Consider the following 124709-nt stretch of genomic DNA (forward strand, 5'->3'; position numbering starts at 1 on the left):
CTAACAGACTTCATTTCCATATACCAGTAATCTAAGACATGCTTGCAGCCCTACTTAGAATGCACTAAAGGTCGATGTTTGTCATGTTTTAATTAGTCTTCATTAGTACACGTAAGCATAATTCAAGCAACAGGATTGCAGTTCCGGAGAAATGCACAAAGTTGGCAGGCTAAACCCATCTGGGAAAGTTCTTGCGTCTAAAATGTCCTTTGACGAGCCCCTCTCCTGGTAGGTGACAAATTCACAACATATAAGTTACTGGGGGGTAAAAACAACTCAGGTGCACTGGGTGGGACTGGGTGCACATGGTAAATCCAGCGGAGTCCAGAACTATTTTGGCGACTTTAACGGTAAAGGGCGCGATGCCACACAAGGAGCCGGGTCAAATATCCGCTTATGACTGACCTCCTTCCACTATAATTAAAGTTGCTGGACGCGGGGACATAACTTAAATTGTATCTCGCAATTAGAAAGAGCCTCGGTATGAACAAATGAAGAAGCACTGATGCCGATGCTTGATTTAATCCCTTAGCATTTACTACTCGCACTAAATGTGTAACTTTAAAATCTCTGTGATGCGATATGATTACATCTAACTTGTGGGTTTGGCGTTTGTAACTGCCCGGACGCAAAATCCGAACTGGCTGGGGTAAATCTACTTTCAGCTTAACATAAACGCGAATAAGATTTGTACTATTATTATTTTTTAAATATATATGTATAGATTTTGCCATAATTTAAGAGGAATTTCTCCTCTTCGTCGTTTTAAAGGAAATAAAACTAACAGATTTGGTTATGCAGTTAAACGATCACACGTTTAACTGCACTTCCTGCGGACGTGAGGTTCTTCTAATAAAATCTAATTAGCTCATACAACGACAAAGAACAAATATGAGTTTCAGCAAGGGATTTCCACCTGTCTTTGTCCCACTTGTTCCTTGACAGACAGGTGCACGAGGCATGCGGACAATCCAAAAACCGCAAAGCTTCCCGGATGACCCACACAGGGGAATCAAGGACCCCAAAAAACTTTAGGGGCCAGCGAGCTGAGCTGATTGAACATAAGGTACACACTACTTCCTTCTTCTTCTTCTTTTTTTACATTACACTGGCTTTGCTTTGAGGTCTGTTTGGCGGCACATTTTCATCCCCCCCCCCCCCCCCCCCCCCCGGTCCCTCTCAAACTGAACCTGTCCACCCCCACCCACACCATAGCCTATTTGTTCTGTATGACTGAGAATGTAAACCCATTAACCTTACAGAAATAGCCAGCAGTTCATTCTTTGCTGTCCGAAGTAAGACGTCCCGACACGTGAAAAGTCCCGCAGACCAGCCACAAAACTACAGTAGGAGAAGAGCTCTGTGGGCCTGACACCAGTTGAGCGTCACGCAGATAACTGTGCGCTTTATGTACCTACAGGATTACAGAGCGGACCCTTAGAGGCTTTTACACTCTGTGAAAAATAGCCAGTTATTATTAAAGATATGAGGATCTTTACAGTGTTATTTTCTGATGTGTATATAAGTACAAAAGCACACTAGAAAAAGGAAATTCTGATCTTTAACGGGATACAAAGCGAGAGTTGCGTGCATAGTGAAGTTTTTTTTCCACTTTAAAACCTTTTTTAAAAAAACTTTTATGGCTGTTAATGAGGCACTATGGGTCATTAAGAGTGTCTCTGAGTTATTTCAAAATATAAGAAAGAAGGTGGACAATGCTTTTTTTTAATGCATGAGATTTTTTTTTTCTTGCAGCCGCTGTAAGGAAAGGTTTTTCTGTTCAAACTTTTATTGCTGTTGGTGCACTTTATATATCTGTTGCATTATTTTTTAGAGTTTCATTCTTAGAGATGGTTGTTCTGTTCGCTATAGATTTTGGTTGTCCTTAAATTTATATTTTAAAATCAAATTTTCTCCTTTAAACCTTAATCTCCGGATCAGAATTATGTTATTTTTCTCTCTTGTAAAGAAGAAAGAAAAAAAAACAACTTTGGATCACAGTAAGCATATGCAGTTTTCTTTTTCCCCTCCGCTCAGAAAACAGTTAAATAGTTGCAAAACAATCCAGGGTGGCACTGATTGGCAAGAACAGAAATTTGATTTGTCAAAGATATAAGCTTTCTATGTCTGCAACCCACACGGTATGCACCACAGCGAGGTTCTCCAAATCTGTGTCTCTTATGCGCAAAGAGAAAACTTGAAAAGAAGAAAAGTTTTGCCTATTTTTCCTCTCTAAAATGATGCGAATAAAGATTGGAGTGTTGCTGATTCGTGTCTAAAAGAAAATGCACTTTTTGACTTTTTACCCTAAAAATACAGATAAAATAATAATAATAATAATAATCAGTGACCATCAACTGGTATTATTCATTGTATTAATTCAAGAGTTTGCTGATGGGAAGTCAGCTGCATTCAATTACCCTTCATCTAATTTAGCTGAAGCCTTAATTGCGCTCAGGGTGGTGCGGTTGTTTGTGCTAAGCTCTGTAGACTTCTGTGGAGAAATACGACCCGCCTCTTAAGAACAATCCAAATTCAAATGAGACTTATCTACGCCAGACTGATCAGACGGATTAAGAGTTATTAAAACCTATAAAGGGCTGAAAGCAGAAGATTCAGCAGCCCCAAAGTCCGCTACGTGGCGACTCTAGAGGATTTCTCTGTAAACACAATCAAACCACGGGGAAAAAAAATTATATAGACATCATCTACATAGAGCCTGTGATGAATAAGCAGCTGTGGAAATTATATACTGCGCTTTTTCCACTGGAAAAGGGGAGCATAAAATTAATCAAACGGATTTAGAGAAACACCACCTGAGCATGATTTTGCTTTAAAAATCTAACAATGTAAACTTGGATGAACACCTACAGTATTTCAGCCCAAGAAGGCAGTTTTGTAAAGACTGTTACTACAATTGTATCCATGTATCGATGTCAGATACCAAAAAAACTGCTTTTGTTTCTTATCCATGTGTTTCTTTTCTTTGGGATTTATCCTGTTATGGTTATATATGAAACACTGCGAAGACCGATTCTGGAAAATCCCGGGGAAACAATGAAAAAATAGATACTGGTGTCAAGTCCCTCCATTTAACCTATTTTATATTCCGATGAACCACACTTCTAAAACTGATTGACTTTTTGTATTGCCCACTAAATGCAGCTCGGCCAGCTTTCTAATCTAGTCTAATTCGGCTGCCATGCTCTTGGCCCATAATAAAAGAGTGGGCAGCGAGCTTCTAGGCCCACAAAACCACGACAATAAAAAAGAAAAGAGAAAAAAGAAAGAAAAAAATCATACAGGATCATCAAATAGAAGAGAGGTGCTTTTAGGTTTTGAAAGGCACAGGAAGCTGGAGGATTTGGTTAGACCCCTGCAATGGTGACAGGGCTGATATTAGAGACCCCCATTCATCTGGAGGGAGGGGTGGTGTGATGGAGGGGGTGCATCTGCAGAGGGCCCACCGCCCTCTGATCTGTGAGCTGGCACACATCACGGCGTCCATTCACAAATCCTCCTTCTGCGCGTCACCTTTTGTAGTACTCCATAGTACTGAGCGCTGGTGACGTATAAGACAATCCTACCCAGAAAAATACAGAGGAAAAAAAATAGGTTATAGGAACTCAAGGACAGGGCACATGCGCACAATGCATGCGATACATTATAATAGTAGGAGGAGTATATGTCTGTATATATGCGTGTGTGTATGTGCGCGTGTGAGGTAGAGGGGAGGGGTATAGAGCTATAAGTGATTATGAAACACACCTGGTTAGTGTGTATATACGCTGCACGCAAAAAATGCATTCAAAGACAGGGAATATTAACCCTTTCAGGGCAAAAGAAGAGATGCCCCAATGCTTTTTTTTTATTTTTTTGCAGACAAACAAAAAGACAGAAAAAAACGGAAGCATTCACTTATTTAGTAGAACCTGACAGATATGACAAGTACAATAATCAATGTTTCCTGCTTCCGTGAACAAGAACAGAATATAATCATAAGAAATGCCCATTTTATAGGCTATGTTTTAACCATAAGGCGGCACCCGGGATGCAGAATTCAAGAAAAGCTAACCAGCTAAATGAATAATGTTGAGCCTATATGTGAGAGGAAAAAATCCTTATAGCGGGATCAAGAATTTTTAAATCTTTATATCTTTGATTAGAGCTTTGACGGGCCTGCTGGAGGCTATTTTGGAGGTTACCTGGCAGCGTGTTAAAGAGCAAATGATGGCAAACAGGGTCCAGGAAATGAAAATATTTCACATGTTGTGTTCAAAATGTTAAATGGTTGCAGGGGATGTTTCTGACTCGCCAGAAAATTATTATCCCCCCCAAAAAACAGCTGTCTCTGGCTCTATGGCTGCTACTCTTTGACCAGTGGACTTTTGTTGTTGTTGTTGTTGTTGTTCTTGTCAAAATATAAAAAGTCATCTTGAACAAAAACTACAGCTAGGGTTAAGGTATAACCCCTGCACTACAATGGTTAGGTTATAACAGTAACTATAAGATTATAAGTTGATTGACTGGGAAAATAGCACAAGCAAAAATAAAGTAATTGTAATTGTTCAGTAATTTGATCATTTTCTTGCGTGTGGAAAGTCTGGGCCCAGGCTTGGTGAGGCAAGGGGGACTGATAAGTTACCGTCGTTAAGGCTTGTGATTTAAAAATCACGTTTTACAAATCAGTAAATAAGGGAAACAAAGCGCATTCTGAAGAAAATGCAGTGGCGCCACCAAATCACCACAAGAGCCGAAACAGAGAAAGTAATATAGCAGCTCTCGTTGGCTGTTCTGGCATATAAGCGTGCCAAAACAGGCAAACATGAATAAAAGACCATGCCAATAAAACACAGCTTTATAGATGTCAGTTAACGCCTGCCTATATTTAAAGTAATAATGAGAATATGTCGATAACTGAATCGTATGGTACTATTTTAACCCTTAATAAACCAGATCAGACCGTCCTGGAAAATATAATTTGACAAAAACCCGAAAAAGGTCGACCAGAAAGTCTCGTTAGCATCCAGCACCACAGAAATGTTCAGCAAGCAAAGCAATAACTGATTATTAGGAGCTAAAAACAGAGCACGATCCTTTTGTCTTTTCATCAGTCATACTCAAAACAAGCCATTCCAAAGTGGGCAGACAATAGTGAATCGGAACCCCCACAATGACCGGGATTATGGATTTGTACAGCATAAAGAAATAAGCATGTGTGTTCCAGATTTGAGTCAAAACCTTGTTTTCGTCTAAAAACTGCACCAGGCTGAGATGACTTCCTTGCACCGCACAGAAGCAGCACTGAGAAATAGCTCAAAGAGTCATTATTTCCAAATCCGACTTTCAAACAAATCTCGTCCTTTATTTAAAAACGCTTTAACAATATGAGCCAATGGAGTGATATTCGTGGACGCTCTTTCACTCTAAAGACAAATAATATTTCAGGCTTAGATTGGTTTAGATGTGCATATTTTTTTAGTGCACAAAGGCCCCTATTATAATTCAGAGTCTGAAATGGTGTCATTTCCTCCAGACATCCCTGTTTTGCTATGAGGTTAGAGGCCAAGCCCAGGCGGTAGCGGCCTGTCTGTGAATCCATTGTGTGCTGCTTATTTAGCGCTCAACATTAATCTGCGCTTCCCCTCACAAGTGAGAAACAATCGCAGCGTGAGAGTGGCCTGTCTAATTACATCTTTCACTCCCAACTTTCACTGTTTGGATTGGGCCCTTTTGTGACTGGGGAGATGTTAGACGGGAGCAGAAGGTGCTGCTCAGGTATGGTGTAAAAATACTAAACAGAAGCAGCATTATCACAAAGCAAGAATTTTATTTTAAATCAAATCAGCTAGAAGCATGTGATGGTGCACTTTGCAAATCTCTGCAACTAGGAGCTGGACATAGCCGTGGAAACGCGCACTGTGTGAATTCCAAGAAAATATTTTGCTGTGCTGCTTCACCGCTATTGCTTTGCAAAAAATAAATTCATAAAGCCTGTATTTAACAAGTGAGAAAAAAATAATCAAGAAAATTATGTCTCCCACGGGGGAAAAAACGGGCATAGACTAAACCAGCTTAAATTACAGATTTTTTGTGTTGCACAAATAGAAATGAAAACAGCTTTGGACTCCACTTCTCAGCCAACCTTCACAGTTTTCCCAAACCCAAAGCATGTGCACAAATCAAATCAAACAAATACATCACATCAGAGCAAACTGCCGGCTTGTGGTGCCCAAATAATTAGCTAACACGAGGAAACAGGTTATGTGTCCTGAATTAATTTGAAGAATCTAAGAGGCGCCAGCCAGAAAACCTAGTGACTAAGACAAAGCGTTTTTCTAATAATAAAAATAAGCCAGCCGAAAAACTCCTCACTCAGTCTCAGTCTTGCTGCTCCTCGGGTCATCCCCGATCCACTCTGGCTCTCTTTCTTTTTTTTAAATGCACTTCTCCGGTTCAAACGCCAGAGAAGAGCCGTCCTCGCGAGCCGGTGGCGTCCTGGGAAGTGAAGCGCAAACTTGGTGCTGGTCAGCAAAGTTACTCAAAGTTTTGTCTTTGGCGCGACTCTGTATCCCGAGCACCGCGCACAAAACAGTTTGTTTGCATCACTGATTTCTTTTAAAGGGATATGGACCCAGTTCTTGGTCGACCGCAGCGTCACGACAGGCGAACATGAGAACATCAAAAATACTCAGCGCACTTCCCCGTGCGTTTGAAAGCAGACAGGGAAGACTCTTTTGGCTGTCACGTTTTAGTTTTGATGCAATTTGTTGCCAGTTATGAGGCGACTGAAAGCAACATGACACATCCGACCACCCTGCACATCAGTGACGAGTAAACAGAAAATCTGCTGTTTATTTGGGGGATAAAGGGCATAAATGCTCGGAGATTAAGTTTCATTTTTAAAGTAAACACACATACATTACTTTTAGGTGAAAATATGAGCACGTAGACACCCAGAAAAAAGGCTATCCGCATTTAACCTTGGCCAGGACGGAGTGTTCTCAAGCCTTAGTTGACCTTACCAGTGCTCTAACTACATTCAATAAAGCTAAATTGTAATGTATAAACTCAACAAGTAGTTATTTTATTGTTGTAGTGTTTTCAGATGGCATTTTAAAACTCGCCTCAAAGATCTTCATATCACGCATCCCCACGCATGTCTGCATTGGACCAGTTAGCCATTTTGTTAAAATTCCGTCTCATTTGCCTTCATATGAGTAAATCATCACTTCTTATTATGTTAGAATGAAACTGTATTTAATTGCGGACGTGCGTAAAAGTGTCGAAAATTAAACTTTATAGTTATAAAAATGCTATTGAATAAAAAATATACATATATATATACACGTGTATAAATGGCCTATATAGTAAAAATTTGCTACTTGTGTTATTGGGAATCCCTGCTTGCCCTGCAAGCAAGGAACCCCGGGGGTCCCCGCAGCTCAATTTGACAACCGATGCTCCAGTGTCCTATTGTTTTAATATACACGACAAAAACCGACATGCATGGCGTTTTTAAATTGAAAACCCCAAAGCGCCCCAAAATAGAATAAAATAAGTCACAGGTTCATAAACACTGATGAAATATTGTGAGTATGTGGGTGCATGCCTTGGATTTAAATTAGGTCTCTTCTCTTTTAGTCCAGCACTCTTTCTCTTTTACTAAGGAGAGGATGGGCGTTTGTAGACTGCTCTGGAGCCTGCGTCACGTGGCCTGGTTTCTGCCGTCCCATTGGTCCAAGGCACGTGTCTGGGAGGACGGTGGGAAAACGTCACTCGGGGGGCTCGTATTGAAAATAAGAACAAAACTCCAGAGTGAGAGTATTAGAGCATCAGTTTAGGAGCCTCTTTATTTACCCTTAGTTTAGTTTAGGTGTAGGCATTACCGAGCACGCTGATATTGGATGACACTAAATTGGATGGTGCGCAAATGGCAAATGTTTTAGCTGTGCGAGATCAGTTGTAACCCGAGATTGGGGGGATATATGTCAAAAAGTATGCTTTTCTCAGAGGACACAGTCGCAAGGCTTTGCATGGTGTCCGAGGCACTCACTAGTATTTGAGTTTTCTTTTTTATTTATTTTACTCGTGCAGTTTTTGCAGTCTAATTCCCCTAAAGTTGTTCGCGAATTTTATTGCAACGGGGAGAGCGATAAAGGGGTTAAAGAGAGTAAAGCGGGGGAAAGTGAATCAGTATGGAAGAAAATGATCACGGCAACAGAGATGTGGTGGAGCGGCAGGAGTCGGCGGACGAATCAAACAGAGCCATCCTTCCCCTCTTACAGGCGCCGGAGAACCTGCAGATCCCTCACCGGGTCACCAATTTTTTCATCGACAACATCCTGCGGCCGGATTTCGGACGGAAAAAGGACGGTGGCGCAAACCGCGAAGAGAGTAGCCTTGCGTCGCGGGAGAGCCACAACAGCCCAACCGCCCCTCAGACCGAACCGGTGGGGAGCACTGTGCCAGCAGAAGGGACCTCCACTCCACACACGGTTACCGGGACCAAGAAGCCTGCTATAGCCGCCGAGGAGCCCCTGAAACCCCGCGGGGAGAATGGAGACCAGTGCCTAAGCTCAGACTCAGACAGTTCCCAAGCCAGCTCAAACCCATCCATGTCTCAGCCCATGCTGTGGCCAGCCTGGGTCTACTGCACCAGATACTCGGATAGGCCTTCTTCAGGTTGGTGTGCGTTTTTTTAAATTTTCTATACCGCGTTCTCGGTAACCTGAAATACCCCGTAACACTGACCCCGAATGCCTTGACCGACTTCTCGAGAGTAGAGAAGCGAACCGTGCTGTGCAGAGCAGGCTGAGAATTTGCACACACACAAAAGAAAACCATCAAAAATTATTTAACGCAGGAATAATATCCACAGGAAGACAATAACAAGGTGTGAATTTACAGAGCGGAAAAACACAACATGAAAAGCTTTTGGCGAGGGGCAATTTTAATGCAAATGACAGAGCGGAGATCATGTCTTTTTTTCCTTAAAAAAAGATATAAATATTTTAAATACTAAAAATACAGAAATTGAATGTATATATTCAATTTCTGTATTGCACAGAAATTTAAATTTTTGTCTGAAAATCTCACATTCAAGCAGTCATCAGTTTCACGTTGTTATGAATATGATAATATCGGAGTCCTACTTCCATTAAAAATAAGCAGCTGCGTGTCTTCCAAAGAATTTGCTCCAAATGAATATTTAGTGCACTTTGCGTGGACGTGTTGCTCTTTAAACGCGTTGCAGAAGTTGTTTGAGGTGAATTAAATATGCATATGCTTTCAAATGATGGCTGCAGTAGGACTTGTAGGCTACACGCTGGCCAGTAGAGAGCTTGGTGGTATTTTTTTTCTAATCTTCAGTTACAAGAACGCGTGGAAAGTCGCTTCTCATCTAGCAAGCAAGGTTAACAGCTCGTGTATTTTTCTAAGTGTCTGTCAAAAAAAGTGGAGTACAACTTGTTCTCATGCATTATGTAACGCCATATAGAGTGGCGTAGGCGACTACTACCGAGTTGTAGAGCTGCAGGTTTTTATTGGGGGGGGGGGGGGGGGGGGTTATGGGCACACACATCATGCACGTTGATTCATGGAGGTTCGACTCGTATTAAGTAGTTTCATTAATGTTTTCCGCGCTGTTTGGAGGAGGCGACCGAACACAGACAGCCAGCGGCTCCACAAAACAGGCCTCCATCCAGACGGAAAATTAATGTGTATCTAATGTGTGCTGCTCACATTCTGTTCACGTTTGTCCACTGAGGAGCTTTTCAAGTGGCCCACAAAAACTAAAATGCAAAGTAGCTTCACTGAAATTGATCCTGTTTTTTTTTTTCAGCCAACCTGCTAAACAGTGGCTGAGTTGTGTCAGAGATGCTTTATGCTAATAATTTCACATTGCTCCAGAGTTTGTGTGTGTTCGTGTGTGTGTGTGTGTGTATCCATACGTAGTATGTGTAAGCCGGGAAGAGGGATAAAAACAGAGGGGGGAAGGGAAGGTTTTGTTTCTGCTTTGTCAACATTTAACAAGCATCCCTGTTCAGATTTTACAAGTTTCTAAAAATGTTTTGTCAGTTAATTCACACTTATTTTGCGATTTTTTTAAAAGGCACGGTGACCAGAGCAGTAAGACACAGAGCCATTTGTTTTCATACTTATTGCATGGGGGGGGGGGGGGGGGGGGGGGGGGGGGGGTGTTAAATAAGCTTTATAAAATCTAGATTATTATAAAATACGCTTTACGCACGGGTTTGTAGGCACTGCTGTGAATACAAATTAGCACAACAGTGTAGAGATCATATGTTGATTGAGGATTTGAATACATAAATAAGAAAAAAATGAATCAAAATAGTTTCTGAACTTTATAAAACAGCTCTGATAATGGGCAGTGTATCTTTTATTATGATTTTATTCTCTTTTATTCTTCTCGTGTTCGGATGCTGACAAACCCATACATGTGTATCTGTGAACCCCACCTCCCACCTCCCCACACTACAGGGCCAAGATCTCGGAAACCAAAGAAGAAAACGACCAGCAAAGAGGACAAGCGACCACGGACGGCCTTCACAGCAGAACAGCTGCAAAGACTCAAATCGGAGTTTCAGACAAATCGGTATCTGACGGAGCAGAGGCGACAGAACCTGGCGCAGGAACTGGGCCTGAACGAATCCCAGATCAAGATCTGGTTTCAGAACAAGAGGGCCAAAATCAAGAAGGCTAGCGGCGCTAAAAACTCTCTGGCCTTGCACCTGATGGCACAGGGACTGTACAATCACTCCACCGTCACGTCGAAAGACGAAAAATCAGACAGCGATTGATTTCCAGAGAAGTAAAAGCAGCCTCCTGACGAAAAAGAACCTATAGTAATCCTATTATAGATTTTTATAGAGATATCACAGAGAAAAAAAACTCTACTTACAGGAATATTTAATGATGCCACAGCAGATAAAAATACTACAAAGTACTATTACTATTACTCAACGCTAACTCAGTAGCCTACAGATGTACATCGCGTCCAGGGCACCGTTAAAAATACAATACTACAAAAAAAAAAAGTAAGAATAAGATCGCTACTACTTCGAGTCCCTACAGGAATTCTAATGCTACCATAGGTCTCTGTATGTTCCTATGGGAATATTATAGTGCTTTTTCGTTATATGGGAGGTTTAGACAAGCCTACAATGCAATAATTTCACCGAATAAAGGGCCAGTGTATAGAGTATACCAGCATAAATTGTTTGAAAAAAAGAGAGATATTTCTGCAATATCACGTCTATAAAAGATGTTGTATAAAGGTATGTTTTCATTGTTTGTTGTCCCCCAACCCAGCCCAGCCCAAGCTCAACCCCAACAACCCCCCCCCTGAGGTACAAACGCTTACTCCCTTCATTTTTATATACCGTATAGGATTACTGCTACCCATGATTGTCATCGTTTCACATTTTACTAACTGGCACCTGACGTTTGGATTTGTCAGTGAAGTAAGCAAACTTTAAGTCCAAAGAATATTTTTCTGCTGCATCCAGGCTACTGTGAATTTAAATAAATGCTAACGCGGTTTTTATCTTCCATGCTTGTTGGGTTTTTTGGGGGAGGGAGGGTTGATTGTGTTTGATGTAAAATAGGCAGAAGAAGGTGTTGCGTGTCAGCTGCAAAACTAATCGGGCAGACTCTGAATTTTGATACTTTTTTTTTTAATTCACAGTTTCTTACAAGTGACCGGGAGAGGTAGGGATTTTTCTCTCTCTAACACACCACTTAACTAAAATGCTAATTTAGGCCTTGCTTATGCTTGTGGTCATCTCATAGCCTTTAAACAAATATTATGTGCGTATTCCATTCGTTATACCAATGCATCAGTGCAGCTATTATAGTTTTAAATAGCAATACGAATCATTTTTTGTAGCTAAGCGAAGGCTATAATGCTGCCTATTACGTCACAGAAACAACTCCGTAGCATAAAGACAATGATGACGCCGATTTTTGCGCACTCTCACGAGTATCTTCTAGAAATGCAGGTTATTGGATGTTCTTGTTAAATCTTTCTCTATATACATTTTTATTGCATATCCATATATCATAAAAAGAAGGCAAATCCGTCAGTGACTGTATTACAAATGTTGGAAATCTCTTATCGTTGTTGAAAGGACTTCATATGTGTATTTATATAGATTATATTGACAAAAAAAATCTATCCAATGACCAGTGTTGCTTTAGAGTAGATATCTGAGGTGTTTACACTGCTTGTTTATCTTGCAATAACTTCTTTTTGTTTTCTTTTGTTTTCTTTTGGGTTCTTTTTTTTGTGAATGAAAAATTGTTTATGGGGCCTTTTGCATGAAAGCTGCAATTTGTTGTACTTGGGCAAATAACTGTGTTTATAAAACTTTGGTCTTTATCAACGAAAGTATGATCGAGCTAAGTTTCAGACTGTATCCATACCAAATTGTGGATTATTTGCCTTTCAAAGTCTTTTTGTTGTGTATCTGCAAAAAGTGTGTGTGAATTAAAATCCACCAAACAGAAAACACACTTTGCCTTAAAGTTCAAGTGTGAACTTTTTATGAAACAGAACTGTGCCGAATCAGAGAAGCAGTATTACTTCAAATGCAGACTACTCAAGTTTAATGCCTTTATGAAAAACTGCTGGTACGACATTATGAATTTACTCATCAGCGTATATCTATCTATATATGAACATGTTTAAATAAAATTACAACACAGAGTTGTAGAATACAATGCTATTTTTTATTTTATGTTGGAAGTATTCTTTGGTATAAATGTACATAATTTGTATCATGTATTAATTGTGTAATTAACTGCCACCTGAAAACTGCAGAAGAAGAGTAAATAAACCTTGAAGATTATACACAAACATGTTTCTGAACTCTGTATGGTGCTCTAAAACCCATAAGCATTAGCCGAGGCCTGGATAGAACAGCAAACGGGACCTTCGGTCTCTCCTGATAGTGTGCACACATCATAACTTGAAGAAAAAACAAATACATTACAAGCTAAAACATGGCATTTGCTCTTTTTAAAGAAAATTACAGACATTATTCATTTGCACAGCACAGCAGTCCTTTCCATGCAAACACACACTTGTTTATGTTCAGAATCGTCGCTGAAAATCAGAATCATGGGTTTTGAGATTAAAACATTTGCAAAAGCTTCAAATATTATGCAAGGGAAAGCCTTGAACAATTCCCAGGCATGTTTCCTCAACAATGCCTTATCTGCATTTCCATACTTGCACCACTAGTCTTTGAACGCCATGTCTAACGGCCAGTGACTAGCATTAGAGCAAATAGGGCTGCACCCAGCACTGTCTTTGAGACGGTCAGTGTTCCTCGTTGCTTCTGAAAAGAGCCTGTGCTTCTATCACAAGGAAGAAATTGGAGTCGAAGGGAGAGAGCGAGAGAGGGTAGGGGAGGGAGGGGTGAGTGCAAGAGGGGGAGAGAGAGAGTGAGAGAGAGAGCAATGAAGGTCAAAGCCCGTCATGGCTGCAGGTGGCTGGTTTCCCCCTCCCGCCCCTCAGTAACCCATTCTCCACACACAGCTTTTTCACTCGCCAACTCATACTCTGTCTCACACACACACACACACACACACACACACACACACACACACACCTCAGTATCACTTGGTTTATTTTATTCTTGCATGGCACACACACACACACACACACACACACACACACATCCAAATACTCCATTCAATTGTGTTCCTCCTCACATGCGCACGCAGCCCTGTTGTTTTGATCCTTCATTCAGCGCATCAATAGGAAGCTTCATCAAAATATTCACAGGCAGAGAAGCTCCCCTGAAGTTCAGATAGGGACACCAGCGCATGAACAAAAGCTAAAGCTGTTAGGCTGCATGGGCACTTCTTTCCTGGAACAAAAGGTTTTATCTGAGAATAATTTGTCTCGTATTGGGAAGTAGAGATTCAGGTGGTCAAATGACCACCAGCGGTCCTTTTTTGAGGCTCCTCATGGTTCAGAAAAGTCTTGCATTGCTGCCAAAATACCATATATGACCGTGTAAAGCTGGGGAGGTAACACGGAGATAAAAATCTCTGCAGAAACTCTTAAAAATGCCTGGGATAAAAGCAATTTTATTCAGTACTGCAGACAATTTTAGAGAGTTCTCATGTTGTAAAAAATGGAAGTGGGTGCAGGATACATCAGGAAAGTATCAATGTCTACCTCTACACACAAAAGGGCCCCATCCTGCTATGACCTCTCCCACCATCCTCCCCCTCCCCTACTGTGTCATTTACCCACAGTTTCTAAATGCTTCCTACGGCCAGAGTGGAATCTGCTCAGAGCTGCCTGGGCTTTGTGGCGGAAACATAATTAAAGTGGTGAAAGATGTAAAAGGTGAAGAATGGGGATGACATCAGGCCAATTTCACACTTGGCACTCGAATGGCTAGGTCCAAGCCAGGACTCTTGCCTCGCAACACAGATCAAAGCCCACTGTCACCGCACCAGTGCAGGAAAAAAAAGAGGCAAAAGGACACCTAACTATGCTAATCCCCAGGACGAATATATTTTAATCTTGTTAGAATACAAGTTAATGCTGTGGCTCAGTGGCTGAACTTTTTTGGCAAGAATGAGAGGTGGACAGAACTACTTTTACCTTTTCTACATGAGGTGCCTCTGTCTGGCACCGGATAAACAGTCAGAGTCTGAACAAACTTTCTTTTGGACAAACTCACCGTATTATCGAGCCACATACTGTACAGGGCAGCAGATAGCAGTGAAAAGGCAGTGAAAAGGCAAGCAACAGTTTTCATTAAGAACAACGATGGAAAAAAGAAAAACTGTGTCAGTGACCCCGGCTGAATCCCCACTAGGGCACCTAACATGCAAAGGAAATGAGTATTTTGTGGACTGGTTTGTCCCCTCTCACACTGAGCCCTTCTTTCTCAAAAGCACCTTGGTAACCCTTGATCTCTCATGTATGGAAGTCAGGGTGCTGGGGCCTGCAGAAGTTGACTAGGCAGACAATAGCAAGCGGATGCTTTCTGGAGAAGTCACACCCAGGCAACTCTCATTTCACACACCGTGTTTGAGTGACCCTTGAAAAAAAAGAAAGAAGATGCAAGACTTTTAAGCAAAGATTCTTTTTGTTCACTTGAAGAAATTCAGGAAAAAGAAAAAACATCAATGCACCTTTTCCCATGTAGCTACCATATTTGTTTCCTAAAGTAATGTTTTCTGCTCAGCGAGACCAAATTTTATGCTGCGTTCAAATTTCACAAAGTTGTTTTTAACACAGCATGAGTTGCACAGCTTGTTCTCTATACTGGTGGATTTATGGATGTGTCATATATTTTTAACAAAAAGATGGTAAAAGAAATATAGGAACAAAATAAGAGAAGCAATTACAGAATAGGAAATGTTTATTAATAAAAAGTTATTTAATATTACGGTCATAGTTATCTTACATTTAATTTAACATAAATACATCATTTCTTGCAGTTGCACCTTAAGTTGAATCATGTCTTTTGCAGAATGCGTCTGGTGTAACACTGACTACGGCTTTGGATGAACTCTTGTCTTTGATTGCTGCTACAAAATATTACAATAAGCACTTTAGAACTAAAAAAAAACACCAACTTTTAAAATAATTTCCTAATATGTCTTATGGGTCATCTTTTTTGGCAAGTGGAAGCAAATATCTTGCATGGCACAAAACACAATGTTTTCTTTTGGAACATCTGCAGATATCAATTTCTGAATGTACATTTACACCTAAAAGCAGCAACTACAAAAATTATTTTCACTAATCATCATTATATTCTTTAAATTTTGCATTGATCATTTATTGTTCAGACATTAGATACACAAAATCCCCAAACACAAAATGCTTAAACATTATCATCAGATTAACAGTTTTATCTGATTAAAAGTCTAAAATCTATATATTTTTAAATTTGTCAGTACATGAATATAACAAAAAAAGGCCAGAAATAAAACAGATATTTTATCGCAATTCAATAAATTCAAAAATTTCTTCTCAATTGGACACCTTCTCAAACTGATCAGGTATTTGCTCTAATAAGAAATCCTGAGATGTGGATAACATTTTCCAGGCCCCTCATTTTGAGTCCATCGTGTACAAACGTTACACCATCTTTAAGTATTGCAACACCTAGTGCTGCAGCTGATTAACAGTGGAACATTTTTCTACCATTTGACCACATATCCTGTACAACAGCTATATTAATAAAGATTTTCTCAATCATCAGCTTCAGTTATTTTAAGTGAAAAAAATCAAAATGCTAATTTGAGTGAATATGCCACTTTGCAACTTCAAACCTGAGTAAAATTTACCCTCAGTAATGAACAGATTTATGTTTCCTTGCATGAATGTGTTATTTAAGCCATATGTAATGCACTGGAGTAAACAGTGTATACAAAATTTGTGCTGAGTTTGTCTAAAACAGGTCTGTAACAACATCACAAAGCCAAGATTAAAACATCAGCACTCTGGTGGAAGAGAAATGCACACAAAGGTATCAAAGGTATCAATTTGTAATGTGCGCTTCATTATAATTTCAAAATGAGTCTAGCAACAACAACAAAACGGATCCACTTAACAGAAAAACTCAGGTTGGTTCTGTTTCTCCTACATTCTTCTTCTACATACTAAATAAAGATGTACAATGTACAGTCATGCCAGTTTTGGCCTTTTTTTTTTTTTTTTCTTTTTTTTTATACAGAGTTTGTGTTGCTCGCTGACACACAGCCAGACAGGGTCAAGGATACATCTGACTCACCTCAGGCCCCCTTGCTTTCCCCAGGGACTGGCCTGTCACTCACTTTGTGGTTACGGATCATAGCTGACAGAGGCACAAAGTGAGAGCTCGATGCTGCATCAACAGTAGCAACATCATCACCAAAACCCATCCTTAGCATGACATCTTCCTCCTAGTACACCAGCTAGCTCCCTGCACTGTGGAAAGGAAATAAACACATTCACACCAAGAGGATCATAATAAACTGTCATTCAGCGAAAGTAGGAAGAGCTAAAAATAAAAATTTGGACATTTACCTTTAAATTTTCCACACTGCAGTTTGGATGTAGAGTGCCTTGCAATAGAGCTGTTAAGAAGAAGCTGCCAGTCCTGCAAAGGTTTAAAATGATTGGGTATAATGCTTAATTTCAGCCAGTTTACTGAGATTGGTTATATCCATCTATGCTCTGTGAGCCATTTTAAAAGGGTCTCAAGCTCATTGAAACAGCACTGGGTTGGTGTAGCGTACAGCCTTTAATTGGTATTAGTTAGATGACATAATAAGCACATTCACAGAGCTGTTTAAGAGCAAAGGGTTTCAAAAATCACTGATCGCACTACTTTGTTCTGTCAACATTAAAAATGAATATGCTCGCTGAAATACTGTACTGTATCACTTCAGAATACAAATGATGCAGTGGCCAATGCGTGCAGTACAAACAAATACATATTATGAGTAAAATATGAATATTTTAGGGTTTTTTGTTTTGTTTTTTTAACATCTTTAGATAGTACACAGCAGAAAATCCTGTGTTAATCACACAGAGCCCATAAGCAGTTGTATAAACCTGTAGCCAAAAACATGAAGAATGGCAGCACGCCAAAGAGCATGTTCATGTTCAATTACAGTGTAGTAAGTGTAACGCCTAATAAAATACTGCATACGAAGGGTTCGCTAATCATATTAGCCCTATTACAAGTTTTGAAATCAGCTCATAAAGAAGAATATATGATTGTTTTGAGTAAAATTTCTCACAAACTGTTGCTCAAAACAGAGCGTTACAGTAAAATACAGATGGCGGATGAATCTGTGACAAAATTTGCTAACTATTCAGTGATTTCAGCAGCGTGTTCCCGTCTAGACATTTTCGGATTCACATTGTACTCAGACGACTGAAAACACCAAAAAATAATGATCTCGCTTTGAGCTGGCATACGAGGCGAGCTACAGCTCAGTCGACTGTGCCTTAGCTCACAGTAGTGGGCGTTTCCCTCTTTCTCCCTCTCACTCATTTTGCTGCGTGCTGCCATTTTAACTGTTCCTGAGTGGCAGGCGAGAGGGCGGGGTTGGAAGTGGCGGCCATGATGGTGGAATCGCTACACCCACTCCTGAGAAACGGCCTCAACATCAAAGCCAGTTCACACATTAGGCTATGTTCTGGTTCAGGCCAAAATCAGCGACTGTAGGCATAGGATAAAGAGCGACATGTGGTAAATAATAAAAGAAACATTTCACTGTGTCTGTGGCGAAACATTCCCATTAAGGAATAATGGTGCTAATTATTTTCTTCTAAGCCTATTAAAATAGTTTGTTTTGGGGTTTGTTTGTTTTTAAAAAGGAACAAAGAAAAAAAAATCTAGACATTTGTGCATATTGGCATAAAAATTCTAGACAAGATCTGATTTGCGTTTTTAAAATTCAAACTCTTCATTACTACTTTTCAGTGTTTGTCTTCTTTGGTTTCCAGATTACGTTTAAATCTTTTCCAAGGAATTATCTATGTATAAGCTCTGAGTAAGCAGAGATAAAGAGAAACACTGTGCCGGATATTAATTTGAGCAACTGAAATATAAAATTAAAAATGTGAAAAAGGTCGAGCAACATACGAGCATAACAATGTGTAACCACACAGAAAATCTGTCTCTCGCTCAACAAGAAGGCATTAAAGCCGCTCGGACAGACAAGTGCTACTCAGCATTTGTTAAAACTAAGCAAGTAACTAAATTGAATTTATATAACACATTTAAAACCAAAGTGCTTTCCAATAAATTAAAATAAATAAAGGGCCTAAAGACTGATGCTTCACACAAAAACAGCTTATGTTAGTAGTCAGTTTTTGTAAGTAAGAGTTTAATTAATATTTCTATTGGTTTTACCTCCAATTTATTGACTGAATATCACATTTGTAAATGAAATTTTAAGATTACTTACTGTGTATGATGAAGAAAACATCCAAAAGTGCATCCAGTAAACAGCAAAATCACAATACAAGTCTTCCATTTTGTGACCCAACTGAAATTATCATATAATATAACTAGCAAATAATTAAATGAATAAAAAAATAAAACCAGTTTTGCCAACAAATTCATGCCTGTGGTTTCTGAAAGCAGATTGCGCATTATGTAGGTCACATCCATACCCCGCCTCATTTCCCCACCTCCAACCCTGAAATTAAAAAGAAAAAAAAATGTCTTCCTTGGATGACCAAAGTAGCTCCTAACCAACTACAGTTGAGGTCAAAGTTCACCGTGTCCCCCTTGGCAACACCAGGGCAACAAACAACAACTGTGTCTAGACAGGTCATGGTACACCCCCGCACCATGCCCAACCCAACCCACTACCCCCTGGCTTCTTCCGGAAGGAGGTGTCAGCAGTAGCCAAGTACAGGGTAAACAGGGCAACGGGGTGGAGGGGGGTGCCCTTTGGCCCTCATGAGGTCGGATCAGCACCTCCACCCTCCACTGATCAAAGATCAGCATCCTTCATGCCAGGGCCTTGGTCAAAGGGGGCAGGGTCGAGAGATGAACTCTACATTTCTGTAAGCTAGAGGTGTCCAGACCCAATTGTCTTCTTTCACGGCCCAAAATGGACCCTTCCGGTGCTGCTGATTACATTAGGGAACGACAACCTCTTTTCAAAAGAAGCACCCAGACAAAAGAGGCGCTTCCGTGCCCCTCGCCATCTGGTCCCAAAATAACAGAAAAAGTCCTAGGGATAAAAAGCCCAGCCAGCACACAGCTTTAAATAAAAGGAAAGCTGTTTGAATAGATGGGATGGCTGGACAGATAAGCAAACATACAGTAAAGCCTCACATTTACGCAGAGATTGGAACCCAATCTACATCAGCAAATAAAGCAGTGTACATGGGCTCTGAGTAGAGGCCTGGAAATGGTATTCTGCCTGTGCACCAGCTAGAGAAAAGTGCCACACATATATCATCATCACTATTATTGGAAGATATACAACGCCAAAGGCCCTTGATCAGGTTAAACTCATTCGTAATGGAAATTAGATTAAAAACATTAAAATATATGACAGTTCTGAACTGGTAATACAATCTAGTCAATAGAAATTAAGATAAATAATCCAGGGCAGAGTACGTCAGGCACCACTGCACGAAAAAAGCCAATGTATTGGGAATTCAAAAGGATTTTCAACACATTAGGTTGATTGCTAATTGATTTGCAACCACAGACACTGTGTACTCTGTCTGTCGTATCCCTAGTAGTTCGTTTTTAGTACTTAGTCGTCTTCATCAGATGAGTTTCTATTTTGCATGTCGTGACTTTTGAATGCCCACGATTCAAACAAAGCAAAAGAACATTGATGCAGCTGATGTCAAAGATGATTTGGCCTATTTGCAGCTCAAGTTGCCTTGAAAGAGAAGAAAAAATGCTACTGACTAGCAGTTAGCACATTGTTATAGTGTCATTTATTACAGAGTCCAAGTAAAGAGCACAGTAATATCTTATATGGATAGTCACCATTGAAAAAATATTGTTTATTACTGAGAAATCTTTGTAAATTTGGGAAAATCTGAAATTAATTTCTCTAATTAAAGTCCTAAAAATGTTGACTCTAAAATAAAGCAACGGGAAGTTCTGAAACTATTTTTTTTTCAAAGATTATGACCTATTACAATTAAATACACTTTTGTCCAAAGTGTAAACATACAGGCAATTTAGGTAAGAAACATGGGATCCTGCTGTCACCTATTCTATAAAATGGGACTTTTGGAGCTCTGTTTTGCTAATGCTAATTATGTGCTCTGCTATGCATGGCCCGTTTTTCCTCTCAGTTTAAGTCCACAAGGAAATTTGGGGGAATAAACAACCTCATTAGTGGCAAAGGTGATGCTGCCCTTGATCTTGAATGCTTCTGTCAGGAGAAAGGACAATGTGCAGCATTGAGAAGTAAAGTTAGATTGAGCAGTCTCCCCACTTGGGACTAACAGCTATGTTAAGAAAACTGATTTATTTTTTAAAATAAAAATGCAACTGCAATGTGGAAAAAGCACAGCATGAAACACAACTTCAAACATTAGTCATTACATTAGATAACTTGTTTAGGCCCAAAGCTGCTAAAAGGCTCTCCAATCAAATACTGTCCATCAATCCGCAATTTGATTATTTAGCATTGCTGCCTCTTTAAACTCCATCTTCACAGATCAAGAGCTTAGCATTGTGTTTTAATTTAATGCTTTTATTTAAGGTTTAATCACCAAAAGTTTAAATATGAATAAAAGGGATGTAGGAAATATGAAATAATGCTAGTGCCGGGAGAAAATGATGATTTAATATCCAATGAACCTGAAGAAAAGTTTTAAATAAAGTTTCTTTTTCAGTTTTCTTTTAATTTTAGAGCCATTCTGCAAATATATGGCTGGTCTTACATAGTGCAAGTTTTATACAAAGATTGTTTTCCAACCTTTTCCATCTTTTCTTCATATGCTTCACTCTTCTTGTTTTCTTTTAGGAACTCAACCTAAATCCCACTCTAGTTTTATGTTTTAAACATCATACAAATAAGTAAAATGTGCGTGAACACAACCAAATAATTAAAAAATATGGCTGCACACTAAGTGATCCACATCTAAGCTGTCGAAAATGGTCAGAGGCTATAAATACACCAGCTAATTCATAAAAATGAACTGAATGCAAATGGAAGTCTGCTGGTAGGAATTCTGACAGCTAAATCCAGAGAGGAGTGGAAATTACCGTCGACTTCAATGTCTTAAAAGACCAACTCCACACATGACAACAAGCTCCTCTTATCCCTGCTGTGATGCAGCAACATCCTGCAAGATGATATTTTCATCTGTGTCATTTCTAGAAAAAGCTGTTCATATCGAAACAATATGAAGAGAATAAACGAAGGTGGTGAGGCACTGTGATGTGTAAAGCTCCAGAGTAAAATAAGATATCAAAATAAGAGTTTGTTTTATTTTTAATAAACACTCCAAAGTTTTAAACTTCAGACATGTCACTCTGATACATACAGGTATAACTGCTCTAAAATGCTAAAGACAGACTGCATTGATGTGCATTTAGACCAGAATTTGACATGTATAAATATGGCTCAGTCACTCAATTGCCAATGCTGTAAAAGTGTAATGATGTCGCTTTCTTCAAGCTGAAAGTCAAACCTCTATAACACAGGCAAACACAAATGCACATGCACAAATTCGTGGTTGATTTTCTTTGCTTTTTGTTTTCTCAAGAAGTACTTTTTGGCTTTGCAATTATTAATAAAGGCAGTTATAGACAAGAATATCAAATTACAGGACAGCTACAGTCAAAATGTGGAATCTGTCAGGTTTTTTTAAGGTTTGCATGCTCCAGGATGGCAATTACTGCTATACCGTAAATACCTCTCAATCAAGGAAACGTTAAAATTTACATTAAATGTGCACCAATCACATGCACGATAGAGCTGTTAGCCAATTACCATCCACACAGCATGACAATTACAGATAATTATTATTTGCATGTCCTGAACCAGTGCAACACTGTCATAAATGTTAGAGCTGGTTACTGCACTGTTCATTTTACTGTACATGAACTACCTCCCCATTATTTTTCCAACTAGGAGAAAAAAATAAGTAGAAAGAAAACAGCTACAACCAGAACTAAGCAAACTCTTCATACTGCACAGCAAATAGTCACACACTTGCTGAAAATTGCTACCATCTCAGAAAAAAACGTGTCAGACAAAATGCAAGAAAACAAAGCTTCTTTAGACAACAAACATGAGAAAAACTCTCTACAGTGCACTGACTCTCTAATCTTTCTATCTCACTAAGGAGAGTACACTTCCTGTTGCTGTCGTTGACTGACCTTTCAATCCACCAAATCATCTACAAACTTGTTTACCTGTGGCTAAAGCAAATCTAAATAACAGCAACACAGTAAAGCCCAACCCACCACTGAGTCACTGCATGGGTGTCTGCTGGGGGTTGCACATAACTGGCAGACACTAGCTCAGTGGGATAAGAGAAGCGAGTGTAACATATAGAGGGCAGGTGGTGCCAGTCATGTGGAGTACATGTGCGCCGTCCCAGTCTGTACCGTCTTAGCTCCATAATGAGTTTTTTCCTTTAGCAATCCCTAAAATTATGTCATCAGGCCTTACAGAGTACTCATTATTGACTGCAACAAACAAGCTGAAATAGCACTCAATCCTATGGAGACATGAGAAATGCATTCCAGGGAGGGACTTGAGTCGCTGTGTGAAACCAACAAGAACCAACATGACACCTGGCATTTTACAGCTAAAGTGGGTTGATGCACACTGCTGAGCACAGTAGCGAAATGGCGAGACATGCTTCTTAATTGTGCAGATTTGAGTGTAGTGTTCAAAATAAATAAATATTTAACATATGGTTGTCCAAAAAACCTGAAGCCTTCTTTTGGTTTTGCAGACAGATGAGGTTTACTAAGCTTAAAGAAGGAACTAAATCTTAATATTAGGAAAGAAATAGAACATTTAAAAACAGATTTTTGTTTTCTGGTGGGGTTTTTTTGTTTTTAAAGGATGAAATGTCTCTACAATTTTTTTTTAAGTGCATTTAAGTAAAGTTCATGCAATGCACAATGGGAGAAAAAGGTTCCTACAATAAGTTTTTCACATTAGAGACCATAGATTAAAAGCATAATGCAGTTTTTAGTAAATCTAATATAAAGGTGACTAATTCAAAGCGCACAGCAGTCAGAACCTAACTTTTTAAATCAGTGTTTTTATGACAGCACAAGGTTTCAATGCATTTGGAAGAAAATTCTCATACACATTAAACATTAACATAAGCAAAACTTTTGCAGAAAACTCGAATACTGCTGAGCCCAAAGAAAACTTTGCTATTTGCTTTACTCGGTAGTTTTACAAACAAATACAAATAAAATACCCCTTTAATGTCGCTTGTAAAACATCGTGTAACACAACAGATTTATGTGCCGCTAGTTTGTAGATGCAAGGAAATTAAAAGGACACACCTTTGGAAAATATGTAATGTAATGAGCAATTACTCAAATGTACATCAAGTGTTTAGTAAAGGCATTTTTCTAATTTACAAATGTGTGCGATGACTTCTGATTGCTATTGTGAATAAAGTCAAACTACAATAAGTAATGTAAATGATTAGTGTGTAGCGAGAGTTCTAATATTTAAAGTTAAGTATTTTTAGAGTTGGAAATTGACAGCTGGAATTTAAAAAAACGAATCTTATATAATACTAGACTAATAAAATCAAAGTCAAAAGAAACCCTGAAGAACTGATGCCGCCTGCATTTCTGAAGTCTTGCAGCATCTGTGCTTTCATAAAAGTGACATGTACCCTGACTTAAAGACTGTGCAAACATTTTAAAGAGGGTAATTAGTAAATAGTTAAAGGAAGCAATCACCTAGCAATGAAGATAAAAGGACTCAAAGGAAAACAAACTGGAAATGGGCTGGTACCATTCACATCACAGTCGGATTCCAGAGGTTATATGCTAAGTCCTGTTAAGAGTCTCAAAGGGCAAAACATTGAACACTGAGGACTTCTGCGTGAGTGTTCATAAAACCCAGCCTGAGTTTAAGCACACAAACATGAAAAATATCAATTTCACATTTGGTTTAACGCTTTCACACTTTGTGTCACTGACACCCAGAGAGAAGGGCTGTGGAAGACAAAACACAGCTCCTGGATAAGGATCATGTTAATGCCTATCAATTAGGATCAAAAAGGGATTAACCGGCATGGTTGCAGCAGTGGGATGGGAGCCCATGCAAAGTCACTGAATACTAGGGGTCAAACCCCCGACTTCATTAGGCCTGACCTTTCCACGCCATTGTGTGACAGAGAGATCCTGCAGTCTGTGGGTGCAGTCTTACCCATCTTTTAAGGTTTGGGAGTCAGATATGAGACATGCAGAAAAGCTGTTGGAGATAAGTGAAATATGAAATATTCACTTTCAAAGTCCAGGGAGACTTATTAGGTTACTGCAACTTAGTGCAGGTGGGTATTTACTCATCAACCCCCACACTCTGCAAAGGAAATCAGTTTTTCACCTTAGAGAGAAGTGAGATTTACTAATTAGTCATGGTGCAGCCTTCCCTCAGTATGATGTACCGCAGGGTTGATGAGCTCTAACTCTGTCTTGCCGTCTTAATTCACAAAAGGTCAAATGGCAGAATGAAAGCAGGTATTCCAGGTGTGTTCAAATAAGACCCAATTAGGGAAAAATGCAAGTGCACCCTCAAGTCTCAGAAATCCAGCTTTGAGGGAAACTTTTACCAAAGCCACCGCAGTGGTGAAATTTTAATGCTTTTGTATGTTAACGAAGCAGTTTTTGTAAGATATGAAACAAATGACAAAAATATAAAGCAGTAACATACACACCGATCTGCTCTACATACTATTTGCACCAAACTACTGGCTACTCCACAAATGACGTTTCTGACTTTTCACTATAAAAGTATTTTGCAGATTTATTCTTACATCTTCATTTTTGTGAATATAAAGTTAATGCAACAAGTTACACTTTACCCCAAGTATGTCTTTTGTTAAAATAACCAAAATTTGTAGACGATGGCGATGTGTACTATATTACACGGAGGCAAGGAGGACTCTCGAACTGCCATATTATCATCTTACCAGATGTTTATACTCACTCATGGTGATAGTAGCTGATCAACCAAGCAGCTATCAATTTTAGAAGATGTCTTGATTAAAATATGCACAAAACAATATCTAATAACTCGTCACAATAAGAATGTGTTTTGTCTTCCTAATTACAAAATTCTGTCCTTTAATAATGATACGAGTCAAGCTTTATATAGTGACTATTGCACTGGTATACTATTTACTGCACGTTCAAACCTTCATTAGAAAGCCGAATACTGTTACGAACAATAAAATCTCCAAAAAGCATTGTGCAACATGTTAAACACTACTGTAAAAGCATACATGTCTTTTGACACAAACAAACTGTATAACTAAGGTCATTTTCAAAGCCGTAGTCCACTGTAAAATCTTATGTGTTGACATCTCAGAGAAAGAGTTACACAAGCAGAAGTTCACCTCAACCCAAAAGTTTCTTCCCAGAAGGTAAGTACTTATTGAGGCTGTTGCTCACTATAAGCAAGCACACAGCCTTGCAGTGCAGTCAAACAGTGATCACCAGGCCCTATGACCTTGTTTGTATCGTTTATGAGGGTGTTGTAAATGAGCACACTCCATTTAAAAGTCAGAGGTGGTTTTGCAATCAAATGAAACCAGGAAGTACTGCTGAAGCTGTCAATGCAATGCAGCTGAGTGGGAACAGACATGCTGCGTGTGCACATCTTAAGACTGGCTGGATCACAGCTAGTTGTAACAAATGCAAGCAAACACACTCCAGTCAACGAAAAGAGGTTATTTACTTACCTTCACAACTCTCAGAAATAACCGTGACATTTACATTGAAGTCAATGTGGAATTTCAGGCAGGCAGCCTTCTGCTAATGAAGAACTAATATTCATGTGATATGATGTTGTGGCTGCAGATTACATTCCCAACCTCAGTGAGTGTGTGCCGACTGTGATTCTTTAGTGATTTAAAATAAAAGAAAACTTAAAAAAAAAAAAAAAAGGTCTGTTATCTCCAAGCCAAGATCCTACTGTTGACCTAAGATCAATTCAATACTTCAAAAATGTTATTTTGGCTCAAAGCGACAGAAAAATTCACCAGATAAACAGCTTTTTATTATTCTGTTATTAAGGTTTAATGGAACCACTTAAAGAAACATTTTGAAAAGTAACATTGGATCAAAACGGTGAAAACAATTTAGGCTTATTAACAAAAGCATCTGCAGTCAAATGAACTAATAATAAATATTAATAAGTGTTCAACGCAATCAGGATTTCAGCTGAAATAATTTCGTTTTAGTAATCATAATTTCAAGTGGAAACTATCTAAACCACCTGCATGCATAAGCTGAACTTAATATGGTTTAGCATGGCTCATTTTTAAAATTCATTTAATTATTTTTTTAACAAAATCTAACAGGTCTGACATTAATCTATAGGTTTGGTAATTCTGACCTGCCTCCTGGCCTCATAACACCTAAACAAATGCATAAATCCAAAGTCCCTTTTCCTCTCTCTATTTTAATGGCAACAAAGCACAGACCCAGCTTAATGTTACTGACAGCCACTGCTGTGTTACATGGCATCAGAATACAGTGTGGCTTTACATAAGTGGAGGAAAACAAGTATTTAGTGGGTGGGTAAAGGTTAACTAAATAGTTTCGTAAGACAAACTAGCAGTTCTACATCGTTTTATACAGTACATTTAAAATAAACGTTGCAATGGGTGGACTTTACTTTCCAGTGCAGTCATTAGCTAATACAACTTCATTAAAAAGATGCATCACTTATAAGAGCCTGACTGAAATCTAACACACACAAAAATACAACACTATATCGCTCTAATATAATTTAGCGTCAATAAGCATAACTTTTCTATACTATTCTATAATATACAAACAATATTTTATTACACTCATTACATTTTAGAGATTTATACACTCTGCTCAATAAAATAAAAACGAACTGTGTTTAAATAAACGATTAAAAATAACTTCAATAAATACGAACAATGCGTAATAATCGTACAAATCAGAAATAAATTTGCTATCAAACCGTTAATGCCGCTAAAATTTTATTACAAAAAATATAAAAGGTTTAAGATGCACAACACGCTGGAAAAAAAACATTTTATTAATCGTGTAAATGTATTATGTTAATGCGCGTTTTTATTATCGCCGAATGCCTATAACTTTTCGACAATTTACAGAGCAAATAAAATTTAAAATCAAAAATCAAACAAACATTTATTGCTTCAGAATCTTCTCTCGAATGATCATTTACATGGCGTGACTTAGTGATCGTCATTTAAGTCTGATAGACTTCAATAAATAACAAATAACAAAATATGTGTATTGCACGTTTTAAAGCATGTATTCCATGTTAAACTTTTAATAGTACGTTATTAGAATATATTACGCTGGCGCTTAATTAATACTTTTGATTTAAATCTGAGGTGATGAGCATTTTCAGTAAATCATCTTAAACGTGGCATCAAAAACATTTGAAAGTCAATTTAAACATTTGAAAATGAAAAAAGAAAGCATTACGGCAATAAGAAAAAACACACTGCACTGAACAAAAATTAAAACCTTAAAAGACAAACTAAAATACTACTACCACTACGCTAAAAGTACGTTTCACATATACCCATAAATCTCTTTGACTGGAAAGTTTTAGTTCATACAAGTTGTGCCGTTTTCTGTTAGGATTTATGCTGAGAGCTCAGATTTCCTTTTCTACGTGCTACATTACAGTTCTTCTCTTTTGCCAGTGCCTAAACCTAAGATGGACGTTGATGGCTTTGCGATATCGATGGCTAAGACCGGCTGAGGGTCACAGCTGTGCAGCTGTTAGAGCAGAAAAGGGAAATGGATCCATGTTTTGGCAGACTGCCAGGAGACATCTTAAATACAGAGAAAACCTTGATTTGAAAAGAAAAAAAAATGACACACCATTGTCAAAGGAAACTGCGTCATTACGTAGCAAAAGCCTGGTGAGCTAAACATCCCACCATTTACAGGAGACAATGGCAGGTGCTGCTGCTGTACAGAGCAATGCTTTGAAACAGGCTCAGATTTTAGTTTGTATGTGCACAGAAATAACCCACGAAAAGCCTGTTTTTCCCAGACATCATCATGATGCTAGACCTCGTGACTGCACTTGTGGGTGGAGACAATCATCCAATAGAAAAACAGTATGAAGATTCAGAGCGCCTCTTGCATCAGCATTTTCCAGTCAACGCCTCAAGTATAACTTATAAGATCCATATCTATGATTATATTATGAAGAGATCAAAAATGTGTGTTGGTAAAAAAATAAAATGAAAAAATAGTGAATGACAGCAGTGGATTTGATTAGCCAAGTCTCACCATCATATCATGCAGAACTGGCATTGCAGGCAGGAGCTCAAGCTCTGGAAATGCTGGTGTGCAGCGGACTGATATTTCCCTCAGGCAATCGCATTCACTCACTGCAGCACCTTAAAGCATTCCTTGAATTGCTTTTCTCAACTTTAAACGTGCCCAAATGTGCTCTAATGAACAGGTCAACACAGATCTTACCATTTGGGCGGGTATACTTCAGGGTCAAACATATGAAGGCATGACAGACTTCAAGAAACCAGGGCTCTCCTGTGAAAATGAAAGGAAAAAAAAGCATTACAGGACAACTGTGTGTCTTAGTCAACGCTCACATTCTTTTGCACCACACAGAACATAGCAGAAAACTGAAATGCCAAGGATTAAATTAAACACTTTGTTTTTTTCTTGTTTATCACAGCTTTCTTCAAACTATTCCAACTAAGTCTGCGGCTAAAAAGTCCCCACACATAAATGCCATATTGGCTAGACGGTAAGTGTGGCTGAAACAGTTTAAAAACAAATCGTAATTGTGCGGAAACACTTAAGCTGCAATCGTTATTCACTTTATGGTAGCTGACACAATTACAGATACATAATTTAGGAATGATTTTATTTGAAGTTAGCTTTAAGCGGTGCATCGCTTTAATTTACAGTTTGATTGGAGGTAGTAGTGATTAAATAAATACTCATTTAATTAATATTGTGGTCACAGTTACAAATAATAAGTAAGACATTTCACTAAAACTGCATTACAAAAAAAAAGAACAAAAAAAATCTGAAAATGAATCAGTAACGTATTATTCTGTGTGGCATACACCCCCAAAATGGCTCGCTATTCTGTGCTATTGTGCTACTGTAGGTAAATCACATATTTATTTATTTATTTATTTATTTTAAAAGGTATCAAAAAGAAATATAAGACTGCTTTGCGCGCATTTCTTACCTTTCTAATTGCATTTCCAATCATTTTTTGTCAGACACTGGTTCAGGTTAGGGACAGGCCTGCAAAAATACTGCATGTTTTATATGTGGCTACATGATCAACAAGCTCACAAAAACACCTGAAAAGGATGAGACTAAAGAAGCCGTCAGACATCAGAAGAGTATGCACTAAGTAGGTGTTAATGAAGAGATCTGTCCAGGCTGGTCACTGATATGGCAAACAGATAAACATCACAGACTTAAGCAGTGGAAATAACTCGTAATGTCAGAGGAAAGCTTGAAGCACTTTTACAAGTCAAAGTTAATACTGCCTGCCTCCCTCTCTTTAAAGAGGATTCTGTAAAGCATTACTACCGCAGCTATAATTTTTCAATAGCGTAATACCACTGTTATAAATCAATATCCACTTCAGGTGAAGCAATGCATCTCCCAAAGACATTGTACACTTTTTTTTTCTTCTGTTATCGTGCATCCCACTTTACAGCACTACCTGTGGTATGAACACACTGGCTGTTAATACAAGACTCATTCAAGTCTAAAGCGACAAAAGCTTTAAAATAAAAAATTACAAATCATAAAAACTAAAGTATAATCTTACAGACTACATCGTTATTCCAAGTAATGCTTTCTCCTATGTTAGGTTACTTTTTAGTAAACTATTTGTCTAAGACTCGCTGGATTTTTTATGAACACAAAAATATAAACATTCACACTCTCAAATTTCATTTTCAACAACACTGGAACACGACTGCATTTTGTACTGCGTATTCCTGTTGAGACCACAGCCTTCTGAAGGTGCTGGGCCAAATGCTCAGAAATGCTGAGTAGTTGCACGACAAATTTTGGAATACCCTGCAAGCCTTATGCAGTGATGAATCAGACAAAATGGCTACCAAGCGCCCCTATAAAAGACCGGCATGCAGCAGAAGAGAAAGAAGTGGGGAGGAAAGCTCTCAGATAGTCAAGAACTGCACAAAAACATTGCAACTTTCCATTTACTGGGTTGCACTGATCCAAGGATGCTAACTAGTAACAATCAATAATCGACCGAAGAAATAACTGAGCTGACGATTACAATAAATGTAGGTTTGAAAAAAAATCTGTGAAAAGAGCTGATATTCACTACCCCTTCTACCTTGTTGTCATTTATAACAAGACGTGTGACCATTTTTGCCACCGTTTTCCTCCTTTACGTTGATTCATATATACGTCATGGGTTGCAACAATACTTTAGCAGCCATCTTGCCCTAAAAGAGCAGACACTGAAAGGAGGGAGGAATTCTCCCCAAGTCATATGACCGCACTGTCTGCAGACAACTGCAGTGAAGGAGGAAAAGTGTCTAGACTAGTCTGTGGCAGCAGCACATCAGGCACACAGCCACAGTGGCACACAGATTACTTTGATCGTGTTGTTAAAGCCTTACCAATATTTCTGTTTTCTGTAAAGTCTTGTGTTTTAGGATAAGAAACTGTTTGACAAAGACATCTTTCGGTGGTCAAACCAAATTCATCCAGGCTGGGCTACAAAAGATGTTTAAAAGCACACGTAGGGATTTCAGTTTGGTGCAATACTGTAGCCATATTTATTACATTTATTAAAATATGTGTGCATTTTGAATATAGTATAGATTTCTAGATGTATTTTTTTTTATCCACAGTAAGTGTTTTATTATACTTTGAAGCTACAAAAGGGAGAAGTTCAGGTCAAATTCTGAAAACTTTTAGAATTCAAATATTAAATATCATGTTTTGAGGAAAATTTTCAGTTAATTTACACAGCTAACAACATCCTGCATAACATCAACCCATACTATAAGTCAGTTCAAAAATCTCTATCTTAGCCTAATGCGCACAGCAACCAACCTTTCTGTGCTCTTGTAGGCTGCCTTCTGGATGGTGCACTCCTCTTGAACTCCAGGGCTGAAGGGTGATTCCCTGCAGAGCACAAGCAAAGATAGGAAAAGAAGAAAAAGAATTCATACAGTGTTCATTTTCCACTACCCTGTAGTCACATATACGAATTTAGATTCCGTAAATGTGCGTCTACTTGCAAAAGAAATGCATTGTAACCAAAAATGTGGTCTTTTTTTTGTCAGTGTAGCTGAAAGGGTTAAACTGAGAATAGAAGAGTCCACCGAAGGCAGCATTTGCCTTCAGGTGTCTGCTGACTAACAGGTAGCTAAAGCGCGCATGGGGTTAATCAACAACCTCACGTCAGCAAAGGTGCATCACCTGCGTGTCTTCCTGAAGTAGTGAATGAGGTGAAGCCTCCATAACAAAAGAAGCTACTGCTAGTCGAATTTATACAAGTAAATAAAAATATCACAATATGCGTTATTTTATTATTTTTTACAGTCTGCTACGTAAAACAAGCTGCCTTAGATTTTAAGGTCTGCAATTTAACTGTTTTCTGTTTTTTTTATTTTTTTATTTTTTAGTCAAAAACACATAGCTAACATTCACAAATAAACAGGTTAAAAATGAATTTAAAAAATAAATAAAAAATAAAATAAAATAAAAACCAGCTGTGTAATGCTGCAGTACACTGGGCAACTCTCACTCTGACGCTTGCCGTACCTACCTGTGCATAAAGAGCTGTCTCCTGATAGACTGCAGAAGAAAAAACTTTCACAACGTTTATCTAGAAAAAAAATCTACATTTTTGCCAGAGCGTGGCGACTGGTGGGCGAAGGCGCTCGAGGAGGAGAGCAAAGATCCCATTTTCCAACAGGCGGCTTCCTTGTAAATGAACACAGATATCTAAAAGTCCATTTTCAATTTTATCTATTTCAGACAGACTCCAGACAGTCTCCAAACGGTTACGTGCCTGGTCCTGCATGCGCGTGCACGCCGAATGGCGCGGGAAGCGGCGATAACAGATCGAGAGCGACAGCGCGAGCGGCCAATGGGCAAGACGAGTCGAATCTAGTGTCCAATAATAATGGGCCATAAGCGTAAGCCCCGCCCCTCCTCCTCCTCAGCCGTCTGTTGACAGTGCACTGAATAAAACAACAGTCTGAGTTAAGCAGTTCATTGCGCTGAGATGTGGGTCACTGACTGCAGCCTATCCACGCTGGGAAAAAGGCACAGATGCATGGTGTTGTGTATTCAAGAAAAAGCATATAGTCTAAAACAGTTAACATTTTAGGGTTAAGACAGTTATATTCATTCATACCCTTTTTTAAAAATGTAGCATGTTCCTCAAGATGGATAGATAGATGTTTAAATACATATAAAGGCCAGACAGCTTTGATAGATACGGTCTGCATAATGCTAGAGTTATTGATTTTATGCACAATGATGAAAAAGAAAGTTGTTGAATACATTAACCCTAATAGTTTCCATGTTGCCAAGGACTTTCCCCTTATTGAGAAAACTGAACCAATTTGAATCTCCAAATCAGCATCAGAAGGTCTCGGCTGATTTTTTTTTTTCTTTCTTTCAAAGTTTCATTCACTCACAAAAATATTCCTACAGACCATTACAGCCCACCCCACCCCATCCCACAGCCTTAGCATCACTTTCTCCAGACAGCTGCTGATCCTTATGAACTGACATCTAAAACTCATTGTCTGGCACAAAACAACTTCCAAGTTGGCATTTATATTCTGTCAAAGTCTACACAAGGCATACAGGCGAGTTTGTTGTAAAGAACCTCTGTCCTTTGGGTGGAGAATAACAAGTCTTGTCTCCTTCGGCTTTGCACCCTGTAATTTGCATTGTTATGGAAAACCGCTGGATTTGGACAGAGCACAGAATCATTGAGGTCAGCATAATAGAGTGTGACAGGTCCCCTTTTCAAATCTATTTGGAAGTAAAATCAAAATTCCTGGGAAAGTAGATCCATGGAGCATAGAAATATCTTATACAGCTTTGAAAACAGATGTTGTGAGTGAACATGTAATGAGGTGTGGAATATATGTATTGATATGGACTGCACCTGCAGAGGTTGGGAGGCTGAAACACCAGACCTTTATAATGTCAGAAAGCATGTTATGGGCTATAAAAGCACCTGCAATGGGTCTTGCCAGATACAATTTTGGTTCCAACTTGGAAACTATTATAAATATGGGCTTGTTAAATTTCAGCACAGTATTGGGTGTGTCTGCAAATTCGCAATGCTTTGGATAAACAGCTTTTCATATTAGTTTAAAAGAAAAAATAAAGGCAAAGTCCGCATTTTGTCTATCAGTAGCTGCAGTCTATTAGAATTCACCGACTATATTTCACTAACAAAGTCCCGTTACACTTTCTCAAATTAAAAATCTCACAGCATATCCCCTCCATCACCCTGGCTTTCAGATATTGACCTTGTGGTGCTACAAAATAGCTTCTTCCTCACTGCGGGACCCCATAATGAGCCAATACAATGAGGCTTCAGTTCACTGCTCACCTCTCTTTGGTGTCTCTCGGGGTCTTTGTTGACGTTTGTCAGCCCAAGAGGAATTTGGGGGTTAGAATTCTGCTGTAGTCTAACGGCCAGACTCAGACGAAACTTTGACTCCCAGACTTAAGCACAAAAGAGGGGGGAAAAATAGCGTTGAGATAAGCAGGCTGTGACCTTACAGGGAAGAAAAATCAAAGGAGTGAAATGAATAAAGATAAGGCCAGATTTTGAATTTCAGCCAAAGTGACCATTTGAAAAGGACAAGCATTTACATGACAGCTGTACTCTGTTACATTAAAACTGAAAACCAAGCACTTGTTTTTTTGTTTTTTAACTTTGACAGCTTTGCAGCAAATAACAGATCTGATGAGTCATGATACCTGCCTGCAGGGGAAAGTAAAGCTACAACTCATGTGAGTGAGAGAAGCTCTGCACATTCAGATGCCACCTCCAGATATCAAAACATAAAATTTGACTGCAAAGCAGATCAGAGACCCCCACTGAAGAAATTCCAGAAACAATGACCATCTATGGACCCTGACTGATTTTTGTACAGTCGAATTTACGGTTGTTATTAAAAAGTGGTAGACGGTGGGGTATACGTACAAAGAGGAAATGCAGAATTGGACCCCTCTACTACTTACAGTCTATAAACAAATGTAATACTTAACAACCAGGGAGACACTGCATGCACTAGGACCATGTGGAAGAAGAGCATTCAAACTACCCCTCCCCATCCTTTCTCATTCATATCAACAGCCAAACAACAGAAATGTCCAAACCCCAACACTAAATGTTAAAAAAGGGGGGGATATAAGCGATGCCTTCAATATATTGACTTAGCTAATGTTAAAAATATTCACAGTCAGGACATGCTGGAAGATGAATATCAATATGTGGCCATTTTATTAATTTAGCTAATTGTTAGCTAAATAGAAATTGTTAAGTTATGTATAATTGCCAATATGGATGTGAAGAATGCGCAAAGAATTTAGGCCATGTCATTGCTTTAATAGTACTTTTTTAAATAATATTTTTATCCATATGAACTACCTTCTCAATTATAGTCTCTTAATATTGTAAGAAGGTACTTCTATTTCTAAATTTAGTCAATTTTAAACACATTTTTAGAAATTATGATATCTATAACAATTTTAACACTAAATACTGTTTGGGGCAGGTGGTCCGTTGGTTGTGGAGGAACATTCAGCCCTACTTCAGGTCCTTGCATAGCTTTTAGGTGTATTTAGGGTGTGAATCCTGCTTCTCCATAAACATGCAAACTAGAGGCTGTCGCATGTTTGAAGAATGAGCCACTTCTCTTCGGTGAAAGTCAGTACAACTCAGTGCAACTCCAGAGAAAAGATACACTCAGATTTAATTATTCCTACCATGTCTTACACACTTATGATACTGATACGCTAATCTCTAACTTAAGTGATCAGTAAATAGATTTCCTCTTTTCAACTCAGTCACTTTGAAATACTGTGTTTTAATCCAATCATCCATTTGGCCTTTTTGTTCCCCTTTTTGGTTCACAGACCACTATCAAGATAACCACAACAGTAGCCATTGCAGTTCTTTTTCTGACTAGAGTCTTGCATCCTTTGTTTATCAAATTCTGCAATTGGCATCATTTTTGTTTTAAAGCTTTCATTGAGCTTTTGGTCTTGCTGATATTACTTTACTTTACTTACTTTACTTACTCTCTTAATATCTGTTAGTCTGACAATATCTGACATATAATGATAGGTAATAATCAAGTTTCTTCTGTAAAATAGGGGGAAGTCATATTTATAACAAGCGAATAATGGCTACTTAAACAAGTCTTTGATGAGCAGATCAAATCAACCCAAGTGTCATCTAAATGCTTCAATAGAAGGGAAACAGTTCGAGGAACTCTGAGCTTTTGTTCTCATTCTTTGTTTGATCATTGGGATAGATACTGTGCAGAATCTTAAATATCCGTTGCCATAAGTTGTTGAGTTTTTTATGTTTTTCAAATAGAATATGACAAATATGAATTCTATTGGCTGAACCATGAAACAATGTAAAGCTGCTTGCCTTTAAGTTTTCCTACATATAGACAGTTAATTTGATGAAGGTACTTTTGCTACCGACTGTAAAAGGATTTGTTTTAACTCATAAGTAAGTAAAAGTAAGTAAAATGTATATAAATAGCACTTTTCACAGATAGAAATCACAAAGTGTTTTATAATAAAACCAGAAATAAATATAAGACAATAAAATGAAAAAATAAAACAACAAATGAATTAAAAGCTTGTCTGTATAGAAATGTCTTCAGCTGCTTTTTAAAAGAATCACTGGAGCCTGTACAGCGTGAAGACCGTGGAAGAGAACCCCACAAACTTCCACAGCTCATATCATGATCTTTTGCTTTGTTCTATTATAAATGTTTCACCGTATGTTTAAGCCATGGTTCTAGCTAACTTGATTTATGTAATATACATTTTCCTTATGAATTGAATTTCTGAAAAGTCTTGGTGACAAATATGCTGGGAAATACTTTACTTGTCTTCTTGACCTTGGTGCCCATGGATGATGTGCACGAACTTGTTGACATCAAGTTTTCTGTAGGCTGTACTATAGAGGACTTTGTCAGCATAGCAGCATTATAAATTATATTTAGCAAGCCAAAGTAAAAATGTGGTGCTCAGAAGAGGAAGGAGAGAAGAGAGCAGGATGATAGACTTTGTATTTGAGCAGTGTTATCAATGTGTTGCTAAGATAAAGTTCTTTTTCTAAATGACTGAAACATTATTACCACCTACATGTGAAAATACATCTAGAAGCTGGTCGACTGGAAATGATTGTTGAATGTGGTCAATGGGCTTCTCTCCTTTGTTCCATGTTTATAGTAATACAGTTGTCTTCATGTCACTTTAACTAGTCGAGTTTATAGCACTAAACGAGCACTAAATGTGTCCATTCTCCGACTTCTGAGTGCAGCTTCTGTCCACAGTGCTGTTCAAAAGCTAGAATGATGTTGTTGATAGTATTGATTATTGAGAAATATAGAGAGAATGTGAGATGGTGTTTTTGCTCTGGTGGCAGTAAGGGCCCAAAAAATATCTGCCCCAGGCCCGTTACAGAGTTGTTACACCTGTGTTTAAACTAAAATACAACTGAAAACAAAGCTTAACAAAGGCCAAAGTTGACTCTTGGTTTCACATGGGACACAAACTCCAGGTGTCTCCCAGGAGAAAGTCTTGTGCTCTGCCCATTCATCCACCCTTACCTCCTCCCTATTCCAACACGTTTCACTTTTTATACTAGCTTACCATAGACTTCATAAAGTCTTCTGCCTTGAGGCTTTCTAGCAGACACCCTAAGGGCAAACTTCACCCACTAGCATAAAGCTGACCAATGGAAAGAAGTTTCTCTTTGTTCTCTGTTCTAGTGTTAATGTATTTATGTGGCACTGAAACATATGGAATCCAATTAACAACCAGAATATTTTGTATTATTCATGAGTTTCAAGTGTTCTAAGCCAGTTTGTGATCTCTTCTCTGTATTGAAAAAAAATCTCATGCCAAGACAATAAATGCAACCTTTTGAATGCCTGAGGTTGTTTCCTTTCTAAAGATAACAAGTATTTCTTCTGTTCTTCATGATTTCATGTGTGCAAAATAGCATATTCAGCTGAGCAGGGGACTGAATTAGTTTCCTTTTCCAAGTTTCGGATTCAATCAGAAAAAAGACTCCTGATTTTTGTTGTTAGTCATTGTTTTTTCTTAGTGCAGAAGCTGTCTACTCTTCCTTTAGGGAGCAAAGTTATCAGAGAGTTGATTGAGACTTGGCAAAAGGATAAGGAAGTACCTAGCACCACTGTCCCTTTTAGGGAACAGTCTCCACTAAAGCTTTGATATTGTGCAAGAGTACAGGTGTGTTTTTTATAGCAAAAAGGAAGATAAAAGTTTTGGTTTTAAAATGTATTTTTTGGAATTAGAAAAATAAAACTGCAAAACTAGAATTTAAAAAAGGCTTTATTTATAACAGGATTACCACTGGTGTAAGTGTTATAAAAACCTCATCAGCCTTGCCGAAATAATGCATGACAAAAACCATTATGTTTCTATAACATTATCCTTCCATTAGTGCAAGTAGTTCCCCAACACAGGTGGAAATCCTAATTTTTCATACCTTGGAAAAACATTACAAGGAGAGGTTTGAGGGCAGGATTAATCCAGCTAAAGCATGTTCATTCTTAAATGATTATTAAAAATTGAATGAGTACCATGAATGTTTAAAGCTGTGGGGGAAAGAAGCAGAAAACATTTAAAGAACAGAGAGCGCATAGGAACTTAAAATGTGCATCTCTTTTTCCTCTGTGGATGATGCTTAACTACAAAAAGGAGAATAGATTAAAGGTATTGCAGTGCAATGTACCCTTCATTTTATACTTTTCAATAAAGTTTTGTATAGTACTGAATTTTGTAAATGAGCTGGTACTTATGTAGTGCAGAACTCTATTTGAGCATTTAAAGTGCTTTCTTACTGCAGTTCCTTATTCATCCAATCAAACACATACACAATTTTTTTTCTATGCCTAATGACTTTTAAGAATTCACACGCTCACGCTCGGGGGAAACTGCGGGTTCAGTATCCCCAGTAAATCATGCATACTAAAAGTGCTGGGAATCAAACCACCAGCCTGATGGTAGACCCGCTCTACCTCCAGAGCCACAGCTGCCCTAACCTGAAAAAAGGCTGAAAAGGTCACTTTGAATTTATAGGTAATACACTTACTTACCAATATGCCACATAATATTCAGATTTATTATTGTGTTAATGATGTATGCTTTTTGTAGAACTAATACGAAGTCAACTTCATACCTTATCCAGATGTAAAGTAAATATCCCTCCCTCATCTTGCATGTAGCCTAGTAGTAGAGGGCGAACATATGTCTACGGAGAGAGCTCGATTTCCTGCAGCAAACCGATCCAGGGAGCTGGACTTTCCCCACCCACAATGCATCATCGCTGCAAACCCATCTCTAGCATGCTTGTATCCTGGTCGTGATCTGAAGTCATTGCCGCATAGAAGCTCTTGCCAGTCTCATATTTTAAACCATGAAAATGGTGAAGTACTGAAGATTAAATGCACTCTGCAGTACAGTAATCACACTTTAAGCGGGACGGGCCTTGCATCATGTCATCCAACGACCAGGGTGAGTAATATCAGTTGATTTTGTCGATAGTGTTAAGTTAGCCTCAGAGCTAAGTCAAGCTAACTTAGCTCGTTCGTACTGTCAACAGACGGCTTCAATGAGAGAAGGCCGCACGCTAGCCATTAGCTAAACCAGCTTTGTAAAACGAAAACGAATATAAGCAGACGAAAATACCGGACACAACGTTAACTCAACAAGTTTAAATTTGTAATACGCTCCAGCTGTGCATAATTCCCAAAGCTATTGTTAATACATTGAGGACAAAGTCAAGCGCTGATTAGCGTTGAATTTCCTTTTTGGCCTGTTTGCTAACATTATTAGCAAATACGCTCGCTGCTAGTCTGGTATCTGGTGGGATTGAAAAAAACCACTTGATTCCTGAATAGCTAAGCATAATATAAAATAAGCCATGGGTCCTATTTGCTTTCTCTTGAATTTTAAAGCAGATATAATGGTTCTCTAATCAGGTATTTTCCCCTTTTTGATCGCAGTAGCGCTTTTATCGATAGCTAATTTTGATAGCTCAAGGTAGTCGCCACCCCCCACAACATACTCTTTTATGGATGATTAACACTGATTATGCACCTAACTACCTGCAGTGCAGGCTGTTATTCTATGGCTTTTTCGCCAGTATCGTAGCTATACTCACAACTGCACATTTCTATAAGGGCACTATGACGCAGTTAACGCGGTCCGTATGTCCCCATAGTGATTCCTACATTGTGTTTAGATAGCATTGCTTTGTAGAGGCCATCTTACGATCACAATTACAGTAAGAGTTAATACATTTGATTACAAGCGGTAAAATACAGGCACCAGACTCTAAACACTTGAACAAAATTGGGATCATTTGGATTTTGGAATTGGTTGGGACCCCAAGGCCGGACTGACCAATGGCTTTTACCTCAAATAAAACCCATACAGAGATTGGATCTCTAAGAGATTGCTGGAGGGGGCAGTTAAAAATGTCACTTTATTCAGTATAAATAAGAGGATGATAATGCATCAAACAGCTGCAATCCTATTTTCTACACATCAGTTCTGCTACTACATTGGCAGACTACATTTAGGAGGCCATACTGACTTGGATGAAGGACCTCACACTGGATGACTGAATTGCGACTTGGCGGCAACCTAAAATAAAAATATTGCAACCAGTCGCAATAGATGGCTTCCCCTTCCTGAGCCTACTCCTGCAGAGGTTTCTTCCTGCTTTCTTTTTCCCCACTGTTGCCAAGTGCTTGCTTAAAGGGTGGTTGTTTGTTTGTTGGGGTTTCTCTCTGTTATTGTAGGGCCTTTACCATACAATATAACTTGCTTTGATTCGACTGTTGTTGTCACTTGGCCCTGTATAAATACAATTTAAATGAAATATTATAGCGTTTAAATAAGACCACATCTTGCTAGCTGTCTGATATGCACCACTGAACAAGTCATGATGAAACACACTGCATTGGGACTTTGTTAAACAGCAGTAAAGAGCCACTACAGGCATTAGACATGAGATTTCTTACCAAAAACAGATTTTATGTTTTGTTTTTTACTTGTTTGTTTGGTTTTTTCCATCTACTTCTTCTTATGGGTTATTTTATTTGTCTTTATGGGCCAGCTCTGGCTGTATTTTTGCCTGTATGTAATTTAGCAAGCAATCACACTTAGATATTTTATTTTGATTACCGTTTCTGACAGCATGAGCATACTGGAATGCTATAGCCTTTCTTTTTGTCAAGTTCATATGTTAAATTAACCAGTTATTCTCCTGCACTGCATGAATGCAGAAACTTTTTTAGCCTAACTTCAATGCCAAATGTAAGAGTTTGTGATTCGTGCCTTTAGCAGTCCATTAAACAACTGACTCATACATAATTATTGTTGACACTGATGGCGGTCAACTGTACAACAGTTTTTCTGTTGAAATCCCATGCTCAGTGCATGGCTGCTTTTCTAGGATGTTATTTAAAAATGGCAGCTTTATCAGGCTCTACTGTCAGAGTAGATTTTCGAGCTGAAAGCACAGATACAGAATAATTAGATGAGCAGAGACTGAATTATTAGGCAACCCAGATTCAAGAGCCCATTTTAAAGCTGCTAATTTGCCCTTTGAGTAGAATAACTTTTGCCAGAACAGAAAATGTGCAAATGTAAAAATTAAAATTGATAATAGGTTAATTAAATTTTGCTACATTATTTTCAGGGTCTTGAATATAGTTCTTGTTGCATCACTGACACACAGTTATTAACCTCTGAGCACACTGCCGGTGGAAACCTGCATGTCATGCCTTGTGTGTGTTTATGTGTGACACATGCTTCCTGCAACAGTTGTTTGGTACTTAATAGCACAAGTGGCTCTCTCGTTGACGTTGCCATAGACTGTAGACAAGGTAGTAGGCTCTGTGAATGATGAAAATGTCTACCAGTGGGAGTTCATTGTTAAACTTGTTTTTAATGGTTGGCTGTGCTGCTGTTGGCCGACATGCTTCCATTCGCTTTATCTTTATTAATTATTGGAATTATTTTTGGAGGGAAAGACGTGATGTGTTGCTTCATTCTGTTTGAATACTCTGAAGGTGCAAAGCGTTCTCACTACAGATACACCCGACTTCCCACCGTCAGCAGTGACTCCCGCCATGCTGTGTAGCTTTTAACACTTTACTGATAAAACAGAAAATTATTCTGAATTACATCGTGTAATTTACCAGATAAAAGTTTCATGCTCGACTGTCTGTCAGGGAGCACCAGCCTTAGTTTTGGGGAGGGTCATGAAGGATGGTCTGCTCGAGATGGGTAGAGGCGAGAAAGGTTCATGGATGTAGAAGGACGCCCATGAGCTAAGCTTGATATTTAAATCACAATTAAATTACCTGAGCCTCTTCCAGCTTTGTCGAAGTCAGCAGAGCAGAGCACATTGTTATATCCACCCGTCTTAGAATCAAAGTAGAGATCGCAATTTTCTTGGTTGAGTCTGATTTTTATTTATTTATTTTGTGTGACCTTTCATTATCAGCTTTTGCCAATCCTGATTTTCTTTCTAAGGGGTATAATTGATAGCGTGCACAAAGAAAAATCAACTTTTGCTAACAGGACGCTGACATTTTTCTCTCATACCAAGGCTTCTGCTTTGTGACTGGCTCTGATGTCTTTAGATTGATGGATAGCTGGATGGTTTTGGATAGCTTTAGCTTTAGTTGCGTTTGGTAGCTTCTTTAAAATGTTTATGTGAGGGTGTTTTAAGTGTCTTATTAAGTTTGTTGTTACAAATGTTTTCGTGCTAGTTTCGTGCCTTACTTTGATTAACTTTTTGTTTTCACTCACACTGAAGCACTTGCATGTTAATAGGAATTTTAGTATGTGGCCTGTATGAAACACACTGGCTGGTAATTGGATATAGAGGGCTTACAATGCTGAAAATGCACTGATTCCAATCCCTGGCTGATCAGTCAGTGCATCCCTAATTTAAACAATTTCAATTTGTCAGTATTTTGAGCATCCGTCCCTTTTTTTGCTCATATGATGTCTGGCTTTCAGAGAATCAGAGGTTGCATTTTGCGCATGTGCTGTGTTCTAAGTGTAGGGATGCTATCTTGAATAGAATGAGCCTGACAGATTCTATTCAAGGCTGTTTGGAAAACCTGCTAAAATTGAGTTCTTCAGATTTAGGTGAGCCCACATAATTTGATCTGTGTTCTTTTATCTCTCTGATTTAATTCTGAAAGTTCTGATCAGAGTGGTTAATATCTCAGCTGCTTTGACATTCATTGATCATGTTGCTGCAGTGAGTTTTACCCCAGTTGCATCAAGGTCTATAACGTTTGAACGGAACATTTATTGATTTAATGGAGGCCAAATCTGCGTCAGTGCTAGCCATTTTCAAACAAAACCTAAAATCGGGTTATTGATCACTGCCGCTTTGGTGGCCTCAGAATCTCATCTCTGATTTTTGCGGATGATGTGGTTCTGTTGGCTTCATCGGGTGAGGGCCTCCAGCTCGCACTGGAGCGGTTCGCAGCCGAGTGTAACGCAGCGGGAATGAGGATCAGCACCTCCAAATCTGAGGCCATGGTTCTCAGCCGGAAAAGGGTGGAGTGCCCACTCCGGGTCGGGGATGAGTTCCTGCCCCAAGTGGAGGAGTTCAAGTATCTCGGGGTCTTGTTCGCGAGTGATGGGAGAAGGGAGCTGGAGATCGACAGACGGATTGGGGCTGCGGCTGCAGTAATGCGGACGCTGCACCGGTCAGTCGTGGTGAAGAGGGAGCTGAGTGTAAAAGCGAAGCTCTCAATTTACCGGTCGATCTACGTCCCTACCCTCACCTATGGCCACGAGCTGTGGGTAGTGACCGAAAGAACGAGATCGCGGATACAAGCGGCGGAAATGAGCTTCCTCCGAAGGGTGGCTGGCCTCTCCCTTAGAGATAGGGTGAGAAGTTCGGCCATCCGGGAGGGGCTTAGGCTACGTTCACACTGCAGGTCTTAATGCTCAATTCCGATTTTTTGATCAAATCCGATTTTTTTGTCTGCGTGTTCACACTACAAATAAAATGCGACAGCAAACGCTCTCTAGTGTGAACGCTCAAAGCGGCCCGCATGCGCAAAAGAAGACGTCACACACAACGCGCTCTGTTTAGACCCAGAGCAACAGTATTGTTTGACTGATGGCCGTTAATATAAAGACTTCGGTCTTCACGTTTCCCAATTTTTGCTTTAAGTTATTTTGTTATTTACATAATAATGTAAATAACCTAATAATGATCCTTATTGCTGTTTAAGAGAGGAGCGGTGCTTCAAAGGATAGCTGTAGATTTCTGTCAGAATCTGCAGATTATACAGTACAAATAAAATGTTTACGTTGTCTTCCCAACAGTTTCACTGACATCTACACTGGATGGCCAGGAAGCGTTCGCGAGGTCTTCTCGGGCGCTTCTCTGGCGCTGATAATTGGCTTCAGTCTTGTGTCGGTGACGTAAAAGGCGGATTTAATGCGACTTGACCGTTCAAACAGCAGTCGCTTTCTAAAACATCGGATATGTATCGGATTCAGTACCACATACGAAAGTGACCCAGATCGGATTTGAAAATATCGGATTTGCGCCGTTCACACTGTCATAGCATGATCGGATATGGGTCGCATAGGGTCAAAAAATCGGATTTGATGCGCTTTCGCCTGCAGTGTGAACGTAGCCTTAGAGTAGAGCAGCTGCTGCTCCACATCGAAAGGAGCCAGCTGAGGTGGTTCGGGCATCTGGCAAGGATGCCCCCTGGGCGCCTCCTGGGCGAGGTGTTCCAGGCATGTCCCACCGGGAGGAGGCCCCGGGGCAGACCCAGGACACGCTGGAGAGATTATATCTCTCGGCTGGCCTGGGAACGCCTTGGTATTCCCCCGGACAAGCTGGAGGAGGTGGCTGGGGAGAGGGAGGTCTGGACCTCTTTGCTTAGGCTGCTACCCCCGCGACCCGACCTCGGATAAGCGGATGAAGATGGATGGATGGATGGATGATCACTGCCTTTAAACTTATCAGATGTGCCTTTTTATTGACACGAGGCCCATCGCTTATTGAGTACACATCATTGTACACTGCACTCCTTTGTATTATGTGTATTTTTTAACCTATTCCTATATAAATAAAGTTGGTTTGCCTGAATTGGCTACTGTGACAAATTAAGATCGTCCATGATAGACGATCTGTGTTCTTTCTCTGAAAGGTTTCAAAGAGTTTGATCAGTTTGCGTAATAGGCTCTTGATACACATGTCATTGCAACAATAACGGCAGTTTGTTGGGGTAAGGAGCATGTGCAGCAGGGTGTTTGCAGTTTAGGGGCATTTCAGATTGTGAAAAGCACATGGTCTGTTGCAGGGCTGCAAAATTATGGCCAAAATAATAAAAAAATAATAATAAAAAGATGGACAATCATTTGATTATTGATTGCTTTTATTGAGGAAAAATACACTGTGCTACATTTCAGGTAACTAAAGAAGCTTTTCAGTAGGGCTGGGCCATATTATACCGTTCACGGTAATACCGGTATAATGTTAGGCAACGATAGGAAAATGAAATATCGCGATAGAATGGGAGTAAAACGCGCATGCGCAGTGCCTTTGTTTTCATACGGACATGGCCGATTGTTGAGTGAAACAGATGAACCAGAATTGGTTTGTAAAAATGGTGCAACTTCCGTGATGTGGAACTGGTTTGGTGTTTGTCCGTCAGATACACAACAAAGCACATTTTTTTGCAGAACATGCAAGCGGCCGTTCTAAGATGCTCTTAAATCTGGGAGTAATCTGGGTCCTAAACTCCGTATACTTCAGGTCAAACAACACTGCAGCATCACTTAGAGTTAAAAACTGTCTAAATTCTTTCATCTTTAATAAAACGATCAGCATTGCTGCTTTACCAGGTGTAACTATAAAGTTCAACTTCCAGGCATCCATGAAAACAAAAGTTATTACATTTAACGGAGTTAGAAGTTAGCAGGAAGCTAGCGGAAGTTAGCTCGCTAGTTTCGCTAGTTACCTAAGCATGATATTGCATGTTCTGACTGAGAGATTTCTGAAAAAATTCAAATGTACAGCTCTGCTATCACTTCCAACATAAATGAAGACAGGAAACTAAACAGCAGTGACGTTTGTAGGGTTACTGAAGTTTGGCTAGCTGGTATATAATGATGTGCTACGTGATCGCTAGCGACACAGCTATGTTAGCATAACATAAACAGTGAAGCTGGAGGACGAACACTAACACTTTTCCACTTATAAAAGTTAACGTGAAGGTTCTTCATGGTTAGAGACAAATGCAATCGCATGGCAGGATGCTGTAAACGGACCAAACTTCAGTCAGGAGAACAACTGAGATAATCCATCCACAATACCAGGTTAGTCATTAATATACTGCAACAACATGGGAATAGAGCAGCTGCCAGAGAATTCAACATTAATGAATCAATGGTACAGAAGTGGAGGAAGCAAGAAGAATGAGTTTAATAAAGTTTGATTTATCTGACTGCTTTGTTTCGCTTAATGTGCCTTATAATCCCGTGCACCTTATGGTCCGAAAAATGCGTACTGCACACTGCAGTTTAATGTTGCAAAGCACCTCTTTTTAACTTCAGTGGATATTATACATGGTTATGCTCAGGATATGTCAGCCCATTTCTACTGGAAATGCCTTTTGGTTAAACTTTCAGCAAGGAATTTGCATTTGCACTGTTACATTTTTATAAAGCTTTAATGTACATAAAAACCAGCTTCTTGTTTAAGTGAAAATAAATGGAAGGTTGTCTTTTTGCGCTAGTAATGTTGTGGAGTTGTATTTTGTCTCGCATCAATTATATCGTCGGTTATATCGTTATCGCAAATTTTCAAATATATATCGTGATAAATATTTTTGGCCATATCGCCCTGCTCTACTTTTCAGACAAGGTGTTTATTCACTTGACTCAAGTGCATCTCCTAGAAGGAAAATATAAAGTATTTCATTCCATTAATCAAACCTGGGCGATGGATATGACTAAAACTTGTAGCAAAGTACTTGAAAAGAGATTCCTCTTTATTTACCCTTTGATTGTTTGCATATAGTGCAGGTTTTGCTACTTTGGAAAAATGATTGCGCTGAGAGGTAGCCCATCTTTAGTCCAGTAAATGTATCATTTTTCTGAAGCTTTCATTATGCAAAGTGTTTATTGGGTGCTTATTTTGGCTAAATGTGATTGCATTGGTTTTTCAGTGTATTTTTGTGAGCTGGATGGAAACTGATGCACTGCACAGGCTCACTTTCATGGATGTCTGAGCACCCATTGCTTTTTCCCTCAGCCTTTATTGCAGAGCAGTTTGTGGTGTGTTTTCAGGGAGTTGAATAAGTTCATTGTGTTGCTGGTTGGTTGACAAAATTTGCCTTAAATACAAAGTATTTCCAAAGAACAAATGATGTTCTCTTCACCACCTGCTGTATTAGACATTTGAAGTTTGTTGTATTTCTGTCTTTTAACATTATGTTACTTGTCCAGACTAGTCCAGGAAAATTGAAGCTTTGTTGCACAGGGAACAGCTGTGATTGGCACATGCAGGCACGTGGTCAGGTGCTGATTTAGGAAGCGCTTGATTTGCCTCTGCTTTGTGTTCCATTGGGGAAGCACGCGTTTTCAGTGTCGCTTGATCAATTTCAATTAATTGTGGGAAGCCAAAATGGTGATCGAGATTAAAATTCAATTAATTGTGCAGCCCGATTCCATAATGTTAGTCTAATGCTTTACATATTAAAGGAATTTCTTAGCTTTAAGATACATAAAATATATATTCGTAAAAGCGCTAGTTTCCAACCCAAAATTTAAATATTTTAATATATTTTGATTTACTACAACTCAGCTTTAACATGATGGTGGAGAAACATGCCCATCTGCGTTAGTCCTGCCAAGACATAAATTCATGTGTGGCTTGACGTTCAGCTCAAGTGTTGCATCATGGTCGGTAGAAAAGAGACACTAGTCTTCAGTGTTTTTGACCAACATTTGCAAAGTAAATGTAAAAGTTTAATTGTACAGGCAAGGAGCCTCCTCCATTTTTAATGGATACACGGTCCCACTAAAACAAGCATCATAGTGAGAATAATAGGCCTATGGCATATGAAGAAAATGTGGGCTATGTCTCACCTTAAAACTAATTTTTATATATTTTGTAGTTATTTTAAGCCGTTGCCAGATTTCCCAAATCATGTTGAAAATGCAGACGTATTTATTTTCATGGAGTGATTTTTATCCTGCTTTATGTGTAACGAAGTGATTGTTCATTGTTAAATCTTACTAACGCCGCATGTGATTTGGTCTTAACAGATCTGCATAAATGATAAAAAAGTGGCTCGAGCCACTATCCTGCTTGCCGCCTACCACCCACCTCTAAATCCATGTGGGAGCCTTCTGTTAGTATTTTACGTTGCTCTTGTTAGAGCTAATGTTGAAGCACAACTGTCCTTTTTGCAGATTTTGACTTTGATGAATATGACAAACCCGGTGCTGAGCGATCACGCAGAAGGAGAGGTGAAGATCATGATCTTGAGAGGTAAACTATTGCATCCATCTCTTTATTATATTAAATGGCACAACCTGCTGTTATCATTGAAATGTGTGTAATGGATTTTGGCCTGTGTTTTAGAACTTTTACATCCCTTGTATTGGTCAAGATGCTGCTGAAATTACTTATCTTTTATTGCAATAATATTATTATTGTTAAAAGTTGAGAATTATATATATATATATATATATATATATATATATATATATATATATATATATATATATATATATATATGTATATTATTTTTTTTTTTTTTAAGAAGAGTTTACCTAAACAGGTTTAACTTGCTAGTTGAATAGAGAGTTGACAGTATTATGTAAGGCAGTATTAAGTAACATGCTGATGTCTAACTCTACTCACCTGTCATTGTTTGTCTTTTTGCTACAAAAGTGATTTGGAAGAGGATTTGTTGGAAGAGGACTGGCTGTCAGGTAAAAAGGTAAGAATAAGCTAAAAGCTTTTAAAAGTCACATTTTTTTGCTGTGTGTGCGCTTTGTGCCAAGCTGTTGGTATGGTTTCTCTGCTTAAAAACCGGAAAACAACATCCTAAACATTAGTTGATGGTGTTTGTGGAACATTTAGAAAGTGATGCGATCAGTGGATTTGTAGCAGGTGGCTCCTCCACAGGGGGAATTGTTGATGTGAACCAGGAGGAAGTACAGTGGACAAAAAAGCACTCTGTTGACCTGTCCAGATTGCCTTCACCACATGGGAATAGAGCATCCTTTGGGGTTGGAGGTGGTCCCCTGCCCCCACACCTTAAACAGACACACCAACACACGCACACATCTAAAGAACAGTATGTTTAACACCATAATGGCCCTGTTTGTTTGTTTGTTTGTTTGTTTGTATGTTTCAGAATCCATCAGAAATGTCAGATGAAGAGCTGAATGATGATCTTCTCAGAAGTGATGATGAAGACGTAGATCAAAGGTAATCCACTTATATCTGTGTCCTCATCTTTGCTTAGACTTCCATCATCCCTCATTTCTGTTTTATGGGATGTTAAAAATGTTTTCACTTCCTCTCAGTGGTCAGGATATCAGCCTCAATACCACATATACCCTGGGCACATCCTATGACCAGCAGGACAACTCACAGGAAGCAGACTATACCAATGACGTTGTGAACCTCGGTGCAGAGGGCTGCGAAGAAGGGGATGTGGAGGAGGCGGAAGAGTACCAGCAAGAGGATGAGGCATATACAGAGGAATATGGCCAAGAAGATGGCGCAGAGATTTCCGAAGACCAAATGGGCTACGCTGGAGAGCCAGCAGAGGCTGACGACGACTATCAGGATGGTGTGCTAAACATCCAAATCAATGAGCCTATTGATGGTGAATTTCAAGTGAGTTCTCACATTTCCTCAGTTGTTCAAATCTATGCCTAAACACACACACATTTCTCTCCCCCTTTTCTGCCCAGCTCTATTGTGTCCAAGAGATAATGTCAATTTTCTTGTCTCAGTACAGGGTCAGTCAGGATTGAAAATCTATTCAGGAGAAGGAGATGTTGGTCGGTGTTTTTTGGCAGGGGAGGATTAGATTCATTATCACTTCCTGCCAGTTAATTTCTCCATCTTGCTGACAAAGTTTTGTTGACAGCTTGTTTGGCGTGAGGTAATGCTCTGCTGTCGCCTCCAAATCCCTGTGCCATTGTGACCTTGGGCCTTGTATCTTTGGGGGAGTAAGAAGCTGCTTTGTGTCAGGGAGATGTGCTGCCAATCGGCAGAGGTTAATGTGGGGGGCTTTTATCTCTGCCTTTAGACTGGATCTGATAAAGTCTCATGCAGGTGAAAAGATTATTGACCTTCCCGAGGACACTCCATACAGTTTTCTAATGATTGATGTGAGTTTCCCTTTTATTCGTTTTCCTTTCCTCTTAGCCTGGGCTAAGAGGATCAAAGATAAGACCAGATCCATGTGCAAATGTCTGTTATGCTCCATTTACTATGGTGTGATTGTGTGTGTCACCTGACAGAGATATATTAGCCTACCGTCTTTCTCCAAACAACGATAAGATGTTGACCTTCTTAGCACAAGTGGCTGCCTATTTTGGATTGGATATTTTGGAGATGTCTGCAGGTGTGGAGGTGTATTTCAGCTATCTGCAATGCCTGTTTACAAGGTCACTAGACTGCATGGCCTTGACATTTTGCTCACTGTGGTATTCATTGAGCATTTTGTGGAACAGTTTAAAGGATTAAGCTGTTCTTGTGCCTCCCTTGGGGCTTACTGTCCATCCGCCTGGTTTGGTTGGAATATTCCCCCCCCCCCATTTCTGCCTTTTTACGTGGAGCTGCTGCTGGCAGGTTAATGGAGCACAACACCTAACATCACCTAACATCACTGCAAGACATACAATCTGACCTTATTCAGCCATTGGTATTTGTTAGAGGGTATTGTGCAGTTCGGATGCTGGAATCGCTGGCAGCTCATATTCCAGCTATGTTGCACCTTTTGTGTGTTGATTTTTTTTTTTTTTGACTGAGTTGTGTATTTGGATCACAGCTCAGTGTTTGCATCATGGGTTGAAGTGAAATCAGCGTGGACAGTAACGGAGTGATTTGTGAGGAGTCAGTCAATGATATTTTCACCATCATTGAAGCGGGGAGGAGTGTTTTTATCTGCGCCTGCATTTCTGTATATCATGTCAAACATTTACATCTCATTGAATTTCAAATGCTGTCAGGAATAGTAATGAAGCCTTGCTCCTACTGTTATGATAATTTGGGTTTGGAAGGGGTGGGGTTGTCTGGTGCCTCCCCAAAAACCTCACCATAGCATTTTTATTTTATTTATTTTTTTGTCCTTTTTTAATGAGAAAAGTTGAAATTTTATCAATCTGCACTGCAAAGTATGTCATCATGTCACCTCTTGCGTTCATTTCAGCTCTTAGTGATGGGAAAAAAGATAATCTATAACAGCATTTTTATTAAACAGAATGTTTTTTTATTTTCAACAGAAACAGGAAAAATAAAAAATTATTTGCCCATTGCCGGTCCTAATCAGAAATCTGTTGTCAATTTATTGATGCATATTAACCGTTTCATCTTTAAAGGATGAAGAATACGAAACCCCCTATGGTGATGAGCCTCTTGATGAAGATGGAGCCCAGCAGGAGGAGGGCGCAGGGGAGGACACAGAGGAGGTGGAGGGAAATCAGCAGAATGAAGACACTGCTGAAGGGAATAGAGTCTATGACATGGAGGAGGTATTCTGAAGCCAGCTTCTTTAGATTCATTGTTTTTATTTCAGTGTTGAAACGGGATGAACAAGTGGTGCTACAACTTCACATGGTACAATCAAGCTTGAGGGCTGGCTTTGTTAGCTAGGAATGCATAGAGCTTGATTGGTAGCAATGGGAGTATATGCTTTAACCTTCTGGCTACTGGCCCCCAACTATTGGTGTATATTCAATAAACACCAGCATGAATTTTAGGATGTCCTTTCATGCAATAAAGCCAATGATGAAATTAAACACAGCAAGCCACAGAGTAAAAATGGTGAAGCAAATGTTAGGATAGGAGACGTCTTCTGTTTCTAACATCGGAGCATGTCCTTCAGGGTGAAAATGAGGCTGTGCGAGAAGAAGAAGAAGAAGAAACAAAGGAGGAATCGGATGAAGAAGACGAGGAAGATGAAGAGTCTGGCCGCATAAGGTTCAAATCTGAAAGAAAGGAGGGCGTTGTTGTGCGCCTGGCAGATGCAGGCTCCAAAAGGCGGAACATCCCTGAAACACTAGGTACAAATTATTCCTGCTGGGAATAATTTATTCTGTATCCACTGACAGCCTGAATGCTTAAAGATGCTGAAACATTGAATCTCTCTAAACTCTTATAGGCTTCATTTACATTACTTAAACTTCCGTTGATTTAAGTTTAATGTATGAGTGCCTCCTTTTCCTGTTCCACGTATAAACAGAACTGTCAGAGAAGGCCAAGCGAGATTTGATGGAATTCGAGGAGCAAGAACGGCAGAAGAAACAAAATCGTTACGGAGGCAGAGGCCGAGGTGGGGGACGAGGAGGCAGAGGAAGAGGAGGCTTCCCAGGGTTTGAAATGGGAGATTATAGAGGAGGAAACCGAGGAAGAATGAACGACCAGAGATTCCCCCCGATGGGAAACATGGGCATGCAGGTAAAGCACTGTCAAGTCATCCACCTGAATGTTTTTAAAGCGTTCTCCTATTTGGCTGCACAGAGCATTGCATCACTCAGTACTGTGTCACTTCACTGTAAGGGAGCATGAGGGCTTCACTGAATAAGATGATTTGAAATGGCTCAACTTTTTACCTCCTTGTATTCGTCACAGTTACAAGGCAGCGTGTCTAAGTACTTGACATGTATTTATTTTGCTGCTGCTCTCCTTCCTATCTAAAAGCACCACAGCAATGGTTGATTACACATGGAAAGAAAGTCAAAGCACTCTCTGCTCTCCTGTAGTCAGTGATATATGGATTATAGAAAATGATTTAGCAGTTGTTCATTTAGACAGCATTATAAAAAATTGTTTGCTCTTTACACAGGACTGAGCTCCAACCATTTAATCTTTTGATATACATTTATTATTGGTGAAAAAGTCACATTGAGCATGTACCATAATGTGCATGTGTATGTGCAAGTAACTAATACTTTTTCAGCACATCCTGGGCCTTTTTATACACTGGTATATGATATAAATAGTTACAATGTAAATTAATTTTATCAAATAAAAATGTTATTCTTTTTTTTTTTTTTTTTTAAATAAAACAAACTGTGTAGGTGTGTTGGGTTTCTTTACGTTTTTAGATCAAGGCTTCAGGTAACAAATAAAAGTATGAGTTGGGTGTTTCCCCCGTTGTTCACAGCTTGAGACTGATTAAAGTGATTCTTTTTCAAGGCTAGATGAAATCCAACTCCAGCACTGCATTATTTTAGGTTGTATTAATTAGTGTTAATAGGCTTTAAAATTCAAAACCAAACGTAAACACTGGAAATGAAAATTTAATGGCACAGGGATGACATGCCAACACCACAAACATCCTGCTGGCTGCCGTTAATAAGTGTGTGCTTTTTACAAGGCACTCTAGTTGTCAGGCTTAACTATTTGACTAATTTGGTCACTGACATGTTTGTTTGTTTGCTCGGTAAACATACTGACCAATTATCAAGGACCCATTTGAAACATCACCTAACTATATAATTATTTTTTTGATGCATCGATGGCAGGGATATTCCAGTGGTAGCAGGTGGCATGACTTTTAAGTGTTGGCTTTGTTTGTTTTTCTTAATTTTTGTAGCATATTTCAAAGATTTTATATTTTTATTGAATGAAGGTTGATGAAATCTAACGCTGGGTTCACAGTGCAAAAATTGTCTACCTCTAATGATGGTCACTGTGGCAGAGTTAGCGATCATAGTCATTAAAAACCTGCCTTTTTGTAACTGAGAGACATGACGGAGTACTTGCTGTTTCTCCTTTATTAATCATGATTGCACATGATATCTATTGAGCTACACTGGCAGCATCATTCCTGTTTTACTTTGCTCATAATGGTCAACCTCACAAAATATTCTGACATAGCACGTTGTCAGGACAGTTGCTCCAGTTTCGATTAACAGTGAAGCCTACATCATCTGTATGAGGCCACAATCAGGCTGTTATCACAGAGTCTGAACCCAGCATAAAGAAAACAGACGTACATCCTATTTCTACCATACTGTCTTTGCTCTTGCTGTTGAATTGACTTGTTGGTGTGTCCTCGCATCATAGCAGAATCCAAAAGATCGGAAGGTGTTTTGACGGGTTGTTTTGGTTTTCCCTCCTCTCTGCTTTCCTTTCTCTTTCCAATTAACAGCAGTCCTCGCGAATGCTTCCTCCTCATCAGTCTCATCAGCAGCAGCTGCATTCCCCGCAGCACCACCCCTCACGTCCAAGCGGACCGCCTCACTTCCAAGATCACGGGCGTCCGCTTCCTCAGCAGCCCCTTCAGCCCCTCATCCCTCCGCACATGTCTCATCGCTCCCCGCCGCTGCGACCTCAGATGGAGCCGCCACCACGACTGATGAATTCCCCGCCACCCAACTTCCCTCCACATCACCAGCAACAGGCTCCACAACCTAAGAACATCCACATTAACCCCCACTTCAGAGGGCCTGCAACGTCACCCGTTCAAGGTACCTTTCTCCAGCGTCAACCCAGTGCTTTCTGGGTGACTTTTGTTATTTAACCTAATATATCCCTCTTATTCAGTTTTTCTTTGGATTAGTGTTAAAACTAAAATTGCTGGAGAACTTATATATTCAACAGTTCTGTCCATTAACAAGGGGATCAAGCCAATCTCTCATAATTATATACACATTTACAGGTTTTAATGCATAAGAAACCACATTGCTTTAGAGAGTCGTATTTGTTGTGTGCAACTTTTTGGAGTCAAAGATATAACACACAAAAAATCGAGAAATTGACAGGAAACTGAGAATCCCACCTGCGCACAAAGTCAGTCAAACGGTGACTTCATTAGTATTTCCAGTGTTTGTTATTGTAGCTTCAGTGTCTGCAAATAATCTGTAAGTGGAAAAAATTAGTTTATTGAACAGTTTTCGATGCATAAACTTCAAGTAAGCAACACAGCGTTTTGCCCCGGGTTCTTGTCCGGCAAACCTCTCGGCTGTGAGGTGGGGAGGGAACCCCCACTCAGTGTAGCCACACACGCCTGAGGCTGCGACCGAGCCAGTCTGCCATCCCATTAGTGATGATGGTCAGTTCTTCATCTTTGGGCCGTGGTAGTAATTGTAACTGATGGTTTCTTATAAACTCAGTGAAGTTACAAGAGGCTGTTTATCTATTTGCCTGTTTATTAAACCACAGTAACTGGCAATGGAGACATCTTTAATTTAAAAACAAAACAAAAAACAGGAAATGAACACAGATTAAGGACAAAGATAAAAGTTAATCTAGAAGTTGAAAATCTGGGCTTTGGCCTGGCTTTCATATGCTGCGAAAACCAAGCTAAAACCCAAATTAAGCCATGTTTCTTTATGGTGGCTGGAAATGTATTTAAACACTTTTTAGAGTAGATTCACAAAATTATGCCATATATGACCCGATGAGATGTCTTAAATTTGTTAGTATGGGCACTGAAGATGAACAGTGTTACAATAACTCAAGTATGCATTCATTCACTGAGATGGGTTATCCGGCCTGTCTGTCCAGGCCGAGATTGAAATTGTGTTAGGAAAGCGTGTGCAGTGTGGGCTGTGCTCCCAAGAGAAAGGCATTTGCTGGAAGATCTGGGGGTGCCTGAGGTTAGGATTGTGTGCGCATATGTGTGCAAGTGCATTTTATTTATTTACTTTTGTACATCTGTGTTGTGTAGTTTATATGTTCCACTTTAATTTTCTTTACCAGTGCTGGATGTTGGCATATGGTTTCACCAATGCTTATTAAGAAAATGCCATTAAAAAAATAACATTTCAAACAATAAGAAATTTCTTCTTTTATATTTGTTGATTCAAGCAAGTATTTACTATTTCCTTGAGCTCCCTGGTCTGTACCTAACTGGGGAGGGGGCAGATTTGTGCAGCAACACTGAGCTAAAATTTAACATGTACCCCTGACTAAGAGCCTTTAGCATGGATATGTCTAATGGTCTCCTTCCTTTCTACAATCACCACCCTCTCTCTCTCTGCCTACTGCCTCTCATTTTCATTTTCTCCCCCTCCCCCTCCTCCTCCTCCTCTTGCTCTCTTTCTACCTCTCATTGCAGTGCCCTTGATGCCTCCTGCTCAGAGCCAGCCCAGACCTGCTGTGGGTCCTCAGAGGTTCCCTGTGAGTAGCAGCTGCTCCTCTACCTCTCTTTCGCCTCACTTTCTCTCCTCCTTCACACGGTTAGCGTCCCTTTTAGTGAGGGCAATATCATTACTTCAATTAGCCTGTCTGCCCAGGCCAAATACTGTTAAAGAAAATCTGTAAACACTGATAGGAGCCTGGCTGCACAACTGGAAATGCGTGATAGGGGCTTTAGGCGGTCGACTTTTAGAGGTTGGGGCTGCAGTGGCGGGACTTACTTAGTAGCTCTTTATGGATGGGCTGGGGCTCAGACTAGTCAGCTTGGCATATAATGGAATTGTGAAACCAGGATATACTGCCAGTTAAAATTCACTTTCCACAAGTTTGTATCCCAAAGGCACAGAGACCTTTTTCGAACAGTATCTAAATTAGTGAAACGGGGTGGTGGTTTGATGGGGCTCGGGTGTACCACATATTGCAAAGGCAGAATTTCACGTCAGACGGGCTGATCTTAAGTCGGTGATTTCCTGAAAGAAAAGGTCCTTTATTTCACTCACAAAGAGCCCATCCAAGACATGACAGAAATGCCTTTAAAGTAATTACTGTATTGAAGGAAATCACTCGCTAGAAAGTCACCCAGGGTGCCTTAAGTTACTCCATCCTTCTACTTAATGATGCTCAGGCATCAGGTGGTGCTGGTACTGACTGACATCTTTCTGGAGAGCGCCTTTTATATGGATTTATGCAAATGAGCCATTGGAAATGGCTGCATCCAATTGCGCTCATGTGAATTTACAACCCTGCTGCCAGATGCCAGACCTCTGCACAGTAGTCGGTCTTTGTCAAAAATGTATTTTTATTTACACAAATTTCTGGCCTTTAGTGTCAGTATCACAGCATTCCGGTTTCTTGAGGTCTGTGATTGTGCTGGTTATTGATGGCACCGTAGCAAAGAGCTATTTTGGCAGTACAAGGGTGGGTTGGAAAGGTATCCAGACAACTGGACTGATGAACAGCATAGTGTTGGATTCCCCAGCTGTCAATTGCATTTAGGCTGGTGTTGCCAAGGACACAATTTGAAATGCAGGTGACATACCAGCCGGCAACATCCCATTTATCGGCAGGCACCTGATTACTCATGATTATCATACATTATCATCCCATCAAATTTAATTGTTAATAGGCCAGGCGAATTGGGGGTCATAGCCTCTAGTATTACTGCATTAAATTTTTGCTGGTGGAGACAGGTTTTGAAATATTAATCTCAACACCAATTAAAGTCATTATTACGAATATTTTTACTCTTCACACATTTAGTTTCACCACAAAAGAGCTGCAACTAAGGATTATTTTGACAATTATTTTGATTTGGTGCCCGTTCTCAGTTAAATATTGATTAATGTTAATGGAAAAACCAGGAAATAGCCAAGCATGCGCTTTCTATCTGCTCAAAGCTAACTGTTAAAGTCAGAAAGCTTGTGTTGTTTTAAACCTAAACAACAAATGCGTTTTAAAAAATTATCCGATGATGAGTCGTGTCTGAGAAAGAGACGCCTGCTCTGCAGACACTTTGTAGGAATCTTTTCTCCTTAGCTATTATTAATTTACAGCAGTGTTCACTACTTTGAAAATAGCACAAGTAGTAAATGATATCAGTCTTATGTTAAACCCAGAAACAAAAACTCAAGTTTCCATTCTTTGTTATATAGTTTGACATTTGGCCCATCTCTGTTATATTTGTCACGGTTATCCCATCACAACTAAGCACTGTCCTTGCATCAGTTACATAGCGAGTCGACTGTTTATCAAGGATTAGACGTGAGAGGATGAGCCGTGTTATTCGAGAGGTATTATATGGACACTGGAGTCCTCATTGTGCAAACCTGCCTGCCTGACCTTTCAGAATGGCATGATTGTGCCCCCATTGTGATCCTCAGTCTTTGTAAGCCTCTTTGATTAACTTTATGTTAAGCAAGTTTTTGGGACTCTGGCCTTCTAGCTTTCTAACACCTCTTCTCTCTAAATACCTCCACACAGCAGTGGAATAAAGATGGATTAAGCCTTGATAGCATCTTAAGTAATTTACAATAGGCTTGGAGGAGGCAAGCAGCCCATTTGTGGAAGTGGCACGTGTTGAATAGCAGGTTAATTTTTCAACAGAGATGGATGTTTAAAAGAATAAAGGAGACAGTTATGAGGGGGATTCGAATTCCAAGGAGGGATTAAATGGTTATCTAGTTTTCCTTGGAAGATAGATTGGGAGTGGTGTGCATGCGATGAGTGGAAAGCTGTCTAACATACAAAGTGGTTGAAACAAAGATGAGGGCACTTATCCCCTCGTGAAATACCCTTTCCTTGTTAGAAAAAAAGCCTTTTAGAAGCCCCGAGTAGCATTAATGCAGGTTTGCTCACAAATTCATGCTGAAGGGTTTCTTTAATATTGGCATGCATATTGATGTTTACAACTCAAGATTCTGCATCTTTTTAATGACCCTAGCACCTCAATTACAAGCGCTTTCTGCCCAATGCAATACCTCACAAATTCCCATTTTTCATTAGTTTAATTTGTTTGTGATTATTGAGTTCCCAGAATGGCCTATAATTCATGAGTTTTGTGTTTTCCCAGGGACCGGGAGACTTTCAGCAGCACATGCCTGGTAATTTCGGTCAGCCCCAGCGGCCCCCTCATCACATGGAGCCTTTTAGGAACCAGCCACCTCAAGGCCCCCAGGACAGAGAACCCCTCTTTATGGGAGGTGAGTCTCACATCCAGCCTTGATGAGGATAGCAAAGCTCTCGTAGCATATTTAACCCTGTTCATCATCACCTCTGGCGCTATACCTACAGGGTATGCTGCTAGCTTTCTGGTTAGCAGAACTCATGTAGAATTCATGTGTGTATATATTTATATACGTCAGAATGAAACCTGGAAATGGCATTATACATATTTCATTTGCAGAGTTAATAACCAACATGTTTGTTTTTCCGTTCACCTTGAGAGAGCTGGCTGTATCCGTTTTTCATGCTATAACAGTATACATCCAGAGTCTTAGTTACCGGTGTAGTCTCAAGGAAAGAAAGCTGACATCTCCCTTATGTTGTTGTTATTCCTCATGTGGAAACAGAGCGCACAGATTCAACACGGTTTCCAGGGCAGCACATGTTTGATCACCAGGGCCCCGGCCCTCTGATGAACAGCAGCAACAACCTCCACCAGCAGCAGCTGCCCAGCCAGGGCCACATGGGCTTCGGCCCACCAGGACCAGCCTTCAACCACCCGGGCCAGGGCCCGCTTGGACTGTTTGGGAGAGAACCCCCAAGACACAACATCCCTCCCCACCAAAATCACCCGGGAATGGTGAACTTAAATCAACAAGGTGGACCCCCCAACCAGCCCAGGCCTTTCATGGGCCCTCGTCAAGCTTTTGGCCAACAGGGGAACCTTTTCCCTCCTACACAAGTTCCGTTTGGGATGCAGGTACGACTAAGAGTAAGTGATTTCTATAACCACTAGATGTCTGTGTGTATTTGTGTCTGTTTGTTTAGTGAATGTTTGTTTATTTAACCCTTTTTCTCCTCTTCTACCACAGTTAGACGTGCTTTCTAAATTCAATAATTTGGTCTGACTAGTAATCATATTCATTGCTGCTAAAGTGTTGAGGCTCTTGTGTTTGGCACTGCTGCATTTTGACTGGAGACATAGACAAGAGCGCCCTCTAGTGATTAAAGCATTATTTTAGTACTATTTAGTTGGATGCATGAGGACACAAGTTAGAGCTCAATTATGTAGAGATTTCTCGTTCCAATGTTGGGAACAACTTTCAGAAAAACTAGTCCTGTTCCTGTTGTTTCAGAAAAAGATGTGTTCATTAAGCTTTTCTTCCTTTCCTCCTGATTTTTCAGGGCTTAATGCACGGCCCTCCTGTTTCCCAGCTTCCACATCATGATCCGCTGTCACCCCATCAGCCCATGCACCAGCAGCAGCAACACCATAGGCAGGACTTACCCCACCATCAGCAGCCGCAGCTAAATCTCGGTGAGCCTCGCCCCATGATGCACCATGGCCAGAATCCTTTCCATCAACAGCAGGGGCATGGCAGCCCAAGACAGATGAATCCCCGCCCTCTGAACCCCCAACAGCGCCACATGTCTAACAGGCAGAGAATGGTGAGTGATTAACATATTATCTCATTAATTTTATTCTTAAACTGGTCGCAGTTTAAGAATGAAAGAATAAAATGTTGCCATCGTTGTTATATGTATCGTGTCTATTTTTAATCAGTAAATAAAAACTGAGCTAAATGGTTTGAAAACACAAAATTTGGCCTTTTCTTCAGAACACACCTGTCTCCAAGCAAATGCAGCAGCGCAACAGCAACCTACGTGAGCTCCCTGTAGCACCTGGCAACACAAACACGAACAGCGCCCGCCCTGCCACCACCCCCACCTCCCCCGCTGCCAACATCAAGCCTGTTGCCAGGACAACACAGGGGATGCGTCCTGGGCAGAACACTCAGCCGATGCCTGACGGTGGCAAAGGAAGAGGCCAAGCTGTTGCGAAGACTGAATCACAGCCTGAGGGAGCAGGCAGGACAGTTGTTCGCAAGGAAATTCCACGCACGCCGTCCGGCGTGACACAACAGGTCAGGACTCGAAGATCAAATTTTTGTTGTTTTTTTTTGTCAGAGACAAGGACAAAAGAAGTAAATTTTAAAAAATGAGCATGTTTGGATAATACATAATGTGTTTATAGTAATGTGCTGATTTTTTTTTCCAAATACACTTTTTTATAAATCCTCTGGTATACAACACAGTGTCAAAAATGTTATTTGCAGCATTGTTTTTCCTGCATCATGAAATTCAAACCATCGTAAGCTCGTGTCCCAAAAGTAAAAGAAGGAAATCGGTGTTAGAGATGAACATTTCAAGCTAAAATACTCTAAAGTAGTCATAGGAAGCTATTTGACAATTCAAAGATTACCCCTCGGCACCCACTCTCATATGACTGTGGATATATATGCTCTATATACCTGGAAAACTATGGAGTGGTTGTTGTCATTCATTCTTTAGAACTTTTTAATGGCCATAGATGTTTTTTTTTTTCTTTTTTTTGTTTGTATCAGAGCATCTAATGTGTGTCTAGTAATTGTTAGTGAAGGCGGTATTCTTCTGTTTTAGTTAGAATTTATAATAGGCTTGGAGGAGACTGGCAGACAACTTATAATTTCATTGCTGCCACCTTCTGGTAGTACTGTTGCATTACATGCTACTAGATGCCAGTAAAAACAGGGGAATATTAATATATAATAATAATACTATACATTATTCTTTAAAGTAATGTAATCTAAAAACATTGATGTGTGTAATAAGTACAAAAAATTACTTGCTGTATACTAAAGTCTTTGGATTTTTACTTGCTAAAAATTCACCAAAAACCAAATCATATATTTGCTGATGACATTTTCACATGCTTTAGACTTAATGCCCAACCCAAGCACTAATGATTAAAATAAGACACAGTGCTACATCCAGGAAGTGAAGTGTGGCAGGCATATTTCCAGCTTGTGTTTTGTGCTACAGGATCCTGATGAGGATGAGGAGACACGGCAGTATCGTCTGAAGATTGAGGAGCAGAAGCGTCTGAGAGAGGAGATTCTAAAGAGGAAGGAGATGCGACGGCAGATGCAGGCTGGTGTCAGGAAGAAGGAGCTGCTTGAAAGACTTAATGCCCAGGCACCAAGCCAAGGCACCACTACTACACAAGCTCAGCCCGAGCAACCAAATAAGCAAATACCACACCCTGTACCTCCAGCACAACAACAGCAGCAGCAGCGGCAGCAGCAACCACCACCAGAACACAAACCACAACAGCAACTGCAACCACAACAGCAACTGCAACCACAACAGCAACTGCAACCACAACAGCAACTGCAACCACAACAGCAAAGACAGTTTCCTCAGAGAACACAACAATCAGTAAATCCCACATTAAAGACTGGCAATATAGGTAACACCATCCCTCCCAGCAGTGCTGCTCAGACCCCCGCGCCCCGTCCCAATGTCAGGACACGGCTGCAGATGGTAAAAGGCAGCATTCAGCAGCAACAGCCTGCCCGGCCTGTTAAGCAACCCCAACAAAATCAGCTGCAGCCAGTGCAGCAGCGAAGAAGCAGCGCTTTGCAGAACGTAAACCGACCTGGTGCTCCGATCCAAACCATTCAAGTTCCTCAAAGGAACGTACCTGATACTCCTTCAGCGAGTCCAGCCATGGCTCAGGCTCAAGGACCTAAACTTGGCGCTAAAAGAACTGTGATGCAGCGGGCAAGGAGTACTAGCTTCGAGCGCCAGCAGGTGCCGCAAAAAGTCAGAGTCGTCAAACTTTCAGGAGCGGTGAGCATATGATTTCATTTTTATCCTACACCTCTTTGCCTGTTTTGGTTTGACATTTATTTGATCCTCTTCAGCAGATTTTACCCACATGGGAAACTACACAGTTTTGAAAGGAAATGCCACTGATTGCCCTCACTGTCTGTGTTGCAGTCCAGATGATATCTAACCTATGGGAATGACATAGTGATGTCTGTGTCATTTTGGAAAAATTGATCTGTTAAGAGTTTCCTCTCTTAAGCTTTGGGATCTGGTATTTAAGCCACAGTGTCTTTACATACATTTTACCTAGAGAACACAGAAAGCCTGGAGGCATTAAAAGAGAGCAATATGACATTTATCTGTGGAGTTGGGGACACCTCATCACTGCTCCTAAAGGTTGATATCCTCTTTTCAGGACAGAAGAGTATTCTTTTAATGATAAAGGCCTCGGAGGGGGTAAAATAAGAATGACGGTAACGGCGGTAAAGTCCAGAATTACCACTGCTGTCTGTTTTTGTACTTGCTTGATAAGTTACTGCTGTGGCCTTAATTGCACATTAATCTTTATTGAAAAACCACAAAAGCGTGCGTGTTAAACATTCATACTTGTCACTGATGAGATGTGTTGGTGGGATATGATAGTATTTGAAATAAGCTGCTTTTCGACTTCATCCCAGAGGATCAAGCCGCCGAGCCAAAATCGCAGGCTGGCTGCAGATGAAGATAACTGGGTGTCAGCGCGTTAATGGAAACCTGCGCAGAGCTATCTGATGTAGCGCATCTTGGAGAAAAAAAGAGGAGTGGGATGTGAAGTGGGGAGAGAGAGATGGAAAGGGAAAGAAACGGCTAGGGCCCTATAGCAGCAGTGAAAAGAACATTCTCCAGGTGCTCTCTCTTCCACATTGTTCTGCTGTCATCAACGGGAGCTTGACAATGTTATCTCCTTTCCTTATTTTTCCTCACACTCTCTCTCTCCCTTTCTTGTCATCCCTCAGTTGCTTTTTTCCCTCAGCCCATCTCTCAGGTGCGAAGCAACAAAAGATGCCAATCCAAGACTCTTGTAATTAATCTTTTTTGGTTGAAGGTGGTGGCGGTGGGGGGAGAAACATAATACCTGTGTAAGAAAGTTGCCACTTTTGAGGATTTGGATTTGTATGGCTTAGGCACACAGATAAGAGGCAAATTATATTTTCATCAGGGATAATACAAAGCAGTGCAAAACACAAAAGCTGGGGAGGAGGGGAGCGCGCAAGGGAGATGGGGTACACATCGAGCTGCTGTCGTTTCAGTGTAATGCAGCTTAGCATTTGATGGGTGCAATCAGGAGCTGTGATTTCTATAGGAGGGATTAATCCATTTATTCTCAGCTGGGGACAGGTCAGAGATATCGCCTCTTTTCTTCCCTCGTATTGATCTGTCACATCTTTCTGCAGACTCGGGGAGGAGACGACCTTCAATTCCTCCCTGCATGTCAACACAGTTGAGCTGTGACTTTATTTGATAATGAGACCATCACCTTGTTGAGCTGATCTTTATTCTCCACAGCCTGGCGGATACGAATCCAGCGTCCAGTCCTGACGGATTTTAACGTTGTAGATATGTCCTTGCATTTCTCCCAGTTGCCCATAAACCACTTTCCCCTAAATGCTTAATGTGCATAAGGTGATTTTAAAAAGTGGGAAGTTTATAATTAATTATTCTTGTTTTTTGAGATGCTAAATTAGTTTTGCCCTCCATCATTCCCATCCAGAGTGGAAAGGGGCCTGAGGCCACAAGCAGCCCAGTACAGGAACAAGGCGCCTGGCCAGCAGCTACGCTCAACCAGGGCATCCAAAGGAAAGTTACCATGACAGGACAACAGCAACAGGGACCAGGTGGACCGTCACAGGCTAGCCGCGGGGGCATGGGCAACCCACAACAAAACAGGGTATGCTCAAAATGAGCTCTGTTTCTTTTGTGGTGTAGACACTAGAGAGAATTTCGCCTGAAATGTGATTATTAATGGAGGTCAGTGCACATGCGATGGCAGTTCTGCTATAAAAGAAGCTGAAATGACTCCTGTAAAGTTGTCCTGTGCCAGTGGCACTCCTGTGGCATTCAGTAGACGTACCAATCGAGGAGTTGTAATAAGACAGGACAGTATGCCAGGTGCGGGAGTATTGACAGGCTGAAAATGGTGTAACACAGGGGGACTACACAAGGTCCCCTGGCCTCTCTGCACGCCTGTCACCGCCAGGCTCCTGTCACTGTTACCGTACTCACTGGCGCTGACAGGGTAAGGCAGCCACCATAACGCTTGCATGGCTCCTCTCCCTTTATGCTCCCCCGCCCCCCAACACATACAGACATATTCCCACTAGCTCCTCTCCTCTCTTCCTCCTCCCCTCCTCCTCTTCTTCCTCCCCCTCTGCTGCTGAAGCAACATATCTCTCACTCACAAGCTCATATGAAGATATGCCACGCCGCTTGCATCGTGTTCTGATGTTGATGTTCAATGCAGAAATATGACGAGTCAATCATGTGAAAGCGTGACAAGGCTGAGAGGTGTGAGAGGGAAACGTGTAGAATTTTAAAAATTTGCCTTTGTGCTCAGAAAACTCTCCACACGGCTGAATGCACCTGCGTGCCCGTTTTTAGGAGGAGAAGGTTCACTCTGTACATCTGTGGTCTCTCTCTCTGTTTTTAAAATGACTCCTTCCATCGATTTTAGGTTGTTGTGTCAGGCCGGGGCCGAGGTAGAGGGGGTAGCCAGATGGGTCGAGGTCGTCCGATGCCCACCAGACAGAGCCAAAAGACTGCTGAGAGTGAGCGCTGCACTGTGTCCATTGAAGGCCTCTCCTCATCTACAACCGATTTGCAGCTTAAGAACCTTCTGAGGTCCATCGGCCCAATAGAGGTGGGTACCAAATACATCACCCTGGAGAATATGGTGTATTTATATTGTGTTTCCATACCTCGTTGACATGGCTTGGCTAAAGCTGAATTTATGCATTGTTTTTACATTAAAGCCTCATACATCACACTATTAGGTGATCTGCTTTAATGGTCAGATTGTCCTGTTGTAACCCTTTAGGGATTGCCAGTCATTGATAGCATTGCTACTAAGGTAGGTTGGCAGAGAAGGTTAAAGTGGACCCTTTTAGAGTATACATGTGTATAGATACACTAAGTTATGAATCTTGGGGGTCTTCCCCCCCCCCCCCCCCCCCCCCCCCCCCAAAGATTAATAAAAGAAATGAGCTCAATGAGTATCTCTGCACGTTTAGTCAGATTATTCTCCAAATTGAAAAATCCCCCCTCGTATGACGATGCTGCATACACACATTAATTTTAAAGTGTGCAGAAGTCTGAGCGTGTGTTTGCGTGCACATCTCCGTGCACACCCAGACACATCTGCGTTTGCAAGTGTTGCTTATATGTGATGTGACATGAAACTGTAGCGAGGTAGATTCCGTTTTGAATAATCTGTTATGTTATTTATTTAAAAGATTAAATTATCAAATTAGGTAAGAATTGGCGAGATATTGCCGATCACTTTGGTCATCTTGACACCCTACTTCACACTGAAAACTTAGAAACCACATATTTAGTGGCACCCACCAGTGACAGCAATGGCGTTTCTTATCTGCAACCCCACAGCGCCCTCTGTTGTAGCGATTCAGTAGGTTAGCTTTGAAGATCCAATTGATTATTCCCTTTCTTGTTACCACCCCCGCTCCCCCTTGCGGAGGAAAGGAGTATGCACTTCTATTTAGTTGGGCCTTTCCCCCCCATTTTTATCCACTTGCAGACTTTCAAAATGGTGCCCCAGCAGAGGAAAGCATTTGCTACATTTTCCAGTCCCCAACATGCAGCAAGTTTCCAAATGAGCTTCCACAGGTACTGAACACAGCTCCTTCCTTTTATCTTTGTAAACATGTCAGACATACTCCAGTAGACCTTTTTATATTTTCCAGTTTAGCTGCTGTACAGTGTCATAGGTATCTCCATCCACAGTGGCTCAAACATTGTTATCACAATTATCACACAGGCACATGATTGATTTGTCCCACATTGATGTGTCGCTGATTGACGGATGAGGAGCGTTATAAAGCCAGCGGGTCCTTTTGCAAGAAGTCGCTCTCTCCCAACGCCGGAGGGTCTCCTGCACAGCTCCAACCTGGTCTACAGATACTTCTCCATTTCTTTTGGGGGTCACTAACATTCAACGCCTCTGCACATCATTCATCAAGTCGTCTCCCATCGAGCTGGGACAGTGAACACAAAGACATTTAGCTGAGAGCATGCCTGTGTTTGACTTTTTCTACCAAGTGTCTGCAGTTGTGAAAATGGCACTGGAGAGATACTGGATACCTTCTGCTATTTCAATGTAGTTTGTGATTAATGTTTATTTTGCATCTGACATGGACACTATAAGTAGAGCTCATCATGGGATAATGGTTGCTCCCCTCTTTAGTGAAATCCTTCGTGACAAATGACACTTGAACGCTGTGATTCTAACGTGACCACTTAATAGAATTTTTTATGTTATTAGTGGTGTGGTGCTCATATAGGGGGACTTGTTGTGGTGGGATGCGGTCAGCCTGTTCATGTAGTGGGTCTCCCCTGTCTGTAGATGGCAGTATTTTATCACTATTGGTGTTTCAGTCTTTCTCTCGTAGCCCTGCATTCGGGTAGCTGTGAAGTCTGTTTTTTGGTCTATGGCACTACCTAGTGGGGTTCCTGCATATAGGCGGAGAGGTGTCCTGGTTGTGATGATTCAAGATGTCATAGCAGTGACCAAAACCCAGCTGGGATAGGCTGTGATTATTTTTTTGCTAAATTCCCTGTGGTTTAAAGAATTGTAAATGTGGGCACTGATGAGTTGATTTCTCCTGTTTTTTCAGTTTTATTGTTGCTTACTAAGTCCTTTCTATCTCTCTCTCTCGTTTAAGTTAGTTGGTTATTACTCAGCTTTTAACTGTTAACTAGAAAACATTGTGGATGAACCTTTCATGCCTTGTTTGACCTGCATTTTAGTTGGATGTCTGATTATGTAGTAGTTAGATTTAGGTTGTGCCGAGTGTGCTTTGGGGCTGTGAGTATGTAGACATGTTTTTTGAGTTTTCTTTCTTTCTTTCTTTTTAATGAGCTTGGCAGGGTATTTGACATTGTTGGTAGATGGAAAAGAACTGTTTCCAGTTCTCTGCAGGATAAACAGACATTTCTGTGAAGTTCCTCGAGGATACATTCCTTACTCTCCTCTGGAATTGGAATAAGTTTGGAAATATTTACCCAAATTTGAGTGACTATCAGCTTATTGATCAGTAAGCTGCACAGCAGACTGTTTTTCCTTCACGCAGAGCGGTCAGATTGGATAAAAGAGGAGGAAATATAAACAAAATTCACCTTAATAATTTGCCCTGGAGACTGTAGAGAGATACATTTTCTAAATACACTAATTTCTCTTTTGTCAGTTTTACACATTTTTTTCCAAGGCATCACTTACTAGCTCGTCACATTTTAAATTTTTTTTGTTATTCAGATTTTTTTCTCCTCATCACAAAACTGTTTGTGTATTGTAGTTGTAAAAATGTGTTAAAAGTTTAAATGCAGACGTTTTTTCACATCGAAGACTGAAATTGTTTTATATACATTATTCAAAGGGACGAGACAGAACAACGAGAGGGGGCAACCATTACCCGCGTAGTGATCATGTGCATAAGTCAGGCTTTCACTCGATATTTAACTCGTTAAATTTTTTTGAGTTCACTCACGTTGTATCAGGAAAAACAACTTTTATATGTAAAGGATATGCTGACGTGTCCAGATATGTCATTTTTACAAGTATTTTGTTTGTATTTTCAAACGAGGAATGACTGGACCACATTTGTGTTAAACAATACATTTGACAAAAAGTTTAAGGTGAAAAGAAAAAAACGAACAAATAACCAAAAACAAAAGTGTAAATAAAAATATGGCCAATATACCGTGAGCATGCAGGTATGTGAAGCCACTTGAACTTTAGCCCAAAGACGTGTGGTTGTGTGTGATGTCCATGTGTTATGTGCCTTTATGATAACGTAGTTTTCATCTTCTGTGCCACACTTTCTACTCGTTTGTACTTTTTAACGTATTCTGTAAGTTTGGGGGTTTTAACTATGCAACATATGACGTAAATGCGTTTGGAAACTTGCGTATTTTCTTGGGATGAACCACTTTTTAAAGTAATTTTTGATTTTGTAGGTTTATAGACGCAAAAAAAACAAAACAAAAAATGAGCAGTATTATGGCAAGAGATACTACCTCAAAGTTGAAGGGGAATATCACTGAATTTATTTCCTTAAATGAGAAATTTTGGCCTGAAAATTTAGCATTGAGGTCATCTGAATGTGCAGCTCCATAAAATGAGAAGCATTGCTACTCGGCTGGTAGGGAAAAGGTACGAGTTTTATGCCAAAAAAAAAAGGTCACCACTTTTATTTTATTCTTTTAATCTGTCTGAAAGTCTGTTCCCAGCTGTGCCTCTAGGTGGCGCTACAGATTAACCTCCCTGATTTTGTGGTTTGAGAAATGTGTACTAATTGGCTTCTCTGTCCTGTCTGCATGTGTTGAATCACATCACAAATTTAGTGGTATTTCCCTTATGTTACTTGAAGTTACTAATAATCCATAAAGGTTTAAAATAAGCCACCAGTACATTCTCAGCAAGTACCCAAAGTATTCGATCCCACAAATTTCCTCTTCTTCATATAAACAGTGAAGTTGTGGCGTTTTTTTAAAAATTATTTATTGTTTTATTTATTTTTTTGTATGTTGCAGAAATCTGGTTTATTTATGTTTTATTCTTTTTTTGTTTGACATTTTTTAGCTTTTTCTGTGTATTGACGGTTATGTATTTATTGTCTTTCATGTTGTGGGTTACTCGCTCGAGTTTTAGTGCTACGCTAAATCCTGTGGATTTGAAAGAGTAACGGCAATGCCAGGTCGTAGTGATATTGTTATAAGACGTCAGGTCTTTTAATACCAGAACAGATTCATATTGAATCTTATCTGTACCTTAATGTGAAGAATTTCATACAGACGTGTACTGTGAATTTTTAAAAGTGATTAATTTTAATTGGGGGGAAAAAAGGCTTATTTAAGTTACAGCATGTTTTTCCAAACATGCCACCTCATATGGTTGTAGTAGGTATTTAACATAGAAGGGCTTTCCTGTCAGTTGTGAATGCAGCTTTCTTATGCTTGCATAAGAAACCTCCATAAAGGCTGCTGATGATTATAGTGAGAATATTTCGCATATTTGGGTCAAAGGTTGAGTTTTGCACAGCACTAACTTGTAACTTTTTTTTAACAGGTACATTTAAGGTGCAGAGTCGCTGAATTACTCACTGAATTCTGTCTTTTTCTTCAGATCAAATCCTCTACCATGGAGCAGAGTGACAAATCCATTTTTTAAAAGCACATTTAAGAGGCCATACCAAAGGTTTAACATGTTTTAGTCAATCAACAAAGTGCATTTGCGAGTGACCTGAAATTAAGCAGGCTGTTTATATTAATCTGCTAAAAGTATCCCCTGTTTATATTGCTAATGTAATCATCTGAGGCCTTTTCCCAGAAACCTATCAGGTCATTTAACATCATATAACCTCACCCAGTTTCTCAAAGCCTTTGTTGTTCTGCTAGAAAAATAATCAACCTGTTTTCTGAGCAGGGAATTCTTCAAGGATCTTTTTTATTTTTTACAGTTAATTTCAGTTCAGTTTTATTTGTAGACTTCCAATTCACTACAACAGTTTGCTTAAGGCGCTTTATATTCTAAGGTAAAGACCCTACAGCGATGCAGAGAAAAGCCCAACAATCAGACGACCCCCTATGAGCGAGCACTTGGTGACAGTGGAGGGCAAAAACTGCCTTTTAACAGGAAAACTAAAAAAGTGTTAAATGACCTGTGACTGATTCAGTCATTAACTAAGAGGTTGAGTAAAAGCATGAAACACCTCTGGTGTGGTCCCACACTTGCTCTTGTGGTGCTCTTTGTTTGATCACACTTGGTGGCACGATGGTGCAGTTGAGATTTGATTCACCTGACGTGACCGCTAGCCATCTCAGGTGCGAGTACAACAGAGAGACATCTGTAACTAACGCATACTTTTACTTTATTTTAACAGCGTGCCAGTAAGAGGAGCCATTGACCAGCTTAAACCATGATACTGCCTTAACTCATTCGCTTAACACTTCACGTTCTTTCACAGCCTCGCCATCTCCGGCCCCGAGATGAAGATTTCATTTCCCTCACTCGACAGTTGTTGGTGCGTTCAGGTTATCGGGCCTGTCGCCTTTTTCCTAACCGCTTTTCCTGCTGTCACTGTTCTTTCAACTTGACCATATCTTGTCTTTTCCTTCCCGCTGCTGTTCTTCAATGAACTTAAAACTTCTGTATCAAGCAGGGTGGCCTGCCCGGATTACCATTGTTTGTTAGCCCAGTGGATGGAGGTTTCCATCTGTGTGACGACAGCCGGGTTCACTGAGCAGACACATAAACCTCTAAAGCAAGCTGCTTCATGGCTTTCACTGCACCAAAGGTCATTCCAGCTTCTTGACACTCACTGTTTGGTTGGAGTTTTAACACAAAGACACTGCACTGGTTTCGTCATCTCGAACTGTATGGTGCACCAAATGACTGTAAACCCAGCCCGTTGGGTTCTGACCAAAACAAAAAGCAAACTTTGAAGACATCTCTGTGTTTTTCACACTTGTGTCATAAGAAGGAATCATGTTGTGTTTGAATTATTCTGAAATGATTGTGCAATTTGTTCTGATGCTGTAAAAACTGGATTTTTCTACTATGACATGAAGACTTTTAAAGATACTTCATTTTTTAAGTACATTTAAGTTTCTATTCTTTATACCTCAAACTCATGAAAAATAAAAGTTTTTGATGCACTTTAATATTTCTGTGTTTTTATTGTTTTGGCTTTTTTTTTGCTCAAAACTTCAATCAAAATGATTAAAGGTTTCTGTAGCTAGAAGTGAATCGAAGCTAATCAAGACAAAATAAATTTTAATGTTTTCAATATTATATATCTTTTCTTTATTCTTCTGAACTTTGAAGATTGGAGAGTCATTCAACTTCATAATAAATGTTATTTATAGGCACCATTGTTTTGTTTTTTGTTTTTTGTTTAATTATTACATTATTTTTATTAATTTGACTCATTGTTCGTCATATGTCAAACAAATGCAAGTTGGGAAGTTTATGTACTAAAAGTAGCTGATGTAATCATCTGAAGCTTTCCTCAACCTTACCTGGTGACGTAAAACATTGAAATGTTTGCTGCAAAAAGTTTCTATATAAGCAATTACATGTTTTATTTCCAGTTCAGCTTCTTTTTTTTTGTAATTTTTACTTTAACAGAACAAATTTTCTTAATTAGAGCTAAAATACAAAGATACTTAAAAAGCTATTTTCCTTAGTTCATTCATGTTTCACAGCATAGAATTCCATCTTTGACCTTTCTGGACATCTTTTTTCTTGTCCAGTGCCTAACATTTCATCATTCCTAACCTCCACCCAGTTCAGTTCTGAGCTTTTTGCCACTGCAGGACTTCCCCTGGCCTAAAGGTTGAAGTCCTGTATCTCAAATTTGGTAACCAGTGTCACGAGCTAGTGTAATCCTTGTCCTAGATAAATGAGACCGTTGAGTTAGGACCGGCATATTTTGGCCTTCAGGGAGAAAAAAATAAAGCAACCAAAATCACTGTAGTTATTTCTACAGACTTTTTCTCTCATGGGTTTATACTTTAATTGGGAATTCTAAACTGGACGAGAGTGTGTTCGGCTCACTGTGTGTGTTAGCTCTGTGATAGTGGCGACCTGTCCAGTGTGTACGCTGCCTTTTGCCTTACGACAGCTGACCGACCCCGAAGTGGAAAAGTGGACGAAGATGAATTTAACAAATTTGGAACAAATTGGAAATTTGTTGGCCTCAGATTTTTGCCTGGTTAAAAACAGGGCAACACTCATGAAATATGGAAGGCTCTCATTTTAAAAAGCATTTAGAAACAATTTATTTCATTTGATAATTTAAATATCAAAGATGTTTTAATGCAGATCAACAGGAAAACCATCTGGTCCCGCCCTTTGACTCTAGATTCCCTCTTCCCTCGTCGGACATACAGTTAACCTATCTAACAGTCCGTGCAGCATTTGTGAGTCTGCTTTGACCTCTGATTGTTCCGGTTTGTTTCAAAGATTTCTAACCTCTCTTGTCTGACAACTTGACTGATTTTCTTTTCAGTTATAGTCTAAGACAGTTCCAGTCACTCTGAGAGCCACTAACTTGTCATACTTTGACTTTACAACCACAAGTTTAAACACGTAGAAATCAGGGGTGTCAAACATAAGGCCCAGTGTCCAAAATCAGCCAGGACGACCAATCCGGCCGACCGGATGGTTTTTAGAAAAGATGAAGTAGGGAGTAGAGTTTGGACTTTTAACTTTATTTTAACTGAATTTTTTGATCATGTAGAAAAACTGGGACATACTACACTAATTTAAAAAAAAAATTAAGCTATCTCTGCATTTTGAGATGTGTAGGAAAACTTTACACTGACAAAAAGGGGGTTTCACCTGTCCGGCCCACTTAAGATCAAAGTGGGTTGCATGTGGCCCACAACGTAAAATGAGGTTGATAATCTTGGTTTAAAGGCTTCTCACGTAATGCATGTAATATCTGTGTTTTATTACATTTGAAGAAGTCACAGAGCTATTTATGCTTTAAGAGCCATCTAGGGGACAGAGTGCAGACTGGAGTAGCAGAAGAATCTATTAGCCGACCTTTTGATTGGTGGACGACCCGCTCTACCTCCTGAGCCACAGCCTTCTCTTCCAGAGAATATTCTGCTTTTCCAGTCATTGCTGTTGTTCCAACTTGCTGTACGTGCATTCGAACATATCTCATCTGTTCTCTGAACTTAAGACTTCTGTACCAAGCAGGAGCAGGGGGGCCTGCCTGGATTACCACTGTTTGCTAGTCCAGTGGATGGAGGTTTCCATCTGACGACAGCCGGGTTCACTGAGGAGACGCATAACTCTAAAGCAAGTTGCTTCACGGCTTTCACTTCACCAGAAGCTCCTTCCAGCTTCATCGCTGTTATATATTTTATTTATTTATTTTTTAACCTGGTGCCATCATCTCGGATGGTTTGACGCTACAAATAATGACGCTACAAATAATGATTGATTGGTGTGTTTTCATCCCGATCACACGAGTCAGAAGAAGGGATCGTGTTGTCTGCTGGATTATTAAAAAAACCACAACAACAACTGCATTTGGTCTGTTCTTTATGTCTTATATTTTGAAAATGATTCAAGATATTCAGTATTTTATGTAAATTGAAAATGTCACATTTGATACCAGAAACAGGTGTGAAATAAACTTCTTGGTGACCTTTCTGTCATTTAGCCTTGTGTAACTTTGAGTAGAAATAGATGAAGCAGAATGAGTCCCAGCTAAAGAACTATTTTGTACTCTTACTTGTCTTAAAGTTAAGTAGTGCTCATTTGTAAACCCTTGTTACTGGTAGGGTATGCTTTCTATAAGTATGAGGGACGAATGCTTAGCACTGTTACCTTGCAGCAAAGTTCAGGGTTTTAATACAGGCAGCATCACTCTGGGTGGATTTTGTGTTCCTCGAACAATCAGAAACTTGATGCTGCTCAGCTCGGCCAAATATCAGAGTACAGAGTGTAGAAAAAGGGGCCAAAAGGTGTAACTATGTAGCTGTGATTCTGAAGTGGAAAACTTGTTGTGGTGTGTTCACCTTAAACCATAAACCAGTATCAGTTTATTCAAATTAAATAGTTTAGTTGGAAAACCACAATTGCCATTTTTAACCAAAGTAATGGGTGCATACTCTCCCATCTCTGCAGGCCTGTATCCATCCATCTATCCATGCTGGCCTGTCACAAAAAGTTCTGCTTTCTTCTTTGCTCTATTAATACTACGTTAGTAGGAATAAAGGGACATCTCTCAATTAAGGCCTTGTGGATTTCTGCTTCCCTCTAACTTGCCACTTCCACATTGAGCACTCTGCAGGCTGCTGCCGCGAAGCAAAAGCTGCCTGCAGAGAGGACGAGCTCTGTCGTTTGCAGAACTCTCTTAGAAACGGGGGAGTTTTGTTTTTGCAGAATGCCAGACTGTTCATGTTTGCAAATGTCAACATTTGTAAAAGCCGTCGTTGAGCTCCAGCAGACTGAGGGCCCCCAGAGGGATTAGAGGAGGCTCTGTTTACCTGCTCTGAGGAATGCTGCCCTGCACCGACGCTTTTGTATCTGACAGGGACCCAAGGTCACAGTGCCGGGAGAGATGGGCCGCTTTGTCCCTCCCTGAAGTTTCCACCTCACAATATCAACAGCACAACACAATGCGGGAGACGAAAATGGAATTCCTGCTCATGTTGCAACAGTGTTCAGAAACCCAGGTTCAGAGGCCCCTTTTACCTTTGATGGGTCTGAGTGATTCACCAACATTTATCTTTTTTTGTGTGCATGGGCTTTTCTTCTTTTTTTTAAATTTGAATTTATAGTCTCACATTTTCAGAACTGCTTTTGTTCTTCTGCTTGACTGTATGATTTTGCTTCCAGCTTTACAAACACTTTGACTAGAGTTGGTTATATAAAAATCCCTTTTCCAGAACTTCATTCAGGTTTTACGTTAAGTATTTACACCCAGCTGCAGAATATTACGTCCAATTGTCTAATTTAACCACAAGGTGTCGCCCTATCACTGAAGATGATATCTCCAAAGAAGCTAATGCTGTAATCGATTTGAGAAGATGTGCCGCCCGATGCCAAAGCGCTCCACTAGAGGACAAAAACGCATCTCTGAGAGCTCACTATTAAGTGCTGCATGCGCACTATAAGTCTATGAAAATACTGCAGGATTATAGTGATTTGTTAAGACTAACAAAGCTGTAATGTGGACTAGTGGGACTGCAGCGTTTCTTTATAATGAGCCCCGACTGTCAGTTACTGTCGGATGGAGCGATCTGACCTGAACCAGCAGACGCCGAGAGGCAGACCTGTGGCCAACAAAGACGCTTCTGTTTAATTTGTCTGCGCGTTGGAAGTTATTTGCGGAGGGCAGACCTCGTTAAATTTGACATAGGCTTTCAACATTTCGCAAGCATGCAAAAGGTAGATCAAAGCGCAATATTCTCCCCGGTTTTTTGTGCGTAAGACATCCAATAGGCTGTGGGGATTCTTTTGGCGAGGGGCGGGCGTGAACCAAGCCAATTGATATATCTCTTGACTGAGTCCAGATTATAATTTGGTTGTAAATGTCCAAATAATATGGCCAAAAAGCCCCCGTCCTTCCCACTACTGTGTGGTTCCTCTGGCACTGTTTTTTGAAAAAGACATATAACAACTCCAAGTTTGAAAATGTTCTTTATCTCATTTTATAATAAACATATAAATAATAAATTCTAGACATTTTTTGACACATCGCCCTGTTATGAAAGTTAACTGGTAGGTCTGCCTATATATAGTCTATTCAAACTGTGCATCAGCCTGCAGTTCATTTCTATAAAACTATTTCCCTATTACAAAATATGAAAAGAAAAATAAGATTTTAGTACATTTACAGGAGTTACTTATTAATTTATTTAACGAAACGGTTTCAGTACTACTTTAACTGTTACTGAATTGTCAGAATCTGCATTTGATATTATTTTTTCTCAAAAGAAAACAGAAAAGAAACACATACACATAAAAAAGCAGAGAATGCAGACATGGGGCAGAATATCTGTCCCTCTCCAACAACTGAAACGAACAGTTTACAAAATAATAAAATTCTTAATAAACCAAGCGGTACAAGATTTTCCAACACTTTCCCAGCTACTGTATTTAAATTAAAATATATTTTCATATCTTACACTATTTCAAATAACGAAATGTGATTCGGTAGCGATCTGTCAAAATCTAATTTACAATTCTGTGTATAAAAATATAATTTATGGAACCCCGCGAGGGTTTTTTTTTCCTCTCTCCCCAAAATATAACAGTCAGCTGATTGTTATACAGCTGATTATTATACTTTGACAGGCTGTAAGTTTCATATATATGTATATATGTATGTATGTATATATACACACACACACACACACACACACACACACACACACACACACACACACACATATATATATATATATATATATATATATATATATATATATATATATATATATATATATATATATATATACACATACATACATATATACATATATATGAAACTTACAGCCTGTCAAAGTCAGCTCCGTTTTACATGATCTTCTTTCTGTTTCCGATTTTTTTTTTCCCATTTTTCAATTTTTTTCTTCATTTTTCTTTTTTTTTGCATTTGATATTTACAAAAATAGATTATGCACAATTTGCTGCTCACACAGTTTCAGAATCCATTTATGTGACAGCAGCAGAGTTCACATGAGAATAAATTATTCAAAGAGAAACTTTTTAAGGCTCCATTCATTCTTTGAAAGGGGGACACATCATGGAAAAGTCACTGAAATAAATATCCCAACTCCGCTGGGGCCCTTGTCATGTCACGTCTGTCTGTCAGTTCGCTTTTTTTCTTTCTCTCTTTCTCTTTTTTAATTATTATTATTATTATTATTTTTAATCTACTGTATAGTTCGTGTGTCCTACATTTAAAGTCTCGTTCTGCTCCTGTCGCAGCTGTTTCAACTTGGGTATACCGACATTCCAAGTGGATGGATCGAGTGGCTGTCCAAGAGCCATGTCCCTAATTGATAAAGGATTTTGGAGTACCAGTGCACTCCTTCGTTTTGTACACTGCTTGGAGGCTGGGAGCTAAATAGGAACGAGGACACCCAGTGGGCGAGCCTGACGGGTGCCAGGGCCCAGTGTGCCAAGTCGTGGTCTTCGATCACTGCGTAACAGGACGCAAGGACCTGGTCCACCACGATGGTCCCCTGTGAGGTCACGGGCGCAAAGGAACCCTCGTGACTTTGCGTGTAAATCCGTTTGACGGTCACAGACTCGAGTCGACTTCGCTCTGCGTCAAAGACGAACACTTTCTGTCCAGGCTGGACTTGACTGGCGAAAATCGCAGACATCCGCTTCTCCGCCTCGCTGGAGCTGTTGCGGCTGACGAAGACGAGATGCGCGGCGGTGAGGGTTATTTTCTGGCCTGAGTCGGTTTCGATCACATAGAAGATCCTCCTCAGCATCGAATCTCGGTCTATAAACATGACGAAGTCGGTGTAAATTACATTTCCGTCGTCATCTGCTGTCATGACCCTGTCGCCGCTTTTGAGATCTTTGACTGCTTTCTTGGTGCCATCCTGAAGAGTGACCGTGGAGGATCCGGGGAAGCAGCCGCCTGACTTTGCTGCCACTGAATTTTCTGTTAGAAGAAACAAGAAAAACATTAAGTCGTTTTTCTCACTGCGAGACTTTTATTAATAATTTTTAACGCGTGCAAACAAACATCACATGCGCTTTGAACATTTCCAGCCCAGAACTCATTCAAAGGCCCATTCATAATAATTCAAATTGACTGAAAAATCCACCTTTATCTGTATTTTTTCTGCCTCTACACAACACGGTGGGCCATATGCATTTTGCATAATGATGTCGGCTCCTTGATGCCAGATGCGTATTAGCTTAGCCCACGTTGTCTGAGACGGGAAAACTGAAAGCCCTGGCTCATCTATTCTTAATTAAAAACCCCAATGAAGAGCAGGCATTGTTATTCTAAATCAACTTGTGGATCGAGCTACTCTCCGTAAAGAACACTTACGCCTTTCCCAGCTACTCTTCCCATATTTACTCAGGTGCAGAAACCTCTATGTGACAATTCACACAAATAGGCGACTCACAACTACTATTTACCCAGTGGAGCCACTTTTCCAAGCCTCTCGAGTTGTAGATTTGAATTTAAATGAGGGCCCGGACTCTTAAATGCTTTCTGTTGTGCAACATCAATGTCCCCCCTCTCCCTGTCTACCACCTCTCCCTGCTTTGTTGTCAGTCTTGATGACAATAATTTTGGCCTTGGTGGAACTCTTCACATACCAGTCTCTAGGATCACACTGTCCTGCACAGAGGGAGAAAAAAGGGTTTCCTACTCAGAATTTGGGGCTTTTAATCTTCTTTTAAGATTCCCGAGCATGAAATAAGGTGACAACTGAAAACCAGATTTACCCCAAACCAATTCAACATTGTTCAGCCAAATCCTTTTGGTAAAGTCGCATGACCTCCAATGACACGTCGGCCTAGCTCATACTGTGATCTCAAAACGTGTGTGCTGAATGATAAGTAAGGGATTTATCAATTTAAAAAAAAAAAAGAAGGAAAAAGCACCATGGTTCATCAGTCAAAGTGAGGAAATATTTTCTGGGCGTCATAGGTGTCCAGTAGTGACGACCTAGGTCGATTATGAGCCTCGATAAACCCCAAAAAACCAAACAAACAAACGGAAATGAAAATTTTTATGATTTTCTCACATATAATTAAAAACGATTACCAAATTCACCTTGCAGCACTTATTTTTATCAGAGAGCGAGAAAAATGTGCTATTTCTAGGTCACGCCGAGCACCCTCGTTAGACTATGGTAGCGGTTCCCACCAGGAGACAGTGTGGGGCGGTGTAAGATCAAGAAATAAGCTGCAACGAGAAACGCTTATAACGCCTTTAACCGGGAAATGCCTATACATCACTCAGAGAAATGACTATTTACAGTTTCATAAAAACTATCCAGTTAAAACAAATGAAAAGATCTGAAACATCTGACCTCTGCACTTAAATGACCCCTCAAACACTAGGATTCTGTGATTAATCACTGAAATCATTGAATTGATCAGTGGTCACACTTGTCTACAATAACCATCAGATCAGTAAGCCCATGATAAGTGTTATTGTGACTCTATTTTACTTTCCCATCACAATCAGCTGATACAATCTAGTCTTGGGTGAAACTTTTCCAGAAGATAAAACAGGACTGCTGCTTCCCTGAGCTGCACCTGTTGTTACAAACGATTGCAATCACGCCTGATGGGAAATGCGCGCCGTTGTCCTACAGCCAGTGGTGCGCATGGCAGATTATCAGCGCAGTTCTGTTTTTCTTTTTACTTTGGAGCCATACCTGCTTTCACGGAGCAGTGGATGTGGGCCTTAGATTCATAGTAGACCCAGTCAAATCCAGCTTCCACCGCCAGCCTGGACAGAGTGCCGTATTTGCTCTTGTCTCTGTCTGAAGTGGTGATGTCCACGGCTCTGCCCTCGTAGTGAAGAGAGTCTTCTAAATGGTGTCCGTCCTCGTCCCAGCCCTCGGTGACCCGCAGCTTCACTCCGGGCCACTGGTTCATCACGGAGATGGCTAGCGAGTTCAGTTTGTCTTTACATCTCTGTGGGAACAAGAAATGAATCCATGCATCACCGGAACTGCCCGAAACACCACCACAGTGCGCAAATACCAGCTTTTATGAAGTGAAAATCACTCAAATCACGCGTTGCACGGACACAGCTTAGCTGACGAGAGAAATAAGGGCTGATAAGCGGTCAGAGAAATAAAATATTAGATCACCTAATCAGCCTTCCGACAGATTTATTACATTTCAGCAATTACCCTTTGTGCCAGAAGAACTGTGTGCTTTATCATCATTTCCACCTCAGATTCCGGTTCATTTTCTGCGAAGAACATATAAAGCATCACACTGTAGCCCCCACACTCATGTGGTCATAGAAGTGGGGTCGTGCTGGTGTCACTTCACTCTCTCCTCCTCGTCCTGCATGACCTGCTGTTGCTATGCGCGCTTGTTTTTTCTTTCTTTCTTTCTGTCTGCTCTTGCTATTTCCGCACAAAGTTCCAACTTTGTTAAACCTGCACCTGTCTGCTCCCTCATCCCCGCACATTATACCCTTTGTCCCAACTACAAATCGCAGAGGAGCACAACTAATAAGCAGCTTTGCTAGGGAGGCTCCTTATCGATCTATATATATATGATTTTAGTCGAGAAAGAGAGGATTTGGAACACGATGAGATTTTAGTACATGAGGACTTTTGCCTTTATTGGGAGGACAGTGCAGACAGGAGGGTGAAGAGAAGCTCATCAGCAGACAGCAAGGTGGAGAAAAAGTGAAACTAAATGGCCTTCTCGTCCAAGGAATGAAGCATCCCACGTGGCAATGTGGCAACGTGGTCCAGCCAGGACCAACACACTGGCTGGACTTTTCATTACCGATCAGGAGACATTCCCCGATCTATTCTAGATCCAGTAGCAACAAAAAGAAGAGGTGAAATGTTTGTGGGCAAGAAACACATGTGCACACACAGCAAAAGTGCCCCCCATGTGTTGTGTAGAAGCTGATGCAAACAGGCTGTTTGTTTAACGAGGTTGAGTTACATAGGCTCATATGATTAACAACTTTTTTATATTTAGATATTTATTATATTTTCTCACAAAAACGAGCAGCGCTTTAGTTCATAAACACGCTCTGACGGAGGCAAATTCCACATATTGACCATATGTGTGGATTTTATTGCTTAGAACAGAGAAAAGTAAACATCTGTTAAACCAGATCCGCCAATGTTGCCCGAGTAACAAAAGCATGAACACCACACAAGGGTTAATATCAATTAAAGATTAAAACTGGACCAACTGAGGCCTCTCGCACAACTCCATCCCCCCACCCACCTGACTCCCCTGTTTCCTCCCAGCTGAGGTGAAACACTGGAGCTGAACTGCGTCTCTGATCCTGAGCTTGCATTTCTCAGTGTTAGCAGCAGCGTCAGAGGGCACATCTCGGGTAAGAAAGCTGCTGATGAAATATTGATAAGGCACTGCATTCGCTTCACTGGCCTATAACATATGGGTCTTTGGTCTTGGAGAGGTGCGAGCAGTGACCCTTTTCTATCCAGAAGTGTTGCATTAAAGACAACATTAATACAGTATGAATTCACGAGTCTGCATTAGGCGATGAATGAGGGAGTCGTTTGTCAGTTGCTTGTTTTCTTTAAATTAATAATTGATGTCCAGATGATATGAAGATGATCTTCAAGAGCAGCTGCCTCCTTAAAATATCTGGAGTTGGTTGAACCCTAAGCTCTCCGCGCTCTAAATGAAGATGCCTGGCCTTCTCCAAGACAACTATTCTGGACGCCGAACCAATATGTCAAATAAAACATCACAAAGAGTCTTTTCAGTCCAGCGGCGGAGGGAAACTTTCATTACTCTTCTCCTGCAAAGTCTTGGAAACGTGACATGCCTTCTTAAGTCGAGGTGTTTTGGCTGCTGACTAACAGACTTGTGAAATATCCCAGGATTGCACTGGGGGCAAAGAAGAGCCCACTGCCCTCCCACCCCCACGCCACGGTTGGGACAGTCTGAGGTCTTCAATCGGGGATTGTTCACACAAATCTACCCGCTCGCATAACAGAAAACAAAGTCATATATATCAGTCGCTGTTTTATGAGCATATCACACTTGTAGAATGTGTTGAATTAAAAAAAAAAAACCCTCCTTAAAAAACCCTTCTGCATACTGAGAGAGACTGTCGGAGTCAAGAGCCGTAAAGCTTAACCTATTTATTAATTCATTAGGTCGTGTGCCGCAAATCAAGCCAAATTCTGCTCAACCACCATGAAGCCCAGCAGGGCGCCTTGGACCGGCGCTTTGTGCTCGGGGTAAAGTTGTTCAACAGCCTGCCTCTTAATCTTTTCACAAATGATTTGGTTAGAGGAAACACTTATCAGCTACCTGTCAGTGCAAACAAGCCGCCAGCTCATCTCGTTTCCAACTCGTTTGCACTGCAGGCTCTTAACACTGTTACGCTTGGAGGGGGAGAAGAATAGATGAAAAGTCTGGCACTGGGTCTAATGTAAAAAAAAGTAACCCCTGACATGTGGCTCACAGTTTTACTTGTTTAAAGAGGGCAAATCAAAGTTGTTGTTGTTTAATTTTAAGTCATTTTATTGCCTTAAAAATCCCTTTGGAGTCTTATTTTGTCCCACTTTTCTGCGTAGAATGTCACTTAACACAAGTTGAATTCACGAGGGTCAGCGACAGGTGAGCATAAGTCTAAAAGCCGTGGAATAACGGGTGATGGTCCTAATCAAGTCAGGACCCGTCACTTCGTGTATCTATTCGTAAATGTCTCTAAAGCGTATTTGTTGGCAGCTCTCTGGGAGTGCGCTGTGTCAAACTAGTTAGGAGTGCTTGTTCAAGCGCTTCTTCAAGTGTATAATCTTGGCAAGACCTCACTAAACTGATTGACTGATTAATTCATTTATTGCACATATCTAACGGGGCTACTCTAGACACGTGCCTTGTTTCATTTATGAATACAACACCTATTTTCTAAACCGCGAGATAACGAAAGAAGTTCAAGGCATTCATGCGTAAAACTCCGTGCGTAAAAACCCTCTGGATTCATGCATAAAGCCTTGGCACGGCGTAAATCCTCATGTGATAATGCTTATGTTGCTTGCAGCTACACTTACTCTCCTTTGGGTGCACATGCTTCAATCTGGTGGCTTTACAGTGTCATATATAAAAAGGATAATCACACCTGTTTTAACTTACTGTGGCCTCCCGCTGACCAAAGGTTCTAAGTTCAAACTGTGTTTCAAGCCCCGGCGAGGGGCGCCTAAAAGTTCTTTCGTGTACATTTTCACACTTAGAGTCGGTCGCCGTGTTTTCTGTAAACAGTCAAGTGGGAAATGGATCACGAACAAACCCAAATAAATCCAACAAACAAAAAGAAACCCCCAACAGGCCACGCTGCACAAGCGTATGGTGCCACATGTAATCACAATTTATCAGCTCTTCCACCTCCCACCGTTGTTCGTTTTGATGCTGACCTGCAAAAGCAAATCCTTATAGGCATGCGGGTCTTTTTACTCAGAGTAAAAGCTTGGATTAAGACAGGTGCTTCTTTAGTTCAAAGATTCTCGAAATAATGGTTAAATTAAACTATGTTCCTGCTAGAGACCTGGAAACCCCCACGGAGAATCCGTTTAGGTCTCTAACCCCTCGCCTTGGTAATCACATCCTCACACTACTGTAATTTCACGATCCCTGCGTATGAGAACCTATAGGTGTATAGCAGAGGAGATGTGGGGAGGGCTGAGCGACGCACGCACTGTGAATATTTTATTGGAGCTCGCCCTCATGCGTGGTGCTAGGCACGGGTTCAGGGACACCGGCGCGCGCCTTGCTTCATCACCACCAGCAGCACCACCATCACCACCTTCATTTTATTATTACTGAGCCAATATCACCCAAGAGCTTTTTAATAATTCACCAGCATCTAAGTGCTAAAAGTCATGCCGAAGAGACGCGACATCCTGCAGCCTGGAGAGAAATCAAGGCATGTCTCCGATGTATGTGAGCCTCTTCTTAGCTGCACTGAACCGGGTATAAGGTTTTAAATTGACTGGCTGCAAGAGGATGAGATATTTAAAACAGACGCCATCCTTCGTGCAGGTGTATTGTAAAACACACCAGCACTCCTGTGCGCCTTGCTCGTGTAATTGGCCGAGTCCCACCCATTTACCAAGGCCTGGACACTCTCAAAGAAATGTCAGTTTTCATGCACAGATGCACGCCACGCGAAAGGCTAAATTACAGAAGGCTGTGCAAGGAAACGTCTGAATGAGCTACGCCATGCCTCAGTAAGCCCGACTGTTAAAGCGATGCGCATCCCCAGGGCTGGGGTAAAGAAAAGGCGCTTAAACAAGCTGCAACGTAAAGCCGAAATAGGCAGCAAACACAGAAAGTCTGCATGAAATCTAACATGGACGTGCCCCTGTAAGGCAACAAAACGAGCCTCCCATAGATACAAATATAGATATGAGGAGAGGGGCACATTAATATTTTAAATACACTGTCACAATCATGAAAGCCGAGTGTCCTGACTGTCCGCCTGCACATCACTTATCCAGCTGGATTTCTATATTCGCTTCAAGCCTGCAGCCTTTGGAAACTCCCATGCTGGTGTATAAAGCGCATCTGCCTTTGCAGTGAAGTTAAAAGGCTCAGTGTGAAGAGTTCAGCAGCGGGTAAAACAGACTTCACTTAAGGTGCGCAATCAGTCTGACAAGGGAGTTGTTGCAGTACGCAGTGATGGTGCGTTAGGAAATGGACAGTGGGGGCAAAAAAATAAAAATCACAATAAAATTAAAATAAAAGGTTATTCCGTCTCCTTACCTGAGTCATTAGCCTGTCAGCACCGGTGTTCTCCTCATCCTTGAATATGATGTCTGTGTTATAATTGGGAGTCAGTTCTTTAAATCGCTCGGAGTTTCTTGTGATCTTGCCTTCGTATTTACCGCTTGCCCCGAGGGTCTTCTCCGCGACGTTGGGGATGAACTGCTTGTACGCAAGAGGTGTCAGCTTCTTCGGATGTCTTCTCCTGCCGTAGCCCCTGCCCGGTCCGCATCCCATCCCAGAGGATACCAAGGACAAGCAGATGAGACCGACCAACGCGATTTTGGTCCAGAGCAGCATTTTTTTTTTTTTTTTTTTTTTTTTTTTTTGTCCTTTAAGATCTCAAACGGGTCACCGCTGCTATCTCTACAGTCTGCCTCTCCCGGCTCTCGCAGTGTCCTTGTCTCCTCTTCTACTTCGCCTTAGCTTGGTCTCTGTGTGGCAGGTGCGGAAATGAACGCCTCGGATAAATGGTAATAACGGGGCAAATCGAAGGAGGGTTTAAAAAAAAGTAGTGAGGGAATTAAAAGCCACGGGATCTCTAGTCGAGCTGCTGCCGCTTGTGTGTGTGCCTACCGCTTTTACTGCTTTGTATTATAGCACCGATCTATAGGGGAGGGACTTCATTGGCGTCGACTACCCCTCCTGATGTTATCCCACAAAAATCTTAAAAGATTTCTTCCACCTGAGGGTTAGCCTCTGTTTCGAGGAGGAGGGGCTGCTCCATGGGAAAACATCAATTATAAACTGTCTTTTTTTTCCACCCTCCCGTTTTCCAGTGTTTCACAGTAAGTGAAGCACAGACAGGGGAACTTGAACAGTGGTTCTCAAATCTGAAGCAGTGTAGTTTGGTGAATTGATTTGTGTGGGACAACTTTGAGCGCAGAATGCGTTTCCCAGGAGAATAAAACTGCTCATGGACGTGCAGTGCGCAAAGGCTGCATGAGTTGGCTGTGACACCCCATATCCACCAGAATAAACGCACGAATAGTATGGAATAGTTTGCTTACAGTGCAGTGAGATAAGAGATTTCATTAGATTAGATTAGATTGAAATTTGCCTCTAACTTCGCGTCCCTTTCAACAACAACAGCGTGCCAACGCGAATGTACGCACGAAATTTGCTCTAAGGTCACTTCTTAACTTATTGATGGTTCAAAGGCACAATAAATCTGACAAAACATGGTGCTGTAATGTACTTTTTGGACTAATATTATGGAGATTTCATCAGATCTAAAAAGCAAAAGTTGGAGTAACATCAGTGCCCTCTGCGCGCTCTTGTTTCCTACTTTAGTTTATGCGTAAAAATGCATTTTATTCTCCAAAATATCATTCCATGTGACTATTTTTCAACACATTCATCTTATTTTCACGCAGGTTTCTGGAACTCAGATTCAGAAAATGAAGCAGAGTCCTTAAAAATGAGGATGGGAGCGGGACAGACTTACAGCACAATAGTAGACGAGGCTTTAGAAAGCGTTAAAAAAAGTTTTAAAAAGCCACTTTTTATGGGGAAGAACCTATTTAGTGCGTAAAATATACTGATAGTGGGTAGCAACAATATTCTCTCCTACACAGTCAAAACCTACTTTACTCACAGATTCATAGTTTTGAAAAACTAACTTTCCGAAAGGAAAGAAATTATGACTTTTCTCGAGTATTAAAATAGATTTTATTTCAATCACCAACTCAACATTCTCATAGTCTCATTCCTATAATTAAAGGCCAATGAAGAAATATTTTACTGTTGTTGATTAAGGCTGTATTGTACCATGAGACACCACTGTATTCAAATTCAAGGTCCAGACAAAACAGACATCTAAAATAATTCAGGAAGGACAATTATTTGTGTGATAACAACGAGTAATTAGAGGAAGACGGGCTGTTCTGAGGCAACTTTGGCTCTCATCACACAGACACTGTGGCACAGGTGCTCTGAAGTGAGGACAGATATGCCAGTCTTTGGTGTGGCTTCTCTCTCATTAGACCTCGCTCTGGCTGACCTCCAGTCTGGTGTTGTTTAGTCAGTGCCAGGCTTGTGGCAAAGCAGCTTGGGCAGGTGAGACCAACTGCTGGTCACTGAGACCACGATCATCAGCTCTTAGCCAAAAGATGGTTGGCACACTGCTGTATAACCCAGAGTAAGATACTCCACTACCAGCTTTCAGTCTGCAAATCACTACCACCACTCAGTTTTTGCTGCATAGATTGAGATTCTTAAGATGTCTTCCTTAGTCACATTTCAGCGCCGACGTCTGCAGATGTATTCAAACACAAAGCTGACAGCACTTGTGGTGCCCTGAGGGACACCAGAGGCACTGTTTAGCCCCAGGTCAGGTGTCACAGCTCTGGGATAAAACCTGGCATGCCACACAAACGCCTCAAACCCACAGGGAGGTGAAGCAGAGGTAGAAAGAGTCCTCAGAGGTCTCAGTCCTCCTGAAAAAGAGTAATAATACTTATATTAATGCTCACACTAACACAATTATTAAAGCAACAACCTATAAACTAACAAAAGAAAAAAAAGATGTTGAATGAAAATGAATTGTGCTTTCTAAAAACCAAGGTTTGCTGTTGGGATTGAACTTGAGTTTCTACCGCAGAGGAAACCAAGCATCTCTCAGTCAGACCTGGGGCAAATAGTATTTGCAAACATTACACTTCATTGTTTGGTTTTGGCCTAATTCGGTGCCAGATGGGTGGAGTTTGCAACTAAAGGCAAAGTAAATCACTGCACACAGTTTAGACAATTAAAGTATCTGCATCTATTTGGCGTGTGAACTTTTATTTGAGCATTTGCCTTGATCAGACGTCTTAAAACAAACACCTTCTAAGATCCCAGATTTGTGCCATTATGTCACATTATGTTACTCTTTTATTTACAGTGGATTTGCATATGAGGGTGGTGCAGAAAAGCAAAGGCCAGCTCTCTGAAATAATTCTGGAGGGATTGAGGGCATTACACAATTATTAAGAAGCCTGTTGCATGTGATGGCTAATCCAGTATGAGGCGTGAAAAACGGCCGATGAGTCATCAGTTTCTGGTTCGTTGTGTGTCCCATCTAACACTTTACCGTCCAAAATGTGCAAACGCACTTATGGAACCCTCTACCTGGTCCATCGCATCGTCCTCATCTGCTGCGTTGCGCTGCCTTTCTTTAGAAGGCTCCCTCTTGTGTCTGACATTCAAAGGAATCAAAAAGATGTGCTTAGAATCAGACTAAATCCACACCCACATTTGATTTCATCTGCCACCGTCTCGATCAAGCACAAGCGAGATGCAACTAGAAGTGGTTGAGTGGAGTTTAACCAGTGTAAGTCCCCCCAATTACTGCTTTAAAGCCTCCTCCTGTCTGAATGTTTTGTAACATTGTTAGACGGATTAGGACTAGAGAATAATCACGCACAAACATATAAGCAGTGTCAGGCTTTCTGTCTTGTTTTCCGTTGCTGCAAATAGGGTTTCCTTTCTCCCAGGCCAACAGAAAGACAGCCCCACCGCAACTCTTTGTGGTTTCTCCTCGCAGGTGGAGTCCGCATTCAACCCTTTATCCTGTTTTGAACTTTTGGCAAACAGTTTATAGCACGGACACGTTGCCATCTATCCTATGAGCATGTGTACTCTTTTGTTAGAGCCACAAAGTTTGAATAATCTTCCTCTAAATGGTTTATCTAAGCCGCACGCATCAAGCATTAAGCAGAGGTAAAGAGTCAGAATTCGGCTGAACAGAATCAGGTGACTTGGAGCTAATCTGTCAAGTACAATGGAAATTTCACAATACAGTATCTAGAATCACAACCCTCAGCGTGCCCCGGAGTCTGTAAAGGCATTTTATTTGCACTCTCCTGCCGCTCCCAATACTTAAACATTAAACGCCAAGGCTAGACAGGCAGAACCTCTTTGAACTGCAGGGCAGGGTGAACTCAGTGGGAGGGGAAGGAGTTGAGTGAGTGGAGAACGGGGGGCTGGTGTTTGTGTGTTATTCCACCAGGTGAGTCAGCGCTGGCCACCGTGCGCTGCAACACCATCTCGGTCTTAAGCAACGGTGATAACAGAGGGAACGGCTCAGAGGGACTGACATGTGTCTGTTTACTTTAATGCATAACCGTACTGAGAGTTTCTGATGAGGCGTTGTGAAGAATTTACATCGAAACAAGCTGCTGTTTTTGTGGAATCTTAGCCGTGTCTTTAACGTCCTAAAGAAAAGTGATACACGGCCGATATTACTTCACTTCTTCTCCAAACCGGTTTCAATGTCATGACGGCACAGGCGGCCGATTTCTTCCATTCTACAGAAAATATCTGAGTTTACACTTTAAGGGGTACAAATGTTGTAAAAAGAATAAAAGAGGGGAAACCAAGCAGACTCATGGAAAGCTAGTTTCAGCTGCAGCAACCTCCGAAGGAGATTTGTGTCTCTGATTGGAATCGAACCGGCTAATGCAAATGTGCTAACCACTGCAGTTTATTTTCTTCACCTCTGAATATATTTACTAAAATATAATGACGACATTCATCTCTAGACTAATGTAAATGTTTTTTGTGTGATAAAACATCTAAACAGCTAATACATGAACAAAAGCCTCACAATGTTTACGATCTGAACATCTCTATTTTCCTGAAATCAGTTCTTCCTCACTTAAATGAGTTCATATACAAACATTCAAGTGGCTCAGTGTGTTTCCAGAAACTGACCTGCGTTCACTTCACCAGTGAGTCCAATGAACCTGTGTCCTACATTAATATTGTAAGGTCGCTACCTCTTATATAAAGTGCCTCGAGACAAATGTTATTGACCAATAACTGGGGCTATATAAATAAAATTCAATAGATCTAAAGATAAATATTTGCTTTCAAAGAGTACTTATGTGTCTGTGTTACATCTGTATTATGTCCAGTTTCACTCAGGCTGTATGCCAAGGTACTGACACCAAAGGACACCTTGTGCACAACTGAGACACCAGCAGCATTTAATGGGATGTGGCAAACGCATAGATGAAAGAGCATCTACTTGCTTTTCAAAAGACGATGAGGAGCAAACAATGTGCAAAACTCCAGTTTTGTTCTGAAAAAGACTTTTAAAATTTCAAACATTATCTAAGTGAATAAGAGTCTGTGGGGTTTTTGTATCTATGTTTTATAAAAAACCTCAGCGAAGCTCAGGGATGACAGCGTTTCTCCTCAGGGGAGAAAGGTTTGGGCTATTTTGTGACAAATAGATGTGAGGCTGATCACTTCCTGTGCAAAAACCTCTGCCTGCGGACACAGACCCTAAATCACAGCAAATTAGACAATAAAAAGACGAGAATACTGCATGATACAAGAAGTTGGATGAAGTGAGAGGCTGTATGCGCGGGTGTGTTCTTGATACCTCTCTCTATGTACCAGTGTGAGAAAATCCTGACTGCAGCCTCCAGTCTGCATGTTCAGTCAGATTATATTTGGGCTTTTGTGAAAATAAGCCAAACCTTTTTCCCTGGAATTTCAGAGTTGATCACCTCATACAGGAACTTCAGCAGTCTGGATGAATGTGTCACTGCTTTGTTCCTCCATCTCAGCCTCTGAGTCTGCTTAGTATTGATTCAGAGGAAAACTCTCAGCTGCAGAAGAAATGACATGAATAAAACTGCAAAGTTAAATATATTTTATTTATTTGTCATAGACAAAGCGGTTCCAGTTAGGCTAAGCTAAGCTAACCACCTCTGGGTTCATATTCTGAGACACAAATTCCCCTTTGGTACTGCATCATTAAGGACATCCGCTGTAAAGCTTTACCAAATTAATCATGTGGTGATTCCTTGTGACATGGGAGCAGCCAAACCTTTGTGTACCACCTACAGATTGAGAGATGCAGAATTTCTGAGAATGCTGGATTTGTTGTTATTATAGAGAAATTTAGATATAGAAAATACACAATAAAGATTTATCTTCTTCAGAGTGAATAGTTGATTTAACTTCTTTGTAATAAATGTGTCAATAAAAATGAGCAGAAATAAAAGGTACACATCAACAAGCTGAGGCTGAAAACACTGGTATCTGCACATTAAGTTGGAACCGGCAACCTTTTTTCTGCAGAAGTTGAAATATTGTGATCTTTCTTAGCATGAGTCACACTCCAAAAACACACTGCATACAGACCTTCCCATACTGCAACTCTGTAGCATCTTGTGTTCTCACCGCTTGCCTGTCTGCCTGCTTTTTAGTCAGTGTTTAGGTTCAAAGTTTAAAAAACAAACAAACCCTAAACCAAGTGATAACTCCGATGGCCTTTCTTCTTTTACTGTAGAAAGTCAAAAACGTTACTGTCGTCATAGATTAGGTAGCAGTTTGATGACAAGTGAACTGAAATTTATAGGTGCCTTTTTAAAAGAAGCTGGAAAAAATGATGCCAGTAGGGTCATTTTTTTAAAATCTTTTTCAGTTTTAAGATGTTAAAAAAAACAAAAACATTAATTACATTCTGCAAAACCTGTGAAAGCAACTAAATTATAACGCAAATCTGGAAGAATCAGCGGCAACATGTGAGTTCATACACGGCGTTAATATTTTACATCAGTCACAATATGTTCATCCACAAGACTGCAGGAAACGAGTTCAATCGAAACAAACTCAATGACTCAGGGGACATAAAGTTGTGAAACTGCGTGTAACCATCTGAAACACCAGAGTTAATCACACTGATGTGAGAGTATCAGCGGTACAGATATACTTCTTAGAGATGAGCAATCTGCTTCAACACGAACGCTTCAGGATTTGCTTTCATTAAAGAGAGGACACTGATTTTATCTCTCTAATGAGTCCTAAACGCTTCAAGTGTGTGCCATCACACCTCGGGCTAATAAACCCCCCCAGAAAGAAGTGTTAATAACTCTCCACTGCCTAAAATAAAGAATAAGAGCACAACAAACAGCAGCAAAGCTTCAGTCACGCCCAGTTAGCAGGCTACTACACTACCCATGCCAACCACATTAACCACCTGCGTCTCATAGTTGCTTATGCAAATATGCTGCTCCTCAATCAGCTCTTTCTCATTTGCCTTGATGATATCTGCAAAACAATGTGTCATCGCGCTCATGCCCCGATGTTTATTTGTTCTGTTGCCTGGTTAAATATGAAATCCGTATTTATTTTTTTCAATTCTAAACATCACTTTCTGCATTCTTGCAATTTTAGTTTTACCTTTAAATCATTTTAAAGTTCATTTGCTGCAAATATATGTAGCTTTGTTAAAATAGAAATGGTGCTGGCCCGCACACAGTTTGCGTTCCAGTTTGATTTCTCAAAATCCATCCTAAAGTAGCCCATATCCTTCCCGCTTTGTGTGTTTGTTCAGACTTTACTAATCCAGGAAATTGCTGCCACTCATCAAAGTTATTGCCTGGAAGGAACAAGGAAGCTGAACTTAAGTGACATTGCCTCATAGCTTATTATGGATTGTGTCTTTGGATGGATGCAGATCTCTGTCAGGTGGATATCTGATGGGAATTCAAAGTGAAAAGGGCAATAAATTCTGAGTCAGTTACAGCAGTTCCTGTAATGATCAATGCTTTTTTGTGGGTGGCAGAAGTGATGCAATGAAAACCCTCTTTTTTTCTGTGGCATACATATTGTGTCTATTGATTTACCGCTCAAATATGGTTGATTTGGCTAATTAATATCAAATACAAAAGCAATTTATACTTAAGAAGTGTTCTGCCACTTAAGTGCTTTGCTCCTAGAAACCTGACGGACTCTGAAAGTCGATGCAGGCGACTACTTTTACAAAGGCCTGATCACTTTCCATTTTAAAACAACTGTTTACTGTGGACAGTGCTTGTCCACGGTTCGTTCTCATTTTGCTTTTGCTTTTGTACTTTCCCCCATTTTTTCTTGTTGTCTTCTTGTCTGTGCCAGTTTGGGTGTCTGAAATTCTTATTTTGTATTTGTAAGCTAACTTAACAATCTCAGTCTGTGAATGGACCCTGCTAATTTAGCACTCCTCTCATCTCAATATGGTCACTTCTGGGTCCACAAAAGCAAGAAGGCAATGGCCTAAATTCTACAATCCCACGGCCGATGTCACCATGGGTATTTTCGATTTGCCGTATACAATTTATGCTAACAATTTTGGTTAAGCTAGTATTAGCTAAACTAACCTCAAGAGTTGGTAGGCGTAGCTGTAGCTAAGTGGCATGGTACTCACTGTTAAGATTGTGATCAATATTTAAATATTATTTTTTATCAAACCAAAATATTTCAGTACCTCAAGTCATGTGAAGGACTAAGTATTTATAAGACTCTGTGCAGCACTGTGAAAAACCTAGTATACTATTACTGCTTTCATGGGAATTAAGAGGATTAGTAGCAGCCAGATAATCAAACGTAAGTGCTTAACTGATCATCAGCAACTGTGAACAGCTCTATAAAAGCAGAAGTTTGGGGCATTTTGTTGGTCTGGCGCATTCAGGTGTGTGTTAACATTGTGTGCAACAGTCTTCCCTGGAGTGGAGGTCCCAGGAAATTCACCCCAAGGTTCAACCCCCTGTGCAACCCTCGAAGAAAGTGCAAAAGAGCCTACATGTCAGACTCTATAGGCCCCAGTTAGCATGTTAAAGCTCATGAACGTATGATTAGAAAAAAAGAAATGAACAAGTATGGCTTGTTTGGAAGGGTTGCCGGGACAAACAGCACGAACACCTCATAACAGATATTAAGCACAGTGGCGTAGAGGTTATGATTGGGCTTGTTTTGCAGCCACAGGACCTCATGTGCATACCAAAGTAATCTAGAGTCAAATCTGAGGCCATGTGGCCAACAGCTAATGCTTGGCCAATACTGTGTCATTCACGTGGACAGTCATCTCAAGCACAACAGCTAATCTACACCAGAATGGCTGAAAATAAGTAAATGAATAAATACAGGTGTTGCAATGGTCCAGCCAAAGACCAGACCTTAAACTGACTGAAATGCTGTGGCAAGTCCTTAGTCCTGAGTGACTAATGAAGTCATAGCAAAAACAGGTATTTGGTGGTTCTATAAGCTATTGAGTCATGGAGTGGATTGATTCACACGACTGCACAGAATACTGCTTTTGTTTTTGTTTTTTTTAAATAATCTGATGTTTCTATCAAGCTCTAATACAAACAGTCAATGATGAATGTACGCACCTATCCTGTCACCACACTCCAGAATCAATAGATCTGATCAGAGGGTAACGGTAACTCCTGCAGCTGTTGTAATTTAGACAAGCAGCAAAATACCAAAACATGTCAAAATGTGCACACCGGCAAACAGTCGACTGCCTCCAAATGGGATAGTTTGCCTCAGTGAATGTATGCAAGAGTGCATATGGGCACATGCATGCACGGCTGTAGCAGCGGGAATAACATCCCTGCAGGAGTTAATGAGGCGAGTGAGTGACGGAGCAGCCCGCCTGTGTCAACGCAGTATGGAAGAGAGGCAGGTTGGGAGTTTAAGGTCTAAGGGAACTCAGGTGAGTAGAGAGAGCAAGCAGGGCATCAGCGTTGATGGGAAAATGACTGCGGAGTCTGATTAGCATACGGACTGCGCTGCGCCGCTTGCTTACACCTTGGCGATGACCTCTGCCACTCACGTTTTCACCCCTTGAATAACAAATTCCACCTTCAGACATATTCACTGTTTTTTTTTACAAGCAGAAAATCTACAAGAAACGTACAATAAATGAAGGAAAGACCAAATCCCTTTATGGCTCGTTTATAAAATGCTGCCAAACAACCAGTCACTGAGCTCTCATACCTATGTTTATGATTTGTTTAGCCGGTGTGTTTGTCGGAGCTCTGGGTTAATTGTCTTTGAAGGCAGAAGCTTCTGTTTGTGTCCTCCGAGGGAAAATGTGGGGCATGCCCTGCATTAAATCTCCTTTGATGTCTGATCAGTAACAGACAGATTTAACTGACTGACAATAAAATAAAACACATAAATCACAGATGAATAGGCTCTAAAGTGATATTCCCCTTTTTAGTAAGAGGCGACCTCTGGGGCTGTAAAATCAGGCCAAAAAATGAAGTGCAGTTCATAGAATGGCCACTTGGGGCAAGGTCCAAAAGTGTGTAAACTTGTACACGCTAATTAGAAATCAAAGCATATAGTTAGGGGTGAATCAGGTGACCCTGAACCCTTAGTAATGTTGAGATAGGTCTAGGCTGCTGCCAGCGTCCCATGATGCATTGCTTCTTCTTCAGTCACCTTTTTCGCTCACTATGTGTTTATAAACAACGTTTCTAGTGTGTCTTTGTCCTGTCTTCTTCCCCTCACCGGTTGTGGCAGATGCCCCCACATTTCTTAACCTCTTTCTGCCAGAGGTTTTTTCCTGTCAAAAGGGATTTTTTCCTTCCCACTGTCGCCAAAGTGCTTGTTCATAGGGGGTGATATGATTCTTGGGGGTGTCTTTGTTTTCTCTGTATTATTGTAGGTTCTTTACCCTTCAGTACAATTCCTTACTTTTTGCGCTAAGCTTAGTATAAAGGCTTGGCCTAATAATGTCCTCCCAAAACAAATAAAACTCTAAGGACTAAACATATTTCAAAAGTACAAATGACAAACGACATTACTTCAGGTGGCTTATATGCAGAAGAAGGGGCTGCATGGGCATGTCTGAACAAGACTCAAACACCATATTTCTTTGTGCTATCACATGGGGTCAGATCATGTTTGTAGGCCAGGAGTTGCCCTGGATGTTGGTTTATACTCCAAACTGGGAGAAACAAGGTGCGAGAAATATTTATATTTGGCAGTTAGCGAAGCTATCCCCACTTCCTATCTGCAGGTGGGAAACTCCTCATCCTTTATCTTTATTGCCTCAGAGAATGGCTGCCCCGTCAGGAGCAGAGGGAGGAGTTTACTGGTTGATGGTTCTTTCAGCTTCTGCAGGGTGGAGAGGTTTATAAAAGGCTTAGATCACAGGTGAGAGGATCACAGAGCAGACAGCGCAGGTGTTTGAGGGGTGTACTGAAGGCTGCTGTAGTGCCGTGTACATATGAACATAATATCATATCGTACGCCGTCTTTCAGCTTTGTGAAGACGTGTTCTCCCTGCAGATCAAAAGAACAGGAAACGGACTTGCTCGCACTGGAGGTGACGGCTGCACTATGCAGTACAGCCAATCTCACAGAGATTATCTTGCTCAAGGCTCTTATTAGTTAATAGTAGCACAAATTGATTATTGTTTAGCGCTGCTCAAATGAATGTTTATGCTTTGTTCTTGCAGGAAAGGTGTTTTCCCACCTTTTGTTACTCAAATAACCCCAGCTCACACCATTTCTTATAAGGAAATTCCACATTACTACAATATTACAGGATTTTTGTGTGTCTCAGTAGCTACATGGATTCATTGCTGTTATGACACTTTCCAAATGTTTCTGTTAAGGCTAGACCCTCTTCTGTTCCACTATAATCTCACCAAACTATCAGAGGCCGGATTCCACCGCTGGAGTTTTCGGGAAGGTCGGGGACAGTGTGAGACTTCACCACTTCCCCTGCTTGCGTAGTTCCCTGAAAACTGACAGGACACTGTGCAAAAACTCACCCACTTGCTACATTGTCAAGTAAGTTGCCAACCAGACTGGGCTCAGCACTCAAAAATGTGTTGAATTCACAGCCTAAATGCTTTTTCTTTAAATACAGAAAGACGGAGAGGAACGCTTTAGTCCAAACGGGCCGGCAGTAGGCGCTCAGAGCGACGTTAAAGCAATTTTTTAGGTCACAATCTATATTTGATTCTGCAGAGGGTCGAGAATATCCAGAAACCTCAAGAAAAGCAGATCTGTGTCCACGGATCCCTGTCAGTCTGTTTGTCTGGCTCTGTCTGGGTCAGGCTTGAAACAATGTTTAGTGTGACGCACGGCAGCCAGGCTGCAGATAGGTAGAGCAGAGGTGTCTTGAAGTTATTCGGCCCCACAACACTGACAGCAACCTCGAGTATATGTCAGCTCACGTGAAACAAGACGCACCAGATCGTCCTCCACCTTAAGCTTTGGCTGTAAAAACCATAAATCAAAAAATAGCATCTTATTGCATCAATGTATATAATCACAGTCACGTGGAGTCCAAGAATTTAGTGTTAATGACTGGATGATTGGGAGCGATTTTATTTTTTCAAAAGTTTAAAATTCATTTGACTTGAGTAACGAAAGTCAAAAAATGACTAAATTAAACCACAAATGGACAAAAAAGTGTAGTCCAAAGACTTTCGCTGCTGTGAATAATAATAATGTCAAGATCAGCTCTGTTCTGATCCCTGAGCTGTGTTAAGAGCCTTATTTTGCATTGAAAAGACACTTAAGGTGCTAATATAACAGTAGCAAGTGAATAAAAGTGGAGGTAATGGAGGTGGATCGATCTCTGGAGAAGTTTGCATAAAATCATCTTCTGATAGTCCTGCCATTATTGAAAAGGTGGTAGTTAACAGACTTTTACTGAGGTGACAGCCGCAGCGTTCAAAGCACTTAAAGAGCAGTGAGTGCATCAAAGAAAAAATAAAAGAGTGAAAAAGGAGAAAGTGAACAACTTTAATGAGGGTATGATCAGTGTGCAGCCGCTGCTCTTGTATTGAGAGCAAGGAAGGTAGCTGGCAGGGCTAGAATATAGACTTCTCCCCTGCTGCTCGCCATAATTTCCTCCCATCAGAGCACCTTACTTCACTTCTGTTCCTATAAATCACCACGTCAGAAAAAAAGGACAAAGAAGAGGAAGCAAGCAAAAGAGACACTAAAGGAGGGAAAGAAACTAAGAATACACTTAGATTGTTTCATTTTGCCATAGATCTATCTCTACACATATCTATATAGATAGAGTGATACATATATGTGTAAGTATGTGTGTATTTTAGGGTTTTTTTGCATTTAATTCAGATTTTTTCAAAATAAAGTCTTTTGGAGGATCAGTGCGGGAGAGGATCAACAGATGATTTGGGGGCCAATAGGGGGCACTGGGGGCCTAATCCACAACTTTGGGAGTGAGGATATGCCTTTGATTTTGCTCTCCCCACTGTCACGCTGCAGTGACTTTAAACTGGTAAAGCAAGAAAAGAATCAAACTTAATGTGCGTTATCTCATTTGCAGACATTAATGTGGGTTAAGGCGGCCTCGTGCAATCAATCTTTCGTGCTCGGTGAGACCACGGACACGGCTGCAGCCGTCTGAACTGTCATCAACGAGTCACTGGTGTCTAATCAGGGCTTGATTGGCACCCTGGGTAGAGACGGCCTGTAAATCAATCAGCTGTGAAGTGCTGCTTCAAGGGCTCAGTCAGCTCTCTGCAAGTATACAAGCTTCTGTTGTGCTCCTATCAGTAATCGCATGCGTTTAATGCTGCTCATCCCCCCACCCAATATGCAGTTGTAGCATTTTTTTTTCTTAAAGAAGATGATCAGGCTGTATTCAGAATCTTTGAAAAGCACCTTCGCTAATTACAACTCTTTCCAACTCTTTCCACCTCAGTGATTTATTTGCTGTAGCGAATTATGATAAAGCACATTGTTTTCGGCAATTACCTTGGATAGAGAGACTGACCTGCTCTCCCTTTCTACCGCCTGAGCCGTGGTTACCAATGGAAACAGTACAAGGCTAACATTTACCCTCACTCTTTTGTGTGATGTATTGCAGTAAAAAAAAAAGAGAGAGAGAGAGAGAGAAAAGGTGCAGGAGAATACTGCGTGCAAGAGAGAGAGAGAGACGAGGCTCTGCAGAGACTGAACTTCCCCAACTAATGTACCTTGCTAGTCTGGTGGTGACAAAGATAAATTAGCTAAAGAAAGAGCAGGGGACGCTTCAACAGCAACCGACCCTCCGACACCAATTAGCAGATTGATTATGCGCCTGAGAGAAGCGGACGCTTGTCAATCAGCGCCACACAAGGGGAGCGACAGGAAGGAGCTGGTGTGGATGTACCTGGAATGTTAAAGGAACAAGAGGCTGCTCCAGGGGATCCATACAGAGGCACTGATCCATACGACTGTGTAACGCTCAACACTAACACACTGAAACAGCAGAGGTGCAAATACCACTATGCCACACGGAATACCTTCACAGGGTGCAAACTCAAATACCTGTATGACTGGAGGCACAGAGGCCCGTTGTGATGGCTGATCATGCGCCCAGCTTCCTGTACCCTGAGATCTAAGTGGATTACAGTCTGTAGGTTTTTGTTTTTGGTCCGCGTGCAAGCGTGTCTGCATGCATACACGTGTATTCTTGTTTGTATTCACGCACACCGTGTTATCCATCAACTCCCAAGGGGCTGGGCATTGGTGTCCTCTGCACGGTGACAGTCCCGTTCGCCTTCATTTAGCAAGGACACACCAGCAAGGACATAAGGTAAATAAATGCCAGCCACTAAATTTAGTGCCACCTGATAGATGCACAGGCCCAAAACAAGAAGAGAGTTCATCTCTTTTTACTCAGATACAAGAAAACCCCAACTGTTCTTTTTTTTTGGTGTGATGAGGTTAAAACCAGGTTACCGGCACGCCGTCAGCGTAAGAAACGGCAAGATTTGCTGCAGCTCAGTTTGAAATATCACCTCACATATGCAAAAACACACACGGGCAAGTCAACAGTTAAAAGTCCACACAGCTCAATGGGGCAGTTAAACATGGAGAAGATAAGGGCACAATTAGATTTGGCTGGAGGAGGAGAGACCATTAGGTCCTGATTCTCTGTCTCCCCCACAGAATATATGGTCCACAGTCACTCTTAAGAGGATGAGACGATGACATCACCCTCATATTCAGAATACCTACTGCATGAAAGAATGAAAAAAAAGAGAGAGGAAACAGAAACCAATTTGTTAGATTAAATATTTCCCATGCAGCCAAATGATTTAGAAGGTCTGCTGACCGCAGTCACTCAAGGTTTTACCTCCCCTAAGACACAGCATTCTGTCAATCCGGCCCAGCCAGAATTTCTAATTATAGGCTGCAGACGCAAGAAGGTCAAAAGCTTATTAAAAGTCAAGATTAAAATTCCCAATGCATATTATAAGCCACCTCCTCCCCTGACTAGCAATTATTTGCTAACTCATGCCAGTACAGTGAGCAATATTCCTCAGGAGAAGCATGTTACGTGTGAGGTGAATATGTGTTTCTGTGGAGGGTGTAGGGGGGGATAATAGCGTTATAAATGATGTGCAGTTAGTTATTTGACTCTGCTGACATCTGCTTGCTGCTGTCTACTTCCTGGTCATAAATAATAATTGAGATTACTTTAAAACCTCAAATTACAGTATTGGAAAAAATCCATCTTTGCTGTCTTGTTTTTTCAGTATGTTTTGGTAGTTTGTCTCCATTTGGCTGTAAATTGTAAATCAATCGCTCAGATCTTTACGTGACTTTTTTATGCGTTCGCGCTGGACAGCTGTGTACAGATGTGCGCCCGTGTAAATGTGCAGGTCATGAGTTTAAGAAGAATGGAAAGTAAATGTTTAACCATGAAGCCGTGGTTATTAGAGTAATCATTTTAAAGCACGTTTGTAGGCCATTTATACTCTTATTTTTAGTAATGCCATGTTCAACTCATTTAAAAGTGCCTTTGGATGTTTATCACACTAATTAGTGTGAATACTATAGAACTTATGAAAACTGTGATGTAACCCACTGGTTTATGACCTCTAGTTTTTACTGACTGTTATGATATCTGGACATTTTCTACTTAAAGGGGAAAGGGGAGAAAATATAGAGCCAATACTCAATAAGACTAAACAGTACCCATCTTAATTATATTAAATATATATTTCGTTTTCGAGCCTTTATTCACTAGGACAGTGTACAGAAGACAGTAAAGCTTGGAGGAAGACCAGGGTAAATGGCCTGTGGACTGATTTGTACCCAGACCTCTGTATTAGCCTTATGGCTAATGAGCAGAAATTCTCATCATGTGTAATTTTTAAGTGCTAATACAATTTAAACAAAAGAATTATATAAAATTGTGCCGTTTTCATAAAACTCTGCTAGGTGGTTGAAACATTTGCAATAAAACCTTTCTTTAAAGTCAGTGTAAAGCAGAAACCCTGCTGAGCAACATATTATTAACACTCTACCAAATAGGGTGAATTATTTTTTTTTCTTTTAAACCAACTTGAGATGAACATAATTAGATATTACAAGAGAAACTAAAAAATTTTTAAGACTTTGCATGTAATTCTTTAAAAGATTTTTTAAAAAACTACCCAACATAGTGGCTGTAAGGTTTGCTAATTATAATGTTACACACCAAAACACACACAAAAAGGTGGGTGCTAATTTTAACTTAAAATCACAGTTTACATATAATAATCGCTTGCCAAAGCTAAACTGATGCACACAACAAAGAGCTGCTGTAGACTTAGCTACCAATGATACATGCTATTAGCAGACAACAGTGGGTTGTCCTAGCTTACTCCAAGTCCTTATGAGACTTCCTGGTGCTGCACAGATGGTCAGTATGGCTCTTCTTGTATATTCAGCTCATCATTCAAAGAAGACAAGATGTATTTGCATGATGAAGACAGAGCTAGCTAGCAAACTTGTGACTGTAACATCAGTAAGTGTAGCGAGAGGAAAACCACTGATGCTAACCTGTTCTGGTGTTTAGGCAACTGAGTACTCACTCTAACTTTATTTTTCAAACATGCATATGTTAAAAAATGATCTGATCTCTAAAACAAAATCTAATGTTTTAAATCTTACATTTATGTTGCATGTTTGTTTGCTGAAACTAGCATGTTTCTTTTATATAACCACAACTGCGCTTTTAGCTATGAAATCTATAAATGTCGTCTCTGTCCATTTGCATTATAAAAACAAGATTTAAAAAAAAAAAAACTGTTAAAGACATACCAACATACTGTAGTTTATTTTGATGAGTCAAACTCATCATTCAAATACAAACAAAAAGGTTAGCTGAGACCTTAAAAAGCACCTTATTGATTTTGATTAATTTGTAATTGAATCAGAATCATATGAGAAGGCGTTTTAAAATTCTTTCTTTGAGTGGAAATGGAAGGAAGAAGCTGCCTGGAAAACCTAAAGTGAACCCTTTTTTCTGTTTGAGTCGGCTCCGTGCTTTAAAGATCTTTGCTTGCAGACTGCCTGAAAGCCTAGCCCTGGAGTAGCATGTTTTTTGTGCTATGGAAGCAGCCTCGCAGTGTCAAGGTGGGTCATCACAATAAACATCTTTTCTCCTTTTTTCTCAGAGAGACTTCTTTACTCACCCTCTTTAAAGAACCTTCCAAAAGATGTGCAGACAGACACTTCAGTGGACCAGCTAAGCTGTTGCTAGCAGACACGGTCTGTTATGAACCAAGACCATTTCAGTCAACAGGATCGATCTAACTCAGGAAAAAAAAAAATGGGAAAAAAACCCATCGCCCTGTTTTTTTCTCTTTTTTCTCTCTTCTTCGTCTTCTCTGGATTGCTTCCAGCAGAGTCTAATCACCTTGCTGCTCTGGTATAGATCCGAGTTCACCTTCCATTACAGCGTTATAGGGCCTGAATCGTAATTGAAAAATTGATTACAGAATAATCACATGACACTTGTTTAATCAGCTCACTCTGAGCCAAGCAAATAAACTTGAACGCACATGCACACACTTTCTGGTGTGTGGGTAATGAAAGCTGCAAGGTGAAAAAGCACTTTATCAAATGAATGGCTGAAACAGTGCCGACCATAGTTATTATCAGTCCAGGCTGGAGGCTGAGACTCCTGTGAAGACAGGGATGCAGCAGAGCGTAATCTCTAACTGGATTTAATTGCTAGGTACAGAATGGCTATAGGGAGGGTGGGGGGATTGGAGGGGGGAGGGGGGGGGGTTGCCATATTTATGAAAGTAAACACGATACCTGGCTTCCATGCTGCCTCCTCACATGTGGTTTCCCAATCTCAGGTCATCTTCCCTGCATCTGCGCCTCATGAAGGCAACTGCTGGGGAATAAAGTATTAATTATGGCTGTGTGGTTGAGTGGTGTCTGGGGGTACCACATTTTAAGTTTTGCCCTTCATAGTTCGTCTGTGTTTGAGCTCAGATGCGGGACTGGGCATGCTTACGGTCTGCACTGATGTATTCAGGGTCTAAAGTGAATCCTGAAGAAAGCCATACATTTGCATTCATGTATTCAAAATAAAACAATGACCCTCTGTGGCTCCAAAAAGGGGATAACACAAGCTATTTGACATCCACACTGTGATCAATTTACTCCACCACACAAACATGTTTATTGCTGACCGCCCCGCCTCTTTCTCTCTGATCTTTTTTGGTTTGGGTGACTTGCACTGCACTGCAGACACATGCCATCGCTGAATCCTATATTAGCGGTGTTATCTACATTGTGATAATACGGTCACTCGATATTTTGTGGTTGTCCACATTGCATCAGTCATGGCAGCTGCAGAACTCTGGGAAAAACCATTATGCAGTATGGTTTCATACATTTCCATTACAGTAATTTTCAGGTCTCATTTTTGTTTCAAATTTCCGGATAGAGCTTTATCATCTGGAGAGGTAACTGTGCATTGGATCACCTTGATTTTAGTTTAAATTCTCATTTGCTTTTGATGTTTTCTTCCATGAAGGTGAGGCAGGTTAATGCACAGGTATCAGTAAGAATTACAGACAGGTACCTACAAACTCTCAGCCACACTTTCTTGTGGCCTACTAAGTAGAGCTGGCTGTTGTCGAAGATGAAGGGCTACTGTGAAGTTTTACATAAATAATTATGTATGATTTCTTTTCTTTTTTAAAATGTTCTCTGCTTCTACCTTTGAACACAGGATGTGTTTCCAATGCAAGTAATTAAATCAGGGCACAGCCATTTTCATCCGCAGTCTGTCAAATGACTCAATAGAAACCTACCGACCCGCAAAAATGAAAAATCAATACAATTATTATACTCCTGGCTGCACTATTGTAAATTACTTAAATTGTGTAATGAGGTAATCAAAGCAAACTTAATCCGAGCCAACTTCTAAAACAGTTTCTGCTCATCTGGTAATTTAGAAGTGCCTTGGTTGAACCCATTGCTCTGCATTTCCAAAGTGGATAGCATACAGAAGATTATAAACTGCAGAAGGAAGAAATGACAAAGCAGTTTTTGCAGGATACTGAGCCTCTCAGTGAGACTGGGCATTTGTTCTTTTTTAAAAAAAATACAGTTTTCGTCTGACGTATAGACATATTTCTTGCCCGCTGCTTTTTTCATTTCATGCAAGATGACTAACAGAAGAGTGGAGTTATGTTATTGTCCATAGGACGTTTCTGTCTGGTTGCATTCGATGTCTTTCACGGCAAACACTAGAAGCACTTTATGAATACAGTCCACATGCATCTCTTCCTACAAACCCCTAAAGGGCAAGTTGTTTGATAGTTTCAATTCAGAGTTAAATGAGAAAACTAAACTGTGGCATCCAAACTGTTTTTTTCTTCTTTTACGAGTTATACGGTGTGGTGGTTTGCATCACTGTCTCTCAGCAGGCAGGTTCCTGGGTTTGAATCCACTGTGTGGAGTTTGCAAGTTCTGCCAGTGTCTGTGTGGATTCTCTCTGAGTACTCAAACTTCCTCTCACAGTCCAAGTATATTCGATTACGTGGTGATTCTAGACTTGGTGTGGATGTGAGTGCAAATGGTTGTCTGTCTCTGTGAGTTAGCCCTGCGATAGACTGGTTTACTTTCCAGCGTGTACCCTGCCTCTAACCGCTGGGATAGCCTTCAGCCCAACTGTGAGCCTGAACTGGGTAAGCATGGATGAATACTGTTATAGTCACATTGTATATAAGTAAGTTAAATCCTAGCATTTACTAATATAGTTGGACAAGATCACAACAATCAAAATCAATTATTCAGTCAAAGCAACCACCATGTATACACCAAAAAATTACAACAGTCATAAAAAGCATTAGAAAAATAGCGAGCAGAGTTCTAAGCTCTGTCAGTGGAATAAATAATATTTCCCACAAGCTCCGTGCCTCCACAGAAGACAGAAAACATATAAAAGCAATATACAAAGCAAACATCGCAGGTAAAAAAAGAACACTTTTACATGTTAGAGGTGATGAATATTATCAAGATCAAAATCAAGTTAAACTTACATAAATATGAGCACCACACTCTGCTACACAAGAAGTTGACTATTTACATTTAAATGACATAAGACATTAAGCAAATGATTTTTGGCCCTCTAAAACCATCTGTGTAGGGCCACCGAAGGATCCTGAACCTCATGTTGGCATCCGCTGCTCTCTGTGCAAGCAGCAGACTGGCTGACTCAGTGGCTGCCCTCACTGTTTCATCTACAGTGATGCCTCCAGAGCCAGTGCAGCCTGAGCACCTCTCTATTTCTGCCAGCCAGCAGCATCAGTGATGTAATGCTCATCCAGAGACACAGATATGTGATATTACATCATCGGTACTAAACCTGGGTAGAGAGTACACACACACACACACACACACACACACACACACACACACACACACACACACACACACACACACACACACACACACGTGTATGCTGTATGCAACTGCACACCCACACACACATTTAGGATAATTAAGCTTTTGCTGCTCAGCCTCCATTGTTGACATTCAGCAGCCTTTCAGAAGTTTTGAATGTGGTGCTAATTTGGCAATGACGGTGCCTTTTATCATTTAGCAGATGCTTTTCAATCATGTGTAATGCTGTGAGGGAAAATGAGTGTCTCAGGATAGTCTAGAGGAGTTCGGTAAGTTGGTGGATTTTGGGGGGAAATGAGGAAGCTTTCAATGTGTCTACACTCAGGGCGGGAATGACAAGACCAGGGTGCAGGAAGAAGCAATTACATCCCCTGAAGAGTTGTTTGACAGTTTTATAGTGCAACATCTATTTTCTCTATCCTCCATATCGACATCTGTCTGAGAAATAGAGTGCTATTAGTTTCTCGAAAACACATCTCAATAATTAATGTTATGCTTCAGAAAATCACTGAATAAGCTGGATGGAGATGTTGGGCCATTGTTTTCACACTGGTCTAAAGAACGTATCAACCTCAAGGATCATTAAAGGCCAAAACATATTAAATGTTCTTAACGTGAGCTCGGAGAATTACTTATGGGATTGTTGCAAAGCAAAAGCACCACTGTATAGCGAACATGCAAACTCCACGCAGATGGTGGAGTCGAACTCAGGACCTCTTTGCTGTGAGGCAACAGTGCTAACCGCCAAAGCTGACAGACTTGCACTTATTGATCTGTGGGCATCTGAGTGCCATTTAACAGCCTCACAGGGATCAGCTGCACTTTGATCAAGGATTTTTGGAGAAACACAAAATCTACCTCTCTCCTCCTCCTTTAATCACATTTTTAAAAGTAGAAACAAACACAAATAACGACCGCAGCTCTGGAGAGCGCCCTGTTAGGGCACTCAAGGTTTTTAAACCAGGTGGATATGAGTTATGGTTTGGATTTTATAAACCAATGTCTACGAGTCATTTTGCTAGTTGGTAACTTGCTGCCACATCACAGGTGAAAGCAACTGACAATCTGATTGGCTGATTTGAGTGGTTCGCTCTCTGTCAGGAGATATTTGATGCTATAGCTGCTTGTTTTTTTACCCTAAACTTTTTAGCAGCAGGCTGCAGACCAAGAAATAACAACAATCCCACCACAATTGCCCCAGAAACTGCATAGTTTAGTTTTAAATTATTTTACAATTATTTTAGTTGTCAGTTGTCATTTTAATAATTTAATAATAAGAATTTTTTCCGTTACTTACAGATAAGGCATTATATCTTGCATGGTACTAACTTTAGTGAGAGTCATGAAGTTTCTCCTGTTGAACAATTATTATTTCTAACAGATAAAGAGGTACCTGTGAAGATATTTTATAAGGCTTTATATTCTGTACCTTCAGTGATGTCACAGAGGCTTAAAGGCACATGGGAAAAGGAGTTAGGTATAGCAATTGATGATGAAGAGTGGAAAGATCTCTGGAGTTATGCCAAATCAATCTCAGTTTGTAATCTTACCAAAGCAATGCAGTTAAAAATCATACACAGAATGCATATATCTATATTTCGCAGACATCAGTATAATCCTACCCTTTCACCCATGTGCCTCAAATGTAAGATAGAAATTGGTACCCTAACTCACAGCTTCATGTTTGAAATTGCAAGAATATTGGTCCAATGTGTTATCTGAAATGGAGAAGATTTTCGGTTGTGAATTGGAGATGGACCCTCTGTCTCTCATACTGGGCCTCCCCAGCCGAAAAAGCACCAACTATTAAAGGTTGGCACAGAGTAGCGTTGGATCTAGTGCCATTGGAATATCTTACATGTGTACTGCACTCAAAAACAGACCAATTCTTTAAGGTGTGGGAACCATACTTGAATTATGTGGAACCTGACGTCTCTAATATTATGTTACAAGGATTCTCTTGAGTGTTCAAACTGCAACGTAGTACTGGGACCACAGGTATTGTACTGTATTGTATTCTCTCTTTATTTATTTATTTTTTTAGATGGACCTGAGCTGGTGTTTTGTGCTTAGTTATCAGTCTGTTTGTTTGTTTGTTTTTTGTTTGTTTTTGTTTTTTATTTATTTATTTTTGTTTCTGAATTGTACACTTTATTATGTTATGTAATTATGTACTATTTGTGAAAACAGAAAAACTAATAAAAAAACATTTAAAAAAATCTTGATATCAAAGGAAAACAAAGGAAAACGATGAAGTTGGTGGTATTTGTGAGAGTGCTGCAAAAAAAGAACCAACAGCCTTGTTTCTTATTTTTATTTCACATTTTATCTTCATCTTGTTTCAAATATGACAAATAAAGTTGAGCATGTTTTCTCCTTACACGCAGCTCTAAGTTACCTTTGTGCTTATCTTTACTTTTCCAGGGCTGAAGAAGGAAATGAGGCACCTCAGCCTGGCCATATGTAGTTTAGTTACACAGGTGATAAGGATGAATTTCCAGATATTGCAGTCTAGGACAGCAAATATTTACTTCTCCCTGCTAACCTGCTTTACTTCTCCCTGCTAACCTGCTTGCCAAAGTGCAATTACTCCCCATAACATGCTCCTAACACCATCTAATGACGCTCCCAAGAAGATGAGATTGAAATCAAAACCAAATTCCTCAATTCATATGCAAACAAACCATAACATTTTCTTTTGCTTAGAGTTATTAATAGGTTAATATTTTCTTATCAGGCCGTTATATATTTATTTAGAACTGCTAATATTTTTGCATTTAAAAGGAAAATTGAAAAAACTCCAACATGACATCACAGGTTAAATTGTCCTCATAGAAATAGGGGCTGAAATCTTTTTCAGCTGAACAATAAAGTCATTTTAACTGTGCACAGTAAGGTGTAGTATCATCCGTCCCTTTAGTGAGTGAGCAGACTTAGAAATGCCTCAGGTCGCACTCTCTGGGCCAAGTTGTTTCCCCTCCACTTAACTGTTAAAACAGAGTAGGCCTACATAAATACACAACATATTACATAAAGTGTCTTCATTGTAGGCTGAGATGTTTTTAATTAGCACATCAGGATTCACGATCAGTGAAGCATTCCTGTCAGATTTGTTGGGGCCTGCAACATTTAGAGTTTTTATCCCAGCTCATTGAACCTGTAAGACAGAATATGCCCATCAGGGCCTCCAAACACACCACTGACTGTGTATGTTTTTATAAAGAGACGGTATGAAAAACCTGCTACTATTCAATGTAAAAAATTAGGATACTTGTCTTGAATTTTTATTATAAAGTAAATAAATAATCAGACATCACAAATTTGTCATAACTGCTTTCATAGCACCTGTATTATCTCCAAAAGGGAGATACTTTTGGTTAATACAAACAAAGAAAAACATGCATTTTTTTCCCTTTAGGCCTCGGAAAGTAAAGAAAAGTGTGTAATTTATTTGCTGCAAATTCAAAATATCCTTTTGGATTAATTGTGGGGCCTGGTAGTGTTATGATCAGCCCTCAGCTATTTGCTTCTCTGATAAAAAGACAGTACTGCTCATATCAGTTTGTGAATGTTACTTTAGACCAGTCAGTGCAGGTGAGGTTATGCTTTAGTTGACACCTGTCCACTTGTTTTCACAGAAGTGGAAAGTGACTTAATTGGAAAAATAAAAGCTCCCTATTTAGCATGTGACTACAACAAAATCTAACCCTAACCATGCAGATGTTAAGAGGTCAAAGTTTCTGGATAACATCATTTTTAATACACCGTATCAACTTTAGCCATTTCATCATGGCTCTTAGAAGGTGCTTCTATTGCCTGTGCTTAACCAGCTCCTCAGCATCTTATTCCACATAATCTTTTGAGGTGTGGGTACAGCGAAGGGCTGCAGAATAAAAGCAAAGTTGCTCGAGAAAGGCTTCATTGTGTTGAAGTATGAGAACAGTGTAACCTGTGCGGCACGTCTGCAACTCCTAAGTGTGTCCAGACATAGCCTTCTGCACATCACCGTTCCCCTAAGCTGCTATTGTCTTCAGACTCATCATCAGTGAGTGTAATCCAGGGATGTGCCACTAACTGGATGTTTATTGAGCCAAAATTGGCCAAGTGGAATCTCTGTACTTAAAAATCTTACGGCTGCTGAAGCTGACGCATCTCATATCAGCAATCATATCATGTTCAAAGTTGCCTAAATCACATGTTTTGCCCATTCTAACATTTAGTAGAAAAGAAACTAAATGCTGACTCACTGTCTGCAGGATCAAGCTGTGTGTGCAAACAGGAAGATGTCCCCAATGAAGTGTCCACAATGTATATAGACAGGGAGTATCTTTCATCCACCCAGTATTTTCCCATGGAGCAAATTTCATAACTGTATTGCTGTGACGCATATACTTCCTTATATAACATAGGCGTAAATGTATTACAGCTTTTGTAAGCAGTGAGAGTCCTTGTTGTCTCTCACAATTACGTGTGAGTGTCATCACTACTTAGCTGAATACCCTGTAATACTATTTCTTCTCACTGTGAATTAGGGACTACGAAAATTACAGGCTGGAGGGCTGCCTCACAGTTTTATGAACTTTAAGTGCTGATATTGATGGAAGGGTAATGGTAGTCCTCGGCCCTGAGTGTAAATAGTATCTAAGGTGATTACTCTTTTATCACGTGTGGAAAAAAAAAAGGTGGAGGGGGAAAGATGTGAGACATGGCACATAACAGAGAGAGCCACAGTCTGAGAAACTGAGCACTGGTGTAGTTACATTGTAATGTTTACATGTTTTAGTTGACGGAGATGGTCTACAATTGAAAATCACTGCTTTAATACTGACAATAGTTAATATTGCTCATTTCTTTAGAAAAATTAGGTAAAATAAAAATCATTATTATTGTAAGGATGCTTACCATACCTACCATTAAGCATAAATACACCTAATCAAGGTAGACTAGAGCCTAAGTTGGGAAAATGTATTCCTGTGTAAGTACGCCTAAATATAAATTTAGTTGTAAAAGTTGGGATGCTGTCTAAAATGTAAGTAATGCATCCATTTGTGCATCATTGAACATATTTATTTAAAATAGCACAAAGACAAAAAAAGAAAACAGGAAAAGTTCTGTGATGTTTCAATAAAAACTAGTCACATGTTAATTAGTAACACGACTAGTTTAAAAAAAGGCACCTGTGAAAAACCTCGTGAGCAAACAGCTCAACAATGTCGATTAACCAAATAACTAAGAATTTAAGGATTTCTTCATGTATGGTGCGTGATGTCATTAAAAGAGTAACAGACTCTGGATAAATCACAGTACACAAGGGAGACACTAAGCTTTTGTTTAAATTAAAATATTGTCTGTGATCTTCGGGCCATCAGCACGGCATCAAAGTTCAAACTGACTGGGGTTAGGAACATGTCTTCAAAGCCCTGTCTATGAAAACAACTGTAAACTATTATGCAAAAAAGAAAATGTACACTGTGGATAAAATTACTAGGCCACATTAGTTGTTTGGCCATGGAGAGCCATGCAGCGAAGCTCCCGGTGCACAGTTTTTGTGCCGATGTTAATGCCAGAGGAGATGTATACCTCCATAGTTACTCAGTCAGCAGACTGTGGGCGAATTTTGTACTATGTGCAGCGTTCTACAACCCTGCAATGCTAGCAGTACAATCATGGAATATAAAGGAGAGACAAAATTATGGAGACTTGATGCATTATATTCACTGAGCTCCTTAGATCAACCCATTCTTTCACAATACATACACCTGATGACCCTGAAAACGCAGAGATTCAGATGTGTGGCCCAATAGTTTTGTTAATATACTGTATACAAACAACATCCAGAGACGCAGTTACCTTCTCTTGATCTTTGCTCATTTAACATGGACAGAAGCAAACTGCAAATCCGGGAAGGTTAGGAAGCTACCCTTAATGCTGGACGATGTACTGTAAATGCAGGTTTTGGAGCAACATATGCTGCCACGCAGATGTCAAAGCACATTCTCAGTGCATTACAACGAAGTGGGCTGCCTGCAATCCAGACCTTACACATATTAATAAATGATGTTAAAAGAAGAGCTAATGCAACACAGTGGGAAACATGACCTGGTGACCAGATTTTATGATACTTGCAAATTCCCCCGTGTGTTTGCTTTGTTGTTAGGTAAGTAAACAATTACTGTTGGGAAAATCATAATCTACATAGCAATATAGCAATATATATATAGCAAATTTAATACTCAATGGATTGCTTCACAATGCAATATCATGATGATGCGCACCAAAACTTCATCATTTATCACCATTTTGCTCTGTTGCTCTGTTTTCTAAAATTTAAGCATTTTTATGGAGATTTATGTCGATAACTTGATCAGTAATCTTCACACCTGCACCGGAAAGATTAAAAAATTTGTGCTAACCGTTAAAATACGTGTTGTGACAAACGTAAAAAAAACAAACACTAAATGTCAACAACTGTGCGTACGTAAATGCTGTCGCAGTTTGGTGCTCAACTGAACTATGAAATTTAAAATATTACTGATTATTAAATTCATATTCCACCAACTGATATAGCACCAAATCACAACAGCAGTTGCCTCAAATTATTTTGTACTGTGAGGTAATGATCTTACAATAATAGAGAGAAAGCCCCAACAACCAAACAACACCCTGTGGAAGCACCTAGTGACAGTGGGAAGGAAAAACTCCATTTTAACAGGAAGAAACCTGAGGCTCAGGAAAGGGCAGCCGTTTGGGGGTATATTGTGGGATTTATATAAATATTTCTATAAACCATGTAGATGCTGACACTCACAGTATGTAAAGGTCAAGATTGGTTGACTTGTGTGTGAATAAAGAACATATAAGTACCATAACAACAGCAATGGCTGCAGTGACTCACAGATGCTCCCCAAAGTATGGGAAATGTGACTATGGTATGACTGTAAGCTTCCAGAGAACATTGTAAGTTTTATATGTAAAACTTTGTATTTAGCGATGTATTTTAAAACTTATATGGCAATTACTTAAAAAAAATAGCCATGTCAAATCGGCAGATTTTTAAAAATAATTCTTGTAGTATGATGAGTTTACGTTTAATCCGAAATAAGCTTAGATTATTTTTAGGTGCTTCACTTGTATTGTGTATTGTATTTACACCACATGTCTCCACTGTCTATGTGTCAGGCCATGTAAAGTAACTGAATTTTTGTCAGTATTTGTGTTGTTGAAATTGACATATTAGTTGTGTGTCTTATATATGATGTTTTTGTTAAATATTTTATGATTGTTTCCATTATTATTATACATGCAGTTTAAGGATAATACCTTGGAAAACACTATAAATGTAGACCAAAGTGCTTTACGTGCACAAAAGACACATATTACGTTGATTCATATGAATTCCACAGATACACCTAGTACTGAGAGAGCCAAGTCCAGGTCTGAAGAAGTCTGTGACAACTAAAAACATTCAAATATATAACATTTATACAGAATAATATAAACACAAAATACAACAAGTAGTTTCTAAGACTCCAGGGAAACTAAATCATTACAAATTAAGTGTGCAGCATTTCTGCTGAATACGCTTCAGCTGATCTAAAGATCTGGCAGTGGTCCACAATCTGTTCAGCATCGCTCCACAGCTGAGGACTTACCGTTACAGAAAAGCAAAAGGCATTCTGAAAGATGCTCTCCTTTGCTACATTTCCAATCAATCTGCCTGGCAGCTCCTCTGTTCACAGTTAAGCAGCTGTTAAATTGTTTTGGTTAATTTATATCTGAAGGCTCTCGTTACGCAGCTCTCCCTAAAAAGCTCTCTTGACACCCATGTCGAAGGGTTACGATTTTTGATTTTCATCAGCCAGTCGCGTTCCCTCCGTCCTGCCCCTCCACCCAGCTATTGCATTTGGCCCCCTTCTCTCTGCTGAACCTATAGCTGATATCTTTCAATCAAGCGCTCTCCTGTCTTTGCAATCACAGTGTCATTGTTCATGTCATGTTGTGGAAAGCTCTTTTGACAGAGCGCTGTGATGAATCACCTGGCTAAGGCTTTTGGAAAAGAGGCCTTCAGATCCCATCGCCCTCCTTTTTCATAGGTAAAAAAACATTCAATTCATTTCTCCTGCTCTTTCATGTCTCCTGCTGCTTTTTTCATTTCGTACACAGTGTTTTAAAAGTTATTCACTGCAAACCCACCTCTTTTCTTCTCACCGGGCTTCGCAAAGCAAATATCTGGCAGGTTTAGTTCATAAAAGAAGCGCTTTTACTTGCTTAAGGTGCTGACGGCAAGGCACACTCTGTTATGTTGAAGGCTTAAAAAAACAAAACTTTGCAGGGTAAGTCTCAGCCGCCAAATTAAGTGGCAGAGGCTTCTAATTCTTCTCTGCTCACCCCGCGGAAAAATGAATCCCCTTGCTCTTTTGTCCAGTAAGCCGTAGCAATGTAGAGGAACTCGTGCTCTTTTTTTTTAAAAGTTTGTCATGAAATTCTTGCTGGGTTTTTTTCCTCTTATATCAACTGCTAAAAGTGAAAAGAGGGACAAATATAAACTTGCAGGAGGAGCGTGTGAGCACACGATCACGTCCAGGGTGAGTGTTTTCAAAAGGTTGAACACATCACACAAGAAACCTGACTGCAGGAAAAGTGCAAATGACACTCCCTCCAAACGGGCAAGAAAAGTGAGCACGCTGTGCTTCGAAAGCCTGTAACAGGTTGAAAATGAAAACAGCTACACATGTGCAACATATATCAGTATTTTAATGGTGTCAAGCAGCGGATTAGCAAAAGGCATTTTCCTGTGATTACAAAATATGTATTTAGGATTGTTACCTGTTGAAGATCTAACAGGATGGGGTTGGGTAAAGGTGAGGGATGTCATGCATGGCTGCCAAGGAAAATTTATAGATCCAGACACTGTACCTCCCAGCTGTGCAGTGCTTACTCCGCCCAGCCCACTAAATCCAGACATCTCTGAATGACAGGAGGCAAAGTTTGAACTGGCATCCAAAACTTTACCCTTAACCAAACACTTCAAACTCCATTGACACAGAGATCAAATCTTATTAATACTTGCCCATATTTTTATATACACACATATATATATATGTGTGTATGTATTTATACATCAAGCAATTCGTGCATTTGGTGATCTGCCAAATGCTTCCGGGCATGACTATTTATACACAGCTGAGCAATTAAAACATATTATTGCAGTATTATACAATGCACAGTAATTATAATACAGTCTTGATTAATGTTGTTTGGAAAGAGTGTAAGTACAGTTCTTAAAAGAACTGCATACACAACACAAAGCTGGATATTAAACAAATGTTAGTTCGTGAGACTTTAAAGGTTGGAAGTTTTTGTGTAAACACTTTTTAAAACACTACTTTGAAAAGTGTTTTGAAAAAGTCTTTTCCTGTTTTTTCGCAGCCTGAAACGTCTTGAATGCAGGGCATGTTTCAACCTTTCAACGAGTCACACTGGTATTTTGTCACAATTATTTTAGGAGTTTCTTTCATGACTATGCTGAATGAGGCGATTTGTACAATTAAGGCACAGAAGCTTCAGCAATGCAAAGTTCGGAGACCTGGACAAACCCTCTGCTGTCTGCAGCGGGAGGCCTGACACCTGGGCAAACACTGCAGCCCAGTGATCTGTCATCAGCTATGGAAACCAGCACCAACTTGGTCGCTTTTGTCAGTGCACAAAAGAAAATGCCTCAAATTAATTTAGCACTCTGCATTCATCTTCTGTTGAGGCTTAAGACCTCATCTAAGCTTGTGAAACAGCGAGGAGCTCATGGGGCTTCATGTAAGAATTTTGGCTCATAGGTGAAGCCAAACGCTGTTAAGACGTGACATGTTGACTGTCTAGTGAAGTATGTGTATCCTGTTAATTCAGACAGTTGGTAATACCTGGGATCTACAAAGCCCTCAGATGTACTTCTGTGTGTACTTCTCTGATCTCTTTTACTCAGCCTTTCTCTACAATACCAGACCTCTTGAGGACATACAAGATAATTGTCCTTCTCCCACAGACAACCTCAAATAAACCGCTGCCAATTCCAGCCTGTCTTGAGCACAGCAGTGATGACTTCTCAGAAGATTGGCGAGGCTTTGCTGAGTCCTGATGATGCACTGAAATAAATATTCACATGGTCTGGAATGCAAATATTCAATGATGCCGTAACCTTAACTCGTCATTTGACAGATTGAAGTCAATAAGTTATTAAAGTTGGTTCCCTCTGGATAAAAAGTCAAGCAAATGATTATACTCATGCCTTAAATGTGCCGTAACAAGGTGAGTATGCGTGCACAGTGTTTTTCTTTGAGCTGGGACACCAAAGCAAATACATAAAGAATTATACATACTCCAATATGTCAGTGGCTTACTAGGGAATTGTGTTTTAGGCCGTCCAAACAATAAGATTAAATGGGATGTAGAACAAGATTTTTGAACATGTATAAAATGAACCAGGCTCTCATCAGGTAACACCTATTTTAATAACATCATAAGGTAATATTTTAAAAGCACATCTGCTAAATATGATAAATTAATCCAGAATGTGTCTGCAGAGCATTCGTCTTTAAAGTGCATCTCATTTGTATTCCACGCAATATCTGCACATAGCATATCATAGCATCATAGTGTAGTATATCAGAGGGACAGCGCAGGTTCAGCAGTTTGAAGTTAGAGAGGCTTGCTGAGAGGTTGAGGTGATTTGCAATGTGCAGAGGATGTGTTGGACAAAGGATGTTGAAGAAGAGAGCTGCCAGAGGACACTTGCAGAGGGTTGGTGTGACAGAGGAGGATGCAAGGGATAGGGTGAGATGGAGGAAGAAGATCTGCTGTGGCGACCCCTAAAGGGAAAATCTGCACAGTTACACTTATTTTAGTTCATTGGCCTCATACAGCGCAGTATGATTGCAACTGATTCACACCAACAAAATGCTGCATATGAGCCTACTGAAAAACACCTTCTTTTTTTTTCTACCTGGCTTTTATTGCAAAGAAGTACAATCTGTAGAGGTTCCTGTCCTTTTAGAAAACAGACGACGAATAGCCTGAGATGTCCTCTTGGATCTGCATGATGTCACTGAGTATGGAGATTGATAGGTCATGTTAGGCATACAGCCCACAGTAACAACTGTAGCAGTAGTTTGTTACAGATAGTGGATGAACCAAGGGACTACACCAGGCCCACTTTAGGATAAATAAAGACCATTTTGGAACTGAATCAGCTGGATATTGGAAAGTAAAGGAAAAGGTCTCCTTAAAAACATGTATTGGAGTTTTTTCAGCCCAGTGACAGACTGGTGAGACCTGTCAGCAGGTATACTCTGGGCTCCAACCTCACCGCATCCCTGAACTGGATAAACAAAAGAAAATGGATGAATAGATGGATGTTTTTAAACAGTGAAAAATAACTAGTTGCCCCATGAAGAAGGTGTATTTTGTGGTTTAACCCAGACAACATGGCTACAAGGTAGAAAAAAAATGTTAATTTGAACACTTTAACTGTAATAATCACAGTATCACCACTGCTTTTCTCAAATCCTGAATAAATTAAGCCCAAACCGTCCACATCATTAGAACTAGCTAAGAGTAAGTAAAAAAATGTGCATTTTTGTAATCTGAGTGCACTGACCTTTTCCTTTGAATAGCATGGCCATTTTCTATTAAACCTGCAGCTATGAATGCATGCATTTATTGCAGGTATAAGTGTAGCACAAATGGTGTAACCTGATTGCCATTTCCATGGTAACATCATGTGACTTGGCTGCAATCAGCGCTGCGTAGCTGTCACACAAAGCCATTTAGACAGCCAATTGAGGAGAGGCCTTAAGAGTAAGACGGCCAGAGAGCCAGTGCAACAGGACCTTTTTTTTGTCTCGGTGGAGCATTATAGGGCACACTGCTCAGACGTGATCACACACCAGAGGAACTCATCTTAAGCTCTTTAAACTAGCCAGTAATCCGCCAATATGTGCAATGTGACATGAATCTTTTGGCTGGAAAGGAGGGCATGCTACTGCATCACATTCAGGTCACCTAATTCCTTGTCAGTGTTATCCATCCCACATCCATGTTATTATTCTTAACAATACTTGCCTTCAGATCAAGCACTTAAAAGGGCATTAGTGTATCATCTGGATTTACTTGAATGGCAGGAGAATTTGGCAAACGCGCCAGATACAACTGAAGAAATCATTTTATCTTAAAGTCTTTCTCTTAATTTTGGCGTCCGTTACATCATATATGCTCCGATAAAAAGCAAGTTGATCCATTATAACTTCGGCTCTGTGTGACTCACTTATACCTAAATGCACTTATGCAGGGAACAGACTTTATCCACAGCTAAGCATGGCATCTTAGAGGATTGTGAACAGGAAATATGCGGATACTATATAACCAAGTCCTTGGTGACAAAAAGACTTATGCAAGAACAGCACCTCTTTATGACTGTTTATTCTTTCAAGGTATAGTCCACCTTAGGATGAACTTTATAGTGGCGTTGAAGGGTCAAATGGACTGAAACTTAAAAAGAAAAACATGAACAAACAGAAAAATGCCACAAAATCAGACAAAACACATCAGAAATAGAAAAAAAAAATGCCACAAAAAGTTAAAGAAACAAATCAAAGAAAATGAAAGTGTTTTTTGGTTGTTTGTCTTTTTTAGCTTTTGCAGCATTTTTCTATTTGTTGGTGTCCTCTTAAGTTGCAGACCATTTCACCTTTCAGGGCCACCATAGACTTTCACCCAAGAGACTGGAGTTTAAATCCCACATAGGACCATAGTTTAGATCCCCCCCCCCTGTAAAGCAAAAAAGAAAAGAAAATTTGGGGCTTAAAAATTAAATCAGTGCAGGATTGAAAATATCTGCAGTTTCTTGTGAGGTCACTTGAGGTGAGGCCCAAACACGAGCCAATCCCCACAGACTCACGTGGACATGGGATGATATTTTTTTTAACACACCCTTTTAGGGCTTAAAGTGAAGGGTGTGTACACTTTGACCAACAGCCACATGCCAACACGAGCAGCTTCGAGTCATCAAACTGGATTTCTTGACCTTGGAGGGTTTTCTTTTGTTTTCTTTTGTTGAAAGAAGTCATTTGACAAGAATTTTGTCTCACCGTGCAGTTACCTGTAAGAACAGACCAAGAAGAATGGGCTTTGTTTGCAGTTTTTTGTTGTTGTTGTTGTTGTTGTTGTTTTGGGAGGTTTTTTGCACAAAAACTGCTAATGTTGAAGCACCATACAAACCAGTGAATGCCATCACAATGGCCGTGTCCATCTTTTATATAGTTTGTGATCCATGTAAATGAACAACCAGAAGAATGTAGACAAAGCCTTGAAAGAAAAGTGGGTTGTTGGTGATTCAACACCCAACTTTTAACAAAAAGTAATTTGAATAATGCAATCAACGTTAACTTCAGCCCCCATGTTTATCATTTATAACTAATATATGAATATTTAATGATGAAGATTATGTATCAAGATTATGTATCTGTCAGGTATCCAAAATGTTTACGGAGAGAACACAGGAAGATCTGATCGGTCACCAATACTTATATGAATATTATCCAGATATCCATTCTCCTCCACTTATCCTTGTCAGGGATGCAGGGGGGCTGGAGGCTATCCCAGCTGTCTTAAGGCAAGAGGCACGGTACACCTTGGTCCCTGACAGGTTGCCAGGGCTAACACATAGAGACAGACAACCATTCACATTCACACCTATGGGCAATTTAGAGTTACAGTTAATCTATCCCCACTAACTGCATGTCTTCGGGAGGTGGGAGGAAGACATGCAAGATATGAATATGAATAAATTGTAGAATTCAAGAGCCGTGTATCACAAAGATTGAAGATGTGGCAAAATGTCATCAAAGACCTTTCGGGAAACTGAGTATATCGTTAAAGGTATTGTGATTACATTATTTTTACTTATATTCTTTCTTTGGTTGCAAACTACTGGTTGCTATCCTACTGCCACATAAGCATGAAATTGCTTTATTTGGAAAGTTAAGGAAAACTGTGTATTGTCACAGATGATTCGGCTAATTTTACATTAATATAATTATTACATTTTTCAATACTTCTTACATGCTAGAGAAGGTTAAAATAATGTATTATGTAATGCTAATAGCTTTAAGTAACATGTGAGAAAAGATCTGCTAAAGCATGCAGTGTTTGCCCAAGACAAATAAATACAGTCATACTGGCTGTGTCCTTTAGCATGTAAAATGAAAAGAATGCAAAGTATGTTAATTGTTTACTGGGATTTAAAGCTGGGAATCACCATGACTGCCTTCTTGCAGGTGCATCATTTTTTGTGAGAAGCTTAACATATGAATAAAAACATTTCAAAAGCAATTGGGGTGATTGATAAGATATCAACTTTAACATCTATCCTTCAGTCCCCGGCTTACAAATCCTTCCTAGATTTCCTTCAATTCAGCCAGAAGATGAACAATATTCTTTGTCTGCAAATCCAGTCTCATGGCTGCCTTCCCCGCAGGTTTCTTTTCAGCAACAGGTTAGCCACAAGGGCAGATTAAGCCTTTTCCCCTCCCCAACCATCCAGTAACGCCAGCAGGCTGTATAGAGCCCATGTTGGGTTTTGCCTGTTGAATAGTGGCTTATGGCAGCTAAAGACCTCTAGAGGGGGAATCCTGAGGGGATTACTCTCACGTCCTCCATGAAGTGGGAAATCAAAACACGTCTTGAGCGTCTGGGGGTGATCTAAAGCATTCAGCATTCCCCCGCATGCACGCACACACACACACAAACGCAAGCGAACACGTCTACGCTCATTTGTCAACATGCACAGTTGCACAGCCTCACAGACACATGCATACACAAGTAAACTTTGGGGATATTGGATGCTCCTGTCCCTTTTACCCATTGACACCCAGAGTTTTTTTTGATACCCACGTATAGACATCTAACAAGGGACAACTCCACTCTGAGAGGATTAGTGTAAGTCGGACTGATAATGAAATCATGGACTGAGTAGCTCTTGGGAGGATTTTATACAAAAGAGACCTGAATTACTTTGTCTTTTCTTTTTTCACATCCTTTATTTTCTATGGTGAGAACATTAAGAACAGTATGAATTCTGCAGCACATGTCATCCTGTGACCCCTCCCCATCCCTCCAAGCAGGGAACCCCAACATTTCCACCATCCATACAGAAACTGCTTAGCCTTCTCTCATCAGCAGCGGAACACATCATCATGGCATTAAGCTGCTGTAAGGCCCGCATCTTCTTTCACCGCAAGAGTTCAGCTGGGATTACACAGACTATCAGCATTCTCCTGCATAAATAGATTAAAAACTAGGCTGTGCCATGGTGAATTGTCAAGCGTCATCATGCATTTCTAAATTATCGTAGAAATGCAGCGAGTTATGTCTTCATTTTCTCCTCCATTCGTCTAGTGGCTCTGCGAGCGGTGCAAGGTTATATGTAAATTTGCATACATAAACTGTACGTGGAGAAACTGCAAAATCATTTCTTAGACAAGAAGAAATATTATTACTATATAAACAATATAATTACCTTGTTGGAATATTCAAAATCTGAAAGGTAGATGTGATTTATGAGCGTTGTTTTAATAAATATTATGTAATTTAAATTGAATTAACTTGATATATTATTAGTTTTCCTGAATTCCTGCTCTATTTTAAAACGTTACTACAGTTTTCCTGATCTGGCGGCGGCTCCTACATCAAAGTTAATTATAATAATATCATTTGTTTGTTTAAATGAATGAAACCCATCAGTGAACTAAGTAGAACAACACATATTGTTAAAGCTGAGCCCCTGATGAGCTTTCAATACAGGCGAGTAAAAAAGGAGATACGCCCTTTTACACTTTTAAGGTTCACATATCAGGATATAATAAAAATCATATTATCCTTATCAGGACTTAATGTTAGGTAAATATAACCTCAGATAAACCTTAGCACATGATTTATTATATCATGCCCTCATTTATTTAACAGAAAATTACCCAAAATGCAGAAGAATTTTCCACTGGCATTAAAAGTAGCCAGGTGCTGCTAATCAAATGCACCTGATTAATTAATTGATCGTCACAAAGTGTGAGCACCTGTATGAAAGCAGATGGTTTGTCAGTTTGCTGTTCTGAGGTGTGTGTTAACACAATGCCAAGAAGGAAAGGCATAAGCAAAGATCTTAGAGAAGCAACTGTTGCTGCTCTGAGATCTGGAAAAATGTTACGACACCATTTTCGATTGCAAAATTACATGTGAAAAAAGTTGAGATGTTCGGCCATGAAACAGCAAGCACGGTGGTGGAGGGGTGAAGATTTATGCTTGTTTTGCAGCCACACGTGGACACCTTGCAGTCACTGATCAATCATAAACTTCTCTGTATACTAAAGTATTCTAGAGTTAAATATGAGGCCGTCTGTCTGACAGATAAAGCTTGGCCCAAACTGGGTCAACAACAAATCTACAACAGAGTTGCCTGAAAAGAGAAGAATCGAGGAGTTAGGGTTATGGCGCAGTCACGGTCCAGACCTCAACCTGATTGAAATGTTGTGCCTACAACCTCAATAAACTGAAGCAACGCCATAAAGAAGAGTGGGCCAGAATCTCTCCACAATGAAGTGAGAGACTGATAAAGCTACACAAAAAATGATCACTTCAAGTGATAAAAGTAATAAAAGTGGTTCGACAAGCTACTAAATGATTGGATGCGCTTAGTTTTTCTTTTAGTGCTTCTGCTTCTTCGACTCAATGTCACCACGATGTATTATGCCATGTGTTGTTCATTTAAGGTTGTATTCACCTAATTCTAAGACCTAATAATGGTGAGATCATTTTTCATTGTAAAACCTTAGAACTGACAGAGGGTGTTCTTTCTTCTTCCATGGCTGCACATACTGTTTTGAGGCTCCAGTATTTATGTGATTTCTGTCATGTAATTACGCCATTAAATGTCATTTTACATTATGCCATGCCATGTCACGTTAGACGGTTTTATGTTACCGCTATGCCTTGTCTGTGTTCTGCACAGCATCAGAAGGAACATATTAATGCAGACACTTTATTAGAAACTACATACAGTAGAACGCCATTCAAGGACCTGTCCACCCACATCATCACATCATCAAAAGGAGGATTTTCAATCTTAGGAACTTATCTTTTAGCATTTACAATTGCAGTGAGTCATGCACAAACGCCCTTTTAACTTGCTGTGAGGGAACACGAGCATAAACAGCTGTTACTTGTGAAAAGAAGGCTACACTTCTGTTTGGCAAACATTTAGAAATAGCTTGCCCTCCATTCAAGTTGGTCAGACTCGAACGATTTGCTTGAAGTGTCGAGTCACAGCTCCAGTGAAACTGACCTGTAGCTTATGCACAAAGAGCTTGGGGAGAAATGTAGGTCAAAAGCTAATTATGTGGTCTGGCAAGTGGGGCTTATATCAAGAAATTTCTCAAGGGCTACAACAGATCTGCCTGCACATGCTTGCTCAAGACACGTACCATGTGATCCATTAGGCTATTATTTGTTTAGGTACAAGACACAGTCACACCTTCACCTCATGAACTTAATGGTCTTCGAGAGCCAAAGTCCAAATGTCAGTGGCGGCTGTCACCATGCATTGTTGACTTAAATTAAAGGTAGAATTCAGCGAGTGCAATCATATTTGTCAAAACCATCCCTCGTGGAGGGTCTCACGTTAGAGCAGTAATTTAGGGATCAGGAAGGGAGAGCCACCTGTTGAGAGACAGAGGGTAAAAAGAATCCGCAGGCCTTCCCAGAATACCTGCGCTCGCAGCCAGGAAGTACAGTTTCGGGGCTTAATGTTGCATTCCACACGTTGCCTCTCGCAAGAATGCTGCTTCCAAAGTGTGTGAGATTAATATTTAACACAACATTGGCTGGAAATGCTGCTGCTGCTCAGAGTCTGTGGTTTACCTGGCTGTGTTTTCCTAAAAGCTCTGCTGCCACCGTTATCAAGCTTTCTTCATAACAAAGTCTCAAGTGACTGATGCACTGGGAACTGTATAGTCTTGCTCTACAGGATTTTTATTAAGGGACAGACAATATTTTCCACTGGACATCATAAAGTATGATAAATATTATTTAAATTAGTAGATTACCAAATTAAAATGGATATATGCATTCACAAATAGCAATGCTGTTCATGTCTAAATATATAATTTTTTTCACATTTTGAGATACCTCACCAAAGAAAGAAATACACATTTCTGTATTAGTCAATGCCATGTAATTTGTCCCCCCTTGTCTTCCTATTATAACACATTGCTAAGACTGTTTAAAACATCTACTATAAGGTGCCATATACTTGAATTAGGAGCAACCTGGGCCCTTTGACAGATCCACATATTGCTATAGCAACAACAGCCTAGCCATTGAGATATGAACAATGTGGTGGGGCAAATAGAGCAGGCTGAGATTGGAAACACAGGAGAGATTGGAAACTTCAGCTATAATGATGATGTATTGGATGCCGCCTCGGTTTCAGCTGCAGATCATTCAAACTGGCATTCCTCTCGCCTTGTCAACGTGGTATGTTCCTCAAATTTAGAAGGAACTGAATAAATTTGTGATCATTATCAATAAAACGATAAATGATAATTGTCGTAGAGCTTTAGTTATAGCAATTTAGATGCAAATGATAAAAATGGAGCAACACAATAAGGCTTCTGATCCATTATTTTTATGTATCACAATGACGCTGTCACTATAAAATCAACCGCGTGCATAAAAAGGCTCTGGCAGACTCTTATTTTTATTTTCGTGCAATTCTGAATCTGTATTTTGATGCGTTCATTGTCGGCGTTACGTACTCTGCTTGATTGCTCCTCAATATTTATGAGTTACAAAGCACATCAAGCGGTGCAGGAGGCAGTTCTAGCTGCACAATGAAAAACATCCTCCTGTTATTAGTTTGATTCATTACTGTGCCATTTTAGTTCTACGTGCAAAGGGGACCGCTCACCTGCAAATCAAATATCCCCGTTTTTCATCAGGTCTGCTGTACTGTTTATCCAGCTAGATTGTTTTACTGTGAGCTGCCCGGTTTTGGAGATACTGGGATGTTCCCTTTGTGGATTTGATAGAGTAACCAGGGCCTGATTTCTCAAAGGATAACTCTTTGGGTTTTCCTTTTTAGCTATTATTTTGTTGCATTACATACAAGAGAGGGCAGACATCAACCAAAATGACCAACTCACACCGAATCAGTCTTTTAATCTGAACTGTTTCTGTAAGCGACATAAAACTATAATCAAAAAGAGCTCAAATATTACCTTTCAATGGG

General features: G+C 40.2%; 3 protein-coding genes and 2 long non-coding RNA genes across 12 annotated transcripts; 2 read left to right on the top strand and 3 right to left on the bottom strand.

Moving 5' to 3' along the window:
- Positions 1–1209: 1209 nt before the first annotated feature.
- Positions 1210–32793, bottom strand: LOC101467259 (uncharacterized). 4 transcript variants are annotated; one of them, XR_013100128.1, is made up of 7 exons: positions 32521–32793; positions 31803–31874; positions 29941–29999; positions 29199–29267; positions 17069–17141; positions 16794–16969; positions 1210–3583 (listed from the first exon to the last, which is right to left on the bottom strand). It is a non-coding gene; the product is annotated as an uncharacterized LOC101467259 (long non-coding RNA). The 4 variants fall into 4 exon arrangements; XR_001167477.4 differs by lacking the exon at positions 1210–3583 and adding an exon at positions 12746–15089; XR_191072.4 differs by lacking the exon at positions 1210–3583 and adding an exon at positions 29007–29116 and having other exon boundaries at positions 15396–16969.
- Positions 7833–11565, top strand: en2a (engrailed homeobox 2a). The gene is made up of 2 exons (XM_004546816.4): positions 7833–8685; positions 10504–11565. Exons 1-2 carry the CDS (start codon positions 8199–8201, stop codon positions 10821–10823), a joined length of 807 nt encoding a protein of 268 aa, XP_004546873.1. The 5' UTR covers positions 7833–8198; the 3' UTR covers positions 10824–11565.
- A 6488-nt stretch (positions 32794–39281) lies between the features above and the next one.
- Positions 39282–71644, top strand: rbm33a (RNA binding motif protein 33a). 4 transcript variants are annotated; one of them, XM_004546817.3, is made up of 19 exons: positions 39284–39518; positions 48486–48564; positions 48970–49018; positions 49439–49512; positions 49611–49926; positions 51639–51791; positions 52145–52322; positions 52502–52716; positions 54416–54734; positions 56327–56388; positions 58976–59105; positions 59475–59839; positions 60253–60516; positions 60687–60992; positions 61930–62739; positions 64469–64645; positions 65429–65614; positions 66509–66597; positions 66749–71644. In XM_004546817.3, the coding sequence occupies exons 1-19, from the start codon at positions 39500–39502 to the stop codon at positions 66795–66797; spliced, it is 3840 nt and encodes a 1279-aa protein (XP_004546874.2). In that variant the 5' UTR covers positions 39284–39499; the 3' UTR covers positions 66798–71644. The 4 variants fall into 4 exon arrangements, with proteins under 4 accessions (XP_004546876.2, XP_004546877.2, XP_004546874.2 ...); XM_004546818.3 differs by having other exon boundaries at positions 59475–59827; XM_004546819.3 differs by lacking the exon at positions 66509–66597 and having other exon boundaries at positions 39282–39518.
- A 5445-nt stretch (positions 71645–77089) lies between these two features.
- Positions 77090–85581, bottom strand: shha (sonic hedgehog signaling molecule a). Its single transcript, XM_004546821.4, has 3 exons — positions 84941–85581; positions 79876–80137; positions 77090–78134 (listed from the first exon to the last, which is right to left on the bottom strand). Exons 1-3 carry the CDS (start codon positions 85238–85240, stop codon positions 77449–77451), a joined length of 1248 nt encoding a protein of 415 aa, XP_004546878.1. The 5' UTR covers positions 85241–85581; the 3' UTR covers positions 77090–77448.
- A 495-nt stretch (positions 85582–86076) lies between these two features.
- Positions 86077–114256, bottom strand: LOC143420514 (uncharacterized). 2 transcript variants are annotated; one of them, XR_013100345.1, is made up of 3 exons: positions 114209–114256; positions 102776–102857; positions 86077–87378 (listed from the first exon to the last, which is right to left on the bottom strand). It is a non-coding gene; the product is annotated as an uncharacterized LOC143420514 (long non-coding RNA). The 2 variants fall into 2 exon arrangements; XR_013100346.1 differs by lacking the exon at positions 86077–87378 and adding an exon at positions 102038–102638 and having other exon boundaries at positions 102776–102854; positions 114209–114248.
- Between the last annotated feature and the right edge of the window lie 10453 nt (positions 114257–124709).

This window comes from Maylandia zebra, linkage group LG9 (genome assembly GCF_041146795.1).
Source record: "Maylandia zebra isolate NMK-2024a linkage group LG9, Mzebra_GT3a, whole genome shotgun sequence".
NCBI lineage: Eukaryota > Metazoa > Chordata > Actinopteri > Cichliformes > Cichlidae > Maylandia > Maylandia zebra.

Excerpts from the sequence above, each read along its gene's own strand:
- en2a (XM_004546816.4), top strand. The coding sequence starts at position 8,199 with ATGGAAGAAAATGATCACGGCAACAGAGATGTGGTGGAGCGGCAGGAG. Across the intron at positions 8,686-10,503 it reads CTCGGATAGGCCTTCTTCAG|GGCCAAGATCTCGGAAACCA; the intron begins GTTGGTGTGCGT and ends CCCACACTACAG.
- rbm33a (XM_004546817.3), top strand. Across the intron at positions 56,389-58,975 it reads TGGGTCCTCAGAGGTTCCCT|GGACCGGGAGACTTTCAGCA; the intron begins GTGAGTAGCAGC and ends GTGTTTTCCCAG. Across the intron at positions 59,106-59,474 it reads AGAACCCCTCTTTATGGGAG|AGCGCACAGATTCAACACGG; the intron begins GTGAGTCTCACA and ends ATGTGGAAACAG.
- shha (XM_004546821.4), bottom strand. The coding sequence starts at position 85,240 with ATGCTGCTCTGGACCAAAATCGCGTTGGTCGGTCTCATCTGCTTGTCC. Across the intron at positions 80,138-84,940 it reads CTGACAGGCTAATGACTCAG|AGATGTAAAGACAAACTGAA; the intron begins GTAAGGAGACGG and ends TTGTTCCCACAG. Across the intron at positions 78,135-79,875 it reads CCACTGCTCCGTGAAAGCAG|AAAATTCAGTGGCAGCAAAG; the intron begins GTATGGCTCCAA and ends TTCTTCTAACAG.